The 144,179-nt window shown below is 38.8% G+C and overlaps 1 protein-coding gene across 4 annotated transcripts; it reads left to right on the top strand.

Annotated features, from left to right (window-relative positions):
• The first annotated feature begins 50,461 nt into the window (after positions 1 to 50,461).
• On the top strand, positions 50,462 to 114,337 carry MACC1 (MET transcriptional regulator MACC1). 4 transcript variants are annotated; one of them, XM_059712502.1, is made up of 7 exons: positions 50,474 to 50,702; positions 60,969 to 61,055; positions 87,456 to 87,578; positions 89,524 to 91,556; positions 94,778 to 94,966; positions 110,497 to 110,718; positions 111,407 to 114,337. In XM_059712502.1, the coding sequence occupies exons 3-6, from the start codon at positions 87,464 to 87,466 to the stop codon at positions 110,707 to 110,709; spliced, it is 2,550 nt and encodes an 849-aa protein (XP_059568485.1). In that variant the 5' UTR covers positions 50,474 to 50,702; positions 60,969 to 61,055; positions 87,456 to 87,463; the 3' UTR covers positions 110,710 to 110,718; positions 111,407 to 114,337. The 4 variants fall into 4 exon arrangements, with proteins under 4 accessions (XP_059568488.1, XP_059568485.1, XP_059568484.1 ...); XM_059712501.1 differs by lacking the exon at positions 60,969 to 61,055 and having other exon boundaries at positions 50,479 to 50,702; XM_059712504.1 differs by lacking the exons at positions 50,474 to 50,702; positions 60,969 to 61,055 and adding an exon at positions 53,349 to 53,495.
• Positions 114,338 to 144,179: the final 29,842 nt, after the last annotated feature.

The raw sequence follows: 144,179 nt of genomic DNA, 5'->3' as shown, positions 1-144,179 counted from the left end.
TCCAGCTATTCTTAAGCACTGGATCTCATGGTCCATAATGACTGTAACACAAACACTATCTTCTTTCTCCCCATAACTTGACACAAATTCATAGCACAATATGCCTCTATACTTATCTGTTCTTAGATCTGTTAAGAGCAGTGGTTCTCAACTAGGGAAATTTTACCCATGGGATACTTGGCAATGTTTGGAGACATTTTTAGTTATCATACCTGAGAGGATATTTACTGGCACAGCCCAAGAATGTTATGAACATCTACAATACAAGAACATCTCTCCAACCCTGACACACACAGTGAAGAATTATCTGCCCCAATATGTTAATAGTGATAAGTTTGAGAAACCTTGATCTGGAGAGACATGTTTGGAGAGAAATGTAAATATTTATGTGTCTATACTTACATAATTATTTCTCTTTATGGGTTTCTTTTAGGTTGTTAGAAAACAATGGCTCTTAGAATGTTTTAGAATTCTCTAGTAGGTTATTTTGATTAACCGAACACATAACTTTATTTCTACTTCAGAGAACAGTGTTGCCACATTGTTCTTATATATGCAACTGTGTTATGTGTCCAAAATGTTTTGACTTTGTATTGTTGACTATATGTATTTAAAAACAATAATTCATAAGCTTGGACAAGAACCCTGGTACTAAGTCATCTTTTTATTAGTCCCAATGGTATGATTTAATCTACATTGTGTTGGAAATGAGACAAAAATAGCCAGCAATAAATAAAAGAGAGTCTTCACCACACAACAGTTACTGCTTTGAAACTGCTCAAGGCCATCTTTTCCTTAATTGGCTTTGGCAGACCACATTTCACATATTCAAAAGGACCAACAAGTCATCCTCAAACTACAGTGCTGTCTGGCCTACGAAGCTTTCTAGTTATGTGAATTCCCAGCTTTGTAATTTGGGTTGTCAGTTCTGGAAGTAAGAGTTATTGCAAATGAAAAAAAGAATTAAGAACTATGGAAAAGATGTGTATGAGAATACGTTGATGGTATGCAATTGTTAAAAGTTTGACATTTTTCACCTATAAAAATGTCAATTTCACAAAGTTTGACCTATGTTAATTTGGTTCTTGAATATATTCTGTAGTAATAAAGAGCAGTGGTTCTGCAATTAACCTGTGTTAATTGTTCAGATCCTGGCTCTGGATCTTTCTGTTCATGAACCTGAGATAATTGTTTAACCTGTCTAGATCTGTTACCCAAAGCCTTTAGTTCCCTTTACTGAATATGTGCATTTTGTTTGTCTTCACAAGATCAGGGAGCTTACCTATCTTTTCTTAGTTCCATTTTCATTCCTTAGATAGAGCATGGACAGAGTGGCCATGGTCAATGTATTCTAAACATTTCTTGAATGCATAAATTAAATGCATGAAGAATAGTATTTACTTCATAGAATTGTTATGAAGCTTAAATAAAATCATGTATATTAAAGTCTTCAGTATAAAAAGTAAGTGTTAAATGTTAACTGTGGTTATTAATTCAAAAACAGCAAAAGATTCACATAAATTTTAGAGGGTTTTTTTTTTTTTCTGTTTTCAGTGCCATTACATTTTTGGTTCAGTGCCATTACCATAAACCTTTATCTTATCCTGGTGAACTTGTGTGTCAGATACAGTTATCACACTGTGAGAAATGTGACCCTACATTTTTTGTGCATATAGCACTCTGTAAATTGTTTAGTGAAGGAATAAATGAAGAAATAAATTCACTTTCCATTTTCTCTCCTTCTGCCTTTCTCCTCTAGACTGTGAGACTACATTCTCTTCAAAAGTATCTATCATTAGGCAGATTTCTATTGCAAATAGACAAAGTTCCAAGAAGCCATCTAGTAGCCTACTGAGGTTTTAGCTACCATCTCTCCTATCAAGATTCCCATGGTTCCTTTGCTATATGAGATGAGCAGATCATTTTGTTTTGTTTTGTTTTGAGTTTGCAGTAATGTATTTTTATTTAATAATTTTAAAAACATTTTCAATGATCATTGACATGCAATATTATATTAGTTTTAGGTGTACATTATAGTGATTAGACATTTATAAAACTTGTGAAAGGAATACCCCAATAAGTCTAGTACCCATCTGGCAACGTACATAGTTACCACAGTATTATTGACAATATTCCATATGCTATGACCAGATCTTTTGGGGTCCTTATTTGTCTTGGGCAGGATTACATCCCTGTATGGGTGATGTGAAGAGAAGGATGGCTCTGCACTTTGCTGATTCACTTTGCTCTATATCCAAATTCACAACCTTCCTAATGCTGTGACCTTTGATACAGTTCCTCATGTTGTGGTGACCCCCAACCATAAAATTATTTTTGTTGCTACTTCATAACTGTAATTTTGCTACTGTTATGAATCATAATGTAAATATCTGATATGCAGGATGTATTTTCATTGTTGGCGACCCACAGGTTGAGAACCGCTGATCTAGAAGATGTTTACACCAAATATGGAAAACAAGTTATTTGACCTGCCAGAAAAATATTGCCAAACTGCACTGGAAAATTACATAGTAATGAAAAACAAGTATATATTCATTGGCAAATGTTTTTAAATGCTAAAATAATCAGAATTATATTTGCTGTGGTATATTCAATGCTCCAGATGTTAATAAAATAGAAATGGTTAACAGATTGCTGCGGCCTTAAGAGCAGTCTAAATTGTAAAATTAAGTGAAAAATAGCCCAGCAACTAATCACTCAATTTATATCAAGGAAGACAAAGTATGAAGCAAAAATTCTCCTTATGAATTTCAATAATAGAACTTGCTCTGGCAATTTGAACCTATCACCTGAAATGGAAAGGTAGTCCATTCATTTTTATTTTGTACCAAACCCACAACAACATGACCTTTCTAAAGTTAGTCTAAATCATTTCAAGCAGCATCAAGGAGCTACCACAAGCAAAGTGTTATAGAGGCTCTTTGGGAAAATCAGCATTCACAAATGAAAGAAATCAAGAGGCATACATTGAAAAGAACTCATTTGAAGTCCTACAAACCTGTCATGATGGGCTTCATAATGTGTATTCGGTCACTTTATGAAGGAAACTTGGGCGCTTCTTTGGGCAAGAAGAAATTTTCTATCTCATTCTCTAGATTGAAAAGCTTCTTTCTCTTTGTTTTAAATAGAAATGAAAAAACTATTGAAGAAATTTTGCTCAGGTTTCTCATTTTGGAGAGGCAGTGCCATTCTACATATTTCAAAATAGCTGATAAATGGCTATAAAAATTTCAACCAGAAAAGCTGTAGCAGTATAAACTCAGCACCGAAGAGGAAGATTTGTTAATAATGCCAATAATAATCACTGGACAACTAAGCATCAACATTCTCCAGGAAGACTTGGTAGGATGATGTCAGCTGCTTCTGACTGTACAACTTTTCCCAGAGCCTCTGGTGCTTTATGAGCAGGAAAGTAAGTGTAAGGACATTGGGGTTAAGTCCTGCATTACTCAGTGCCAGAAAGGCACTCATCACTGTTTTACAAATGAAAGGCACATCAACCACGCAGTTTTAGAAAGGTTTGTTTGAAATTTCATCTTATTAGTAATGTTAAACATATGCAAATACAAGATATTTGATGAGGATCTTTGATGTCTGCTCTAGGGAACTTGAAACAAGGTCGCATTGTTTTCTTCTCCCACTTGTCATTAACAAAGAGAATCTAGGACAGGCTTGCCTAGGGAAATTTGTGAAGGAGTCCTCAGTCCCATCAGACCTGAGCTGCCTTCTAATGATATCCCGCAAAATCATCGTTAGTAACCTGAAAACACACTTGTAAATAATTTAATGTACTTAACACATAATTTACAAAACAGTAATGTATTGCTTTAATAATTAAAGCAGAACTAAAATTATTTCCAATAAAGTTATGTATATTTTAAAGCAAATCTGAGGACAAAACTATTTAAAAAAACACACAACATGTGATAGTCAGGTGCTTTCACATATAAAGACTTTGGGGATATGATTGAAGACTAATCCAAGTGCATTGTATTACTGACTAAAATTTCTTAAGAGGTATTAGCATTAATGATGTGCTTTTCTTGAATTTTTTCTTTTATTCTTGATAAAGTACGGATGGAAACAAAGTACAGTATTCCATCAATTTATGTAATATATACATTTCTAGAAAACAGTGTATATTAAAACAGTTCAAAATGCCTTGCATTTCTATGTACAGTGGATTAGACTCTCAGCTCAGAAAATTACCAAGTTTTAAATTCACATGAATATCCAGTGGGAAACATAAATCTATATAGAACACAGAATGAATATTTGTTGTGTGACTGCCTCATACATTCCTGAAAGTCTAACACCCCTGGTTCCTCCACACTAAATTCCAGTAGGTTTCCCAACCTTGGAGCCAAACAAAACTCATATTCTAGGGACCAATAACCCCTGTCACCCCCTCTCCTTATGGAGAACTAGACAGTCAGGAGAAAGAGTTGGAAATTTCGCCATGTGATTCTTTTGTACTAGAAAAAGCAAATTTTAATGAAGTGGAGATGATGGACAATAAATGCCCTCGTTGCAAGATTAAATTATGACACACATCCATACCAGACTGTTTCAGAATTCTGAAATTCAGTGATAGTATATTGATTTGTATATTGAACAGGATCTTAGAACTCCACTATGCAAGCCTCTTAATAAAAGATGAGGAAATTAAGACCCTTGGAGTGTAGAACAGCTATTGAGCACCTGTAATGTAGCTTTATATTATTTGTTTCTCACAAAAACTAGGTGATTAAGATATTATTATTGCTCTATTTCACAAAGAGAAAACCGAGGCTTAGCTTGTAGGCAGCAGCTCCCAGGTTGGGCTAATTTCATATTCCATTTTTTTTTCTCTGCTACATCTTCCTTGGAAAAAATTGCAAGACTGATTAGTGACCCAAGACTTACTATTTCTATAGCCTTCTCATCCATTGATGTCTAGGGCTATCATGATGCTCACTTTTTCTTTCTACAGTGTCCGCTTTACCCTCTTCTTATCCTCTGCGTAGGGTTGGCAAACCGTATTATTTGAGCCAAATCCTGCCTGTTGCCTGTTTTCCTAAATAAAGTTTCATTGGAACATATTACTGATGGCTGCTTTCATGCTAAAGGCAGAGCTGAGCACTTGCAATTGAACCATATTTTTTTTAATTTTATAATTTCCAGTTCATTTTTAATTAATTAGACTTTTTCGGCAATGTCACTAACCGAACTATTTGTTTTCTAATAGTACAAATATCCGTCCAGGTTAAAAACAGACTCTTCGACAAATAAACCTGAGAAAGTATGGAAGTTGTCCTTTGCTGACTCAGATAACATTTTCTTTACATCATTATTAAGAAAATGATATTATTGACTGTATATAGTAGTATATTGAGAAATGTCTTTTAGAAAATAAAGCTTTTATTTAGTTAGTAAGCAGATGTACCACTTATCAATTTATTGCCTCTTGCTTCAAATTCACCTTTTTCCTGCTCTGAAATAACAAAGGTGGGCCTTATTGAATACTATTAGTATATACAGGATATCAGAGGGACACTGGGGGAGAGTTTTACTTCCTGGTTCAGGAGTGCTCATTTAGTTGAGCTCCTGTAGAGTGAATGGCTTTTTTTTCATCAGTCTCTTGGCATTAAGCAACAAGTGACACCTTTCCCCAGCACAATTCCAGCTGCAAGTTCAATGACAGCTAAGTTATATAGATTTACCAGCTTGTTTTCCAGTGAACAAACAGCTATTTCTTCTCACACCCCTGTCACTTCCAGGTGGCTTTCCATGAGTCCAGATGGTGCCCAAGTTGGCTTTCTAGCAAGTCAGTAACAACCTAACCTGGCAGTTTCGTGTGAATTTCATGATTCACTAAGTCTAGAATAGGAACCAGAAACCTACATTTTGACACACTGTTTACTGACCATATTCAAAGAAATTTTAACATGAAGGTTTAAATGCAGATAAATTAGCTGCTAATCTAAAACAGATACTACATTTATAAGTAGCACCTGACACTTTGACAAGTAAACAGAAGTATGAAAGTTGTCCTCTAAATATTAGGTTTCTGGAGAGGTAATTGGTGAGTCCAGAGGGGATAAAGTGACAAATTGGGAAGAAGGCAGCTCAAAACAGAAGAAGAAAAGAAAGGGAATCAAGGAAACATGAGTCTATGTAACAAAGTTCCTCAGTTTACTATGGGTTGTAGAAAATGGAAGAGTCTTTAGGGATTTAAAGGTTCTAAAATGGCTAAAAGTAATATATAATCAATAACTATATTATCTTCAGGCTAAAGTTCAAACTCCTTACCATGTTACTTCTATATCTATATCTATCTATCTATATATATATATATATATATATATATATATATATATATATATATATATATATACACACACACACACACACACACACACACCAATACCATCTATCTCCATGGCTCTTTGGCTGGTACTGTTATTATCATAATTACTAGTTTATTAATGCTAATAATAGAGAGCAAAGGGGATGCTAGACATTATAAGCATGGTCATCTGGACAGCTTCTCCAGGAAGCTACAACTTCACACTCCCCAGAAAACCACCGGTCTATTCCCTGCAGATCACTCCAGGAAGGGATCGAACACAGGGGGAGATGGTGGCATGCAAAATGAAGTCAGGGAGAGAGTAGAGAAGGTGGTTGCCTGTCAGTCTAGTCTGGGAGAAAGATAATGGCTAGGAGGGTGGAGCCACTGTAAGTGCAAGAAGGGAAAATACCCAAAGAATTCCCTTTATCTTGCTTCTTCTCTTCTTGTGCTGTCTTGCTCCATGACCCGCACTCACTGTGTGCTAGCCTATAGCCATGTGACCTTAAGCAGCTGCATGGCTCATGCCCATGCAGACCCCACACTCAGCTGTATACTAAGCTAGCCAGGTGCTGGACTTTAAATGGAGCAGAAATTCTGGCCAGTGGCCTTAATTCTAGCCATGGTGAAGACAAGACTGGACTTGCTCCATGGTGAGACAGACAGAGATGGGGACTTGGAGGAGAACTCCTTTAATTTTACATCATCAATAAAGCTTTCTACAAACCCCATTGTCCCATGGGGGCCTCTGGAAATTCTTTTCCCCACGGCACCCCAAGAACCCCACTTCCACCTATAACAGTGCCTCCCTATGTGTGTCCTAAGATCTGTTCATGCAGTGTTCTAAGTGAACCCTGCTTTCCTCACCTACATCCTTCCTAGGCTCTCTTATCCTCCACAATTTGCTTTGCTAATGCCTATTTATCATCCACATCAACAAGCACTCTTTTCTAGAAAGTTGCCACTGAAGAAGCAAGAGGAAGCCATGCCTTGTCTTCTGCAGCTAGCCTTCTTTCTCCTCCCAGTGGTGTGTGCTCCACCTCTGGCCTTGTTGCATTGGCCGGTGTTGTTTTGAACTTGCCTGCCTCCCCTTTTAGTAAGTTAAGAGCTCCTCCGGGACAAGAGCTGTTCTTTAATTCCTGTCTCTCTGTGACTGACACAGTGCCTATTAGTTTAATAGGTGCTCTTTTATATTTGTTAAATGCAGGACCATAATCCAGTTACTGAGAGTGGGGGATAGTGAGGAAGGTCAAACCAACAGAGCAAGGGACTGGGCTGGCGGGGGGAGTGATGTTGTTGAAAATAATCACTGACAGAGATAGCAAAGTCAAATAACAGCCCTCTTTCCCTTTCTCCCTCTCCTTCTTTTTGTCTCTCTCTTTCATCTTGGTGATAATTTAGATGTGACCCTATCTGATACAGGTGGTTTTTGGACTGTTTTTTGTTTGTCAGGTTTTTTTGTTATTGTTTGGCCCTATCCTATATAATAAAGAGGTAGTATGCAAATTGACCATCATGCACTCACACAAGATGGCCGCCCCATGTGGTCAAAAGATGGCCACCACAAGATGGCCGGCAGAGGAGGGCTGGGCCAGTGGGGGAGGGAAGTTGGGAGCAATCGAGTAGTTAGGGTCAATCAGGGAGTAGTTAGGTGTCAATCAGGCTGGCAGGGGAGTGGTTAGGGGGTGATCAGGCTGGCAGGCAGAAATGGTTAGGGGCAATCAGACAGGCAGGCAGGCAAGTGGTTGGGAGCCAACAGTCTTGGATTGTGAGAGAGATGTCTGACTGCCAGTTGAGGCCCGATCCCTGTGGGATATCCCCTGAGGGGTCCCAGATTGGAGGGGGTGCAGGCTGGGCTGAGGGACACTCCCCCACCACCACCAGTGCACGAATTTCATTCACCAGGTCTCTAGTACTATAATAAAGGTAAAAGAGATGGTGTGGTTTAATGCAGCATTTCCCAAAAAGTGTTTTATTAATATAAACAGTTACTAAACAAGCAAACAGAAAGTACTATAGGAAATGGTGCTGAGTTAAAGTTTTGTTATTTTTAATTGTGGGACTTCACAGAACTTTTAATGGGTTCACTATTTCTGGAGGCACATTTAATATGGGAAATTACTTAAATGTATTTGACTAACTAAGAAACTGGTTTTACAAAACTATCTCTTGCAACTCATAGATAATTATTTGAAAAATGCTGACTTAGTAGTGTATTTTACCCTGGACAAAGACCTAAGTCACATATTCCTTCTACTTGTCTTCTACTTGCTTCTGATGTGACATTCAATACCTAACTGAGCTTTACTCTACCTCCAGCCTATAAATGAAACCAACTTCTGATGGGATATTTTAAGATTCAATAAAATAAATACAGTAAAACATAAAAAGTAGATATTGTTATTGCTTCCTATTGGATCTTTAATACTAACATACCACTGAAAAACATTTCCTAGTGCTACTTTTTAAATCACTTAAAAACATAAAAACTAAACAGATTCCAAAATCTATTAAAATGACTACAATGTGTTTAAAATGAATTTTAGAGAAGTAGGAGTCAGAAATACACAATTGTGTGTCCCTCTGAGAGGGAAGGACCAAAAGGAGAGAAGACCACTGCTGAGTGTCACTGTTTTTGCCAGTTCTTTCTGCTCCTGGGTTTGCTTTCAACTTTCATTTCTTTCAAAGATTGCCTGAGGACTGAGGAGAGAGGTCACTTTGAGTAACTTTATTCTACTGAAAGGGGAGTGCTTCTCCCCAGTGCCTATTTAAATCCCGCTGAGGCACTTTCTCTAAAGAGACTGTGTGTGTGTGTGTGTGTGTGTGTGTGTGTGTGTGTGTGTTATTTTTTTTATTTATTATAAGCCTGTCTATTCACTAATTCACTGACTGAAGTATCTGTTGACTTGAATAGGAGTCATCCAATACTAAGTCTCAAGTAAAAGGAACTGAAAAGCTGGTTTTACAGAATAAGTTTATAGGTGAAAGTATATTATTTTTTAACTTTTTAAATGTATTAATTTTGTTGAGAGAGAGAGAGAGAGAGAGAGAGAGAGAGAGAGAGAGAGAGAGAGAAAGATTGTCCCACTTATTTATGCATTCATTGGTTGATTCTTGTATGTACCCTGACCGGCTGATCAGGGATAGAACCCACAACCTTGTTGTATAGGGATAACGCTCTAACCAACTGAGCTACCTGACCAGGGCCTATTGGTGAAAGTATATTCTTATTGGCACTATATTTGGAAGGTGAAACATATTTCTAATTCTTTGCCAGACAGGAAGATTCCATGCACTTGCTTCAATCCCACTTTGAGGGCTTTGTCCTCTATCAGAAATTAGTCTAATTGTAGCTCTGCTGGTGACTGGGGCCTTTATCTCTTCACCTTTAAAAATGAAGTTCTGCCCTGGCTGGATGGCTCAGTTGGTTGGAGTATGGTTGCATACACCAAAAGGTGGTGGGTTGGATTCCTGGTCAGGACACATACCTAGGTTGTGGGTCAAGCCCTGCTTGAGGTGCGTTCAGGAGGCATCCGACAGATGTCTCTCTTTCACATCTGTTTCTCTCTCCGTTCCACTAAAAAAAAAAAAAAAAAAAAAAGTTCTGCTCACTTTGCAGGATTGGTGTGAGAAGTAAGTGAAATAACTAGATTCAACCTAGGACACTTATCAGGCATTCAATAAATGGTAGCTTTGAGTTTTCCTTTAGATTCATAAGTTTCATCACATAAAACACTTCATGCCTAACCCTTGAGGCCCATGAACTCTAGTTGTTCTTTGATAATACAAAGGTATAATTCTGTTTCTTGTGAGTTTTTCCTCATAATTTATGCAATAATTCTTTCTTGATTAGTACATTTTTCTTTTTCTATGAAGAATTTAGATTCCCATTTCATATCATTATTATTCAAGTATGACTTTTATTTAAATTAAGTCTACTATATCTAACAGAATAACACTATATGTGTGATTTTTTAAAAATATGTATGTATTATATGGTAATTATTTGGTTATTGCCTAATTAAAGTTCTACTAAATTGTGTTCTTGTAATAGATGAGGTCACATGCTTTAGGTGAGATGGAGGCTTGATCTGAGCCTCTATAACTCTGTCAATCATTTATTGAGAGAAAGGGTCTGAGAAGGCTGGAGTTTGAGTTTTTGTTCTTGTCCTGAGAGCCAAGTATGTCTAGGGAAATGTACTTATGTGATGGGAAGTATATGCTCTAGAGAGATAAATGGAAATATGAAGGAAATAACTAATAAGGAAATGCTAATTTGAGGTATCAAATCAATGTGTTTTAGCCCCAAGCCATCCCAGTTCCTAGGTGTCTGGCTGTCCAAACCACTGTATCAATAGCACGCATTGTTTCATGAAGAAGGCAAAGCCCTGTTACAAAAAAATATATACATATATTTATTAATTTTTTAAAATCCTCATCTGAGGATATTTTTATTTTTCTATTGATTTTTAGAGAGAGTGGATGAGAGAGGGAAAGACAGAGAGAAATATTGATGTAAGAGAAACACATCAATTGGGAGGATTGTGCCCTTGTACATGCCAAGGTACGTGCCCTTGACCAGAATTGAATCTGGGACCCTTTGGTCCACAGGCCAATGCTTTATCCCCTGAGCCAAACCGGTAGGGCAAAAAATACTTTTAATAGTCTGAAAGTGGGCACTTTTGATTATTGAAAATGCCTGGCTTATTTAAGGATGACTTTTCTCAGAACTCCCAAAGAAAACATTCAGCCTGAAGAGGATCTGGCCATCTATATGCTGGAACAATGGAATAGGAGTAACAGGATGCAGTGCAAAGAAATTTCTTAGCATGGAAGAAGGGGAAAGCCCTCTGGTCATTGAGGGATGGAGCCTGGGAGAGAGATAAAGAAAAGAACCAAAGATCAGGCCCTAGTGTTGGGATTTACCCCTTAAGGGTGAATCCCAAAGAAGAAATTAACAACATCCATGTAACTTTGTGGATTCCAAAGATCTTTGGAGCTGATGCCCTGCTTTCTTTGGAGTAGCCTGGAAAATGGAAAGTTTCACAAAGAAGTGCATGCATTTAAAATGCCAAGGGCATTTAACATTAGTTGAAAGAAATATCAATCAAAGAGGGTGGGCTTGAGTGAAGTCTTACTTTGGTGTAGTTTAGAGTATGGGTTCCTTGTGACTGGAGGCTAGAGCAAAGTCCATGAACATCAAGCAATGGTGACATGATGTACTCAAAAGACCAAGTAAGACAACCTGAACTGAAAAGGATACTCAGTGTCCACGTGGTTATACCACTGAAGAAGCAGCTGAGATAGGCCAACTTAGAGACCAAGCAGGATGTGATATATCACCTAGAGACTTGGATGTTCCACCCTCAATGTCTGAGGAAATGTCATCTTTGTTCTGCACCCAGATACTTATATTTGGAAGGAGAATGGAAAGAATTTAAATGATGAGTGAATCTTAAATACAACATAAAATGTATATTCTGACTTTTGTGGTAAGGAGGCACCTGGAGTAGATAGAGTAAGATAGTTGTGAAATGAAATTGCATTTAAAAAATCTGAATGTATACTTATTAGATCCATATCTGTCCTATAGGCAAGAGAGCTATGAAATAGGATCAGCCCTTTTAGAATAGAATTCACTAGTCTTGGAACAGGAATCCTAAAATATGAAAACTAACCCAAAGCTATTAGGATATTCTATAACTAATGTCTTTTGTTTCTTTCTTGGAATTTTAAAATTATCCTTTGTTTACCAGGATAGCTGAGTTTTATTTCTTATTTATATTTTTAAAAATATATTTCTTTATTGATTCCAGAGAGGAAAGGAGAGAGATAGAAACATCAATGATGAGAGAGAATCATTGATCAGCTGCCTCCTGCATGTCCCCTACTAGGGATCAAGCCCACAACCCAGGCATGTGCCCTTGGCTGGAATCAAACCCAGGACCCTTCAGGTCAATGCTCTATCCACTGAGACAAACAAGCTAGGGCTGGTCTGAGTTTTAAAAGAGAGATAAGCATCTTCTTACAGGCTGCATCTGAGCTTTTGGGAATCAAAGCGAGAAAATTCTGATGCCAACATTATAGTCTGTGGAAGCACCTTAGGAACTTCTCCATTTGTGGGATCTCCTAATGCTCATTTCTGCTCAATGTTAAAAGGATTTCCATGTTGCTTATTAATGGAGGTCATTCCTTAATCATCTTCTGGGATGGCCTGCATTTCTCTGCCATCCTGCCTCAGTTTCTTGAGTGCGTTTGGAGAAGATTGTAAGGATAATACATGGATGGCCCCAAGACTGAATTGAGCAGGAGGAAACAGGAAATGGGGTCTAGTTAGACATGGAAAGTCTGAAATATAATAGGCCTTAGGCAGGCAGGTGAGCTAAAGTCCAGGAAGCTGTGCTAAGATAAAAAGTTGCCTAGATAAAGGAAGTCTAGCCCTTAGTAGATCCAGCTCTATCTAGCTGTAAGTTTTGGATAGAAGCATTGACTTAAACTATGCAAAATGCTGAGGAAGGCAGTAAATCCCAATTAAGAGAAAAAATACCAGAAATGAGGCATGAAAAATGGAGAAACCTGTAAACATAGTGAATGGCTTCTCCTTGTTTCATCCCAATGGTGAATGTCTGGAGGCATGAATTCATTCACTTCCTGCTTGAAGGCAGACATCCTTACCAATCTTCAGGACCAATGCGATCCACTGCCCAGAAAAACTTATACAACTTGTATCCTCAGTTGTTGACTGGCTCCTGCCCTATATCCATTCCCAGTGCTGAATAATGAATGGACTTCTGCCTGTTTGCCATGCCTGAAGCCTTCCTCTAGTTGTCTTCTAGTGACAGATTCTATTTTATTTTTACTGTAATTCTCCCCATTAACTTCAGCCCACCCTCAATGTTGTTTGTTCTTGGTATTAATAGTGCTAATTGTGGCATGTCCTGTTATCTGATGCTTTCAAACTCAGTGTTTATGATATACAAATAAGATTATACAGGAGAGGACTGGAAAACAAAGTATAAATTTCTTCATTGCTATATATTAACACTAATTTTTGTGTTTTTTTAAAATCCTGTAACAGTAAGCTCATAAATAACAGAATATTCAAGTGGAAAAAATATTAGAATCACCAAATAAGACAATGACTGAAGAGCAATTAGTTCAAATTCAACTTTTCAGAGTTTTAAGGCAGCTATTTGTTTTTCACAGAAGGGCACACTTCTTGAAAATAAATGTCTATTGGCTACTCCTAATCTTCTTTCTTAATTGCGAAAGCAAACCAAACAGTAAGTCATGGAACTCACTGCTTGTCTCTGTGCCAACTCTCAGACCACACAGAAGCAAAGCGAGATGATTTGGCAGAACTGTCTGACCTAGGAGAGATTCAGCCGTGGGACAAGAGCAGGGGAAGCTGACTGTGGTGTCACTAGCCAGGACAACGGATGGTTACAGGCAGTGCTGGTGAGCAGCCTGTACCCTGGGTGAGAGAGCTGGGTGGGGAATCTGACCCCACGAGGAGAGAGAGAACATGTTGGTGTCAGGATAAAATAAAAGTTGGCATTTTAGGGAGTTATTGAGACCACAAAGCTTGCTTGTGGGTGGTGAAGGCGTAGTGGGGTAGGATGCTTGTGATCTATCGTAGGTTGTTTTAAATACTTAATGCTGCCACTTTCTATGATTAAGACCATATAAAATAATACTGTCAGCATATTTTGTTGGGATTCAATCCCAACTTAAAAGCTAACCAAACATTTTTTTTAAAAGAATGTAGTACAATGACACCTTCCAGAATAATACATCTTTATATTATGGTTGACCTAGAAGAAATTCTTCATATGTTACATAAGAAAGACCTTATAAAGGCATAGCATGATTGTTATGGTCATTAGAATTAAAATTAATTTAATTTTAAAAAATTTATATTCCTATGCATTCTATAAAATAGGAATAGTAAACTTAGTTAACTTTTATTGAACACTTACTATGATCCAGGCACTATGTTTAGTGTTTTACATTTATTTTCTGTTCAAAGTTCAAAACAAAATCTGAGGAAGGTACTATTTTTATTGTGACTTAACAGAGGAGGAAATTGAAGCACAGAGGAGCTAAGACAGTTTATTCATAGTCACACATGTGGATGCCAGATCTGGAATTCAGACCCATGTGTGGTTCTACCATCAACCATTTTAATCATTCTCAGTTGCTAATGTAGTCCTCCTCAAAAATAAGCTGTTTCCTGAATGCACATTAGAACTGCAAGGATAAAACACTCCATATTCACTTAAATGACTACAATTTATTAAGAGTGACAATAACAAATGTGACTAGGATATGGTAGCAACTGAAACTTTCATACACTGCTGATATAGCATGAAAGGGTAAAACCTATTTGAAGGACAGTTTGACAGTTTCATGTATAATTAGCATATACTTATGCAACCCTACAATTCCATTCCTAGGTGTTTACCAAGAAAAATGAGAATGTACCTGTACACAAATGTTTGTATAAGCTTTATTTATAACATTAGAAAACTGGAAACAATTCAAATGTCCATCAATTGATGAATGGATAAACCATTTGTGGTATATACATACAATGGAATATTACTCAGCATTAAAAAGAATTAACTATTGATACTAAAAAGAACATGGGTAAATCTTCAAAGTATTATGGTGAGCAAAAAAAGACAGACAAAAGAGTTCAGCTACTCTCTGATTTCATTTATGTGAAGTTCTAGAATAGACAAAATTAATCTATAGTAATACAAATTAGATCAGTGGGTGACTAGTAATGAAAAGAAGGATTAACTTCCTAGGGACATGAGCAAAATATTAGATGATATAAATGTTCTATATCTTCCTTGTGGTGGTTATTGTTTCTATATTGTCAAAAATCATTGAACTGTACACTTAAAATGGGAAAATTACATTTACTATAAATTATTACTGAATAAAGTTGATTTAAAAATGTTATGTCTATAGTTAAGTCCTTATGGCCTAAAGATTCCCAGCCTTTTTTAAAAAAAAAATTTTTATTGACTTCAGAGAGGAAGGGGAAAGGAGTGAGATAGAAACAACAATGATGAGAGAGAATCAGTGATAGGCTGCCTCCTGCACTTCCCACACAGGGGATTGAGCCCGCAACCTGGGCATGTACCCTGACCGGGAATCGAACCATGACCTCTTGGTTCATAGATTGATAATCAACCACTTAGCCCCACCAGCCAGGCCCCAGCCTTTTTTTTAAAACTTCCTGCTTATTCATCATGTGTATGTAACTATGTATGTATGTTGGGTAGTATGTATTAATTTATGTATGAGATTGTGTATGTACATGCTTATACCAGTAGACTACATCACTTCACAAAATGAATTACATATATTTTTCTGTTTAATCCTTTCCTATGTTTGTTTAGTTTCCTTTTGCTAACCGAAACTGTTATAATACTTTTTATTAATCTGATTGTGTGAAAAACTGACCCTGCCAGAGTTTTTAAAATACAGTGCATAATGCCAAATATTCAAATATAAGTAAAATAAAAAATTGAAGCAATCATTTATATTTATTGAATCTCTGGTAACCAAAACAAAACAAAAACACAAAAAACAACAACAAACAAACCAACAAAAACCCCACTCAAGCCAGCACCTCACATATATAAGCAATGGAAAAGGAATCCTTAATGATGACCTCGAAGTGTTAACTCCTGAGCTACCAACTGTTCATCTCATATAGATTGAACTGTAGTTTTGTAAGTTTTAGTTACAATTGGAAGTCAGCATGATATCTTAGGAAAAAATTTAAATGTTAAAGTCGGGTGGGCTGGCTAGAATTTGAATTTGAATTTCACCCCTTACCTGCTGGGTGACTCGGCAACTGTCTAAACTTTTTGATCATCAATATATTTATCTGAAAAATAGAGCTAATTTCATTGGATTGTGACAAATGGGAAAAGTACATGGCATATAATAGATGTCTCATATTCATAATTGTTGTTATTTATCGTATTAAATGTACTATGGTAAGACAGATGCTAGTTTTAAAATGAGAATTTTAGGTGTAAGTTTCTATACTTCATTTACCAGCCTGGAACCTGAGGCATACTCCTGGACCTCTGACTTTTTATTGGTTATTTTTTGCAATGGTTATAATAATAACATAGTTTATTGTGAGGCTTAAATGACACATTAAAAATTGTAGTATATATAATACCTGGTACAGAGTAGGACCCCATAAATGTTAGTTGATTTAAAATCCAATATTTATTGAAACTCTCACACAAAGTGTATAGTAGCTCTGTTAAATAGAATATTAATAATAGTATACCATTCACCAGTTATTCCTAAATATAGGAATTTCACAAACTTAACAGAAGAAAAAAGGAACATTGAGATAATAAACTGAATTTTTGTTATTTTGTCCAAATCTTCAACCATTTTTTTTTTTAAATCCTCACTCGGGGATGTATTTTTTTAATTATTTTAAAGAACGAGGAAGGGAGAAAGAGAGAGAAAGAGAGAGAGAGAGAGAGAGAGAGAGAGAGAGAGAGAGAGAGAGAAACATTCATGTTAGAGAGAAACATCGATTGGTTGCCTCCCACTCGCACCCCAACCAGAGATCAAACCACAAACTAGGTATGTGGTCTGACCGGAAATAGAACTGAAACTTTTTGGTGTAAGGGACAATGCTCCATCCAACTGAAGCATCTAGCCAGGGCCAAATCTTCAACATTTAAAAAATTCAGTTAAATAACTGACCAAATAATGCAGAAGGAATTTTATGATCCTGTACTCCAAATGCTTATGTTTTTTGTTAGATTTCTATGAAAGTCTAAGAGGTGAGAAACAGAAGGCCATGCAACTAAGAATAGGACAGCACCAATCATTTCTTTTGATAACACAACTGCTTCAGCATAGCTTGGTTATTAAGCAGATGAATTAAGCAGATGTCAAAATAGACTTGAAACTCCAGGGACTCTAGCTCTATAAAATTATTCAAAATACAAATTAAAAATGACATTTTGCATAATGGTATTAATATTATTATTCTCCCGCTGGGAATGTTTTTTTCTAACTGGATATTTATTATCACAGATAATAAATAGATATAAATAACAGATAAAATAAATGAATTCATATAATAGATAATACATCTTGTTTGAAAACAAGAAAGCAAACTCTAAAAAAATAAAGCATAATAATAAAGTTGTATACTCTAAAAAAAGTGAACATAGAAATACTAACATATTGTAAAAGTGTAAGTAGCAACACATCTCCTAAATATTTGAATAAAAAAATAATATATTGTTTGCTTCACACAAGGCCAAGCAGATTCAACAAAAGGTCATTTATGCACAATACTCTCTGCCTACCTGCTGGTATAATTATTCTGATTTGAATCACTATAGGGCTTGAGGTCAAGATATGTTGGCATCGTCATGATGTTTAGTTAAATATGCATGTGCATGTAAGACCTTTTAACTTCAAATAACTTATTTTTTTTCATCTAATTAAGAATTACCTCCTATCATTTTTTTAGTCTTCTTTGGAAAATTACATTTATTTCATATAAACTGATAAAAATATAACTACCAGTATTTTACATATCTTCTAGAATATGAAGAAAAAGATTTCAAGAAAATGCAAAAAAAATAAGTTAATTAAAAACAAAACAAAATAATATAGGTTGATTCAATCAAATGTAAATGAAATAATAAATTAAATGTCACATATAGTTATTTTCTAGATAAATTACCAAAAGTAATGCTTCCCTCTGCATTCATATTATTACTATCGCTCATTGTCTTTGAGAATTATCAAAAGGTCACAGCACAGTACAATATATTAGTGAATACTGGGCCTTCTAGTTTAGTCTAGTTTAATCATAGTCAGGTTACAAAATAAGGTAGTCATAAAGTGTTAGTAAGTCATAAGGAGAAATAAATACATCAAAATAAAATAAGTGAAGAATAACAAAAGAACACTAGCTAGATAAGTATTTTCATATAAGGAGCAGAGTTATATGGAGAAAACCCAATAAAAGGCTAATATGCAAATTGACCGAACAGCAGAATGACCAGTCACTATGATGAACACTGACCACCAGGGGGCAGACACTCAATGCAGGAGCTGCCCCCTGGTGGTCAGTGCACTCCTACAGGGGGAGCACTGCTCAGCCAGAAGCCGGGCTCATGGTTGGCGAGCACAGCGGCGGTGGTGAGAGCCTCTCTCGCCTCCACAGCAGCACTTAGAGCCTAAGCCGACGGGCAGACATCCCCCGAGGGGCCCCAGACTGCTAGAGGGTGCAGGTTGGGCTGAGGGACCTTCCCCTCCCCCAGTGCATGAATGTTGTGCACTGGGTCTCTAGTTGTTTCATAAATCTATATTGTGTTTCATAAGTTTTATAACTACTTTACACATATCCTTTTGACTATTGTAAAACTTGAGAGAGTAGTTACTTGCCCAAAATTGTCCAGTTATAACATATAGTTTTTATTGAAACACACATATTCTGAACAGTGAATGTTGTGTTTACTGTTCTTTTTGCTATCATGAATAAAGTCAAAATTGTGAATAACTGGGGTTGCTTATTTAGGGAATAGATTGTTCATCTTTTTTAAAAATAGAAAATTTATGTTCAGGTAATTTGGGGGGCTCAAATTTACTATCTAGCTAGTAGTTTATTGTTTATGCTCATTGATGTAGTCTTATTTATTTTTGTTTTCACTGCTTGCGCTTTTGATGTTATATCCAAAAAAATCATTGTCAAATCCAATGTCAAGGAGATTTTTCCTTGTTTTCTTCTAAGAATTTTATGGATTCAGGTCTTACATTTAAGTCCTTAATCTATTTTGAATTAATTTTTTGAGTGGTGTAAGATCCAGTTCCATTCTTTTGCATGTGGATATCCAGTTTTCCTAACACTATTGATTAAAGAGACTATCTTTTCCCCATTGAGTATTTTTTACTACCTTGTAAGTTATTAGTTGGACATATATGCATGGATTTATTTCTGGGCTCTCAATCCTGTTCCATTGGTCTATGGGTCTGTTTTTATGCCAGTACTATACTGTTTTTATTACTATAGCTTTGTAGTATAATTTGAAATGAGGAAGTGTGGCATTTCTAGCTTTGTTGTTTTTTCTCAAGATTGCTTTGGCTATTTGGGATCTTTAGTAATTCCATATGAATTTTAGGTTTGTTTTTTCTATATCTGTAAAAAAGTGCCATTAGAACTTTGACAGGGACTACATTGAATCAATAAATGGCTGGGTGGCTTAGTTAGTTGGAACCTTGTCCTGTGCATAAAAAGGTTGCGGGTTTGCTTCCTGGTCAGGGCACATACCTAGGTTGCAGGTTGGATCCCCAGTTGAGATGTGTTTGGGAGACAACCGATGGATGTTTCTCTCTCACCTCTCTCTCTCTTTCTCTCCCTCTCTCTCTTTCTCTCTCTGTCTCTTTCTCTGCCTTCCTCTCTCTAAAAAATTCAATAAAAGCATATCCTTGGGTGAGGCTTAAAAAATAAAATAGCCTGGCCAGTGTTGCTCAGTGGTTGAGTATTGACCTATGAAATATCAGGAGGTCAGGGTACGATTCCCAGTCAGGGCACATGCCGGTTGCAGGCTGGATCCCCAGTGTGGGTCGTGTGGAGGCAGTCAATCAATGGTTCTTCCTCATCATGATGTTCCTATCTCTCTCTCCCTCTGCCCTCTTCTCTCTGAAATCAATTTAAAATATATTAAATAATAAAAATAAATGCCTTTGGGTATCATGGGTATTTTAACAATATTAATTCTTCTAATCCATGAACATGGGGTATTTTTTCATTTATTTGTGTCTTCTTCAGTTTCTTTCATTAATGTGTTATATAGTGTTTGCCTCCTTGGTTAATTTTGTTGCAAATATTTTATTGTTTTTGATGCTATTGTAAATGGAGTTGTTTTCTTCCTTTATTTCCAGACTAGAGGCCTGATGCACAAAATTCATGCAAGAGTAGGCCATCCTTTCCCCAGCTACCGGCACTGGTTTCCCTCTGGCACCCTGGGCCCGGGTTTCCCTCTGGCACCCTGGGCCCGGGTTTCCCTCTGGCTGCTGGCAGGCACCTGGGACCGGGCTTCCCTCACAGCCCCGGCTTCATCTGGAAGGTCATCCAGAAGGATGTCTGGAATGACATCTGGTCTAATTAGCATATTATGCTTTTATTATTATAGATAGCTCATTGTTGGTACATAGAAATGCAACTGGTTTTTACGTGTAGATTTTGTATGCTGAAACTTCTCATTAAAAGTTCTAACAGTTGAGCCCTAGCCAGTTTCATTCAGTGGATAGAGTGCATGTAGGCCCACAGACTGAAAGGTCCCAGTTTTGATTCTGGTCAAGGGCATATACCTCTGCTGTAGGCTCCTCCCTGCCCAGGCCCTGGTAGGGTGCAAGCAGAAGGCAACTAATCACATAGATATTTCTCTCTGTCTTTCCCTCTCTCTTCCACACTCTCTGAAAATCAATGGAAAAATATCCTTGGGTTTGGATTTAAAAAAAAAAAAGTTCTAATAGTTGAGAATTTTTGAATCTGTATTCATCAGGTATATTGGCCTATAGTTTTCTTCTCTTGTGGTGTCTTTATGTGACTTTGGTATCAGGGTATTGCTGGCCAAATAAAATGATTTTAAAACTGTTTTCTCCTCTTCAATATTTCAAAGAGTTTGAGAAGGGTTGGCATTCATTATTTTTTAAAATATTTGGTGGAATTCATTAGACATACCATCTGTTTCTATTAATGATATCCCAAAATTCACTCTTTTTTTCTTTTTGTTCCTTTAACTGGCTGGACTGTATCCAGCACAGCCAGGGGTGAACATAAGTAGGGGTGGTGAAGGATTAAAGAAAACAGACAAGAGAATACAGTTGGGACCAGGTGGATCACTGGGCCTGAATGAGGAAACAGTGACACAGCCTGTAAGCCGAAGCTTTTTTTTTATAGTCAGATCACACAAAGCAAAACAAGGGCAAGATGTTTTCAATGTTCTTGCGGGTTTCAAATCTACTTCTTTCCTGTTGTTGCCATTCTCTGAACTCTATCAAGCTTTGTTTAGGCAGCACTTGCTGCACCCCCTACAACCCACATCCTTTAGCTACCTAGGACTGCAGGATCAGACTATAAGGTCAAGCTTACAACCATAGCCTTTTGGCTATAATTGTGCTAGGAGGGCTTTGCCCTCCAAGCTGGGACTTGTATGTGACTTTGCCACAAGCCAGTCTGAGGCTTGATCCTGTCCGAATGCTGTAGCCGCTCTCCACAACTGGCAATTTCAAATGACTTGTTTTCTAGATCACTAATTTTTCTTCTGCTTGGTGGAGTCTGTTGTTGATGCTCTCTTAAATTCTTCAGTGAAGTCATTGTATTCAACACTGTATTTTTGCTGTTTCTTTGTTAAGCTCTCAGTTTGTCCATACATTTCCCCCAATTTTTTCAGTTGTCTGTGTTTCCTCTTACTTTACTGAAATCTTTAAGAGGATTATTCTGAATTTTTTTTTTTTTTGTCAGACAGTGCATAGATCTCCATTTATTTAGGGTCAATCACTGGAGATTTATTTACTTATTTTGATGGTGTAATGTTTCCTTGATTAATCATAATCCTTGTGGTCTTGCATTATTGTCTGGACATTTGATGAAGCAGGCACCTTTTACAGTTTTTACAGACTGGCTTAGGCAGGAAAATCCCTTTACAAGTTAGAGAATCTTGGTGGGCTGACTGGTACCTTCTGTGAGCAGACTTGCCACTGGGGTCTTTGGGCAGGCTGTTCTGAACCTGGTCAGCAAATGAGCAGGCCTGGTGATTGGGTCCATGGGACCTGGCCTAGGTCCTGGGTCCACAGGGTCAGGCCTTGGGCCTGGTTACATTGGGGAATTATTGGCTCTTGAGTCTTTAATGATGGGCCTGGGACCTGGGTCCAGATATGTGGGTCTGGATCCTGGGTCCTCTGGAGTCAATAAGGTACAGGGGCACACTAAAGGTGGTCCTGGGGTCTATTTGAATATCTTCAGGTACTACTGCACCTGTACTCTCCCTTCTCCTCTGTTCCAGGGTGGTCTCTTTTTCCACATTTAAAGACAACTTTTTCTTGAAACAGTCTTAGAAACCTTCACACTGAAGCATTTCATACACGAGCTCTTTTTCATTCTGCCTGACTATGTCACTGGAATGGAGCAGGTAAGAAGAGGTCCAAGCTGGGGTGACCTACAGTTTCTTAAACATAGTAGATTGACATAACCATTTGTTAAGAGTAGGAAATGAATGAATAGTAATAAGGTAGTGTTTTTTATTGTTCCTTCAAACTTTCTGGCTATGATAAACATTGAGGATTGTCCAGCTGATAGTCCATCATGTACATTTGCACAGCCATAAAAACCTTGAGCAGGTCCTCAGAAGTACTAGGCTCTCTTTCAATGTCTGGCCTTTGAATATGTTAACTCCTCCTTATAAAATATTTTTCACTTACGTGTCTTCTATCCTTCCTCCAAATATCACTTCCTCTAGGAAATCTTACAGCTTAAGTTTGGCATAGATGTTACTTCTCTATGTTCCAAAAATACGCTGCCTACATTTACTATAGCCTTATGATTCTGTGTTGAAATTGCCTATTCTCTTCTGATTCTCCTATCGAATTTTAAGCTGCTTTGGGCCAGGATTATATCTTGTTCACTTTTGTACACCCAGTACTTAGCATAGTGCCTCACATATGGAAGCTACTCAATAAAGTTTTGGAGATTAATCCAAGGTTACATACCCAATGAGTGTCAGATCTGGGATTCCAATTCAGTTCTCTCTGCCTCTGTGCCATTTGTTTTGTGCTGTGCTGAGAAACACAACCTTCCCTTCCCAAAGATACTCATCTAAGCGTATAACTGTTAAAGTATAGTCTAGAAAGTATTGCATGGTGCAGACTGATAATCTTTTTTAGGGAAAAATCCACAGCTGAATTAATCTAACTCCTTCCACTGAAGTATCACAAAAGTTGGCCCACATGTGGTGTTTCTACTGTTGGGTGCTTTGGCTGAGTAGGGTCCTGGTGTGCTTCCTATGTGATGGAACAATAGTAATACTTTATGATCCAGACGTGTGCAATGAATAAGTCATAAGTGAATTGCACAAATGTGCCCTTCCTCAATTAAATGATGTTATGTCATAAAATATACCTAAAACATAGTGACTTCTTCATTTATGTTATCAGGAATAAGCTGTTTTGTGGTTGTTTCTAATAATGAAAGTAATTGCATTTTTAATCTTTTAACGTAAGTGTATTTTAATTGATTTTTTGTTATGTGTTGTAGTTTATAATGTATTTGTGCTAAAAGACCATGTGTCTTTCGGTCTCAACTGCAATGTAAATTATACAAAGTTTTTAAGTCTGTTTTCTTCTTATTCATTTTAATATTCAATTTCCAGATTATGGTAGCATTATAGACTGCTGCAGCTGAAAGGAGAAAAAAGAATTTGAGAATAATTCCTATAGCTTATAGAGTGTATTTTATACCCTCATCAGTGAGAAAGTTTATTTGTAATCCAGATGGCACAGACTGAACAAATAATTTGTTTACTGCAATTTTTCATCCTTCTTAATGTGTTTGATGTCTGAAGACCTTAATTGGCAAGTATTTACCTAGAGCAGAGGAGTTGATCACATGGTGTTTTAAAAATAAATTGAAATCAAAATTTTAAAGTAGGAGATTTAGCCTCAAACTAAATATTTCTGGGATCTCCTGAAAAAATCAAATGATATGGGACCAGATGCCCATGCAGCATGATACTCTGAAGTTATATAGCACTGGCCTGACCCCTTTCAGGCACAATATCTTTAGTCCCTTACACCCACACATTTCTCCTTTTTGTATTGTCTCCTTGGCCCTCTTGGTATTGATTTCTTGATATCTGGATGAAAGTATTTTTGTTTGTATAGAAAATGATAACTTTTCAAATGAATCCAAACAAAACCTGGTTTCAAGATTAATAGCTATTGAGTTCTTTAATATTCCTTAATTTGGGGGGAGTATTTTTTCAAAATAAGATGACATCACAATGGGAATAGGTGAACTTTGGCCAATATTATTTTATATATGACCTAATTTAGTTAGTAAGAAGTTACTGAACATTTGTGAAGCCCTGGCAATATAGCCATCTTCTTTCAAGTAACTTATAGACATTCTCTGCCTGTATCAGTCAACTGTCAACAAAACTGACTAGATTTAGAGTAGGGTAGATTCTAACCTGTTAAATAAAACAAAGTTGTAGGTATTCAATTTTTTAAAAAAATATATTTTTATTGATTTCAGAGAGGAAAGGGGAAGGAGAGAGAGAGAGACTGAAATATCAATGATGAGAGAGAAAATCATTGATGGGGCTGCCTTCTGCATGCCCCACACTGGGGATCGAGCCCACAACCTAGGCATGTGCCCTGACAGGGAATCGAACCATGACCTCCTGGTTCATAGGTTGACACTCAACCACTGAGCCACGCCAGCTGGGCAGTATTCAACTTTTAAACACGTATTTATTTAGAAATTTGTTAGTTCATAATAAAGATGATAGAGTTATAATCAAAATTGGAGGAAACATAAATCCCTAAATTATATTCTTCATTTTTTGGAAAAAAACACACACACATAAGTATTTTGTGAGGAAGAATTTTTATTCTTGGAATAAAAGAGAGTCCTTGAAAAGTAAAGTTTACTTGTTCTCTCACTGAACATAGTTATAGAAAGTAGGTCATTGCTTTCCTCACCAAATTAACAAAATATGTTAGCCCTTGAACTTTAAAAAAATAATAATACCATTAATGCTAGAATGGCCATGCTGTTCTTCATCTGTTCCTTAGTTGGGAAAGAGCTGTTTACATGTTCTTTGACCTGATTTGTTGCCTTCAGAATACTTCAGTGTTTCTTCTACTTACAAGACAGAGCACAGAGATTTGCCAAATCCCAGTACCAATTCTCCTGGCTATGGCCATTATGTGATATTTTGACTTTGGAATTCCTCATTAGTTTGATCTAATTTTATACAGTCATGGCAATACAAATGAAATTAATCCAAACTGAATAGACAAAATTATAAATCAGTTATCAGATGAAGTTTATCAATTTACTTTTTTTATTCCAAAAGTTCTTAATTTCCTTTAAAAACCCTATGGTCCTTACAACCAATACCTCTTCTCTATAAGATGGTACTGATTTCATAGGTAAGTAGGAATTTTACACTTACTGATATTTTCCTACAGCCATGTTGACTTTCTTGAAGCCTCTAACAAAATCTGCACACATAGTATTTTTGCTCCTGAAGTTCATTCTGAACGGAACCCCAGTACCTTCTATGCATTCCACAAATTCCTTACTATTTCACTTCTGCTTTCACCATTCCACCAGTAGGTCTGCTTTAGCTGAGGTCTCTAAGGCGGTGCATATTGCCAAGTTCAACAGACCCTCCTCAGTCTTTGTCTTACTTGATCTTTCTGCAATGTTTGACCCCCTCCTTGAAACTTGTTACTTTGTGTGACACTACAGCCTCCTATTTTTTCTTTCCCTTCTTACTTAGATTCTTTCACAGATTTCTATCCTTCTGCCTACCCCTTAAATAAAGTAAAATTTATTTTTGGACCTTTCACATACTCATCTTCCTTGAGGGATCTACTACATACTTATAGCTAAAAACACACTCCTATGCCACTAGCTCCAAAAGCTGTATTATCAGTCTAGATCTTTCTTTCCTGCCCCACACTTTTATGCCCATCCCCTAAATACACATATTTATTTACATGGACTACAATACTTCAAATTCAATCCATATTTTTGGACCTAAAACTGATCTTTTTCTCTTATTCCTTATCATGTGGAAGAGTTTCTTTATATATGCAAAAATACAAGCTGAAACTTGGGACTAATCCTGATTAGCTTTTTCTTAATGTTGAGTCCATTCATTTACTCCAGGGGGTGGAGAAGAGTCATACAGAGCACTAACTTTCTGCTCCAATGGCATGCTGTGCATCCCACTTGATGCCCTCTTGAAATAGGCTCCCCAGATCTTTCATGTTGGCAACCTAATTATTCTCAAGATCTGACCTTGGGCTTTTCCCACTTCCACAGAAGATCCAGTCAATGATTTTTTAAATTGTATATCTATTTACCCCCCCAAAAAGAAAACAAATAAACAAAACAAAAAACCTTTAAGAGGCTCATTACCTATAACACAGATTTTGTAACTTTTTTTCCATAAAGAAAATCTGAAGTGGAAGCCTAAACAGATAAAAACTAAGATTTCTTTCCACCAGGTCCTGAGGGGACTCTATAATCTGAAAACAACCGACCTACAGTATAAAATACAGATTCTTCTAAATGGCAAACAAAGCCCTCTAATCTTACCTTCCAGATACTCACGCCAATTTTCCACCTGCGCTTCATCACACTGATCTCCCTGCCTTTCTCTAAACTGGCCACATTTGGTTGGGGCCTCTCTGCTGTTCCATACCTTTACTGGCTGCCTGAATGTCCTTCCCACCTTTTATGACTGATAACATCCGGTTCATCTTTGAGACCCATTAAACTGTTCCCTCAGGCATATCTCAATGCTCCCCCTTCCTGCCTACACCCTGTACCCCCAGTGTCATTCATTATTCCTGCTACTGTGTACCTTATTATTTTGTATGTGTTTACATAAATACACCTCTATTTTATATATACATTTACTTTCTGTTGTTTATGGGTTAATTTCTATCATCATATTGTGAACTCTTTGAAAACAAGTGCTATATTCATCTTTGTATTTCCAGCCTGTAGCAGAGTCTTTAGATCAAATTCAACGCCTGGTGCTTTTTACAATGATTTTAGGTAGTTGTTATTTTTCTGGACATATTACTTACAACACCTAATCCATTTACTCAAAAGCACAAATACATTTACCCCCTTTGGCACAGTTCTGCACTGCCCTATTATGGTTACTTTAATTATGATATCAATAAGTATCAATCAAGTGCTCTATCTTCATGGATTTTTATTTAAATTTGTGGAAGTTCTTTAGATCATTCATTCACTTCTTAATTCATCCAACAAGCATTTATTGAGAACCTAGAGTATACTGGGCTCAGAGAAGTGGAGAGGAGTCGGAGAGAGAAGCTGAGACATGCATTTCCCGATGTTAAGTCTTGCTGTCCATGGTGATAGCATTCAACTTTAACACATTATGGATCTTTGGAAGAGAAAGCAAATTTGGCTTTTAATATACACTAATACTTAGAATGGATGGTGAAATTGAAGAAAAGAAAAAATAAAGCCTCCACAATTCTGCCTTTACTTAATAAAGTACATACCATATTGAAGTCATTATCACTTCAAAAGAATATACTCACATGATGCAAAACTAAATCCAGAATTCATTTTCTGCCTAAATTCTCTATTATGTCTTCTTCGTATTAAGATAACAAATAGAATTTCTTTGGATTATAGTATTTCATACATATTACATACACAAATGAACAAAATAGTACTTATCCATTTTGGTGGTCATTTATGTAGCTGTAGGTCATTAAACTGAGAATTTAAAAGTGATTATTATTGTGATTTCCATAAAAAGTTTTGAGTTGATCGTTGTTGTTTTTTAAAAGCTCTCTGATTAAAGATTACCCATGGCTGCCAAACTCAAGCTATTTATTGCTTGAAATGGTCACGTTTTTATGCAACAAGCATGGAAAACACTTGACTTTTTTTGGACTGTTTTGTATTTTTAGAAAAAGAAAAGGAAAAACTAATACTTATTGAATGTCCATTAAGTACTAGGATGTTGCTTTTCCTTTAATCTTCCCAATCAACCTTGGGGCAAAAGATATCGCCTTTATTTTTGGTAATTCAGAAATTGGATCTCAAGGGAAGGGAAGTGATTTGTCCCAGATTCCTCACTAGAAACTGGCATAGTCTGGTTTAGAACTTAGTGCTCTGATGCCACTCCTACTCTTTTTCTGTGCAATGTTGCCTCACACAAATGTTCAAGGCTAGTGTGAATAACATAACACAAGAAAGTGAACTAAAAGATGCCATTTTAAAAAATGATAATACTTCTGGCTTGATCTTCTTATTGCTGTTTATCTCCATGGTACATCCTATGTATTTGTAACTGTGATTCACTTTTCACTGTCCATAGCTCATTTCTAGTTCTTTCCCAAGGCTGTGAAACTTGTTAGAGTTGTTTTGTATAGGACCTCTAGGTCTACTCGTTAGAAATTATAATTTTTAAAATTATTTTGGCCTTCAGTGTAACACAAATGCTTTTCTTCTTGTGTGAAAGGAAATCTAGAGTGAACAGTCTGTTGTTCTGCCTTATTTGACCCTGGTGAACAATTCTTCTTCTAATTTTCTGTTATTTTAAATTATTATGTTTTGTGGTTACTAAGTCATTCAGAAATATGACAGTATTTGTACTCATGCAGTAAATATACTGTACTCCAGTTTTTATATGTCACGAAACAGTATTTGCTGTCCAAATATGAGATTGCTGTAAGGAAACTCAGTTCTAGAACAGAATATGTTCAGGCCTGGAACTATTGTGAAGCTTGATACTTTAAAAAAAAAATAGAGTTGGGGCTTTTATAATTTTATGTCAAAGCATTATAATGCATTGCATTTGGCATGTCAACAATGGAATACTGTGTAAAACTTTAAAACATGCATCTGTTACCCTGATTTCCATTCTTTTTCTCCAGATCAAGAAAATGGCAGCTTGTGCTTTTCATTGAGCTTTCTAGTGAAGGAAGCTTTTTCACAAAGCAAATGATAATCTGAACCAATGGAATAATGAATGCAAGGAATTAGGTCTGTATTTTCATATACTTATTTTTATGTTTCCATCAGCTTTACTAAAAAAGCCTAAATTAGCAATGCTTCAAATTATTAATTAGTAGCCAAATATTTTAAATACTTGTATTATAAACAACTTCATTATTTTCTATAATTTCAATTAGGTTCTGCCTTGAATACTTGAACAGTTTTATTTTTCAGAACAGATAATCAAATGAGGAAACTCATTTTTGTTGTTGATCATAATAGCATAACAAAATTACATTACTGCTTGTCCTGTCCTCTCTGAGAGTCATCAATAACATCAATAACTTCAATGTAAAAATTTGTTTAGAGAAACTGATCATCTTTCCATGCTGCCCATCTGCTTTTCATCCTCTCATAACCTTAGCCCTTAAAACAAACAATCTGAGTCTGCTAATAGGGAGTTAACAAGATATCCTTTTTAGTGGACTGAATCAAGCACAGCAGAGAAAAGGCCTCCCTTATCACCCATGACATTTGGCGGATATAAAAGCCATACTCTTTTTGCCTAAATTCTCACATTGGTTGCAGAACCAAGTCTAAAATCTAGATCTTCATTTATGCCACACCATACTGTTGCTCATACTGACTTCAACCAATGATTTGACTAGAGTCTGTGTTCTGCAAATAAATAGTGCCTCAATATTTCACAGATTTTTAAGTTATATTTATTCATTGCACAAATATTTATTGACATCTACTATGTGCTAGAGATATAGCTATGAAGGAGTTAGACAAATTCCTTGCCTTCACAGGGCTTAAATGCTAATAAAGGAATAGACAATAAAGAAAATGATAAATCTATAATGTAATAATAGGTATTCAAAGCAGGATAAGGAGATGAATTATTTTATATAGTAACTTTATGAATGAGTTGTTTGGCTATATTTCTTTTTCAAGTGAAGATGGAATTGAGACATTTGAGTGGAGGTATAAACAGAATGGATGGATGCTCTTATCCATCTTGGTTTGGGACTTAATTCAGTATTATTCACACTTTTGTGAATGCACACCCACACACACACACACACACACACACAAACACAAACACACAATGTGTTAGTGAGCATGCCGTGACAATGGGTTTTTTGATGAATTGTTAGAATGCTATTTTAAATACATATTTATCTTTTTTCATTGTGAGCATTGCCATTCTGTTACTTCAATTTATTTAAGGACATTGTCATCTAACAATGTTAATGCATCTAAATGTTGATGCAAAATTTGAAAGGCCAATAGATATAGAAAAAATACTACAGAATGACTTAGAAAAATAGTAAACATGAGGAGTTCTCAGTACAGCTGTGAAGAAGCTTTCCCTGTTCCTGGGGAATTCCAGTGTGTTGCAGAGAGCTAAATTCCCTCTTAGGCTCCCTCTCACCCTGCTTTTTCAGGAAAGAGTCATGATGGTATTCATAGCTCCTCAGTGGCCTTGAGACAAATGACAAATGTTTTATTTCTTCCCCCTCTACTGTTTTCAAATACCTGGGAGTTTTCCTCTACAAATAAAAAAAGAATATCAAATTGATAAAAGCTGGTATCAAGCCCTTACTATGTGCCAGCCCAGTGGGATTGGGCCTAAACAGTCAGTTGGACATCCCTCTCACAATCCAGGACTGCTGCCTCCCAACCGCTTGCCTGCCTGCCTGCCTGATTGCCCCTAACAGCTTATGCCTGCCAACCTGATCACCCCCTAACTACTCCCCTGCCAGCCTGATAGATGCCTAACTGCTCCCCAGCTGGCCTGGTTGCCCCTAACTGTCCTCCCCTGAGGTCTGGTCACCCCCAACTGCCCTCCTTTGCTTGCCCAGTCACCCCTAACTGCCCTCCCCTGCTGGCCTGATCTCCCTCAACTGCCCTCCCCTGCCAGCCATCTTGTGGTGGCCATCTTGTGTTCACATGGGGGTGGCCATCTTTGACCTCATGAGGGTGGCCATTTTGTGTTGGAGTGATGGTCAATTTGCATATTACCTCTTTATTATATAGGATTGTGGGTAGTGACCTAAAGAGGTTAAACATCTATCTTGCTCAAGGTCATACATATAATCAGGGGAGTTAGACATAGAACCTAGCTATTGGACTTAGGGCCTCAACTCTTAAACACAGACATCTGCATGAGTCTTTTATTTTGAAAAATATAAACTTGTGGATCAGGATCTAAATGAAAAGTAGAAAAAAAAACTGCACGGCATGAGGCACAAAATGGCTGAGGAAGGTCACTGGTCATGATCATAGGACAGCAGTCTAATGTGATGAAAGATCATGGTTTTTCTAAATATCTGTCTATTCTTTTTGAGAGTGATTCCATCCCCATGAACACAAGAAGTTGTAGAATATAATAGCACAGGTTGATGGAAACTGAAACCTTAGAGAAAATTAGATGATTTTTCCATTGCAGGAGTTTTTTAGACAAGGACTCTCAGTAAAGCATTTGTAGGTAGTGTTTGGAAAGACCAGGGAAAAGCCTTACAAATATCAACCAAAATCAAAAGGGTACTTGTGGTTGGTGTATACATGAGATTTATAACATGACTTTTTGGTCCCTGCTTCTTCTTTCTCCTGTGGCTGCTAAGAGTGAAATTATTCACATTTGTAAACATTTATCTGATTACACATTTATTAATTCAGCCAATATTTATTGAACATCTACTTACTCTATGTCAAGTACGGAGATACAAGTTTTATGAAATATATAAAAATTAAAGAGTGAATTTCTGATGTAAAAGAGCTTATGGATGTTCCTTCTTCCCATAATTATTTAACACAAATTATGAGAGTAAGTAATATGTGATATATGTTTGCTTCAGGCTTACAACCAATGTCAAGGGAAAATATGTAGCTGAGATTATGCACTAAGTATTCTAAAGAGGGGACAGAAAATAATCAAATGAACAAATTCACATAAATTATTAGTAATACTATGATGGGATTAAGGAGAGGGCTATGAAAGAAAACAACAGAATGTCCATTTGTGGAGGGAGATTAAGAAGACTTCTCTGAAGGGGTGACATATAAGCTGAGACGAGAAAATGAGGTGGAGACAGTCATTGAGAAAGCCAGTCAGAAATAAGTCCAGACAAAGGAAATGAAAGACTTAACATGGGAAGTAGGAGAACTAGAAGGAGGGGGATTTAGTGACTTATGATAGATTTTTAAAAAAACTGTACATTTAATTGCAGAGACAAAACAACAGGTTTTAGAGACATTCCTATGATGCCTGTTATACTTTCCTGTTCCAAGACAATGAGGTGAGCATTAAATGGATTGAAGAGCCATGAGGAGGTAAGAGGAAAATATTCTAATCAAATTTTATCAGGTATTCAAGATACTAAGGGACACATTGTATTTACAGAATGTTCTACAAAGAATAATATACCAAGGTAAAATCTTAGGATACACATTCTATACTTGCAAGAATGTTTTATTTTCCAACAGTAAATTGAGACACTGGGGATGGTAGATTTGTTATAAAGAAGCATTTTGAAACTTCAATTAAAAGGCTTTATTGAAAATATTTGTCACAACAATACCCTGCTTAATGTTTCAGAAAAGTCATTGCTGAGGTCAATATCTATGAAAAAAAATGACATAATTTTTGTTTCAGTTCAAAAATTGCAGAAATAAATTTTCACTAATGAATACTTCCTTATTTTAACAAGGTACTTTTTAGTATTGTTACCCTGAGGTTCTGACACCTCATTACTTGGCAAATTTATATGGTTTTTCATATCTCTGAGTTATAGAAAGTAGACATTGTGAAGTTCTAACTCAGTTTCATTATTTATATGACTGAAAATTAAGTCATGAGGGACCACTAACAACGTGATTGAAACTTTGTGGTCAGCTTCTAGGTTGTCAAAATAATTCAACATATACACACACATGCCCACAAGCACGCACACATGAATATGCATGGACACATACACACATGAAAACCATGCTGTGTGTGTGTGTGTGTGTGTGTGTGTTTAAAATGATTTCAGAGAGGAAGGGAGAAGGAGAGATAGGAATGTCAATGATGAGAGAAAATCATTGATCAGTTGCCTCCTGCATGCCCCCTACTGGGGATTGAGCCCAAAACCTGGACATGTGCCCTTGACTGGAATGGAGCCTGGCACCCTTCAGCCTGCAGGCAAACACTGTATCCACTGAATCAAACCAGCTAGAGCTGAAAGCCATGCTTTCATTGAGGGCATAGAAAGGACGAGAGTAACAGACTTATCATTCCTGCTTTATGCTGATAATAGGTGAGCCTCTACTCAGAATATTCTTCAAAGTATTCTTTAAAGATCATTGGAATGTGCCCAGATTACCTTTCTGCTGGGGAAATGGCTCTTCTAAGGTGCCAAAGAGGAGCACAGTCTGGAAACCTCTGGTTTTCATCTTTTTCTTTGACACAATCTCAATCCGGTTCTTTCTCTGATACTTAATTCTCTATATCCTTGCTTCTCATAAGCCAGCAGAATCACCTGGGAGCTTGTCTGAAATGCAAAATTTCAAGCCCCAACCCCAGACCTACTGAATCAGAATCTGCATTTCAACTGCAAGTGTTGTGTGTACTTCCAAGTTTTAAGCTCTCCTCTACATTCAAAAATGCTCAAATTTTCCCTGTCTTACAAAACTGTCATCAGACCTTACCTCTGTTTCTTTGCTATAACTATGTTTTTCCTTTATTTTTATGACCAGTATTTCATGCTGCTGCATACATTCTAATTCCTTCTTGCTCCATAATCCCCGGAATCTGGGTTCATGCCCACCTGTAGTGCACACATAAAAGCCATTGTCCCTCAGCATCCTTTCACCTAATCTGACCTAGCATCCACCATTCCTCCCTTCTCTGACCATGGGGTCCATACCCCTCCCTCAGGGCACAGCCTACCCTGGTTAAGTCAAATAGTTGATCACATTCCTCCTGGCCAAAGCAGTTGGTGCCTACAATAGTATGGGCTTGTGACCACTTACAATGAATGAGGAACAACCAGGTATGTTTGGGACTTCTGGGGAGGGAGACTTTTACTTTTATTTCAGATGGCTTTAAGATGTCCGGATGTAAGTTCTGGAGTTTCTCTTGCAATCCATCCTGCCTTTAGACCCAGGTAGAAGTGACCTCTGCTCTGGACCCCATGCTCTCATCCTCCTCCAGCTCTGTTGCTTCCCATTGGTCAAGGAATCTTCAAGGCAATGGGAATGGACCAGGCAGAGTCCATGATACCCCCTTATCCAGGACCCAGGACAGTGTAATTCTCTGTCCAGTTGACCCCATGCCTTCTTAAGCAATTCTTGGGCTGTCTCCAGAAGAGCTTTTGGCTGCTGTGTTATGTGCACTTATCTGCTTGAGTGGCAACTAGGGGAAGCTGGTGTGGACAAAGCTTGCTCCTGTGGGCTGTGTTTTCACACATGTCTGTGAGAATCTCCTTGTGGCAAGGTGCAGCCAGAGGTGGAAAGAGAAGCAGCCACCAAGGAGCTATCACTATTAATTTACTGTTGGTAGCAAATGGGACTAATTCCTACATCTGTGCTCTGGAATGTCACCAGTGACTTCTACATTGCCACAGCTTTTCCTCTGTTTTCATTTCCTTTGAGTGCTCTCCTTCATTTGGCACCACTGATTTCCTTAAGACTTAGAAAACTCATTTCTCAAGTACTTGTATTGTCGACATGTCATGAACCTTAGAGTCAAAGTAGACTCTTCTCTCAGCCTCCGGTCTCACCCCTACAACCTTTCAATTAAAGATTTGTTTTTAATCAGTAAAAAACTCACCTCCCTCACTGTGGATGTCCTGGATTAGTTACTTCAATAGATTTCAAACTAGTCTCATTCATCTGAAGTGCATCTTCTACATAATCATAAGAGTGAGCTTCTAACAGGAAATTGATTAAAAAAAAATATATATATATATATATATATTCCTACTTATTAATCATCACTGCTTCTTCAACTACTGAATACACACAATCTTTTTTATAAAAAGAATACATTTTTATTGATTTCAGAGAGGAAAGGAGAAGGAGAGAGAGATAGAAACATCAATGATGACAGAGAATCATTGATCAGCTGCCTCCTACTGGGGATCAAGCCCACAACCAGGCATGTGCACTTGACCAGAATCTAACCTGGGACCCTTTAGTCCGCAGGCTGAGGCTCTATCCACTGAGTCAAACCGGGTAGGGGTACACACAGTCTTTAAGACAGCTTACAAATCCCTTCATGCTCTGTCCCTTGCTTACATGTCCAACTTACTTCATTATTTAACCAAATATTTATTGTCTACTTGTGGTAGGCAGAATTCTAGGCAGTGAGGGTACTGTGGTGAACATGATAGGGTGCCTACTTTCAAGGAACTACTAAGGACAGATCATCTGTAAACAAATAAACAGATAAGCCAATAAGGGAAATTTTAAAATATTAATCAAATGTGTTCATAGACTAAAAATAGGGTTATTTGTTGGACAATGACAGGGTGGCTAAATTAAGCTGTAAGCTTTGAAAATCTTTTCTAGAGATGTGACATTTAAGCTGAGTATGTTAATGACTAGAACACATACCTGAAGTACAGCCAAATGAACCTTTTGAGGAGAGCTCATGGAGCATGCAAAGGACCACAGCGGTTCTCAACCTTTGGGTCGCGACCCCTTTGGTGGTCGAACGACCCTTTCACAGGGGTCGCCTAAGACCATCCTGCATATCAGATATTTACATTACAATTCATAACAGTAGCAACATCACAGTTATGAAGTAGCAACGAAAATAATTTTATGGTTGGGTCACAACATGAGGACCCAGAAGGTTGAGAACCACTGCTCTAGAGGAAGAAGTACTGCCCACGTCAACTCCACCTCAGACTTGCAGTTCCTCAAGCATGCCAGGCTATTACCAGCCTCTGTGGCTTTGTGCACACAGGTCTGTCTGCTTGGGATGCCCTTTCCTTCATTCCACCCAGCCAGTTACTACTCACCCTTCTAGTTCAGTTCAATCTACCTGTTACCTCCTTTGTTAAAGCTTTTTGGACTGCCAGCCTCTTACCCAGCAGGTGGAGGTGGTCCCTCCTCTGTGCTCCCTCCCCTTTCCTGGCATGAATTTCGGCTGTAATAATCCTCTTATGGTGTTGAAATTCTCTTAAAGGCAGAGAACATGTTGCATCACCTTGTTTTTCTAGAGCCTTGCATATGTCAACACTCAGTGAGTACTAATTTAAATGGATGAAGGAAATGTTCTTTTGAAAATCATCTGTTCAAATCTCTATGCCACTTTGTTCTAAATCTTTTCAAAGAACTCTGTAACTTCCTTAATTTTTTTGTAGTTTAGTTCTCTTTCTGTTTTTCTCCCCATCTAGTCTTCAGGATTCTCTAGGGCTGAAGACTTAAAGCTTTCTAGTTCTGAGACCTCTTGAATTTTCAGAATTTCAACAACCATTTCTATGTTGACTTAAATTTTTTGTTTTCAAAATTATGCTGTTTATTTAAAAAAAAATTTTATTCATATAATTCAGTTGACTTTCAGTTTCTTGTTTTCTTTCTTGTCCTTAGTATCTTAAACAATATCACGAGAGATCGTAGGCAAAAAAAAAAATCTAAGTCAGTATATGTTTTTAAGGAAACCCTGGTATCTCCATGTAAGATAGTTGTCAAATTACTTTGAGTTAGACATGCTAAGTGCTTTATAAAGATAGTAGTTTAACCTTTACAATGGTCTCATAAAGTAGGTATTTTTATTATTTCTATTTGCAGATAGGACAAATGAGGGTTAGAGAGATTGGGAATTTGTCATCAGCTACCAGTCAGTGTGGGAGCCTGGATTCTAACTTAAACCTGTGTTATATGACATTCAATCAGTAGGCTAAAGGACACATAGAATGTGGCTTAAATATTAAACATTTTTATGATAAGTCTGTCTCTCAAGTAAAGCTAGGAATGTAATAGGCTTGAAATTCCTGTAGCCATTTAGTAGTTTGGATTTGTATCCAGCCTATTACCATCTTATTTTGTCTCATAAACAAATATATATATATATATACTAGGGGCCCGGTGCACGAAATTCGTGCACTGGGTGTGTGTGTGGGGGGGGGGGGAGTGTCCCTCAGCCCAGCCTGCCCCCTCTCACATACTGGGAGCCCTCAGGCGTTGACCCCCATCACCCTCCAATCGCAGGATCAGCCCCTTGCCCAGGCCTGACGCCTCCGCCAGAGGTGTCAGGCTTGGACAGGGGACCCCCATCTCCCCCCAATTACTGGCTCTGGCCCCCGCCCAGGCCTGAGGCCTCTGGCCCAGGAATCATGCCTGGGCAGGGGACCCCCATCTCCCTCTGATCGCTTGCTCCACCCCCCGCCCAAGCCTGACGCCTCTGACCCAGGCTTCAGGCCTGGGCAAGGGGACCATCATATCCCCCCAATCCCTGGCTCAGCCCCCCGCCCAGGCCTGATGCCTCGGCCAGAGGAGTTGACCCTCATCACCCTCTGATCACCAATCACCGGATCGGCCCCTTGACCAGGCCTGAGGCCTCCGGCAGAGGTGTCAGGCCTGGGCAGGGGACCCCCAGCTCCCCGCGGTTGCAGGCTCCGCCCCTGCCCAGGCCTAACGCCTCTGGCCTAGGCGTCCAGCCCGGGCAGCGGGGACCCGCAGCTGCAGCGGCCCCGCGATCATGGGCTCTGCTTTAGGCCCAGGCAAGGGACCCCTAGCTCCCGGGACTGCCAGCTTTGACCGTGTCCAGCTCCCATCGCTGGCTCCACCCCTACTTCCTGCTATCACTGGCCAGGGTGGCAAAGGCGCCTGATTCTCCGATCATGGCTGGGGGGCCTTTGCCCTGCCCCCCAGCTCTTAGCTCCCCCCTGGGTTTCCAATCACTGTCAGTGGCAGGGGGCTTCTTCCTGCTTTCCCTTTCGCCTCCCTGAATTGTGCCTACATATGCAAATTAACCGCCATGTTGTTGGCAGTTAACTGCCAATCTTAGTTGGCAGTTAATTTGCATATAGCCCTGATTAGCCAATGAAAAGGGTATCGTCATACGCCAATTACCATTTTTCTCTTTTATTAGTGTAGATTACACATACATGCACACATACTTTCTGAATCCAGCCACAACACTTTTGTGTTTCTTGCATATATCAAAATATCTGGAAAGGGCAAGAATAGGACTCAGATAGTGGCTTTGTAAAACTTTTGCTATATAATTTAGGAATGGAAATTGGAATTCACTCAGACTGCTAAGAGGCACATTTTGTAAATCAAGCAATATTACAATCAGCCTTCAGGCACACCAAAGGCTTCTTTCAGACAATGATTTAGAGGTTCAATATGCTTCTCTTGGAGAACTAGGCTAAAAATGGGACAGGGATCTGATTCCTTGGCTAATTAAATCCTTAGTGAGCATTGAAATCAACTTCCCATTTTCCTCCCCTGCAGTCAGGACAGAGGCTTTTGTGGGGGCATCATAGCAGCCATCCTGTGAGGAGAAAGACAGGAAATACCTGATCACTACAGTAATTCAGTTACACAGGAGAAACCCCAACACAAGCAGAGTGCATTCCACCCTCCTTAGGAAAAGGTCAAACAGCCCTTTGTGACTTCAACAGCAAGTCAGCCCACAGAGGCTCCAAAACTTTAGATTTCTGAAGAAAAAGCTTGGATCAGTTGGATGTCCTATTTTAATCTGGGAATGAAAAGTGATTGACTTTGTAGTGATGAATTCTTATGACTGTTCAGTGTGCATTGTGATTTCAAGTTGTGATCTAAATTACATAATGGCTTTACATATTCATATGCTAAACAATATAATGCTCTATATTAGATTACACTCTATAGTTTCTGAGTACCTTCCACATCTCTTATGATCATTGCAATTTCTCTTGGCCCAGAACTTATTAGCCACATATTATTTTTAATCAATCCTCCCCCAAATACTGGAAGATAAGGAACTGCAACTCAGAGACATTCTCTAATATGATAAATAATGGAGGTAAAATCCAAACCTACATTTGTCTCACTTTGAAACCAGTGTCCTGTAACAGCACTCTGCTGCCTCACAAGAATGAGATGTGGCGGTATGGAGATTACACCCATTTCCAGCTGGGGAAAGTGTGGCTTGGGTCAAGGTCATATATCTTGGGAAGTGGAAGAGCTGGGATGTGAATCCACATTTCTGAATTTCTATGTCAGTATTTTATCTACTACAACAAAATCGCAAAATTTTAGAAGCATCTGAAGAATGGTTAGAAATGCCATCCAGTCCCTCAAACCACTCTCACACTTGACTGTTATTTTTCATACTAGAGGCCCGGTGCACAAAATTCGTGCACAGGTGGGGTCCAGCTGGCCTGCCCTGATGGAGCGGCCACAGGTGGTTGGCCGGCTGTCTCTGCCACTGATTGGGGTGTTGGGGGCCAATCAGGACCCGGATCAGGCTGGTTAGCTGCCACAGTGCACATCATAGCCACCGGCCGTTCCGGTCGCTGGGCTTATATATATATATAGACATGCCTTGGGCTTATCCCAGTGGTCGGCAAACTCATTAGTCAACAGAGCCAAATATCAACAGTACTTCTTCAAAATAGACTCGCCAGGCCAAAAACTGACTTCTGCGCATGGGCCACGAAGTTTCAATCGCACTGTACGCCCGCCCGCACGTGGTATTTTGTGGAAGAGCCACACTCAAGGGGCCAAAGAGACGCATGTGGCTCGCAAGCCACAGTTTGCCAACCACAGGCTTATCCCATGTATACTTTAAAAAAAAGACACCTTATCAATAGCATGTAAGCCAAGTTTTTGGAATTGGGAATGCAGCCTCTCAAACATATAATGGTTCTGATACTACCATCTGACAAAAGTCTCCTTACCATTTAGGGGCATGGGAATACAATGTTAACAGAAGCCACTAGATACTCATGGTTGTTAGTTACCCTGGAGTGATATAAGGTGAGTTTTCTTTGTAGGATGCTCCAAAAGCCCTGGGGTCAGTGCTCCATTAGGAAAGGAACGATGGAAAGTGACTATAGAGAAGAATCACTCTGTATATCCAGTGGGTCATTTGTTAGGGAATGCCTGCATTTTATTCTCCTTGAAAAATGTCAAAGCAGAATCAACATAGATTTTTCTGATTTTGATGTGACAATAGTCATATTCTCTATAATTTCTAATTGTTAAAAAATAGCATGACAGTCTTTTCAGACAGGGATCTGCCCATTCCCCAATGTCACTACCACAACCCCTCTCCCCAAAGAAATTATGTATGAAAGAATCTTTGAAAATCACTTTCAAATCTAGTATTGTTCTGTTACCTCCACGTTCTCAATGATATCGGAAAACTTGGTCAGGAGACCCATAGACAAGTCAATATCAGCAGCATGAATATAAAAGGAAATTGTGTGGTGACCCACAAACTATCCCCCTAACGCCATTAAATTGTCCAGAAACATTCTTTTACATTACACAGTTTACAGGCAAATGTACCCAAATGAGCTCCAGAGCGCTTTCATATTTCAGAACTTTTACTTTCATCTACCCACCAGTGAATAAGAAAGGGACTTTTCTCTGTTTAATTTCTTCTTTGGAATCCTAAACCATTTCCCTAAAGTGTTTTTGATCCTCAAATACTCTTTTGAAAATTATTTTTCCCTTTTTACTAAATGGTTCCTTTTAGCTACTTATACAAAACATTTATTTAAAAATACTCAAAGTGTTAGAACGTTGATGATTCCAGAAAGATTATATTAAATGTCACTATGGCAAAGTGGATAAAACACTGAATTAAAAGCCCAGGGACCAAGGGTCTAGTCTGGTTCATTCACTAAGAACATGCACATAAATCCTTTGAGTCTCAGTTTGTTGCAATGCCTGATTCATGGTTGTGTGTTACATAAAGAAATAAGGGATGAATTTGCATAATGAAGGTAGCCTCAAACCTGAGAAACTCTAAGTAACCTTTTGATGGTAAGAATATCTCTTTAGACTGTACCTTTGTACCTTTCTAATAGTTTCATGATACCTAGGAATGACTTAAACATCGTTTTTTTTTCTTTTTTATTTATTTATTTTTATTGACTTAAACATCATTAAAATCTTATTCAGTAGGGCCTTTTCTAGATAATGAGTAAACTATTAATAGTCTTCTGCAAAAATGAATGGAATAGAATCAAATCTATTCTGTATGTTTTGATATCTATTTTGTAGGTATAATAACAGAAGCAACTAATTTTTTATAATAGTACCAAAATTCACTAATTATGTATCTCCAAGAAGTTAATGTTTTATACTGAGTAATTAATGTAACATTTCTCTGATTTTAGTCTCAAACATATTTGACATTTTGTCTCTCTTAGACATATTTAGTAATGTTCATTTCAATTGCTTTATTGATCATGCATATACCTTAAATATGGATTTGAATCTGAAAAAATGTAAAATTTCTAGTGCCTTGTCAGTTATTGAGAAATTGATTACTCAATTGCACATGCAAATTATACCTTTAAGTGTGAAAGAACATATTTGTAGAACAGCATTTAAAATTCTATCAGAGGAATTTTAATAACTTAAAAGAGTCCAAATTAAGATAAATTATTTTCTTTATACTGGCAGCTTCATTTCTTAGGATGACTGTCTTAAATTATCAGCTTGGATTTTAGGTGACGCATTGCCTTAATCACTAGGCGTGGGGTTACTTCATTTCATTTCCCAGAAATTCAGTGAAATCTGTAGGCCTGTGTTTATTACGTACATGACTTTAAACTCATTTTGGGAAATTCATAAATTTCTTCTGAAATATAAAGGGGAGAAGTCCCTGTAACAGTGCCCCACTTCATTGTTTTTAATAGAAATGGCCATCTGGGTATGCGTCTAGTCTCTACGCTAAGTATCATGTTAGAATAATGTCCATGAGAAATAATTGGGAAAAGATGAATAACTATGCCCTTTTTATTATGGAGGTTATCACTAATAATTATCATAAACAAGTAACATTTTAGGAAAATTCTAATCTAGTCCTAAAAATATATTTATAAATGTTCCAGGTGACAAGAACCTCACTCCCTCTTTGTTTTTTTGGAGCAACTTTGAACAAAGAGAGAAATATTGTTTCCTCTAAAATTGAGTATACAAAGGAATATAAAAATGTCCATTCAGACATTCAAACTATGTTTAAAACACATCTGCTGTATCCCAGACACCATGCTAGCAGCTGGGAAAATAATGACGGAGAAACACAAACACAGGCTCTGGCTTCAAGGAGCTACCTAAAAAACAAACGAATTACTCACAAAAATTATCATGGTAGTAAAAACTTCATATAGATACTCAGAGGAAGGCTTTCTTGTGGATGGACAAGAGAGAAGAGATTATTCCAGTTAGAGAGAATGTGCAATGGCTCTTTGGTGGAAGAAAACTTGGAAAATTTCTGGAACCAAAAGAAGTTTCCTCTGGTGAGGAGCAATTATTGAGAGTTTATAGTTTGAGAATGGACAAATGGAGTGCCTTACTGGCCAAATAGGGATTTTAGCTTTACTGTGACAGCAGAGAAAGCTATATAATAATTTTAAGGTGAGGGCATTGTATTTACATCTTGGAAAAAAACAGTCCCTATTCAATGCAAAGAATGGTTTGAGAACATTAAAAGTGCATAAGGGGAGGCCAGTTAGGCTATTGTGTAATTCCAGGCAAGAAATGTGTGTAGTGTGGAGTAGGGTAGTGACAGTGAACATGGAGAAGGGACTATTCCTAGCTAATCATGGGTGAGCGTGGCCATGTGTGCTGTTTGGGCTGAAGAATTATGAGCAAAAAGAATGTGTGTTGATTCTGGGCACACTCTATCATTACCTATATGAAATTTATCAGACTCTCTCTCTACCAGGATAACAAGCAATGTACAGAATAGCTGCTTCTTAGAAGGTCTAAATCCCTCAGGGAGAGAGAAGGAGGGAGAGAGAGAGAGAATGAGGGAAAGAGAACATTGATTTGTTGTTCCACTTATTTGTGCAGTCATTGGTTGATTCTTATATGTGCCCTGACTGGAGATTGAACCCACAACCTTGGTGTAGTGGGATGATGCTCTAGTCAACTGTGCTACCCAGCCAGGGTGATGCTGAGTGTTTCTTGAAAATACAGAAGGGATACACAATGAGAGCTGCTAACAGAGTTAGGCAAAATTTGACTAACAGGTACTTCTTGGTTCCTCAAAAAGAGAATCATTTATTGGAACAAAAATAAGTTAATTGATAAAAACATGAACAAATAAATGAATAAATATCCTGCAAATGAATAAACCTAGAAACAATGATGAAACCTTTATCATATTAAATTTACCTAATTCATTTTCTTGTTCCCAAAGCTATCTGTTTGCAAAGGACATGCTCTTACATCATCTCCTTTAGAATGAGAGTTTTGTACATTTAGAACCAGCCCTAGGTAAAACTCTAAGTCATCATCTTTTAATTTGGGCCACAGTAATTAGTCTCTTTCATGTTGCAAGAAATACAATGATTAGGGTGTTGAAAGGATAGAGAACAAAGTAAGGGAGCACAGGAATTCACTGTGACATTTGTGAAATAGAAAGAACTCAAATATAGAGTATAACTCTTAGTAGAAAGTAGACTCCGTGAGGCATGGGTTTGAGTCTGTTTTCTTCACTGCAGTGTTCCCAGGTCTTAGAACAGTCTCTGGCACATAGTAAGCACTCAGTATTCACTGAATGTGAGAATAACTAACAGCTCATCTTGCCTTGCCTTATAAATGGTTATTTAATGCTTTTGAACTCTGTGATTCTGACCTTCTTGTGACTAGCCTTTCTCTTACTCTGCTTCTTTCTGTCTGTTTCTACTGTCACCACCAGTCACCAACCCTCCACCTGGCTGCTCTATCCTCCCACGGTCTCTGCATATTACTCAAGTTTTTGACTAGTTTGTGGTTTCTATTTTCCGTCTTGTCAAGGTGTTTATCTTGGTTTTGCAATACTCCAGAGCCTGTAACTCTATTTGAAGTTTTTCATTCGCATGTCATAAGAGATAATTTGGTTGGTTGGTTGGTTAGTTACTATCTGATATTTAAAAAAAAAACACTAAAAAAATTGATAGCGCATAGCTCTCATGCCAGAATACTCATAAGACCTCTATTTAGTTCCATAGATTTCATATTTGCCCACAGAATCAAACAAAAAAATCTTGTATTTGACCTAGTATTCAAACATACACACACACACACACACTCACACACACACACACACACACACACCACCACCACCACCACCACCACACACTGAAACAACACTGACCCTTTTTATTCAAATGCACGTAGAGCTAATCTAATGTATATTATTATTTTTGTTCCATCTATCCCTTCTGTTAGGGTCCATTTTCATATATTCCATTTCCCTTAGAAGTATTGACGAATTGATTCATGACCAACAAATAGGCCTAACATAGAGTTTAAAAAATTCTGGCCTAGCTTGCATTTGGCCCACTTTGATGTGGACATTCATTTTCAGTCCAGTCATCTGTGATTAATTATCCATGCAGAAGAGTCCTGTGTAAGGCATGAGAACTTATATATATTACTAGATTCTTTCATGAGATGAGAACACACTCCTTTTTCATGGGGGTGTGAGAGGCACTTCATATAGTCTTTTCTCATACAGCCAAATTCCTACTCTTCAAGTTAATGTTGCCTTTATCCTTCCCTTACTTTGCCCATTTCATAAACTAATCCCTACTAAAATGTTGGTTGATGAATCCTTGCAATGGGAACCCTTCTAAGATGTATTTCTGTTTTAATATCATCTTATTTAATTATTTTCATTGAGTTGTTCTTGAGAGAATATCGCCTTTAGAACTGAATCATAGGTCTCTCATAATGTAATAATGAATGGGTGACAACTCAGAGGCAGGTGATGTAAGGAGAACCCAGGGCCTTACTTTATGCCTCTCCCATAATATATATTCCCCTAACATTGTGTGCAAATACAAATATTTTCTCACAACTCCAATGGGAAGTTTGTAGAGACCCAACTCTACTCCTAGAATACTATATAGAGAATTTCCTGTGGTGGAAACTCGGTATGGCAGACAGAATGAGGGCCTCTCAAAGATCCCTGGAACCTGTGACTATGTTACCTGGCATGGCAAAAAGGATTTTGCAGATGTGATTTACGGTGTATATTTCAAGATGGGTGGGTAGAATTTTGGGTTACGAGGTGGTCCCAATACAATCAGTGAGTCCTTTGCATAGTAGCTCTTTCAGCTGTTGTTAGGGAAGGAAGGAGGAGGGAAAGAAGAGAGAGAGAGAGAGAGAGAGAGAGAGAGAGAGAGAGAGAGAGAGAGAGAGAGAGAGAAAGAGAAAGAGAGATGACTGTGAGGACAGGATCAGAAAGATGTGACTTGAGAGGACTCCACCTGCTGCTGCTGCTGCTGCTGCAGGAAGAGGATCCAAGCTAAGGAGAGCAGGGATGTAGGTGTTCTAGCAAAAGCTGCACAGAGGATTCTGTTGTTGGTTAGTAGCAAAAGGGCAGCATGGAAACATCTATGATCAGGCAGAGTTGGCACATACTTCCTTGTGTTATCCTGAAAGCAACAAATGAAAGAAAAGAGGGATGAACTCTAAACTACTGCTTGGTGGATGGAGGTCAATTTATGGATGATTCATCTGATGCTTGAGTAAAGAGCCAGAAAGATGTAATGAAGGAAAATATGAAATTGTAAGAAAACGTTGGCTCACTTTCTTAATCTAAGGAAATAAGATCAATCTGACCTAAATTAACTTTGGTGCTAACATTTTACTATGATTTGAGCTACTCACTGAAATTAACTGGTAAATGGCACAGTGATTAACTATTTTTGGAAAGTTACAGTGTGATCATGACTCAGGACAAAGTGAACCAGAAAACGGATGTTATGGACAGACAGGCCAGGGTCTGAGAGTCAGTAATACTGAAACAGGACAGAGAAAAACTCCAGGGGGAACTTATAAGCTTGCAAGTGTGGCCTTTCTCTCTCCCCGATAGCCTCATTTTGGGAAACATTTGAGCTTGTGGGGAATATGGCTGTTTCCTATTACTCTTTCTGGTATATTTTTACTACTGGGACTGAATATGAGTGACATTTAACATAGGTCATTGAAGGATACCAGGAAAATCCCCTTTTTATTATTAACTAACTGCCTGGGCATAGTTAAACCACTTGTTGTGTGTTTGATTTCCCCCTTTGGGTGCAAAGAGTCACTTGTTCTGCTCCTGCTAGAAACAGACAGTGGGCAAAGGCTAAATTCTCAATGCACTGTGGCATGAAGAGAAAAAATTACCTCTGCATTAATAAGCAATTGAGAGCCTCCATGTGGTTGGAGAATTTATAAGTTAGAAGGAACTTTGAGCAAGGCTTCGTCATTTTACTGGTCATTCAATTGAGATGAACAAATATGTACCGTGGCCAGGCACTGTGGAGTTTTTGGACAGAGATTAAATAACATCCAGTCCTTAATCTGATGGAGCCTGAATATAGTGTGGTAGGCAGAAGTGATGCATGTTACAGTGAGATGAGAGTTGTGTTAGATGTCTCAGTTTTTAGTTCCAGGCAATAGTAACAGACTTTGGCTAATACAAATCAGAGAACAACCCACCAGACTCCAGTTCCACAATTGCTGGGAAGGCTGGAGAATCAAGCTTGTGAAGACAGAACAGCTGCCAAAATGCAGTCATGCTAGGGGATAAATTAGTTGTTTTTTTATTTTATTTATTTATTTATTTAGTTAGTTAGTTTTATTGCTTAAAGTATTACAAAGAGCATTACATATGTCTCCTCCCCTCACCCCCGCTTGACATTCCCCCCCGCCTCCCCTACCCCACAGTGTCTTACGTCCATTGGTTATGCTTATATGCCTGCATACAAGTCCTTTGGTAGATCACTGTCAAACTACAGTGGGAAGCCCGGGGAGGTTTGGGGGGAGGTAAGAGATCAACTAAATTAGTTGTTTTTGCTAAGCCCCAGAAACCACGGTTTGTATGACCATTACCGAAAGTCTCGGACTGTGCTCTCCATGGCTGCGACAGCCACTTCCAAGCAGGACATTGTTTGAACAGCTGCCTCTGTTCACCAAGGTACTGGATTCTGTTGTCCCTGCTTCTTTGTGCCATTCCCGGTCCCAGATAGCTGTGTCCGATTAGCCCTTCTGAGTGCTTTGCTTCTCCCTTATCTTTCAGGCTGGCCTGACAGTCGGGCACTGGCTTTTCAGCTTCCATGCTAATTGTTACCATTAGCATGTGGATGGGTGAAGCAGATTTTAAACATCAGTCTTCTTTGGCTTAAGTGATCTTTGGGGTGACTCCTTTTTAGTTCTCAGTCTTTCATGTTCTCTTCCTCCTTAGCAGGTTTCTCGCCAAGATGGTACTTGAGAATGTGGTAGGAGAACAGACATAACATTATGTGCAGAAAGAAGGGGGTCTGGAGTCCATGTGATGGCCTCTGGGTCCTGGCTGGTTGCCTGCTGTGGAGGAGTCTGATTTGATTCTGGTGCTTGACCAACAGGCCTTTTTGGAACATGGCACAAGCGTGCCACCCACTGATGGATGATTCTTACAATATTTCTGGAGTCATGAAGGCATAGTGTAACCTCTTTTTCTTAACCCCTGGCATTTGCAGGTTCGCTGGACCTCTTGGCACCTTCACATTCCCACACTGACGGATGGGATTAGTCCTTGATAAGCTCTCCCAACTGGGCAGAGAATACAATGGTGTAGTCTGCGTGGCTGAATGCTGAGGCCTGCTCCCGATATAGTATTTCATTCTCAGAACCTATAGTGTGTTTCTACTGAAGCCCCCTTAGAGCTCACACACTGGAGGAAGGACTAGCTTTCCACACCCTTTTCTATCTGTCAAGAAATAGCAAATGCCCATATTATTTAGGTACAATAAATCTCATGGCTGCAAATGATCATGATTTTAGGGCAGAAATGAACAAAGTATATCAACCCAGCCTGACAGCTGTACAAATCAGTACCAGAAACATGTACAAGGTAAGGAAAGGGGAAAGGATTTAAAGAAGAGATTTTCTTAAGGAAACAACCCTAAACTATGGGTGGATGATGAATCCCGGACCCAGTTTCAGATATCTTACATTATACTCACACAGACAGGCTATGGGGCTAGCATTCCTTATGATATAACAGAGAAGAATTGGGAGGACTGTCCAGACAACAGTCATCTACTCCTGCCTGTCTTCGAGGCTGAAGGCCCATAGAAATCTCAGTGTGTGTCAGCAGTATCTAGAAGGTTCACTTCTTCCCAAGTGGCTGACAGCTAGAAGATGCAGCTGAGTGTGTGGGGACCAGGAGAAACCCGCAGAAGCAGAGGTGTGAGGAACTCACTGCTGAGAGAATTCCCTTCCCTGGGTGGGAGAGATCAGTGATTAAGAACTATTGAAAGAAGTGCAAAGGTCAGAGTTTCCACATCTGAGCTAGGAGATTAGATTAAAGGGGAAGGAAACCAGAAATGCTGGAGCTGATGATCAGAAACTCATAGATGGAGGCAAGGCTAGCTCTCCAAGATGCAGTCATGGTACCGGGGGCAGGTCACTGGGAAGCTGTTGGAAAGCCAAGTACACAGCACGAGGCAGAGCTGGGGAAGCAATGAGTACTGCCATGGAGCCTTCATTTCAGGGACTGTCAGATTGAAAACCTTACCTTTATGCAAATATGGTTGCAGAGGCCACACCAGACTACTCCACAGAGGAATTTGAAAATAGTATATATAGAGCTTTCAAAGCGAAAATGTTTTCTGAGAGAGATCAAGATGGCATTAGGTACTAAAATCCAGTTTAGAGTTAACACCTCAGTTATTTCATTCATTGATTATCAGAAACAGCTACATGTCAATTACTGAGTAAGGTGGGAATAACGTCAGGGCTTACCTTCAAACAGGGCAGTAGCATTGCCTGTGTGTATACACATACACACACAACAGTGAAACAAAGTATAACATCTGTTAGGAGAGGACTAGATAAAATATTATGGAATTTATTAAGAGGGAGAGAATAATTCAGATTAGGGCAGACTGGGGAGGGCTTCTTAGAGAAGAGTGCTTTTTTCATTAGGCTTTGAAGGAAAGAAAAGATCTGAACATTTAAAGGTGGGCAAAAAATAGTCCAGGGAGAAGAAACAGCACAGAGAACAAAATCTGCAGGTTTGTGGAAATAGAAAACCATTTGTTTTTAAAGGAATATCCATGACATACGGGAGCATTGGGGTCTGGTCAGGAGATTGAAGGACCTGTGACAAAGGGGAAAAGAACGGTTCAGTTTGGCTTGCAGGATGACCCAAGGGGAAATGTTAGCAGGGCTCTGGGTGGATCACATAGATTGGGCAGCAGGGAGCCCCAGTAGAGAGGTGGCATGAAGAGAGGAAGGAGAGAAGTGCACAAAAGGGGAAGAAATGTATCCGGTGTCATTATTCTGTGTGGTATTTTAGCTGAAGCCGTCCATTACATTTTTGGGCCCAACTCAGCCAATACCTTGTTTGTATCGATTTTTCTGGGCTGTGTCCAACAGAAAGTAAAGGCTAGAGACAGATCCTGTATGAAAACACTTTTCTTAGTTTTGGTTTGTTTCTTTTTAGTACTCTATGTTCCTGATGTTGCAAAGAAGGGAAACAATTGTTGCCACTTTCATTTTACTCAAGTTTTAAAATTTGTTTTTTCTTTTTCCCCTCCAAATTTCTTGTTCCTGAACTTTGAGCAATCAGAAATAATGCTGGGTCATACAGAAGGAAAACATCATATGAGGAAATGGAAAGGGAAATGGAAGGGAATATCAACAAGGGTTCTATTTTGCTCACATTTTTTAAAGCACATTTAAACAAATCTTGGGTATTTTGGAAGATGAAGGTCTTCATTATGCCTGTAGCTTCTCCGAGTGACAGTCATAGTGCTGATGCAGAGGCTTTTAGTCCTCCCTGGGAAGTCTTCATTCACCTGCCCATCGGCTGGGAGGCCTCCTCAGCTCTGAATCACTGACAGAGAATCTGGTGGGGCCGGTTACACGGCTGCATGAGGTTTTGTTGGCATGAAGACTTTTTAGTTCTTGCCAACACTGAGGGTGCCTTCGTACTTCTTGGCAAACATCAAACTCCTTCTGCTTCCTTTTAAGAAATAGGTTCATATTTATAAATTGTTCTTAGACATACCCACCTGATTACTTATTTCTTTGCTTTCCCATCTACATACTTAGTGCTTTGCTTTTCCATCTACTTATTCTTTCTTCCTAAAGTGAAACTATAGCCATCCACCCTCTCATCCTGGTTTCAGGTGAGGAATTATGAATTGTGGGTGTTGTAGTCTTCTGCCTTTTAGGATTTCTGGTTGGGCAGCCTGGAGCTACACTGGGAGGACTTCTAGTCCCAGGTGGCTCTGTAAGCTGCAGTTCAGGTGCCACACGCAGAGCAAGACATGTTTGAAGAGAGCCCTTGGTTTACGCAGAGTGACTTTCATTCACTAACATGATGTTCCTGAACTGAAGAGGCTTGGGTTCATTTCCACAACTGTAAGTGTTGTTTTCAAAAATTAATATTCTTTTCCTATTGATATATAATACACATAGGAAATTGTGTAATTTCCAGAACAACTGAAGAAACTAAATGCTTCTTCCTTCCCAAGCAGAGCTTTATATTTTGTGAATTTGTGGGACATGATTTACAATAAACTTTGACACATGGAATAGGATACCTTGAGACATGATATAAAATAAAATAATTTATAAAAAGAGGAGGGAGACATGCAACATCCAAAATCAAATGTAAAAAAACCCACTTTGCTTTGCTTCAAATATGTAGATGGGTTGAAAACCTCTGAAAATTGCAACTATTTCAAAAAATAGCCAGTTGTGTTGAATAGAATGTGGGCATTGAAGTCAGGTGAAGTTGGATTCAGTAGCCCCTCTGATTTAAATATGTGACCTTTGACAAGATGTTTCACCTTGTTGAAACTCAATTTCCTCATTTGTAAAGTTGGCATAAAACCTACTTCACTGGGTTACTAGAGTGAAATTAGCATAGTGCATTGTACTAAATAGATGATTAGACAATAACTGATAGAGGATGAACTTGGCTTCTTCCTAATTAAGTTTCAATTGAACTTCAGAAACATCTTAAAGAGACAAAAATATTGTATGAGTTAACTATGTGAAATATCTAGACTAGCAAATTCATAAAAACACAAAGTAGAATGGTGGTTGCCAGTGAGTTAGGGGGAGGGAGAAAATAGGAAATGTTTAATGGTGTAGAGTTTCAGTTTCACAATTTGAAGACATTCTGGAGATTGGTCACACAGCATCACAAATATACCTAACACTATTGAACTGTACACTTATAAATGGTTAAGATGGTAAATTTTGTATTATATATATTTTCACTACAATTTTTAATAAGAAGACAGAGAATTAAGGTGTCACTGACTCCTGAAATAATGTTCAATTCTATTTTCAGTGGATCTAACTTTAGGATTGATATTGGATCACCTATGTTTATGCCTAGTTTTTACATAACAATAATTAATAGTGATTATATTGTATTTCTGGTATATTCTTAAAGTTGTCTTGACCTTTGTGGTGATCCTTTTTATACCGTCCTTAATTTAATTATGTGATTACCTCTAATTCATAACAGTTATTTTTAATATGATTTCATGGATACTGACAGATATAGCAATTATGAAGTCATAATTATTAGTTACAACTTACTTGAAAACTTTACATACAGCCAAAAGTATTACTTATTGCAGCTTTCTCACATTGCCTGTAGCTTATTTATAAACAGATTATTTTTGTGTCTGTGCCCCCAAGATAATAAAGACTATTAAGACAGTGAAACACCATCTTATTTTAAACTGTACTAGCTAATTTGGAGTACAAAAGACAATTTAAGGTTTTATTTATTTTAAACATTAAAGCATGTCATTATTGACTTTTTGGAAAACGTTTTCTTGAAAAACCACTCAAATGCCTAACTGTCCATTAAAACTAATTAACCTCTATGGTATTTGGTGACAACAACCAGTATCTGTGATGAGTGTGCAACATTTTGCATGTGATATATTTAAATGAAACTTCTCTGATGAGCTGTATAAGCAAGTCCAGGGTAGTATTAGAATGAAAACGAAGGAGAAAGAAAGTTTCAAAAGCACTTGATAAATACAGTTTATTGTTTGAGAGGGCAGTATTGGTTTTGCTGTTGAATCCCTTTATGGTCTACTCTCTCTAGGAAATGTCATTTATTAATTTAACAATTACTTTGAACAATCCTAAAATGTTCTTCCACTGGACTTGGGGTTAAAGAGTGACTGAGGCATGGCCCTCATGGGAATCCTGGTACAATAGAGGAGATATGTTCTCATAAAAACTTAAAGAGAGGAAGTGCTAATCCATCAATCACTCATGCCATTCCTGGTATCACTGTTGGTTAGTTCCCACTCCTTAGAAGATATGATGCTCAGTATAATGGGATTAAAAAGAAGCCTCCATAAATATTTGCTTGAATTGTAATCATTGGAGACCAGAAAAAAATAAGTTGGAAAACTTATATATGAGTCTCTCAAAAGAAGAGTGGAGTGACTTCCCAAAACACCCAAGGAATGTACACCCAGCATGCCAGTGCATAATTCAGTAATGGGAAATGTCAAGTAAATACTATATTTGTACTGGGGGGATTTAATTTCTATAGCAAGGTTGGAAAATTATCCTTATACATGATCAAATTTTATTGAGCCTTGGAGACAAGAAAAAGGAAGTTAGAGAGGCAAAAAATGAAGGGAGTAGCTTTCTAGAAAATATGGGAAATTGAAAAGTACATGATATATTTGGTAAAGTTAATTTATCCAATCATTAACAAATAATTTCTTAACATCTGTGTCTGAGCTAAAGTGTGGGATATAATATGAACAAGAAAGACACCATCTCTCCCCATAGATGGATGTACTTGAACATGTAGAATTTAGGAAATGGGGCCAAAAATATGAATGAAATAAAAAGCTTGTCTGTAATTATGAAGGATTTTGAAATATCAGCTTAAGGAGTGTGCACTTATTCTGAAGTCACTGAGGAATCAGTGTGAGTCACTGTGAGGTGAGTGGCAATATTCATTTACTTATTCAGTAAACATTTATTCTACCTGTGCTTTGCTTAGTGCAGGGGATATAGGGATAGAGGAGCTCCTATTACAGAGGAAGTGAAAAAACGTATAAAAAAGTTGATAATGCCGTGTGATAAACAAAACAGTGGTTGCACAAGACACAGATGCCTAACCCAGGCTGGAGAACTGTGGTGAGAAGAGGGATGACCATGGTGGGAGATATTCCAAGATGTTTTTTGGGTTAGAGAAAATGTCTTGAATAAATTTGACAACTGAGTTTAGTCCTTTATAAAATAGCAACTATGTGCTCTTTTATTTTGAGTTTAAAATGTGGCATGTTCACTCTAGAAAACTTGAGAACCACAGTCAGAATTATGGAGGATATACATCTTTGATATACAAGGAGAGACCCTGTGTATATATCCTGATAGTCTTTTTATGGCTATAATAGATATTAGTGATGACTATTTTACAAAAAATGTTATGGGATATTTTTAATTCACTTGACAATATACTATACATTTCCATATCATTATATAGTCTTCTGTAACATAATTTTAAGTTGCTCATTATATATGATACTAGGGGCCCGGTGCACGAAATTCGTGCACTGGGAGTGGGGGGGCGGGAGGAGTGTCCATCAGCCCAGCCTGCCCCCTCTCACATACTGGGAGCCCTCAGGCGTTGACCCCCATCACCCTCCAATCGCAGGATTGGCCCCTTGCCCAGGCCTGACCTAGGCGTCCGGCCCGGGCAGCGGGGACCCACAGCTGCAGCGGCCCCGTGATCGTGGGCTTCGCTTCAGGCCCAGGCAAGGGACCCCTAGCTCCTGGGACTGCCAGCTTCGACCGTGCCCAGCTCCCATCGCTGGCTCCACCCCTACTTCCTGCTATCACTGGCCAGGGCGGAAAAGGCACCTGATTCTCCGATCATGGCTGGGGGGCAGGGCAAAGGCGGCCCCAGGGCCGCCTTTGCCCTGCCCCCCAGCTCTTAGCTCCCCCCTGGGTTTCCGATCACTGTCAGTGGCAGGGGGCTTCTTCCTGCTTTCCCTCTCGCCTCCCTGCATTGTGCCTACATATGCAAATTAACCACCATCTTGTTGGCAGTTAATTTGCATATAGCCCTGATTAGCCAATGAAAAGGGTAGCTCGTACGCCAATTACCATTTTTCTCTTTTATTAGTGTTGATTATAATTTAACCAATTCTCTACTGTTCATCTTTTTCTGTAGCCAATGTTTGCTACTGTGAATAGTGCCACATTGAACATTGTTATACAAACATCTTAGACGTGTTTGATTGCTTTTAGAGGTAAATTTCTAGAATATGAATTATATGTCATATTACCCACTAAAACTCCTGACCATATCATAAAAGAGATATAAAGCTCTTATGGGATGTTCATAAGAGACTGAAATGATGAAACCTACATTTTAGAAATATCACCCTTAAAATATTGTGAAGGGAGAATAGAAAAGATAGAGTCAGAAAACTAGGTAGGATTTATCATAGAAATCTAGGTGAGAAAAAAATAGAATCTGCGGAAATGAAGTCACATTATTGATGAAATGTTATAAAAGATTTTAGAGAAATTAATTTTGCAGAAATTGATAGGTTGGAGACAGTGACTCAGGGGCAAGAAAGGGGTAAAATTGACTGTGGATTACCTCCCAGTTTCTGATGTAGGTAACTAACTGGGTGGATGGTAGTGTCCTTGTTCCCTTAGATAGGGAAGATAGGAGAAACAGGTTCAGTTGAGACTAGTAGTCTTTGACGTGCCTGTGACCATCCACATGGAGAAATTGTTTAAGCAGTTGGACAGGTCCAGGAGTCAGGAGTACATATAGGTTAGAAATAGATAGTTGTGGGAGTCAGTGATACCCAAGCATAGCTGGTCATGGGTGTGAATGGGTTCTCCCAGAGGTATTAAGGACTGCTTCAGGAGAAGAGAAGAGAGCTCGTGATGGTGCCTCTTGACATAATAGTATTAAAGTTTAACCAGAGGGAGAAATAGCCATACTAGAGCCTGACAAGGAGAGGCCAGAGAAACAGGAGGAAATCCAATAAAGTATAGAGTGAGGGAAGACAGTAACTTTCCAAGATGGAAGAAATTAACAGTGTCACATGTCACAGAGAGGCCTAAGAATGAAAGGTGTCTTTTACATTTCACTGGCACTTTTGTCTGGAACAGCTTCACTAGAGTATCAGGGACAGATACTTGAATGTCATGATTAGAGCTGTGTTTCAGTATGATGACTTCAGAGGCAGTGGGTAAATAGGCCTAGGGAAGGAAGAGTTGAGAAAATGGGAAGCCAGTGCAACAGAGAGGTCACTGGGGCTCCAGAAATGATGTAATAAGGGCGAATGCAGGACACTGCCATGGCAAAACGAGACTGACTGTGGTAGTAGGATTTATCAAGCACAAGGATATAATGTATGAGGGAGGGGATGAAGTTTAAGAGGGCTCCCAAATTTTCATCTGATATGCCTGATAAAACCATCAACAAAGGCAGATTTAAGGAAAAGAAATAGGCATTTTTGTTAGTAGAGAAAAGGAAGAGCAGATGAGTTCTACCTTGGAGATGCTGATTTGAGATGCATAGGATATGACAACATTCACATGGAGACATTCTGATGATGGCTTTATGGTTTTGTAGCTCAGGGTAGAGATCTACGTTAGAGACCAAGATCACTGAGTTTTTCCCATAAAAAAAAGGGAGGGGGGGTGTGGAATCATAGGAAAGGCTGCAATAGCTCGAAGAGATCACTGAAAGTGAAAAGAACAAGAAAACCATAGGGAATGTTTAAATAAACAGGTAACATCGGTGGAAATACTGAAGAAAACAGGGAAGAAATGATCAAAGCAATAGTAGGCAAACCACTAGGACAATGGAGTGGAGGAGGGGCAGTTTTAGGTTGCCTGGATCATGACCAAATCAGCCACGGACAAGACAAACAGGGAGATGACAAGGAAGACCTTTGGGATCTGGGCTAATTTCAACTCTTGCTTTGTCCTGAAAAATACACTTTTAGAATACTTATTGAAATACTGTAATTTATGTTGTCTTGTAAGTTTTTGCTTTCACAATTTCTTTTTTCTTTTGTATGGAACTAAGTACCTAACGTTTTTAAAATTCCAAAACATAGCTTTAAATTTCTATTCCTGACTAGATGACAGGAAATATTGTATGACCAAAGTTCTTACACTTCTAGAAATTAGCCCAATTTTGAACTCATGAAAATTTATCAGAGGTACAACTCTATGTGGCTTCTCCTCCTCCTCCTCCTCCTCCTCCTCCTCCTCCTCCTCCTCCTCCTCCTCCTCCTCCTCCTCCTTCCTATTCTAAAGAAAATAAATTGCATTGATTCACATATTAAACTTTTTTATTTGCTGAATTTTTCTCCTTGAAAAATTTAGTTCTAGAACTTTAGACTAAGGTGCTAGAAGTAGCCTCTTTATCCTTTGCTAATTGAAAAATAGCAAAGTGAGCAGGCCCTTCTCACTGGGCTATTCTCTTTGTGGATGATTTTGATAAACTGAAAATTCAATAAAAATATAATTTGCTTTTTTAAATTTTGTTTTATTGCTTCAAGTATTACAAAGAGTATTACATATGTCTCCCCTTTTTTTTCCCCTTGACCTTCCCCCAGCCTCCCCTACCCCCCAGTGTCTTGTGTCCATTGGTTATACTTATATGCATGCATACAAGTCCTTTGGTTGATCTCTTACCGCCCCCAACCCGCCCCTGCCTTCCCGCTGTAGTTTGGCAGTCTGTTCGATGTTGCTTTGCCTCTGTACCTATTTTTGTTACTTGCTTTTTAATATCAAGAATCAGACATCATTTTCCAGATGAAAAAGGTATGAATGTGGTTTTATGTTTTGTCTGTAATCTGGGAAAAGAAAGCATGTTTGTTACAGGTCACCTATTTACTGAAAAATCAGATATATTTATTGTCTTTGGTGTTTCATGCAAGTTTCCAAAGGTTCATGTTATAGATTTTATAAATGAGCTAGACAATGATTTGAAAAGTGCACTTCACTTGGACTGGAGTTTAGACACAGTATCAGGATGTCTGGCCTGGAAAAAAAAGTTGTGCCCAATAAAGAGACAACATAGTATGTTTAAAAATTGAACTGTGACTGGAGGCCTTAAAATGTATCTAAATATATTTACAAAGATATTAAATAACAAGTTAAAGTAATTCTTACATATAATAAAAAATCCAAATAATATAAAAGCATATCCTATATAATAAAAGCCTAATATGCAAATAGACTGAATGGCAGAATGACTGGTTGCTATGATGCGCAGTGACCACCAGGGGCAGAAGCTCAATGCAGGAGCTGCCCCCTGGTGATAAGTGCACTCCCACAGAAGGAGCGCCGCTCAGCCAGAAACCAGGCTCATGGCTGGCAAGCACAGTGGCAGTGGCAGGAGGCTCTCCTGCCTCCGCTGCAGGCAGACAATAAGGAGCAAAGGGTCCCGGAATGCGAGAACCCCAGTTTGCAAGAGGGATGTCTGACTGCTCCTTGGGGATCGGGCCTAAGCTGGCAGGTGGACATCCCACAAGGGGTCCCAGACTGTGAGAGGGCACTGTCCGTGCTGAGGGACGCTCCCCTGTTCCACCCTCCCCTCCAGTGTACGAATCTCATGCACTGGGCCTCTAATAGTATATAAAGTAAGCTGAAATGCCTGGTTTCAGACTCCCATCTGAGTCCTCTCCTCAGGACAGCATGACAGCTTTCAGTTTCTTTGGAAAGCTTCCAGTAATAAACATTCTAAGCATATGGAATGTCCTTTAGTTTCCTGTTATGGTGATTGACTCATATCATTGCATATGAAGAGACCACATTGTTCTTTACCACATGGTTATGGATATGCCTGAGTTTATTTATTGGTTTCATATTGATGATTTTTATTTTATTAAATATATTTTTATTGATTTCAGAAGGAGGAAGGGAGAGAGAGAGAGACAGAGAGAGAGAGAGAAAGAGAGAAAGAGAGAAACATGAATGATGAGAATCATTGATTGGCTGTCTCCTGCATGTCCCCTACTGGGGTTGAGCCTGCAACCCAGGCAGTGTCCTGACAGGGAATCAAACTGTGACCTTCTGATTCATGGATTGATGCTCAACCACTGAGCATCATATTGATGATTTTTTAATGTAATTTCTAGTCTTTAGTTGATATTAACACAGCTGCAGTGATCAAAGATGTTAAATTGGAAAATTTGACTTAGATTCTAAGACAATAGGTGTCAGACACCAAAAAGATATATCTGACTAAAATCCCAAATGGAGCCAAAACTGGTTTGGCTCAGTGGATAGAGCGTCGGCCTGCAGACTGAAAGGTCCCAGGTTCGATTCTGGTCATGGGCATGTACCTGGGTTGCGGGCACATCCCCAGTAGAAGGTGTGCAGGAGGCAGCTGATCGGTGTTTCTCTCTCATTGATGTTTCTGACTCTCTGTCTCTCTCCCTTCCTCTCTGTAAAAAATCAATAAGATATATTTTTAAAAAATAAAATAAAAAATAAAATCCCAAGAGGAGGTATTTTCACAATTCCTGATATGCTCACCCACTCTCTGGTTTTAAAGAAAAATAAAGAGATAAAAACACTGAGAGGATTTTTTGAGAATGCTTTCTGGATAGCTAACCTAATGTAGAGAGGTAGAAATGAGGGAGGTTGCTTTTTATACCTGAAGCTTAGAGAAACTGTACCCTGCAAAGCTGGTATTTTTCTGTTAGAAAATGAGAGTTGAGGGAGGCCAGCTGACAGAAGAATTAGATGCATTTCTCAATGTACAGGTAGTTGTAAGCTTGTGAGGATACCCCAAAACTAATTCATGTACATGTGTGCGCGCACACACACACACACACACACACACACACACACACACCTTACACACAGTATCAGCAATAAATATTGCAGAGGCAAAGCCAGCTTACAATTAGAGCAGTAGATTAAAAATGTTCTGTTTTATTTCTCCTTTTTCTTCCTCATTCTCCAACTTTAGAGGCTTCAATAACAGGAGCTTGCAAGTTGGGTGATGGAGGAGGTGAGGGAGAAAAGAGACTTGCGCTGTACCCTCCTCAGAAGGCTGTAGACTCACAGGGTGGGGGTGCAGGGAGATCTGTCTTACACTTGAAAATTGCTATGCTGATGGAAATATTGGATGGGGCATTCTAATTTATGAATCAAACCTGCATTTTGCAACTTAAAGTAACCACAGGATTTTCTTTAAATCTAAGAGTGACCATAAGATACTTGGGGACAACTGGGGAATTTTCATCAGTGGTATTAGAAAAAAACTCCCCGCAGTGAATGCATTTTTAAAAGGAAAGTGGTGGCCAAAAATATAATTGCATTCTGATTTGTCTCACAAATTGTGTTAAAAATGGTTATATACCTATCTGTGCCTACTTATAAGGGAAATTCATTTTTTAAAAAATTCTTTTAAAATATATTTTTATTTATTTCAGAGATAAAAGAAGAGGGAGAGAGAGAGAGAAACATCAATGATGAGAGAGAATGATGGAATTGATCGGCTGCCTCCTGCCCCACACTGGGGATTGAGCCAGCAACCTGGGAATGTGCCTGACTAGGAATGTACCCGGAGCTCCTGATTCATAGGTTAGTGCTCAACCACTGAGCCATGCTGCCAGGCAGAGAAACTCATTCTTAAACAAGGACAATATACTAATCAAAGGCAGAGAAACTCATTCTTAAACAAGGACAATATACTAATCAAAGGATTTCCAGAGCAGCATAGAGGTAATTAACTTGATGTAGGAACAAATTAACACAAACAACTAGCTACCTGTCTTTTAAATTAATTTAAATTACCTAATACAAAATTCAGTTCCTCACTTGCACTATCCATGTTTCAAATGTTCAATAGCTACATGTAGCTACTGATTACATGATTTGACCAAACAGATATAGAACATTCCCCAAAGCACAGAACTTTTGGTCCTTATCACAGGCATTACACCATTTAATTCTCACAAAACATGCTAGAAAAGGGAGAGTTATTATTCCCACTTAATAGATGTAAAAATCAAAGTTCAGAGAGGTTTAGAAACGTGATCAAGTTCTTTCCTTCCAGGTCCCATGTTCTTTCTTCTAAGCCACATCGGTCAACCCTCAAGGCAAGTATAAAATACAGAATTGACTTCACTATACTTTCAAAATGCATGTAGGAATATTCTGAAATCTAGGAATCCCTAAGGAAGCTTTGCTCTTCTCCATATCATTACTGGATTTGTGGGAAGCGCAATCTTGTAACTAGTGTCTAATACCCCCTATTTTACAACATATAAAATTTATTCACTGACATAGATTCGATTATGAGACTTTTAGTGAATGCTAAAGGTTTTAGTAGCGACAGCAAAGTACTAGATAACAACATTTACCTATATTATCCCTTCACTTTGGTATATGGCTCTCTAAGGAAGTAATCACTGACTTGGTTATGCACAGATTGCTTTGAGACCAGATTTACTTTCTGGTCTTTGACAAATGAAGAGAAATGAAATTCATAATAAAACTATCGCTTCACACTAAACATCTAGCAGTGTCTGGGGATAACTGTTTTATTGGAGAGAGAAAATACAGAAGCAATTAAAAAAAACCTAAAGATGATTAGCAGTCGGTGAGTTATGAACACCACACCTCCCTTAATAGGAGGTCTGAGAGGTCCAACTGGCACATAGACTAAGGGTGTGACCTCCAAGTTGTGTGTCCCTAGAGGCTGAAGCTCAAAATTGAAATGTAAGTAGGTCTTGAGTGTAAGACCTCAGGGATGACTTGTAATCTTTAGGGAGCTCAGGAGTAGAAGATGAAGAATGAGTTGTGCCCTGTCCACTTCTCTCCATTCTCACCCCTACTTTCCTAATTCAGGCGGCTGCCACCTCTCCTTGCCTCTAGTTCTGCTCCACCTTTTGCTTTCCATTTTTCTAAAATGTAAATCATAGACAGGATCACATTACTCCCTTAGTTTAACTCCTCTGTGTCTTCTTTCTTATTGGCTAAAGTTCAAGCTCCTGGGGATGTCCCATAAGACCATTCAGGACCAATCTCTGTTGGCCTCTGCATCCTTTTCTCTTGCTACTTCCCCAGACCTTCTACCTCTGTTCCTACCCCACTGCTATGGCACAGCCTTCCTCCTCTACTTCCTGTTTCCCGAATGTTCGCTCTTAATGTTCATGTCCTGTGTATCACATTCCTTTTACTTGAAGCACTCTTTACCCTTCTTCTCCCTACAAACCCCAGTGTGGACTGGCATTTGAAGCCATCCAGCTCAACCTTCACAACCCACTTCATAAGCACTACATGACACCATGGGGCAGAAAAGCCTCGCCTGTCCTCTTGTGTATCATGATCCGTCTGCTCCTTTCATTCCTCTTTTTCATACCGACAGATTGTGTCCACCTTCCTCTGGGTATGACCAGTACCCATCAAGGTCATCTTCATATTTGATTTATCAATTCAGATGACATTGTACCACATCTCTCCCTTTAGAATATATATTTTTAATAAGGAAACATAAAAATAGAAATCCATCATTACAAATAATACCCAGTCATCTTTGAAGACTTTAAAAAAGAGAGCTAAACAACTTAGGTTGACACTTTCCTAGATGCAGAGTGAAATTACAAATATTCAAAAAAGGATATAGCACATCCACCAACCTATCAGAGTGGATGTTAGCCAGTATATGGTACCCAGGTATTCTCACTGAATATCCACTCTGCCTGGAAGCAGATGATAGGCATGCAAACATTGGATAGACCCATGTTTCTAGGCTACCATGGCAAGGGATGTCTTTTAGCTATGAAGCAATGGGAATTTCTCCCGACTCAAGCAAAATAGGAAATTGGGTACAGATTGTTGAGTTCATTGTTTTGGCTCCCCTTTTATATAATTGCTTTCTCTCTCATGTCTTGAATTGAGTTAAGCCATTTCCTAAAGTTGAAATTCCCTATAATTAACCTGTGCACTTTTGCCTGTTGCAATTTGACAATAATTTACTTTTTCTTCCAGGATTTGTTGTTATGAGTAAATTGATTGAGAATGTTGATACTAGTGATCTCTCAGTAACTTCTTTTTTTCTTGGATGTTATTACATTTTTCTTTAGTTTTTATCATTATTTTGAAATATAACTTAGTGTTTGTTAATGAAAGATATTTTTATGTTTATCTGTAGCTCTCCATTTCTAGTAATATTTTAAATGAGTATATGAGTGTAAATGCATATGTGTGTGTGCATGCAAAATGGTATAGTAATTTGTTTTTCCTTCATTATCTTGCTAATAAGTGTATAGGATGTGTTTAAATCAAAACTGCTTTATAAAACCCTTTTCTAAAAACCTTTTTCCTTTATATATATATATATATAGTTTCATAATTTACAGCTTTCTTATTGATTCATTTTATAGAATACCTAGTGTTATTTATTTCTAAATTTATTTTAAACATTTTCTTAATAAATAAGAATTATTTATTTAAAATACAGTCTATTTTATTATTAAAAGAAGGTGGTAGGATTGAAGTGGATTCTGTAGCATTATCTTTGAATGACATTTTATGTACTCTTGACTCACCTCTGTAAGTTCTTCATTCATTGTGTTGTTTACTTCTCATGTTAATAAATGCTCTGTTGTTGCTGGGTGTTTCCCGTTTAACTTGAGCCATTTCATTTTACTAGTAGAGCATGGTTCTGAAGTGGATTGCTTCTTGATGATTATGTGATGATCTCCTTAGTGTTGTTGGAGGGTGTGGTGGGAGAGCAACGGGTTGTCTTCAGGCCAAGAAGGTGCCAGAATGGCCATTATGCTGAACAAGGCAAGCCAAGGCTTTCACCTGTATACTTCACTGCTGTCTCCTGCATTAAATGGCTGCCTCTGACACTCCACACACTCCCAGATCTCTTCATGGTGTAATCCCCTTATGCCTCAGATATCTTTAGCTGGGATGATGCCTACTTTCTTCATGCATCTGAACAGGAGAAGGTCAAGTCTGCCAACTCCTTATCTGTGGGCCACATTCCCACCTTCATAGCTAACGATTTTTCCTTCTACTCCCAGTTTCCTTGCGCAAGCTTTGTATAAGCCACATAATCTATCTGTGTCTCAATTTCTTATCTGCAAAAGGAGCTAAGAGCATTGGCTACTTTTCCTATAAGACAGTCCTGAAGATTGATAAGCCGGCATTCTAAAGCACAAGTGTCTAAGGTGATAGGCCCTCTATAAATTCAGATTACTATTATTACCATCCTCTCTTTTTACTGCCAGAAAAATAACTCACATAGGATCTGGTATCTACAGAGGGCTTTGCATTTTTACGTATTTTATAATGCTCAATAATTTAGAAAAGCCTCTCTCTGCATAGTCTCATCATCATACTTCTATGTACAAAGGATTCACTCAGTGTCCTCTGCAGATCTCTCTTTGTCATGAACATTTCCTTGTTTTGCGATTCAGATTATTATCTTTTATTCCTATTTGGTCTCTCATTTGAATGATTTGTTCTATATCAAGACTGCTTGAGGTGTATGGGATGACTTGGATTTATTCTTCTGATTGAATTAATTGGATAATCTATATGTCATTTGACTTATCAATTGGTGACCCTTATAAAAATCTTGCTTCATTAAAGGTAACTGGAGAGATTAAAGATGAGATTGATATCAGAATGGAGATCTCCATGATAAAAGCTAGGACCAGGGGCAGACTTCAGGAGCTTATCAAGACATGCCTACATAACCAAAGGGTGGAGCCTGGACAAAATGTTTACTTGTCTGGATAAGCCTCAGTGTTTACATTGGCCGATTGATCCCTTTTCATCCCCTCCTGGCCTCTAGGAGACCAACATCCAATAAACTTGAGTCCTTGGTAGTCCTGCTTTGTTCATTGTTTATATCCTGAACTAGTCTGATACATTTGAGTTCTTTATTCCTCTTGATCTCCCATCCAACGCCTCATTCTAGTTCAGAAAAGCCCCTGGGACTTCACTCAGGCACTAGTTTAATTAGTGCCAGGTTTTTCCCAGCGCTCATGAAAGAGGATCAGACATTGCTTTGATCAATATCTTTTTGGCAATGGTTTGCTTTTCCCGCCACCACTCTCCTCCATGTCCCTGGTATCCTGTGCTCTCGGGGACATCCAGATATATGTAGTCTTCTTGAGGTTTCTTTGCTAATATCCAAACTTCAGGCCTTCCCGTTCCTTCCTCTACCTGGATGAGCCAGTGTGGTAACTGGAGGACAATCGGCCCTAATGACTTTGCTACTTCAGGGTTTTACTGCTAGAGAGTGGTGGTATCTTCGTATGATCCTTGAAATTTTTAATGTTGAAATGGTTTTTATTAAACAAATATTTCTATCAATGACATTACCTATATGTTCTAGTGGACAAAATAAGCCTATGTATGTAACGTAAAAAAATGAAAACAAACAATAAATTGTAGCTTTGGAAGCATTTCTCATAAAAGCCAATATGTTCAAGTCTACAAAAATTGATTCTAACTTTTCAGTGCTTTCCGGTTTCATCTGAAAAATTGAGTATGAAAAATTGTGACTTTGAAATTTGTAGTTCAAATGTGGCTTTAAAAAACTTCATATGATGTATCTGCAGTTTGTCTGAAATCTTTGTATATCATATAATAACATTATATTTCTTAGTTTTTGTCTGGAAACTTTTGTAAAATAAACCGTGCTCTCAAGCTTATTCATTCCTCAGTTTATTGATTGCTGGTACACAGAGACATGTGCAGCTTTTACTAACAGACAATACAATTTGGTATGTATAATGTTAAAAATCAAAGTCAGGTCAACATTTTAAAATGGTCAAGAAAGAAAAACAAGTTATCACTAAGATTCCACAGAATCTTTATCTTATCTGTGCTCATTAAATATAAAAAATGGAGAGCCATCCAATTCTTTTCTCAGAGGTTAAAAAGAGAGAGAGAGAGAGATTTTAGGGGACAAAACCAGTGGAAAGCAAATCTGAAAAGAATAAAGGACAGCACCTCCCTGGATAGGCCTGAAGGAAGTAGGAAAGAGAAAATAATGTTTGCATCATTGTTGAGTTTTAAAATATCTTTGGCTGTCTTTAACTTTTAACAAAACACCAAATCATTGACCCCTTTTCAAGAGAAATACCATAGTTTTAAACCAAGAGTGGGGTTGATTTCTCAACTGTGACAAAAATAAACATCTGGCAATCAGGAAAGTGTTTTTAGAAGATCCATTGTCCCATTTTTCTATATTTATAAAAGGAGAAACTGAAGTTGATCAATAATATTCAAATGTGTACCATGGAAAACTATGCGCTCTGTGGAGTGACAGCAGAGCTCCTCATGAGGGGGAAGTGGTGGTAACAAGGTGAGGGGTGGAGGCTATGCTCCCCTTCCCTTTCTACCAGATGAACTTTGCTCTTATATATTAATTATCCAACTGTATTTAAGTTTTGAAGAAATTTATTCATGTATGAGAGAATTATGTTTGCAACCATTCACTTAAGTTATTGCTAAGGTCTTTTCAGTTCTAAATTACTGCTAAATCTTTTCAGTTTTCTATGACCATTAATGATAATATGTATTGCATATAATACACACATATGCATACATCAACACACTTTGTTATATACAACCTTTCCCCAATATAACTTGAAGTACCCAATCATATAAGTACGTATACATTAAAATTGAAAACCATTAACAATAAAGCTAAGCCTCACATAATAATGTCAAGGTATGGTGATTAGGGAAGAAATTAAATATTCAACAAATAACTGGGATATGGAAAGTTACTGGAAAATGCATAAAAACCTGGCCTAAGTTTCCTTAGTAGCCAAGGTAAAACCCAATGCATGCGAGGGTACTAGTCTTTTATGAGAAAACATTAACATTAGGAGGAAGAAACTTTTCCTATCCTAAACTCTGAGAAAAATTTGCCATACATAGCTTTATATGATGACACAATGGGCAAATTCCCTGACTAAACTTTTACAAAAATAATAGAGAAATTTTATATATAGTGGCATCTCATCTTTATCATGAGTAAAAACCAAGGAGGTAGTGCTAAGCCATCATTCTGTAAAGGCCACTTTGATAGGCGGCTGGAGTAATATGCTTTACTTTGATTGGAATTGATTTGGGGATGGGACTACAAGAACTGTATGCTGTGAGCGGTTCACTGGACCGTGGCCAGAGATGGCATAGGCTCTCAGTAGCACCTGAGTGATTCAGGGTTAAGCTTTTGTGTGCAGTGAAAGGAGTGAGGCCTACTTAAGAGGCTCTTTACACCCCTTCCATGAAGCCAAATAAAAGTGTTCTTCCTGTTTCTCTCTAATAAAAACTAAGGAGAAAGAAAATGAGAAGGGGAAACGACTTTGTTGTACTTTTTTTTCTCAGTTTGAAGAAAAAGAGAAAAGCTGGTTTCCCCGCCTCTGTCATTACTGAGCAGTGTGTCAGAACCTGGTAATTATTTTCCATTTCACTAGTAATATATAAGCATACTTTATCCCTGAAGTTCATTAGTACTGTGGTTTGTGATTTAATTATTTTTAGCTCATATAGCTAGCATAACCAGGTTACCTTTTGCAGGGATAATTTGTGTTAGTGTGCGTTTCTTTGCTCCTTAAAAGGAGCATATTCTGTTATTTCTTGCTACTTAAGCAGACTACCCCCAAACAGCAGCTCAGAACAAGCATTTTATTATATCTCACAAATAGGTAGCTAAGAGATTTAGGTCGGGATTGGCTGGGTGGTTTTATGCTCAGTATAGTATGAACTATGGCTCTGGGCTTGCAGGTGGGCTGGACTGGAGGGTTCAAGATGGCTTCACATTCACCTCTGGCACTTTGCAGGGATGACTAGAAGTAGGGGCTCAGTTGGGACTGTCCGCCAGAGCATTTATATGTAGACTCTTCAACCTGGTGGCCTCAGGGCAGTCGGAATTCTTAAATGGCAGCTGGTTTCACCTAGAGCAGCGGTTCTCAACCTGTGGGTCGCTACCCCTTTGGCGGTCGAACGATCTTTTCACAGCAGTCGCCTAAGACAGTGGTCGGCAAACCGCGGCTCTCAAGCCACATGCAGCTCTTTGGCCCCTTGAGTGTGGCTCTTCCACAAAATACCATGTGCGGGTGCGCACGTATAGTGCGATTGAAACTTTATTAAGTTAATTTTAGGGAACGTGTGGAGTGAAAGAAGATGTAGTGTCGAGGATTGAGAAAGGTATGTTGAGATGGTTTGGACATATAGAGAGTTTGAATGAAAGGAGATAGATGAAACAAGTATACAAGATGAGTGTGGATGGGAGAGTTGGAAGGGGTCGACCTCAGTGAATGTACCTCAATCAGATTGAGGACGTTTTTAGCAAAGGCCAGTTTGGGAGTACCCTAATGAAGTTAATAGCAATGTACCTACCTATATAGTTTAAGTTTAAAAAATTTGGCTCTCAAAAGAAATTTCAGTCGTTGTACTGTTGATATTTGGCTCTGTTGACTAATGAGTTTGCTGACCACTGGCCTAAAACCATCCTGCATATCAGATATTTACATTATGATTCATAACAGTAGCAACATCACAGTTATGAAGTAGCAACGAAAATAATTTTATGGTTGGGTCATAACATAAGAATCTGTATTTAAAGGGCCAGAAGGTTGAAAACCACTGACCTAGAGCAAGTTTTCCAAGAGACCTAGTCAGAGGCTCCAAGGCTTTGCAGGATAGACATGGAAATCCCAATACATTGCTTTTCTTGCATTCTATTAGTCCAGAAAACCACTAAGGCCAGTCTAGATTCATGGGGAATCTCAATAAGAGGATAGCTAAGAAGTGAATTAGAAGTCATATTTAATATACCACAGGCTAGTAAATTTTTTCTTGTATGCTTCTTATATAAATTATCTGCTCAACAACATCATCTATTGGTTTGAGTAGAACATTAACATGGCTTTAATGACAGTAAGAAAAGATAGATATAATTTGTAACTTGCATAAAATTACTATATGTTCCTTAATAAACTTGAAAAATTATAATTTCTTCAATGGTAGGCTTAAATAAAAACATTAGTTTATAGTAATATATATACAGATTATGTATTATACATATTATATCCTCATCTTCTATTTTTATTATTTTACTATTTTAGTTAAATGATAAAAATGAGATGCCAATTATATTAGCAGAAGTCATAGGAATAGGTCTATTGGTCATTCTGTCATTAGAAGTTCACAGACAGGCTTTCAAAAGAGAAAAAGTGCTTATTATTAGGAAAAAGGCTTATGATGAAAATCCTTTCATGCTTCTTGGTTTGACAAAAACCTAACAGATTTTGGCTTCGTTGCTGTTTTGAAGCTGTGACCTTTGCCAGAGTTTTCATGCTTTAGAATGATCTGTGCAGGTTGTGGGGTGGGAAAAGGCACAGGCAATTCCTTTTTGAACAAAAGAATCAACCAAGAGGAATGTTTATTTTTTATACCTTGACTCTTATATTTACTTGTCAGCTTTGCAAAATTTGTACCAAGAAAAAAACTTTTATTTAATGTTAAGATCCAGTAACAATTTGTTAGTTAATTTTTGGCTTTAAATATACTATGCTAAACAATAATTAAAATATTAGGATAAAAATGTTTTGGGTGCCGTAACCAGTTTGGCTCAGTGGGTAGAGCGTCGGCCTGCAGACTGAGAGGTCCCGGGTTCGATTCCGGTCAAGGGCATGTACCTTGGTTGCGAGCACATCTCCAGTGGGGAGTGTGCAGGAGGCAGCTGATCGATGTTTCTCTCTCATCGATGTTTCTAACTCTCTGTTTATCTCCCTTCCTCTCTGTAAAAAATCAATAAAATACATTTAAAAAAAATTAAAAAAAATGTTTTGGGTAAAGGAAGTTAAGTGGAAAACCTTAAAATTAAACATTTAATTTGGCATCACTGTAATTATATTTGATGTTCACTAGAAAAAAAAATGATTTGGAATACATATATTTGAGCAAACATAAAATGGCTCTGGTTTATTTTTTAGCACTGTAAACCTGCTCAGTTAGATAATTATCTTTCTATCTTTAGAGTACCACTTATTTATTGTTAGTCCATATCCTAGATGTCCTTCTTTTATTATTAAGTCACTTTGGGATACAAAAGACTGGCCTCCATCAAACTAAGAGCTTATTTATTAAAGCTAGTGGGGGCTTATTTAGAATATCACTTCATGCAACTGTCTCTGTGAGCTTGTAAAACAAATAAATGCTTGAAATTAATAACCAAACTGGATCCGGATTGAGCTATTCAAATATTCACAGAATGAGATCTTGGGATGTATGTAGACTAAAGAATGTAGACATTTGCTAGCTCTCAAAGTATGAATCTGAAGATAATTTAGGAAAGTGAAGATATTTTGTGATTGTCTGTTCTACTCATTTACAATGAGCCACTTTAACCCTCTAATATAGCATTGATTATAATGCAGATTAGAAGGTAGAAGGATAGTCATCAGAGTCTCATATACTTCCCTGGATCTCTGTCTGTCTGTCTGTCTGTCTGTCTACTTGTCTCTGTTTCTTTCCCCCATCTTATGTTTGCAGGCAGCCTCCTTCACTTTGGTCTAGAGCTGACGATGTAATTTAACTGTCACTTCTTGATTATCTTTCCAGAGCTTTTGCACTGTGATTGGCATTTAAAACTGATTTCAGAAAGGAAGGGAGAGGAAAAGAGAAAAACATCAATGGTGAGAGAGAATCATTGATTGGCCGCCTCCTGCACACCCCACACTGGGGATCAAGCCCACAACCCAGGCATGTGCCCTGACTAGGAATTGAACCATGACCTCCTGGTGCTTAGGTCAACTACTAAGCCACACCAGCTGGGCGGTTAGCATTTTTTAAACAAAAGTCAGCCATTCGTGTAAACTACCTGTATGGAAGATTTGCAGTAGATTCACAAACTACCTAGAAAACCTTCACAGACTTCTGTTGATTTGTTGCACATTAATTTTGGTTTGTTAATCCAGTTATTTCTTTCTCAATTTTCAAGGGGAAATAAAAATTTATTCAACATTTACCGTATAATTATTTATTGAACAGCTGCTATGTACTAGAAACTGTTCTAGGTTCTGGGGATATAAGAGTGAACAAAATAGGCAAAGAAATAAATCTTCACCCTTAAGAAGATTGCATTCTAGTATGGGGAAAATGGGACATAACAAAATAAATTAGCCCCTTATATAGCATATTTAACTGTTGTAAGTGGTATGGAAAAAAATAAGGAAGAGAAATGCAACAATGAATATGTGTTGAGTTATTAATTTAAAATAGGAGGCCAGGGAACTCCTCATTAATGAGGTGCTATTTTAGAAAATATCTGAGATGTTGATGAAATCTCTAGTGAAAGGGAAAACAGTAAGTGCAAAAGCCCTGAGGCAGGAATGTGCCCTGTGCTATCAAGGAACAGCAAGTAACCAGAGTGGCTGGAGTCATATGAGGAAGGAGAAAGACCCTAGACAGGCAACAGGGCCAGATGCTATTGAGTAGGGCCATGTAGACCATATGACTTTGGCTTTTACTTGGCTGAGAAGTCATTGCAAGGTCTTGAACATGGATGAATAGTATGACCTGAGTGACATGTTCTGACTGTTTGAAGGAGAAGAGGGTGATAAGTTGTACTGTGTTTGCTGATAGGTCAAGTAAAATTAGAAATAACAACTTACTGTTGAATTTGGCAATATAAAGTCATAGGTGACCTCAACAAGAGCATTTCTGGTGGAGTAGGGGGTGGGCAAAAATAATCTCATGGTATAAAAAGAAAGGAAGAATGTATTTGTAGATAAGGAGAGAAGGGTGTGTGTGTGTGTGTGTGTGTGATGTCTGTTTTGGCTGCAAAGGGAAAGGGAAAGTGAGGTGAACCAAAATCAAGACAGGTTTGGCTGAATTTTTGTTTAAGATTTCAGAAGTATCAGCATGTTTTTATGCTTATGGGAAAGATGTAATAGAGGGGAATAAACTTGTAATGTAGGAAAGATGGAAGAGTATTTTTGATGCATTTTCTCTGAGTAGGTCAGCAGGAATGGGACCCGCATACATGTAGATGGGGAGACTTGGCTGGCTGTGCTCTAAACTCATCCGCAGTAATATATAATAATAAAAGCATAATATGCTAATTAGACAGGCCATCCTTCTGGACGAAGCCGGGGCTGCAAGGGAAGCTTTGGTTCCGGGTGCCAGAGGAAGGAAGGCCTACTCCTGCATGAATTTCGTGCATCAGGCCTCCAGTAGGAAAGAAGTCTAAATACATGGCTCCAAATACTTCAAGGCATGTGTTGCGAACATGTGGAAGATCTCTCTGATGGCTTCTTTTGAAAATTGTTAATAAAATATGAAGCAAGATCAACAGCTTTCTGTATTAGGACAAGTAGGTGGAATGTTAGATTTCACCAATGTATGGTTTCATTAGTTAGTAGGAGAAAGTTATATAGTATTTAGAAGGTTAAGGAGGCATGCAAGAAGGCAATTTGACTTCCTGTCATTTATGCTGTGAATATAGAAAGAGAAAGCAGGGAGGCAGGTCAGGTAAGGGGCAGTGAAGAGGTCATAGGATTAGTAGGTTGCTGGACCTATAAGGTGAAAGGATTGCCATGAAATATTAATTCACACTAGAGTCCATCTTCATTTTAAGAATTTTCCTTTGTTCCCATTGTGGTTTCCTATTTATCCTGGTTTTCTATGAATGTCTCCCTCTTTAAAAACTACCTATGATTTAATTATGATTACTTTCTCTGTGTAAAATATTATTTTTATAATCAAATATATCTGCTCAGTAAAAGATGGAAAATATAAAAAAGAATATGAAAATAAGTATAAACGTTCTTATCACTTAAACACAGTACTAGAAATTTTTGAATATGTCATTCCAATCTTGGTTCTTTCTCTGATTTGATTAAAACACAATAGTAATCATTCTATGCATTTAATTTTGTACCATGTTTAATTTTTCTCATCTTACCTTAGTCTCATACGTATGATTCATGCTGTTACATACTTTTATCAAGATTATCTTTACTGACTGCATAATATTCCAATTGAGGTCTGTTTAATAATTTACTCAGTTTTATCCACATTACAGTATATTTAAATTATAAGATATTTTACTTGGCTTATTGTATTTCTTTATGCATAATTTTAAAAATTATTAGTTGGATTCCCTAAGGAATCTTTATAAGTTTATTCTTTCCTACTTCAAACAGGATAATTCAAATTCTGCAAACCAATTTTCAGACATCTTTGTTTCCTTTATGTGAATCCTTTCAAAATTTCCACATAGTATTTTAATTATTTTCACAGTGGATATAAGCACAGCAGACCAATTTTATGTTTTCAGTATTTGGGCTCCTGTTTATATTATTTTACTCATTTTTCAATATGATGCTACATTTTTTATGGTGCTCCACCATGACCACAGCCATAAATTCACTCAGTGAACCTATTGTGTTGTTAAGATAGTAATTTATTTTCATTTTAAGTACTTAGTTCAGTGAATAAATATTTTATATTCATGGACCAATATTTTCTTCTGAAAGTTTCCAGGACCATTTAGAATATTGTCATTATATGACTCATTTATATTGAAAAAACTCACAAAACATCCAAGTTAGCAGGTCGCTGTGAGCTTAAAAGGATAAAAATGCTTTAAAATTCCAGGGGGTTTGGAGAGACAACATGAGGAAGTCAGGGAGAAATGCAGCCTGTGCGGCCAAGGAGCAAGACTTTAAGGAATTGGACCCCCATTATGGATGTAACAGGAGCTCTGGTCACATGGTGGTAATTCTCCTGGTTGTTCCCTCAGAAGATCTTCAAGGCCTTTCACATTAGTGTCTTCAGGGACACTGATTACTCTGCCTGTGGTCACTGACATTATGGACATCAGGGCAAGATTCTCAGGCTTTGGCTTCTGGCTGTTACTTCCAGATGGATGATATTGGGTAAATTCATTAATCTCTATGTATCTCAGTTTTCTTAACTGCCAAGTGGAGACAATAATATCTTTTACCCCACAGCACTATTGTGCTGGTGAGAAGAGATAACAGGTGTAAAGTACTTATAACCCTGTCTGTGCCTAGTAATTGTTAGCTACTATTAATTACTGCAAATCTAAGTTAATCTACAGTAAGCAATCATAAAAATATCTTTCTGCCTTTCTCTTTTACGCCATGGGATCATTTTTCCTATCCCCCACTCCACCAGAAATGCTCTTATAGAGGTCACCTATGACTTCCCATTGCCAAATTCAACAGTAAATTATTATTTCCAATTTTACTTGACCTATCAACAAATACAGTACAGCTTATCACTCTCTTCTCCTTCAAACAGTCAGATCATACCACTCAGGTCATACCAATCATAAATGCAATCATAAAAATGAAGTTGGAATGGCAATACAACATATAATTTATATTAGAAAACATTTGTGGGAATAAAGAGAAATACTACAGAAAATAAAGAGAAAACTCAATAAGAAAACATAACCTTTACATATTTATATGGTTTTAGCAGCAAAGCTCTGAGCCTATGAAGCAAAAATAGAGCAAATTACAAGAAAAGTTGATTTTACAATTTTAAAATCATGTTTGGAAATTTTATCACACTCAGAGCAGAAACTTATAACCAAATGTGTAAAATAATTATAGAGTATACTTGAACAATAGAGTTTTAAAACTTCATCTAACAGATACAAAGGGACTCAGAAATTTCATGCATTAAGTTAGTAATTTGTTCTTTAATTTCAGATTCTCAATTTTTTAAGTGAGAAAAAGAAATTGCAATATATATATATATATATATCTTCAAAAGTCATATTTCTTTTATCTATACTATTGTGATTTTGACATGACTAATTATAATTCTAATGTTCTACTTGTTGGATTTGGAAAATTTCAGTTTTTTAAAATATTGTCATTGGCCAATAGATTCAAAAGAGAGATACTTATACCATACAAAGTTTGTATATTTAAAACCCAGATGCTTTTACTAGGAAAATGCTAACTGGGGAGGTATTCTTTGGGATATACGTGTGTGTGTGTGTGTGTGTGTGTGTGTGTGTTTATTTATTTAGTGAGCTAGAAAATTGCCCCCTGGAGCATAAGAAAACTCTTTTTGCCTAAGCTACACTCAGAACCAAGGTTTATGCTAAAAGCGGGTCTTTACATTGTCTTAATGTCCAAAGTGCCTTCATCTAGATCTTATAATTCTAAGAGAAAGAAGAATCAAGGAGAAAATGAACCCAACAAAGTATACTAAGGGAGATAGTATTTGTCCCAAACTGTAAGAGCAGAGCTGGTCTTAGATGTAATCCCTGGCTATACCAGGAAAAGGTTTTTCATTGATCACCCTGAAATCCCAAGTCTAGGGCAGTGTCTTCACCCCTGGAAGGATTGACTTGTAGAGATGGGCATCTTGAGCTGCCATGTGTTTTATTATGTCTAGTAATATGCTTGTCTAAAACAAAACAAAACAAAACAAATATATTCCGTCACTTTATAATTATGATTTGATGACTCTCTGTCTTCCCTATGCATCAGAATCTCCTGGTAATTTTTATAAAAATGATATCTGGCACAATTCACCATAGCTAAGATTTGGAAACAGCCTAAGTACCCATCAGCAGATGAGTGAATTAAAACACTGTGGTACATCTATACAAAGGAATACTACGCTGCGGTAAAAAAGAAGGAGTTCTTACCATTTGCCACAGCATGGATGGAACTGGAGAGCATTATGCTAAGTGAAATAAGCCAGTCAGAGAAAGATAAATACCACATGATCTCACTCATTTATGGAATATAATGAAAAACATAAACTGATGAACAAAAACAGATCCAGAGACAGAGAAGCATCGATCAGACCGTCACACCTCAGAGGGAAGGTAGGGGAGGGTGGGGGTAAGGAGAAAATATCAACCAAAGGACTTATATGCAAGCATATAGGCCTAACCAAAGGACACAGACAACAGGGGGTGAGGGCATGAGGGGGGAGGGGTTTGGTGGGGTAATATGGGGATAAGGACACATATGTAATAACTTAATCAATAAAAAATAAAAAACATAAAAAAATGATATCTGGGTTCCACACTGTGGTCTTGGGATAAAACTGTACATCTGTATTTTTTTTAAAGTTCCGCAGTTGATTTTGATGCAGAGGACTAGTTGAGGACCACTACTTTACACTAAGCTCCTTAGGGCAACCGGTTAGAGGGCTGGAAGCAAGACCATCACAAGTTCTGGAATAGTAGCGGCCCAAGGGGTCCCGACCTGGCACCAAGTGGTGCTGTGGACACAACTCTGAGGCTCCTTCAGGTTTCTCCAGCTGAACACAAGGAACCCACCAGCTCCCATGAAGCAGTGTGGGTTTCAGCAGAGGAACACACTACTCCCAACTCAGTTTTTCACTGTTTTAAATAAAAAGGGGAAATGGAGAGGAAGGGAAAGGCAGCGCTCCTTCTGAAAGGTTGGAAGTTCTTTGGGCTGCAAGGTGAGGGGCTCAATCTTTCAGACTGATTTAATAAAATAAAGAAGACAGTGATAGACAGTTTTATTTATTTTATTCCAAATGGTTTCCTTTGTATTTAATTTGCTGTTTTTATTAGAATTTAACACCTGAAATCGAATGAAAAAATGTAATTTAAACATTAAAATTAGTTATTTCTTTACAACTCAAATATATCTGTCTGTATTTTCTACATAGTGGTTTTAAATATTTAAAAATGTTGTTCAAGTAGAAGGAATTTACATTGACTATTTCACATCCTCAATGTGGGGCCATGTATTTATACCCTATCTGTGTAATCACAGTGACCAATTACCCTGGTTTTCCCTGGGCTGAGAGAGTTTAGTTTCAAAATGGGGCCATCCTGGGCAAACCCAGCTTGATGGATGATCCCCCTTGATTATGTATTCATTCCTTTGAGCAGCTGTGTTTTCCTGTTATTCAGTAGGCCTCAACAACTCTTATTCACTGTAATTTTTTTTTGCGTCAGTAAGTAATATGAATATTTCTGAATGGACCAAGTAGATGGTAGGGTTGACAAAGTATAACTCTCAGTGCTCCACTGAGAGTATTCTCCTTGGTTATGTCTTATTACCCATCTCCCTTTTAGGCTGCAATCACCCACAGTTGGAGCCTCCAAGCCCCTCAGTCAGTTTCCTTTCTTACACAGGAAAATTTTGGTCTCTCTTAGCTTCCTTCTTCAGACTTCTTTTGCACTTCATCAATCCGTGATACTGTCTTCAAATAAGTGAAATTTTGAAGACTTAATTATCTCTCAGAAAGGAAATAATATTTTACTTCCCAATTTCTAGAACAATGAGGCATTACTAATAATAAACTATTCTTGTGTGGCTAAGTTATATATGTACATACATTTATACCTACATCTGCCTATCTTACTATATATTCAGATATGAACACATATTATTATTTTTCAAGTTTTTGCTTTGATAAACAGTTCATACTTTGTACACAATTCTCAGTTTATGAAATTGACCACAAAAACCCACTATGATTCCCTGAAACATTAAAAATTAGATGTAATAAACTGTTGAGAATTTAAGGGAAACTCCTGCTTTACACATTGGATGATGTGGCATAATGTGTGTTCCTTTCCTTAATCTTATCAGTTCCACCAACCTTTTCCTGTGCTCCTTCCCACAGCAATTATTGGTGCATGAACATTTTGTTCTCATTTAATAGCGACTCACCATTCATATTTACCCTCTGGCAAGAGGTCCGTTTGCCAGATGATATATAAATGATTCATTCACACCAGTGTTCTAAGTTCAAACCAAAGAAGACTGTGGGTGTACACAAAATGTTTGTCAGAGGGTTTTTTTTTTCCTCTTGGCAAAGCCTATTGGGAATCTTATAATTATTTCTATCCATAGCAGTGGGGAAAGTGTTGACTGAAAAGATTGGTTATCATATAACACAGTAATTTTTTCAATTATCCCTTTAGAGAAGTCAAAAGAACATTATCAGGTTGAACAATCAATTAAGCTAAAATAGCAATTAAAATTTCACAGTGATTTTTCTTCTTCCTCTTTTACAATATTCCTTAAGCATCTTTGTCAGTAGCCACTCATTATTCTTGCTAAAACCAACAGAATTGGCACAGATGTGAAAAATAAAACAGATAAGAATTATCATTTTAAGCAGCTATTTAGTGTTTGCTGGGGATTTATGGTATTTAATTTAATCTTTATAGTAAGTTTTGTTTCAAAAAAAAAAAAGCTTCATTGAGATATAATTCACAAACCATTACAACAACTATTTAAAGTAGATATTTTATATTCTGTTGGTGAGAAAAGTGATACTCAGACCAGTGAATTCATTTGTCAGCTTTGCTTTGAACCCATATCTGTCTAATTTCAAAGCCTGCATTCTTCCTACTGTACCTCGGGGCCTCCTTTGTTACTCTTGTCCCAAGAAATAATATCAATAGCTGTTACAATGCCCTCTGAAGAGTGAGGAAGAGGGGGTAGTCCTTGTTTGGTAGGATATATAATTCTAGGGGAGCATGAGGCTAGAGACCACTTTATTTCACTCTCAGTGAGTTAAATGTTTCATTATTTTTGCTTCAAAGTCTTAAAATCTAAGCTATTATTACTTGTGACGTAAAATAGCATCAGAGTTTTAAAATAACTCATATTTTACTCATAGAATTCGTGGAATGGGTAGAACTAGTTATTCTCATATCCTCCTTCTGAAGAAGTTCTGATCAGGAGATGACAGTTTGATTTCTGAACCTGCTACCTTGGGCGATTCATTTCGTCTTTCTGAAGCTCACTTTTGTCATCTGGAAAGTGAGCCTTCTTCATCTTTCTAATAATGCTTTTTGCTTTTCTCCATGAGCACTTATACTTGTAGTCATTTCCCTTGGGTCTGAAGGCTAAGGGTTTCCAACTTCATGAACCAGGACTGGCTACATAATTTGCAGTTCTCAGTGCAAAATGAAAATATGGGACTTCTTGTTAATCACAATATTAAGTATTTCAGGATGGCAACAGCAGACCAGTACACCAAGCATAAAGCCTTTGTGAGAAAGCGACCCTGTATGACTGCACAGATCACATGTTCATGTTGTGGGCCCTGCTGTGAACTTGGTGAAGATCTCCTGGGATCATGAATGAGGCTTGATGTTCCCCGGCAATAAGCCCAAGGCATAGTCCCAAATCTTACTTCCTTTGGAAGGAAGGTCTGACCTATGCGTAGGAAGCACAGTGGAGGTTTCAAAAGCTTGTTCTCTAGAGTCTGGTATCCCTAAATTGAAACCATGGCTCTGCTGCTTAACACCTATACAATCCTGGGCAAATAAATCCCTTAAACCTGATTTCTTTATCTTTAAAAGGGGACTAATGATAGAACAAACTTTTTAGAATTGTTGCAAATTATAAATGAGAAAATTCATGCATGGTATTGGGAATATAGGAAGCACTCAGTAAAAGCCCTTATGATGGATTTTTTTTTTTGTTATTTTACAGCCCTGAAATATTCCTTTGTGAATCTGGTGAGAGTCCTTACATGTTCCCTTCCAGAATGAGGTTTCTGGGAAGGTTCTTTGGCTACATCATTTAGCTGGACATAAAATAATTTCTGATCTACTGTTTCTCTGTTTCTGATTTGTGCTCACTAATACGATGTTATCCTGCACAAATATTTTAATTTTCCAAAATTTCAGTTCTGTCAGTGTGAAGGAAGTGATAGTTTGACATGCTGATATTAACAAGATAACATATTGACAGGATGTTTTGAGTTACCAAAATTGGAGGCATCATCAAAATTATTGTGCATTGCTAATACAGCTTAATGCACCAGGTTCCCTGGAGAATCTTATAAAGCCTTTTTAAAAAAAGATAATTGACTTCTGTAATTTTTTCCTGTTAGGTATTTTAAATCTTTAGTAATAATGACCAGTGATAAACTGGTCGTGGGTGTATACACTACCAATCAGAAGATGCCCATCAGAAGATGCCCTAGCAGTGGTCGGCAAACTCATTAGTCAACAGAGCCAAATATCAACAGTACAACGATTGAAATTTCTTTTGAGAGCCAAATTTTTTAAACTTAAACTATATAGGTAGGTACATTGTTATTAACTTAATTAGGGTACTCCTAAGGCTTAGGAAGAGCCACACTCAAGGGGCCAAAGAGCCGCATGTGGCTCGCGAGCCGCGGTTTGCTGACCACGGCCTAGGCTAACATCCAATGAGACCATACACACCATGATCCAGTAAAAGCTTCATACACACCAGGGAAGCATCATCAGTTGGTTATAGTTCCTTTGTGATCCACTCAGGCAGTCACATATACAAGGGAATGCCAACCTATTTGGTTAGGTTTGGCCTTAAGGAAATGAAGGAATCCACCTCTCCAATAATTGCTCTTCTGACATTTTAGCATTTGTTGTCACCTATAAGAGTTATAGCCTGTGCCAGGCCAGTGTGGCTCAATGGTTGAGCATCAACCGATGAACCAGGAGGTTACAGTTCGATTCTTGGTCAGAGCACACGCCTGGGTTGCAGGCTCGATCCCCAGTGGGGGGCATGCAGGAGGCAGCAGATCAATGATTCTCTCTCACCATTGTTGTTTCTCTCTCTCCCTCTTACTTCCTCTCTGAAATCAATAAACATATTTTTAAAAAGAGTTATAGCTTGCATGGAAGTACTTTTAATATTACATAGGTCAAGAGTTAAAAACAGTATAGATCATAGAAACATAAAGGAGATCTGAGGTATTCAAGGACTATTTGGAAATTACTTTGAACCTACTGGATAGCTAAAAATAGCAATTTTCACTATATACTAACCACCATAAACATGACTTCAAAAGAATACATTTTAAAGAAATAATTATATTAAACAGTATTGCTTCCCTGGTTATTATTTTGTAAACTCACGCCCCCCCAACCACCCCCCCAAAAAAAAAATCTGAGATTTTTTGCTAATTTGTACACTTAGTGAATATTCTCAGTTATTTAAAGCCTGGTTTAAACAGTAAACTAAATGAAAAGCAAAATTTTTTTTAAAATATATTTTATTGATTTTTTACAGAGAAGAAGGGAGAGGGATAGAGAGCCAGAAACATCGATGAGAGAGGTCGACCAGCTGCCTCCTGCACGCCCCCCAGTGGGGACATGCCTGCAACCAAGGTACATGCCCTTGACCGGAATTGAACCCGGGACCCTTGAGTCCGCAGGCCGGCGCTCTATCCACTGAGCCAAACCGGTTCGGCGAAAAGCAAAATTTTATTCATCTTTTTATGGGAAAAATATTGAATCTTGTAGAATCAGAATAAGTTTGTTGGAAAAGGCATATTGTCAAGAATGTTGTCCCCAATTAAGTGAGTAGTAGACTGCTCCTTTACCACTTACTCATTCCAACATAGACTGACTCCTGCTTCTTTAGACAAAGTTTTAAACATTTCTATCTAGAACAACAGTTGCCACTGAATATAAAGATAATTGGGAGAAAACACAGGGAAATGATAAATGTGGTTGGCTATTTGCAGCTATTTAAACAAGCACTACCCTTCACAGGTGGGCCTTCTGGTCAAGGGCTTTCCTCTTATACCAGCTCTCCCTGTATTCATAGAAAAAACCCAGATTTAGGATGACGTCCTGTGAGGTGTGTGTTTGTGTGTGTGTGTGTGTGTGTGTGTGTGTGTGGTGTGTGGTGTGTGTGTGTGTGTGTGAGGTGTGTGTGTGGTGTGTGTGTGTGTGAGGTGTGTGTGTGTGGTGCGTGTGTGAGGTGTGTGTGTGTGTGTGGTGTGTGAGGTGTGTGTTTGTGTGTGTGTGTGTGTGTGTGTGTGTGGTGTGTGGTGTGTGTGTGTGTGAGGTGTGTGTGTGGTGTGTGTGTGTGTGAGGTGTGTGTGTGTGGTGCGTGTGTGAGGTGTGTGTGTGTGTGTGGTGTGTGTGTGGTGTGTGTGGTGTGTGTGTGTGTGTGTGTGGTGTGTGTGTGTGTGTGTGGTGTGTGTGTATGTGAGGTGTGTGTGTGTGGTGTGTGTGTGTGTGTGGTGTGTGTGTGTGTGTGAGGTGTGTGTGTGGTGTGTGTGTGGTATGTGTGTGTGTGGTGTGTGTGTGAGGTGTGTGTGTGTGCGTATGTGTGTGTGTGTGAGGTGTGTGTGTGTGTGTGGTGTGTGTGTGTGTGAGGTGTGTGTGTGTGGTGTATGTGTGTGTGAGGTGTGTGTGTGTGTGTGAGGTGTGTGTGTGTGTGGTATGTGTGTGTGTGTGTGTGTGAGGTGTGTGTGTGTGGTATGTGTGTGTGAGGTGTGTGTGTGTGTGTGTGAGGTGTGTGTGTGTGTGGTATGTGTGTGTGTGTGAGGTGTGTGTGTATGTGGTGTGTGTGTGTGTGAGGTGTGTGTGTGTGTGTGTGTGTGGTGTGTGTGTGTGTGTGAGGTGTGTGTGTGTATGGTGTGTGTGGGTGTGTGAGGTGTGTGTGAGTGTGAGGTGTGTGTGTGTGTGAGGTGTGTGTGTGTGTGAGGTGTGTGTGTGTGTGTGTGTGTGGTGTGTGTGTGAGGTGTGTGTGTGTGTGTGTGAGGTGTGTGTGTGGTGTGTGTGTGGTGTGTGTGTGTGTGAGGTGTGTGTGTGTGTGAGGTGTGTGTGTGTGGTGTGTGTGTGTGGTGCGTGTGTGAGGTGTGTGTGTGTGTGAGGTGTGTGTGTGTGTGTGGTGTGTGTGAGGTGTGTGTGTGTGGTGTGTGTGTGTGTGTGAGGTGTGTGTGTGTGGTGTGTGTGTGTGTGGTGTGTGTGGTGTGTGTGTGAGGTGTGTGTGTGTGCGTATGTGTGTGTGTGAGGTGTGTGTGTGTGTGTGGTGTGTGTGAGGTGTGTGTGTGTGGTGTGTGTGTATGTGAGGTGTGTGTGTGTGGTGTGTGTGTGGTGTGTGTGTGAGGTGTGTGTGTGTGCGTATGTGTGTGTGTGAGGTGTGTGTGTGTGGTGTGTGTGTGTGTGTGTGAGGTGTGTGTGTGTGGTGTATGTGTGTGTGAGGTGTGTGTGTGTGTGTGTGTGAGGTGTGTGTGTGTGTGTGTGTGTGGTATGTGTGTGTGTGTGAGGTGTGTGTGTATGTGGTGTGTGTGTGTGAGGTGTGTGTGTGTGTGGTGTATGTGTGTGTGTGAGGTGTGTGTGTGTGTGAGGTGTGTGTGTGTGTGTGTGTGGTATGTGTGTGTGTGGTGTGTGTGAGGTGTGTGTGGTGTGTGTGTGTGTGTGTGTGTGTGCGTGCGTGTGTGTGGTGTGTGTGTGTGTGTGTGTGTGTGTGTGTGTGTGTGGTGTGTGTGTGTGTACATAAAAAGATTGGGAGAAGGAGACTAGTGGGAGCAGCCAGAGAATAGGGAGAAATCCGCTTAGCCAGGGAAAGAGATTAACATGGGGGTTTTCAAAATGTGGTGCTCAAAACATGGCCCCCAGGACTACAGCATCACACCACTGGGTCACTGGTTACAAATGCAAATTCTTGGGTGCAAGATGAGAAACGCTGGGCTGGGTCCAGCAAACGGCGTTGATCAAGCGCTTCAGGTGATTTTGGTACAGCTGAGATTTAGGACCACTGGCTTAAAGGACAGTGGAGATCTGCTTGGTGACCAGAAAGAATGTTAGCTAATCATCAACTTGTGCCTTCGGTTCTGAGATGTTACAATTCTCCAGGATCATAGCTGCATAAGGCACCATTCCTGGTGCTTATGTGGGTGAGGATTCCTAACTATTTTGACTGGGTTATAACTATTTTTTACATCAAGGGTTGTTTGTCTCAAAGGAATCCTAGGTGTAAATTTTCTTTCTGCTCGTTTCTCCACAAATTAGAGTTTAGGTAGATCCACCTAAATTGGTTTTCAATTGAAAATGTACTTTCTCTTTTTGAAATATACTTTTGCATCTAAATTTTTTCATATTTTATGTTTATTTGCTTAATTTTGTTGAAGGATGTGAACTTAGTTTTCCTATCTCAAAGTTTTAGCTACCTGAGGCGTTCTAAGGACTCTTAGATTTTGACATTATAGTTGGTAAAATCAACCACAATATTTTGAAGATCTGCCAGGAAACTTGAGGTTTCAGTGCAAATTGCATATTGCATAATTCGGCTTTTCGCCCAATCTTTCCGTGTAGTTTCAACTATCAAAGGAAAAAAACTGCTATTGCCCCATTTGATGTTTTAAAGTATGGCACCTTCTGAGATAGGTTTTGCATTTGCTTATTCATCATGTTTGGAAAATATGCCTTTCCTCTCCTTTTCTTTCCTCCCTTTTTCATCTTCTCTTCATTTAATTTGCTCTTTATAACAGAAAAGGCTTGATTTCTTTTAAAAATGAAATAAACTTCTTGGAAGTAAAATGTCAAATACTTGAAAGATGAATATGATAAAAAAGAAGAGTCAACGTTGAAAGACACGTGGTTAACACATGAAGGAGAACAAGAAGTGAGGAAATTAGCATGAATGTAAATTTGAACTAGAAGGTGGTAGTCTCAGAATATACTTGAGTCTGACAGGGGTTACAATGTCCAGAGTTATAGCTCTATGGGGTAGCTGTACTGTGTATGAGTAATTATTTCTGAGTTAATCACTCACCAGCTGTTTGACCTTGTAGGTTACTTATGTCTCATTGCTGCTATTCATTTTTTCACTCTGTGAAATCTGATTAAAAAAACTTTTTAGCAGGATACAAAATTAATATTCAGAAATTTGTTGCATTCCTAGCCTATATAATAAAAGCCTAATATGCAAATCGACCAAACTGTGGAATGACCAGTGGGCAGGGTCGAGCGGGTGGCAGGCCAGCCAAGGAGGGTGCCAGCAGGCAGAGGGAGGGGACGGAAATTGGGAAGCAGCAGCAACCAGCAGTGGTGGATGGGCGATGGGGGCAGGGCTGGAGCTGCCCCCTGGTGGTCATTGCACTCCCACAGGGGGAGCGCCACTCAGCTACAAGCCAGGCTGATGGCTGGCGAGTGCTGCGGCAGCGGCGGGAGCCTCTCCCACCTCTGCAGCAGCACTAAGTATGTCCTACTGGCGGCTTAGGCACTCTCCCCTAAGCTGTCAGTTGGACATCCCCCAAGGCCTCCCAGACTGTGAGAGGGCGCAGGTCAAGCTGAGGGAACCCCCTGAGTGCATGAATTTTTGTGCACCAGGCCTCTAGTACACTAATAATGAGTAACCAGAAGGAGAAATTAAAAAAAAAAATCCCATTTACAATTGCATACAAAAGCATAAAAAACCTAGGCTAAGTTTCAGTTTAGTACATTTTGATACTTTTAGTTGTAATATATCTGTGTTCATAGTTACATGGCACTACTGTATATTGAGACACAATTTCTTTATCTATGCATATAACAAAGGATATTATGGTTGATTTCACTTTCCTGTTAATATAATATAATGAACACACTTATGTATATCTTTTCTAATGAACATATAGAGGTTTTACTAGAACAAATAAGTGGGATTGGAATTGTGGGTAGTAGGCTGTAAGCATCTTTCCTAGACAATGCCAGATTGATTTCTATGTGGTTGTACCTATTGATACTTACAATAGGAAGGTATAGGGTTCCCCTTTGCCTGACATCTTTGCCAATAATTGGTGCTGCCAGATTTAAGTATTTTTGCACATTTTATTGGTACTAATTGTATCTTATGTGGTTTTATTTAGCATTTCCCTTATTATTAATAAATAGAGCATATTTTATTTATTTAGGGGTCATTGTGTTTAATTTTTCAGAGAAATGCTTGTTCAGATATTTTCCCTCCAAAATTTTTAATAATGTTTTTATTTTGCTTAGTGATTTGTAGAAATCTTGATATATTTTGGAATTTAGTCCTTTTTTCTTTTTTAGTCATATGTAATGGGTATATCTTCTCCCATTTTTTGCCTTGTGAGGGTGAGTCTGCTTCTGGGAGTATTCTGTGTGTTTAGTCTAATTCTGTTCCAATTTCATATTGTCTTACTCAGCACTTATTTACAATGAATGCTGGTATCTGTGGTGTACATTACTTTTGTAATCTTCTTCTGAATTATTTTAAATATTAGCCCTTTGCTTTCTTTTTTTTCTTTTTTATGATCTTTTTTATTTTTATTTTTTATAAAATGTATTGGTATGACACTGGTGATAAGATTATATAGGTTTCAAGTGTACATTTCTATGCTATGTGATCTGTATATCGCATTCAGTGCCCACCACCCAAAGTCAAATAATCTTCTGTCACCATATATTTGGCCCCCTTTACCCTTTTGTACTCCCCCATCCCCCTTCCCTCTGGTAACCCCCTTCTTCTGTGTCTGTGAGTTTCAGTTTTTTATTCCACATGGGTAGGGTCCTAGGCCTGGCTGGCAATCAGGGCCAATTGGGGCTTTCCTTAACCCGAATGCCAACTGACGGCTGGGGGCCTTCCTTCATTCTGTGCTGTCCCCTGGTGGTCAGCATACATCATAGCAAGCAATTGAACTCCAGGTCTCCCGGTTAAACTCCTGAGGGAACAATTTGCATATTAGGATTTTATATATGTAGATAAGAGTGAAGTCATATGATTCTTAGCTTTTTCTGACTGATTTCAATTAGCATAATATTCTCAAGGTATAATATATACATTTTAAAATAGCATAAGGACTTACAAACACACACACACACACACACACACACACATATATATATGTCATATGTTATATACACACTAGAGGCCGGGTACACAAAAATTTGTGCACTCGGTGGGGGGGGGGGTCCTTCAGCCCAGCCTGTGCCCTCTCGCAGTCTGGGACCCCTCAGGGGATGACCACCTGCTGGCTTAGGCCCGCTCCCTAGGGAATTGGGCCTAAGCTGGGAATCAGACATCCCTCTGGCAGCCCAGGAGCCCTTGGGGGATGTCCACTTGCCAGCAGGGAGCAGGCCTAAGCTGCAGTCAGACATCCTTAGTGCTGCTGAGGAGGTGGGAGAGGCTTTTACCACCACCGCTGTACTGGCAGCTGTCAGTCTGGCTTGTGGCTGAGCAGAGCTCCCCCTGTGGGTGCACACTGACCACCAGGAGCAGTTCCTGCATTGAGCGTCTGTCCCCCGGTGGTCAGTATGTGTCATAGTGACCAGTCATTCCCAGTCGCTCTGATGTTAGGGTCAGTTTGCATATTACCCTTTCATTATATAGGATAGAGGCCTGGTGCATGGGTGGGGGCCAGCTTGTTTGCCCTGAAGGGTGTCCCAGATCAGGGTGGGGGTCCCGCTGGGGTGCCTGGCCAGTCTGGGAGAGGGGCTGATGGCTGTTTTCAGGCTGGTCAAGCCCCCCCTCCTCCAGTGGGGACCCTCACCCCATGGAGGTTTGCCCAGCCTGGGTGAGGGGCTGATGGCTGTTTTCAGGCTGGCCATGCCCCCTTTAGGGTGGGAGGTCCCACTGGGGTTCCTGGCCAGTCTGGGTGAGGGCTGAGGGCCGTTTTCAGGCCGGCAAAGCCCCCCGGCAATGGAAGCTCCCAGCCTCTCCTTTTTTTCTTTTTTCTTTTTTTTCTGGGATTTATTTACCTTCTGTAATTGAAACTTTGTTGCCTTCAGTGGAAGCTTGGCTTCCAGAGCTGGCTGCGGCAGGCAGGAAGCTTGGCTTCCTCCATCACTGGAGCAACCAAGCCTCCTGCTCCCTCCAGCTCCGTGGCTGCTGGCCGCCATCTTGGTTGGATTAATTTGCATATAGTCACTCTGATTGGCTGGTGGGCGTGGCTTAAGGCATAGCAAAGGTACGGTCAGTTTGCATGTTTGTCTTTTATTAGATTAGATAACATTGTGATTTTTTTATTTTAGAACTGAATTGATGTGTAGAAGGATTTGGGGAAGAATTCCAGTTTTGTGATTTTTTAATCTTAGTCATGAAACAGGGAATATCTATTTATTGAAATTTGCACTTTGCTTTTAAAAAAATTATCCTTGGGATTTTCATTATTACTTTTTTATAGGATTACAAATGCATTTCTTGGTCTTCTTTTTTGCATTAATCCAGGATCTGAGTATTTTTCAATGAAGTCCTGATACTTATCTACTCTAGCATCCTACCAGAAAGAGAGAACCTATGAAGAGTATTTTTATATGTAATTTTCTACTTAAATATGTGTGATTACCTTGAGTTTGGTTTCTCTGCCAACATGTATATGCTTACATGTTGTCTATTTTTCACTTTGTAGGTGGAAAAATGTTAACCAGTGAAAGAGCCCATGTTTGGTTAGGAGGAATTTCACGAAGCATATCTGAAGGAAATTTGATTGACATGGAAGCCCAAAAATCATCAAAAAATTGCAATATCACAGGTATGGGAATGTATAATTGTTGTGATATTTTCATCCAGTACTAGCAGCTATTGCAATTCTACCTCTGAAAAGTGCTACAAAAGATGAAAAGAATTAGAAAATCCCTAATTATCATAGAAATATTTACACTATTATTAAAAAGAGCAAAATAGTGGAGGCAACAGATTACAATAAATATTATGAGGAGGCAAAATTCATTATTAAATGAGTGGTATATATAATACCAGTAAATATATAATGAATTTGGGGGTTGAAGACATCTCTAGAGGTTGGAGTGAGCTAAGAAATCTTTATAAAGCATAAAAGAACTAAATTTATCCTTAGAGGAAAAGTAGTTTAAGAGTTATATGTAACTGGTTTGATGAAAGTATAGAAATAGGAGAAATACAACTTTTTTTAAAAAAAATGCATCTTCTAAATTTTAATATATGCCACTAATAACTTATTTCAATCAAGGTAATAGTTATATAAATATTAAAGTAAAAATAGTCTGACAGTTATATATATATATATATTTAATAAAAGAAAGTCTGACAGTTTACTTGAACTCATTTTTCTCTTTTGGTTGGCCTCTTGGCTTTCATTTTTCACTAAATCAGTACTAGCCACATAAAGTCCACAGAATCATTACCACTGTTTATTGAGAAATGACCAAGTCTGAGTAGCTCTCAACATAAAAAGGACTTCAATATTTGTGAGATATGTAGAAAGTCTTTACAGTTGATATTTGACTATTTTAATGTGTTGCTGATTCTTAAACTACTCTTTTCAAAGCAATCTTTTTATTTCATAGTGGTAAACCTGTTCTTCGTCATGTTAAACTTGAAAATCAAAGCTGAATGAATTCCTAATCTGATGTTTATTGTATATGAAAATTTTTAAAAATATAGTTTATTGATTTCAGAGAGGGAGAGTGAGATAGAAACATCAATGATGAGAGAGAATCATTGATCAACTGCCTCCTGCACAACCCACTTTGGAGATTGAGCCTGAAACCTGGGCATGTGCCCCAACTGGGAATGGAACTGACACCTTCTGGTCCATAGGTCGATGCTCAATCACTGAGTCATGCTGGCCAGGCTTCGATGTAATTAAAATCTATCAACAAAGTTGTCAGGAAATAATATTAAAAATGCATTGTCTATTTGGCTTATTATTTTTAAGTTATTTTAATTATTAACTGATAATATTTGACATTTTTCAAATATTGAGTATTATCAGAAAAGAAAAAAATTAATGAATAATGTAGATATATTGAGACCAACTATTTAATGTTTAGACAAAAATCTGGGTAATTGACTAAATTATTCTGTTTGTTCAGAGGTTTTCTTTTGTGAAAGTCAAACACAAAACCATAAGGCATAAGTATATCTAGTCTGGGTCCTTTTGAAGGAAGTGTGTTAAATTGATATCTAAATTGTTAAACATTGCCGAAACCGGTTTGGCTCAGTGGATAGAGCGTCGGCCTGCGGACTGAAAGGTCCCAGGTTCGATTCCGGTCAAGGGCATGTACCTGGGTTGCGGGCACATCCCCAGTGGGGAGTGTGCAGGAGGCAGCTGGTCGATGTTCCTCTCTCATCGATGTTTCTAACTCTCTATCTCTCTCCTTTCCTCTCTGTAAAAACTCAATAAAATATATTTAAAAAAAAAAATAAATAAATAAATAAATAAATTGTTAAACATTTACTTATTTGTAAATCATTATGTCTTAAGATAAAATAGCATGACATGTGGTCAAAATGAACTGGTGGAACAAGTTCCGTTTTCTCACAGCATGAAAAATTATCCAAATTTAACATTAATTTTGCAGTTCCTACTGTACTGTCAATAAAAAAGCAAAATAAAAAGTCTTGAATTTTTAATAAAAATTAATCTTGGTTTTATCTCACAATGACACTCACTTCTGTTTTTTCCTTGTTTTTGCTAAAATGCCACAAATGTCCAGACTCAAGTTTGCTTCTCAACTGGCCAGATGCTTTCACACTTCACAGCAATAATGTTTCCAAAGCTACAAATCCATTCTGGAATGAACTGTCTGCTTCTAACCCATTTTTGGATGATATAACTCAGCTAAGAAATAACCAGAAGAAAAATAATATTTCCATCTTGAAGGAAGATCCTTTTCTCTTTTTAAGAGAAATTGAAACTGGAAATTCTTTGGATTCCTCTGGTGATGAACTTGATGTGCATCAATTGTGTAGGCAGTCTTCCTCAAGGAAATCAGTGAGATCTAAAAGTGTTTCAGAACTTTTGGACATATTAGATGACAAAGCACATGCCCATCAGAATATACGTAACTCTGACCAGATCCTGGAACATGACTTACAATGGCTTCAAAATGATCGAGAGGCTTATAAAATGGCTTGGTTAAGTCAACGCCAGCTGGCCCGCTCCTGCCTGGATTTGAATATAATTAATCAGAGTCCTGGATGGGCCCAAACACAAGTTGCGGAGACTGTGGTAGTTTGTAAGTTAAACCACCAAGGAGGGTCAGTACAATTACCTGAATCAGATATCACTGTTCATGTGCCCCAAGGTCATGTAGCTGTGGGTGAATTCCAAGAGGTATCGCTAAGGGTTTTTCTTGATCCTCCACAAATGCTTAATCATGATCTTTCATGCACTGTAAGCCCACTGTTGGAAATCATGTTAGGCAACCTTAACACAATGGAAGCCATTTTGCTGGAGATGAAAATCGGGGCTGAAGTGAGAAAGGATCCTTTCAGCCAAGTCATGACAGAAATGGTGTGTTTACACAGCCCGAATAAAGAAGGCCCTTTCACAGTGTTAAACAACTGCTACATTTATAAAGACACCATCCAAGTCAAGCTAATAGATTTGAGTCAGGTGATGTATCTAGTGGTTGCTGCACAAGCTAAAGCTACTCAGTCACCAGCTGCCACCATCTGGGATTATATCCACAAAACCACCTCAATTGGAATTTATGGGCCCAAATATATCCATCCCAGTTTCACTACTGTTTTCACAGTTTGTGGACACAGTTATATGCCGGGAAAGCTTACAATCTCTGATATAAAGAAGGGTGGAAAAAACACCTCTCCAGTTGTGTTTCAGCTGTGGGGGAAGCATTCATTCTTACTTGACAAGCCACAAGATTTAAGTATTTCTGTTTTTTCATGTGATCCTGGTTTTGAAGTAAAGATAGAAGGAGAAAGGAAAGAACTTAAACAAAAGCAGTTGCAAGCAAGTCAAGTAGTTCATCAACAATTTTTATTTTCTTTAGTTGACTCCAGAAAAATGCACTTGTTTGTTTTCCAGGTTCAGTTGGGGCCTCCCAATGGTAGACCAGTGACACAGTTTTTTATCACTACACCTGATCCAGCCCCAAACCTAAAAAGACCCTTAAATCTGCCAGGTAATTTGCAGAAAGAGAAGGAAATCAAGTCTGCTCCTTCATTACCAGCAGTGTATGTTAAATACCCTATATTTCAAGACAAAAAATTAAACTTTACCAAATATGGAGTGACTCTGAAGACAGTGCTAAGACAAAACAAGATTGACTACTTACTTGAGTATATCAAAGGGGACACAATAGCTCTTCTTGGAGAAGGTAAGGTAAAAGCCATTGGGCAGTCCAGAGTGAAAGAATGGTATGTGGGAGTCCTGCGAGGTAAGATTGGACTTGTACACTGCAAAAATGTCAAGGTGATTGCAAAAGAGCAAGTAATATCAATGTCAGATCGTGTCTTCACAACCAGGAACCTTCTTGAACAAATTGTCCTGCCCTTTAAAAAACTGACTTATATCTACTCAGTTATATTGACTTTGGTGTCAGAAAAAGTTTATGATTGGAAAGTTTTAGCTGATGTCCTGGGTTACTCACATCTGGCACTGGAAGGTTTTGAACGAACACATGCAGACAAAGAATCAGAAAAAGTTTCTTATGTTTTAAAGAAGTTAAAGGAAGATTGCCACAGAGACAAGAATACCAGAAAGTTTCTTTATGAGCTTGTTGTGGTGAGTATTGCTTGATCACATAGAACACTTTATTAATTTGGTGATATTTATAACCAAACATATGAGAGAAGGAGATAAAAAATTCTTAGCATTCTCAAATAATTTGAAGTCAATCTACAGTATACATATATATAGCTTTTCCTGCAAGACCATATAATTAGTTCCTTAGATCCAGAAACTAGTCCCATAGGATCATCTTTTAAAGGAAGATTAAAGTTTCTGTTTGTGCTAGAGCATAATAGTTAAGAGATTCTTTTTCTTTTCTCTCCCAAATATTTGAATAACTCTTAAAATATCAGAAATTCCAATTACATGAATAAGAGCAAACTGAAACAAAACTAATTAACTTGGCCTTTGCTATAGGTCTGCTTTTTAGTGGTTTTTAAAAAACATATAATCAATGTCCTTTACTTTAGCAATTTAATATTCTTCTTCTGTATGTGATTCATCATAATGCCAAAATAATATTGCTTATTCTCTTCTTAATCCTCATGTTCTAGTAGAACTCACAGGATCATTTCTTTTCCTCATAATATTCAACCTAGTATAAGGCTCAGTGGAGAGTTATAAAGAAGATATCAACTATTTTGCCTTAAAAAGAAAATTTGGCATTTTATAAAAATAAAAAAAATCAAGAGCATACTTCTAAAAATTTCTAAAATGTGAATGTATAAATAATAATAAAAGCCTAATATGCTAAGTGTCTGGGCATCCGGTCATCTGTTCAACCAATCAAAGCATAATATGCTAATGATATGCTAAGGCTGTTCAACCACTCGCTATGACGTTCACTGACCACCAGGGGTAGACACTCCAACCCATAGGGGTCCAGCTGACGGGACTAAATGAGACAGGCTGGACATGCCCTGGAGCCCTCCCGCGGTCCCTCCCCAGCTGGCTAACCTCCCACATCCCTTCCTGGCCCCAATTGTGCACCAGTGGAGTCCCTCGGCCTGGCCTGCACCCTCTCACAATCTGGTACCCCTCGGGGGATGTCGGAGAGGAGTTTATTCAATGACATTAACAATAATTTATGTAATAAAGAAATAGGAATATTTAAAATATTTCTTCTCTTTCAATTATTTTGATGATTCTACAGTAATACTGAAAGGGTTAAATTTTAAAAGCCCCCTAATGCAGTTGAATGTATAGTTTTATGGTGATGTGCTGCAGTATCACTTAATCTGGGCCATTTAGAGTCATTGGCTGATCTACAAGGTCAAAGCTGCACATATGTTTTGCAGTAGCTCATTATCTCTCATAGTTCATGTACTGCATGAAGATTTGAATTGAAAATTGCTTTGTTGAACTTAGTGGCAAAAAATGTAATATTGGCCAAATGGTCTGAAAGTTTAAACCTGACTGTGTTGATGTATGATCATGAGTAGCTTTGGTGACAAACTAGACAGTGCTGGTGGAGGGCTTATTCAAGGATATAGTTGCTAAAAGCTCCCAGGGTGTCCCAGGGGAGGCTTCAGGATTTCCAAATGGAAGGGGCTTAGGTGTGGTTGTCTGACCAGAAGATGATGGAAAGTATGGTATAGAGGCCACCTCTTGAAACTTAATTTGCAAATAAGTATACATTTTTCTTGGATTGTATCCTAATTTGGGGTAGCTGGATTGGAGCTGATAAAGATTGTGGGTTCTAAACTCTGTAGTCATCTCTAGACATTGAGACTGACTGTCCTTATATACTTGCAACTTGATACTCTACAAAGTACTTGAGCATCTGATTCAACTTTCATAATGATTATAGGAAATTAGATGGGGTGTTATTAATGCTATATTTATTTTTTAAATCATTAAATAGAGATACTTTTGAGATTTACCTAAAGTCCTGTACTATGTGGAGCTGGTCTTTAAACTCGGGTTTTGCATTCTAAGTGCAGATTTTCCCCTTGAAACAAGAAACTGAGATAAGCATTGCTAACCCCACTCCTCAGTTTAGTCAAAGAACCTTAGAGGCCTGATGGCTCAGTACTACTTCTCCCTGTAGTTATAAATCCTCACTATAAATGTATGGGCATGTACTAGTATAAAGACCATGGGAAAGACCGTCTGTGACCTTACTTGGTCATTCATTTTTACTTATTGTTTCATAATGATAGACAGTGTTTTTAAGTGCAATTAAATGATGAGGAGCCACCCAACATTTTTTTTTTTGCTTATTTGAACAAAAAAGAAATGTAGATAGATTTAATCCCATATTTTAAAAATATATTCAAGGCAAAAAAGAAACTCATGGACTTGTTTGAAATGTGTAATGATTGACAAGGCTTAGATGCCTAATTAAGGAAGAGTCTGATGATATTCCATTTTGCATTATAGAAGACTGAATGTTTTATCTTTAATACCTTATGGTTTATATTAGGCAAAATTACACTAGTGATGAAGGGAGAGGGATAATTTTTTTAAAGTTATTATTATCAATAGCTTTGTTCAAAGTTGTGGTAGTGTCTCATTTACATGCAATGGCAGAATTCTGTGAACTTTAAATCACATTTTAATGAAGAATAGAATGTTTATTGGCACCAATGTGCTCGCTCCTCAGAGAAATACTGTAGTCAATCCTCTGATAAGGAAAGGGATTAGTTTTTGAAGAGTGAATTATCATCCCTGAATTGATCAACTATAGACCCTTAGAACCTCAGGATGTCTTTAGAAGTGTCTAGTTCAATGATGGCGAACCTTTTGAGCTCGGCGTGTCAGCATTTTGAAAAACCCTAACTTAACTCTAGTGCCGTGTCACATATAGAAATTTTTTGATCTTTGCAACCATAGTAAAACAAAGATTTATATTTTTGATATTTATTTTATATATTTAAATGCCATTTAACAAAGAAAAATCAACCCAAAAAATGAGTTCGCGTGTCACCTCTGACACGTGTGTCATAGGTTCGCCATCACTGGTCTAGTTCAACATCCTCCTTTTGCAGTTAAAGATATTAAGAAACATATTAGTTAAGTGATTTACCCAAGGCCCTATATTTAGCCACTGAGTTAGCCCTAAATCTCCTCTAATTTTGGTCCAGCTGTGTCCTCTGTACTTTGCTGGTTGGATTTGCTTAAAAGTAAATCAACTTTTTAAAATTTAGGAAACTCAAATATATGTGTGGTGAAAAATAGGATGCCAGTTTTTAGATTATGTAATGAAAAATTGAATTTCTAGGGAAAAGCCCACATTAGTTGCTTTTAATTGTGACATGTAATTCTTGCTGCAGGCCCTACTGAAGATGGATTGCCAAGGGATAGTAGCGCATATCATCCAAGAGGCTGCGCTCCTGACTTCAGCTGTCAAGCTGGGAAAAGGCTGGAGGGAACTAGCTCAAAAGCTAGTACGATTCACAAAGCAGCAAGTGGAGGCATATGAAATTCCTCACCGAGGAAAAGCTGGAGCTGTTGCTGTGGAGGTAATATTTCTGTTTGTCTACTTCAATAGTGAAAAATTGCAGACCAAGTAAACCAAATGTAGTCAACCCTGAACCACTTACATGGATAAATTGGGGTTCTGTTCTAGAGGACCCCTAACTGAAGTCACAGTCCCTATAATCATTGATATTTTCTGAAATATGCACATATCACTCTGTCAAGGCCTTTAAAATATGCATTGAGAACCTGTAAAATATATTGATGCTTATCTTATTGGATTGCATATTAACATGGCCTTTAATCAAATGAATTGACCAAATTGGATAGCTAGTCAGTTATTAGGCAGGCCTAGAAGAATTTGAGGCAGAGAACACATAACTTTGAAGGGAGGAGATTGGACTCAGTCAGGGCAAGGGAAAATTATCAACACTAATAAAAGAGAAAAATGGTAATTGGCGTACGAGCTACCCTTTTCATTGGCTAATCAGGGCTATATGCAAATTAACTGCCAACTGAGATGGCAGTTAACTGCCAACAAGATGGCGGTTAATTTGCATATGTAGGCACAATGCAGGGAGGCCAAAGGGAAAGCAGGAAGAAGCCCCCTGCCACTGACAGTGATCAGAAACCCAGGGGGGAGCTAAGAGCTGGGGGGCAGGGCTAAGGCGGCACCCGCCTTTGCCCTGCCCCCCAGCCATGATCGGAGAATCAGGTGCCTTTTCCGCCCTGGCCAGTGATAGCAGGAAGTAGGGGTGGAGCCAGTGATGGGAGCTGGGCACGGTCGAAGCTGGCAGTCCCAGGAGCTAGGGGTCCCTTGCCTGGGCCTAAAGCGAAGCCCACGATCGTGGGGCCGCTGCAGCTGCGGGTCCCCGCTGCCCGGGCCGAATGCCTAGGCCAGAGGCATCAGGCCTGGGCAAGGGGTCGATCCTGCAATTGGAGGGTGATGGGGGTCAACGCCTGAGGGCTCCCAGTATGTGAGAGGGGGCAGGTTGGGCTGAGGGACACTCCCCCCCCCCCACACACACCCAGTGCACGGGGATCAGCGGAGCCGCGAGGCCTCCCGGCACCGGGATCAGTGTGACAGGGGGCAGTGCCCAAACCCCCTGAACCCCCTGATCGCCCTGCGGCTCTGTGTGCGACAGGGGGCGGGGCCACAACCTCCCTATCCGCCCTGCTCTGTTTGGGACAGGGGAAGGCGCCCCAACCCCCTGATCAGCCCTGCTCTGTTCCTGATAGGGGGGAGCTCCCCAACCCCCTGATCGCTCTGCGGCTCTGTGTGTGACAGGGTGCAGTGCCCCAACCCACTGATCGGCCCTGCTCTGTGTGTGACAGGGTGTGGTGCCCCAACCCCCTCCCCCCCGCCCCCCCCAACGGGTCCTGCTCTGTGTGTGATGGGGTAGAGCCATAACCTCCCCTTCGGCCCTGCCCTGAGTGTGAGAGTGGCGGCGCCCCAACCCCTCTGATGGGCTCTGCTCTGTGAGTGACAGGGGCCAGCGCCCCAACCCCCTGATTGGCCTTGCTCTGTGCGTGACAGGGGGTTGCGCCGCAACCTCCCCATCGACCCTGCCTTGAGTGTGACAGGGGGCGGTGCCCCAACCCCCCAATCGGCCCTACCCTGAGCGTGACTGAGGGTGGCATCGCAACCTCCTGATCCTCCCTGCTCTGTGCATGACATGGGGCAGTGCCCCAACTCCCCAAATGGCCCTGCTCTGAGCCCGACCAGGGGCTGCACCTAGGGATTGGGCCTGCCCTCTGCCACCCGGCAGCAGGCCTAAGCCAGCAGGTTGTTATCTCCCGAGGGGTCCCAGACTGGGAGAGGGCACAGGCCAGGCTGAGGGACCCCCCCTCCCTCCCCGAGTGCACAAATTTTTGTGCACCGGGCCTCTAGTACAATAATAAGTATTTATCGATGTTAGGCAGAGACTTAGTAATTTGTGATAAATAATATTTGGTGACAATAAGCATTAAGAGGGTGGATGGTAATGATAAACAAAGATCTCTAAGAGCTTCATTGTCTCTGACAATTTTGTGTATAATAGAAACTATAGACATCAAATATAGAATGACAGCACATAACACAAAGTAATATTTATCTTGCAAATATTAAATTAAATAAAATTTATTTTTTATAAATATTAAATGTATACTGTTAGGCATAAGTTAGATACATATTTGCTCTATTTAGCAAATAAATTGTGACAATTTTTATGACTTAAATAAAAATATTCCAGTGATGAGCACCTATAAAATGTTCTGTATTTTTCTCTCACATGAGTGTAAGCATTTTCAAGATATGTATTTCAGTTAAGGGAAGATTATCTCTCTTATTAGTGTTGACTTGGTAAGAGGCAGAAGCTGTGTTCTCCACTTCCTTTTGGGGCATAGAGCTGGAAATTAATAGAGCTGGAGAAAATTTTCTTACTTTGAAGCAACTATGCTAGCTGGGTGTGCAGGACAAAACAACCTTTCCATGAAGGGACAAGAGTCAAATCAAGTCAGTTGAATCCCAGCATGTACAGTGGACGTCTCAGCAGGATGGCTTCTGAGAACCTAGGGCCTACCTCTCCTTTAAACAAGACCTTTCAGCCAAGAGTAGCTGGAGGCTGACATATTTCCTCCTCTTAGACTACATTTATCTCTGTACCCTAAGAAGTCCCTTATAACTTACAAATCACTTTTTACTGAATGAGCTAAAAGATGAGGAATTTATAAGAAACAAGAACAACAACATTTAGGGGGATATGCTGCTCTGATATTTCAGTTAACTGATGAGAAAGTTGTCTAACTGAGATATCACTGCACACCTATTCTAACTGAAAAATCCAGAACACTAATAGCACCAAATGCTGTTGAGGATATGGAGCAACAGGAATCCTCATTCGTTGCTGGTGAGAATGCAAAATGGTACAGCCACTTTGGAAGGGACTTTGGCTGTTTCTCACAAATGAAACATACTCTTATCATATCTTCTATTTGTGCTCCTTGGTATTTACCCAAAGGCATTGAAAACATGTCTACACGAAAACCTGCACATGAATGTTTATAACAACTTTATTTATAATTACCAAAATTTAGCCCTAGCTGATTTGGCTCAGTGTATAGAGCATTGGCCTGCAGACCAAAGGGTCTTGGGTTAGATTCTGGTCAAGGGCATATACCTTGGTTGCTGGCTCCTTCCCAGCCCAGGCCCTGGTCGGGGTGGCACATGCAGGAGGCAACCAATTGATGTGTTTCTCTCACACTGAGATTTCTCTCTGTCTTTCCCTCTCTAAAAATCAATGGAAAAATACCCTTGGGTGAGGGTTAAATATATATATTATATATTATACATATATATAATATATATGTAAAAAAAATATATATATATATATATATATATATATATATATATATATATATATATATATATATATATATGCATTTACCAAAATTTAGAAGCAACCAAGATGCCTTCAGTAGGTGAATGGATAAAATGAACTTGGAATATTATTAAGCACTAAAATGAAACAAGTTATCCATGAAAAGACATGGAGGGACCTTGAATGCATATTACTAAGCAAAATAAACCAGCCTGAAAAAGGCTACATGCTGTATGATTCCAAATATATGACATTCTAGAAAAGGCAAAACTATGAAGACAGTAAAAAGATCAGTGGTTGCCAGGGATTGGGAGGGAGGAATGAATAAGAAGAGCACATGATTTTTAGGGCAGTGATACTATAATGATGGATATATGTCACTGTACAGTTGTCCAAACCCATAGAATGCACAATACCAAGAGTAAATCCTAATGTAAACTACGGACTTTGGGTGATTATGCTGTATCATTGTAGATTCATCAATTGTAACAAATATACCACTTCTGGGGAGAGTTGTTGATAATAGGGAGGCTATGCCTATGAGGGGCAGGAAGTATATGGGAAATCTCTGCACCTTCCTCTCACTTTTTCTTTAAACCTAAAAGGTCTCTAAAAAATCTTTTTAAAAATTGTCTAATTGAAAGCAGGAATTTTTTTCTTAATAAGTCTCTGTTTTTAAAAAAGGGTTTGTTGAAAGTTATTTATCGGAGTTATTTATTCTCTCAGCTTTGTTAAGCATCTGAATTCTCTCTAATTATGGTTGTTTATAGTTTGTCTTTCCCCAAATCTTGATGGAGGCCAAACAGCCTACTTTTCCATTATTTACATTTTGCACAGCCCGAATCCCAAATAACTAAGTCTATGCCAAAGTTAATAAATTCTCAGAAGCAGAAAGGAAAGCCCCTAGGTGTCTTTTGAGGGACTAATGATTAATTTATTGTGATTAATACTAACCATCATCATTCTGATCCAGGTTATTAAATTTTTAAAAATAATCCATAGTATATTGGCCTAAACCACCCCAAATAATCTGTGGGAATCTTTACCTGTTAGGCCACTTAAACTAAAGAGTAAATCTATGCTAAATTCCACCCCCTTGGAAAAAACATTGCTGCATAATTTTTTCTCTCAGGAAGGAGATGATTCTTAAGTATGATCAATATACAAGTCAAGTAGCTGATTTGAAAACAAACTGATAGTAGTTCTGGGTAGGGGACTCAGAGGAAGGAGAGTGGAATTGGGCTGGGGAGATAATAATGTCTCTTATTTCCTTTATCTCACCACTGCAGAGGGCACACATTCCGAAAATTTCCAATGCTTACAGTCTGGCTCTCTCACTCACTTTCCTTTCTCTTCAACGACTCCTTTTCCCTTTGTTCTATTTTTATTGTATCTAACATTTATCTAGCACTTACTCTGTGCCAGGCACTGTTCTGGTCACATTTCAAAGATAAACTTAATCCTTTGAACAAAAACTTGTGGGTCGGCACTAATATTATGTAAAATGTAGGGAGGCTGCTAGTTGCTTAAAAGCATGCGTAGTGAGAAACAGGTTTAGAGAACAGGCCTTTGACTTTGGGGTCCTTGTGCTTTACACTCTTCCCACCCACTCCCAATCCCGTGTGGTGGCTGAATGACAGAGCTGGTAGACGGGGTTAGGATGGGGGCTTTAAGCATCTCATTTCACCTTTTTTCTTCTTCTTTCAAGTTATGATACTACTAAAATTTGCCTGAACATCTTCATCAAGCCTCAGGCCAATTAAAGAATGGAGATTATTAATAGTATGTCTGTTAGATTTTTGTTGAGTATTTTGGCCATTTCTTACTCTTTTATAAGATGGGAGGGGGGGGGAAGCCTCTCTCTGGGGACTTCTGAGAAGGTCACTTTTTAAATTAATCATCTCCCTAAATTAAATTTTAGTAAATATTACTCAATTTTTCTAATGACATTGCAATTCCTACATAAAAACAGAACTATAAAACTTGAAATATGACCGTTACACACTTATGCTATGCAAAGATGTTTAATTGTTGCCAAGGTTTTCCTGTGAAAGTTAGTAAAAATTGGAGTTTTTATGAAGATATTTAAATCTTCTATTTAAACAAAATAGGAATCAATAAAATATTAGAAAAATAGCACATTTTTAAAAACGGTTGGGTTTTACAAGGGGCAGTGCTGGGGATTTCAAAGATAAGATATTCACAGGCCTAAATTAGGTACTCTTCACTTAGCCCTCTGGGGATTATGACCATATCCTAGCAACGCTCTCCCATTGGCCCCCTGCCTAAGAATAGATTATGCTCTTTCCATCTTATTCAGTATGGACACTTATTCACCAAGGACACTAAAAGTTCACTTTCACCTTTAAGATACCTTTTACCAATGCTTGCCTCAACCACAGGCACACATCAGTTGAGGCTGATTTCTTATCTGACCTGCCAGAGTGGGCCACCCTCCCTATGGAAGCCCAACACAGTCAATATTTCTAATTACAATAGTTTTTTGTTTTCCTTCTCAGAAGCCACTCACCTATAGATTTAGAACTGGCAAGGTATGTTTATGTCTTTTTGTGGTCAACACTTAAACAGGGAGGATCTAATTCTCTGTTTTATCTTCTAGCCGGAATCTGTCCTTCCTCATTTATGACTGGCTTCTGTAGTGTTCAGAACCCTTTATTCTTAGTCCAGATAAGACATGGGAGAGTAGGTCAACCTCAAATAGCTAATTTTATTGTTTAATAAGTTAAAAAAATTCTATATGGAATTCCTCCTGCTTGTTTAGTATTTTTTCTCCTCTGTATATTTTCTCTTAGTATTTAATTCAACCATACTTAACACATCCCCAGGGACTTCAGTTCTCAGCATTGGAGCATTAGGAGCTAAAGAAAACACAACAATGAAAAATATGATTTTTCTCTCTAAAGCCAAATTTTATTTGGCCTGGGAATTGTGATAAACTGTTATATTTGAATTGTTATATTTTAAAGAAGTATATGGTTAGATGCTTTAAAAAGTGAAACTAAGAATAAGAATGATAATAGTTGTGCAATTTATTGTATATGAACTGAATGTATGAACATTTTCTTTACAATATCATTTATTTCAACAAACTTTCTAAGGAAGACATTATACCATCTGCTTTTTATAGGAATGCAAACTAAGAATGAATTTGTGTAAGTTATTCAGAGTAACATGGGTCTTAAGTGACAGAATGAGGATTCAAATTCAGGTATTTTATGCACAGTCCTTTCCACTATGCTCTACTGATAATCCCTTTCAGAATTAACTAAATGAAAAAGATCAAAGTTGGGAGGAACCATCAGGGAACACGGCCTAATCCTGAAGGATGGGAAGCAGTTGAATAATTGGAGAGGACTAGATGGGGACCTCAGTGACTTCTTGAGACCAGTAAGGAGGATATGTGGGCTAGAGGGTAGAGTTTATCCTAATAATTATTGGGATATGTGGTTAGATATATTTTTTGATGTTGGTGGAGGAAAGAGTCTCTAATGATTGCCACAGCATAGAGGTTAAGATTTCTTGTCTGGATTCAAGTTGCAGCTCTACCATCTATTAGCTCTAGGACCTTGGGAAATTTACTTAACTTTTGTAGGACTCAACTTTTTTTAATTGAGGCAAATAATATTCTTTTACTCATCAGATGTTTTGAGAATTAAAAGATATAATATATGTGGCCCTGGCCAGGTAGCTCAGTTGGTTAGAGCTTCATGCTGACACACCAAGGTTGCAGGTTTGATCCCCAGTCAGGACACATACAAGAATCAACCAATTAATGCATAAATAAGGGAACAACAAATCAATGTTCTCTCTCTCTCTCTCTCTCTCTCTCTCTCTCTCTCTCTCTCTCTCACACACACACACACACACACACACACTTCCTCTCTCTCCCGCCCCTCCCTCATTCCCTCTCTCTAAAATAAATAAATAAAATTTTAAAAAGATATATGTGAAATATTTGGGACAATGCTTTGCAGATTATAATAACTAAATACATTATTATCTGTTATTTTGACTAAGAGGCAGAGGTGAGTTTGGCAACTGGATGACGTTGAGTGATTTTGGAAAGAGAATGAGGAACTGAATGGTAATTTTTAGTAAAATGGCTGAGAGTAACAATAGAAAGAATGCAGGTAAGGGAAAAGTCAGCATGTCTTCTGAGAAACTGGCAGGATGGTTATACATGGAAACAAATGAGAAAAAGTCTTGGCTGGTCAGCTTTTTCTTACTGGCTTAACACCATTTCATTTTCCTTGGAAAATATCTCTTTGCAAAAGGTAAAAGGAATGTCCTTGGACTCGAATGGTTTTTTTGGCTCATGTGGCAACTTCCAGATTCTGCTTACAAAGACGTGGCATTGTCTGCATCTGCTGGAACTGGTTCAGTTCTAGCCGTGGCACTGAAATCTATAGTTTGCTGTTCTTCTCAGTAAGACATATATTTGCAGTTTCTTTAAAAAGTATTATATGGAAATGTACCTACCAGTGTACATAACAATTCCCTAAATCTTTGTTGTTTGTACTAGAGAATTGGCATAGTGACATAATATTTAGATTACCATTGTCTAGTTTTTATAATACTTTACCTCTTGCTGCTAGTCTTTAATTCCAAAAGACTCCATTATTTGGAATGATGGAACAAAGGAAAAAGAGATCACAGTAAAATTAAGGGGGTTAAGCATTGTATTCCTATGATATTTTATTTAATTATACAGTGAATGTCTCATTACCACTCTGAATATCAAATAGAAATAGTAATCACATTAGGTTAAATATTATGGAGAGATTTTAGAATGGACTTTGAGACACTAATACTTGATTTAGATATTTTATATAGAAGTTTATTAAGGAGCACAAACAATAATGAATTTCGGAAAACCAAAGTCCACCTATGTATAAGTCTCAAATCAGCGCTTATTCAAACTGCTTAATATTGAGGTAGATTCATGGGAATACTTTAGTGAAATGGCCCTAGATTTATGGCTAGGTGACCTGGATTCCTTTTCTAGATGTTTGGCCACGACTTTGTTATTTAATGTCATTTCAAGTACAAACGCCAGTTAGCATTAATCAAGCACCTAGTGTGTGCCAGGACCCTTGACCTGTTTACTTTGTATACTTGGCAGTGCTTTTATGGCTTTGGGTACCCTTCCTCTCCACCCTCTATTTTACAGTCGGAGGAAATAAGGCTGTAGAGAAGTTTTGCAACTTATCCAAGATCCTAGAGCTAATAAGTCAAGAGTCTAGATTCAAACCCACGATGTGGTTCTTTAAATCTGGAGCTCTTACCACTATCCAGGGTGGGGCAAAAGTAGGTTTATAGTTGTTTGTATGGAAAATAATGCAATAACTAATCCTATATAATAAAGAGCTAATATGCAAATGATTGTCATGCCCTCATGCCATCACACCGTGATGCTCTCACGCTGTCACAATCCATCACCAGGAGACTGCGTGTGCAGCAGGTACGCACAGGTGGGCGAGGACTTGATGCTGCATGCGTGACGTGGAGGCGGGTCCCGGTGGCTCTGCGTGGTGAGGCCTGGGGGTCCCACGGTTCTGTGCAGCATGGAGGCAGGATCCCTGGCTCCGGCCTACCTCTTTGGGGCAATCCATTGAGGAGCCCCGGATTGGTGGATAGGGCCTACCTCTTTGGGGCAATAGATCACAGGGCTCCCGCACTATGAGAGGGCATAGGGCAAGCTGGGGGACCCCCCCCCCGAGTGCACAAATTTTGTGTACTAGGCCTCTAGTAAATAATAATACAAGAATAAACTGTGTTTCACATACTCACAACTATAAACCTACTTTTTCCACACCCTGTATTTTCTTTCATTTACCTCCACATTGAAAGATTGGATTAGAGAAGCCCAGTTTCTTTAAACTATGATGTTCAGAGTTTCTACCAATGTATAGTTGTGGTGGAGGTTGAGGGTTGGATGACAAGGAAGCAGCCTGGAATCTTCCTAACTAGGAATTTGTGAGAATGGTTTGGCCAGCAGGTTTCCTTATGGTATTAGACTATTTTGAGCAAATGTACTAACAAGGAATGGGTCTTCCATATTCTCTGGCTCATTCTTAACCCCTGGCATTCCAAGTGGTTGGTTATTCCTAGAACAAACAAAGCTTGGTTGTCTTAGAGTCTTTTCCAAGAGAATCTTATGTCAAGTTTTACCCAAATATCATCTTCCTTCTGAGGAAATAGGGACCCTTAATATGTTTTATTCTGAAGATAAAGGCGACTTCCTCTTCAACAGCATTTATGAACTTACCAATTATAGGTGCTGGAAGGACTGCCTGGAAATTGTAAATGATAAATAATTATTAATAAGGCAAATTTACCTTAATATTTCTGCAACTAATTATACTAAAAATGGAACATTGCTTTTATAGTTTTATGAGGAAAATAAGTGGATTATTAATCCTTTAATGTAGTAAAATGTAATTATCCAAAGGTAGTTAAAACTAATTGCTTTCTTTATGCTATTCATATTTTACAAGCTCAAAAAAGACATAGCTGCTATGCTCCAATATGAATTGCTTTTATTCATGTTGCATTTCATTATCTAGACTATTATCTAAAATCTTACTGGCTTCTGGGAATAGTCACTCTAAATTTGGAAAACTTCATTTTTTAAATCTCTACCCATGTTTCTTTTCTTTTGTTATTCCATTTATCACTTTTTCATTGCTCCTTTACCTTTGTCTTTGTCCTCTAGTACCTAGAAGATAAACTAAAGCAACACATATTTCTCCCACACAAATGCTGGGACTTCAGAAAACTGCTCAACTCTGATAGATTAAATGCTTATTGATGCTGCTGCCCTTTCCATACACAGATCAAAGCACAGAGATGAGAAATTAACAACTCTGCATTTTGATCAGCCTTATGCTTCCCATTCAAAGATGAACAAGTAACACCATGAAGTTACCATTTAAAATATCTAAGAGTAGAGGGGTAAGAATGATGCCTGAGGGTCCAATATTTGTGACAGAAGTGAGACGGCTCTGAGCGGAATTATTTTGTGGTTAAGAATAATTCTACTAAAGCAAACCCTCAGGAGCACGCTTTCCTTTTGATTTGTCAAAGCATTAGTGCAGTTTCTGAATATTTTCCCTTAAATCATAACATTGAGCAAGAGCAGAACTATTTTAAAACCACTGAATAGATAGATAACATAAACCTGGAAGAGGTCCTGGCAGTCCACCACTCATTTCCAGCTTTTGGAGGACATAACTTAGGTTATCTTGGAAAGGATATTGTTTATTTTACTCATTTTATTCATTCAAACATTTCCAGAGAAAATGACTTCATTTCTCTTTAATCTACCACACAGTTTAGAATTCTTTGTGGCCTTGATTTGTATGTATTTTTTAACATAGCTTTATAAAGTCCATAGTTAATTAATATATTCAAGTTACCTCTTGTGTCTTTGCCTTTAATAATATATGTTTACTTGCTGAGTAAGAAAACTAAAATGACATAAGATAATAAGAAATGCCAAAAGAAAAAGGAATATGAGTATTTAAGGGCTGAGGTCTAGTGTCATATATCTATATCATAAAGGACAACAAACAGTTGTTTATTGCATTGATGAAAGCTGGACTTTGTCAAGTGTTGTTAAGGCAATTCTCAATAAAGAAAGTTATTTTTACCATATCTGACAGACATTTGCTTATTAAAGGAAAACAGAGTTCCCCAAATTTAACATTTTTTATCAGTGTGTCAAGATACATAACTGTAGCCGAAACCGGTTTGGCTCAGTGGATAGAGCGTCGGCCTGCGGACTGAAAGGTCCCAGGTTCGATTCCGGTCAAGGGCATGTACCTGGGTTGCGGGCATATCCCCAGTGGGAGATGTGCAGGAGGCAGCTGATTGATGTTTCTCTCTCATCGATGTTTCTAACTCTCTATCTCTCTCCCTTCCTCTCTGTAAAAAATCAATAAAATATATTAAAAAAAAGATACATAACTATAACATTTACTTTTGACCCAATTCCCATTCAATTTTTTCTTGATACTTGCCCCCTAATTACCTACCCCTGCTCCGTAATAATTTTAATATTTGCTTTTGGTTTCCTGCTTAAAAGGAATTTAACTCTTTTTTCTTGAGTGTTTTACATATTCTGTCACTTTAATTCTCAACCCGAAATTTTCCATCTAGCAAAGTTAGGATTCAAAACAAACCTTCCTTTTTATTGTAGAATATTACTTTTTACATATTTTCCCTTTTAAAAACACTTTTACTTTTCACTGTTTCTCCTCCTAGCTTTGTCTCTCTTTAACTTTCAAATTCCAAATGTGACCCATTTGTTGTGTGCCTTTTAATTCCTTGATGCCTACTCATTCCTGAAGTCTTCCCTACACCTCTCTCTTTAAACTGCCTTCTCCAAAGTTTCCAAAGACTAATTGCCCAAATCCTAGCTTTTTTGTTTTCCTTCATGTTTCCACGTTACTTGATGTTAGGGGTAGCAGAGGAGGTAACAGAAAAGGGATGTCCTTAGTGAGTAACATGTGGTAGATGTTTAACAACCTACTTTTCAATTGTAGCTGTTGCCAATTTCCAAAGTGTAAATACTCTAACATGGATGATTTTACTCTCCCAATATGTCACTGAACATGGAGTTGGGAGGCTATGTGAACAGCGGGCTCTGGGGAGCTGGTGGGACCTGGCTTCAGCAAACCACTGCCAGTCTTTTGGAATGTTATTAGGCCTTGGCTTTTGCAATATGTAGCACCCTGTTTCATTTTCCATCATTCTGGCTCCAGTTTCTCTCCATTTTTTGTTGTTTTTATTTCATACTGTGCCCCTAATTGTAGACTTAATTGAGGGTTAAATTTTTCATCCCTTTATCCTCTTCCTTAGCATTCTCCTCTACTCTCATGCCTTTTATCATTACTTTATCATGAATGATGCTAAACCCTCCACTGCTCTCTGGAGGTCATCTCCACATTCAGTTTCTTATCAGATAGCCCCTCCTTTACTTCTTATCTTGACCTCACCCAAAAAGTACTCATATTCCTACTATATGCCAGACACTTCATGAAGTGTCTTGGAAACAGGACTTGGAAGTTAGTACCCATATTTTATGGATTAAAATAACCAGATAATTTGATCAATTTACTCACATTGACCCATTCAATAGGCAATGGAACGCAGATGTGAAGCCAGGTTTTGGTAGTATGACGCCAACACCCATTTCTCTTTGTTTTATACCATAGAGGTCCTCAGTTAATGGAACTATCATTTCTATCTCACACTGAATTAAAATATACAAGTAATTTTTTTGCATTTTTTTAGTTGTTATTATTTACCAAGTCCTGTTTTTTATACATTGGGCACTTGTTCAAGTACGCATCTCCCTTCTATGTTATAAACTAAAAACAAGAGCCATACTATAGTAATAATTTTATCCCTTCATGTAACAAAATCACTTATATTGGTAGGTATTCAATAATTCTTAGTTTAAAAAGTGAAATAATTATATAATGAACGACAATGTATTTTGAATCTTTCCATTGTATCTGTGCTACAATAGTGCTTTTCTTCATCTGTGTTGCAAGCAACCAATGATATTATATATAGAAAATCAAATTGAGCACTGAAGAAATATTCAAGTCTAGTTTGCTGCAAAGAGGAAAAAAATAGGATGCAAAATATGCTCATATTTTAGTACAGATCATGAAATTTACCATTTTCCTAGTGTTTTCAGCCCATTGCAATTGTATCCATTTCTAGGCCGCTTATGGCTTAGACTCTAGGGAATTTCCAGTGAGTTTAGGGCAATATCCCTCCTTGCACTTCAGAGTCATTGAGGGGACCTCTGAGAAGTCTTTTTACACTTTCAGAAGTCTTAATTAGGGCCAGGATGAAGTAATCTATCCAAATTTTTTCTAAATTGTAAGAGCTGGCCTCACTGTCCTGCTATGAGTACAAATTGAATAATGAGTGAGGTTTCTTGCCCTCTGCCTGAGCAGATAGATGTCTCACTGGACTTCTGAATTAGCAGTTTCCAACTCCTGCATCACCTTGGTGTATTTCCTGTTCCCCGCAGCACTAGGGCTGCTTCCTGGTTAAGAATCCCTCCGGCTTGTCTATACAGAGCAATCCACATGCAGCAGCAAGACATGGGATGCAGCGCTTTCTCCCTGAGAAGTCAGTGGGGCCGTTTTGACTGTGAAGGTATTTTGAATCTGTAGAATAGTGAAAAACCAGAAAATTACCTATTTGTGATTTCTTTTTAATTTTTAAAGATATTTATTGTTGAAAGTACTACATAGGTTCTCCTTTTCCTCTCATTAACCTCTTCCAGCCCATTCCTGTCCTCCCCTCCTCCCTGCAGACCCTCATCACCCTACTGCCTGTGTCCACAGTTCTTAAGAGACATCGGTTTTCTGTGATACTCTGCTATCACCTTGGTTCTGAAATGCTCTCAGTTGTTGTTTATTGTTAAATGTCCTCAAATACATCTTTTGTCAGACTCTGTCACTAAAGGACGTAGGTTAAAGTCTTAGAATCTTTTACATGTAAACACCATTATTTTAAACAATACATGACAAATTGAAAAATAATGTACCTGTTAGTTGAGCATCAGGGAAAATTAAGTGAATGCAACATAGCATACAGGTGTCAGAGCTTTTACAGAGGGTTACCAACTCCAGAGTAACCTGCTGTCTTAGTGCTTCTTTGCATCTGAGCTGTAACAGACAAGATTGAGTCTGGCAAAAAGGCTCTATTAATGTGCCCCAACTTATCTTCCACTGCTGAGCTATTAGTGGTGGCCTGTACTTTTAGGAGGTTTGATTTCAGTCAGTGCTTAGAAAAATAGGCGAGAGAACACCTCATTCACATTCTTTCAGAGTGGTAGGTTGGTTTGGGTGAAACTTATACAAAAAATTGGGAAGATTTCTGTTGCTGCATCATGACCACCTTGATATGATATAATTTTGATAATTGTCTTCCCTTCTCTGCTTTGCAGAATCAAACTTTGTAAAGATATGGCTGTTCATGACACCCAAGCAATGCCAGTGTGGACAAATAACTTCAAATGATATTTTGAGCCTGATGAATGGCCTTTTGTATAGATTGACTTGAAACATAATGATAGTTCTTATAGAGGTCTTTCATTCTTTTAACTTACATAGTAGCATATATGGGGATATCAGAGGAGGGTGAACAATTATATCCCAAGGCCCTACTTCATTTGCTATTACTGTCAATGGGGGCCCTATTTTAAGAAGGCAACTCTGCATAATATTTAGCTCAGTCTGTGTTCCTGCATTTTGCAAGTGATAACATTACAAATGAATTAGTTTAGTGAGCCCAAATAAGTAGCAAGTAATAAAGTTTATTTTTCAAATATTCCAATTATAGCTGCATGGTTCATTTTGTTGTTTTCCTAGAGAAAATTTATTTTAAGGTGTCTGTGTGTGTGTGAGTATTATACAATTTGTCTTATTTGGTCAGCCTTTGTCTCTATTCTCTCTCAGCCTGGTTGCCCTGGTTACCATTACATATTCTCCTGTGCATGAAGATCCTCTTTGACGTGCATTTATTTCTATGGAAACAATGATGTCATTGGTATGGGTGGGTAATGAGGGAAAGCATAATGAAGTGTTGAATATTGATCTTTCTTTTGGTCATAAAATGTATTATTAAATTACATTTTTAATTAGATAATTAGATTTTTGCTTTCCCTTTGACGTGGTCATGAGGCTACATTTTCCCTTGTTTATAGACTTGCTTGAATAAAATGACTTTAAGCATTGAAATACTGCACATCTCCTTCTTATGCTATGTGGTCATAAACTCAACACAGATGCATATAACAGTGAAAGAATTATTATTTTAAGCTTAAAAGTGTCTCAGAGCGTGAAAATATTATCTCAATAACATGTTATCATCTAAATATTGCACAAATAATTTTATATTCACATCAAGGCAAGGCACAATGTATAGATGGTGGGTCAAGAGGAAGTAAGACCCTGCTTGTAGTCCTTGGTTTAGAGACGCAAGGCTATCATAGGAAACTGATAGTTATTAAAACATGTTTTCTATGACATTAAGTAAGTCCATATATAATTACTATTTCATTTTCTTTTAAGTCTTAGGAGGCTTTTAAGCCCTTTTTAGGCATCTGTTTCACACCCTGTTTTCCTTCCACACTACTCCAGCCTATTTTTTTTTCTTTATAGATGATGTGGAAACCTGCTTATGATTTTCTCTATACTTGGGGTGCTCACTACGGAAATAGCTACAGAGATGTGTTACAAGACCTGCAGTCTGCGTTGGACAGAATGAAAAACCCTGTGACCAAACAATGGCGAGACTTAACCGGAGCTTTACTACTAGTACATTCTTTGGAGGTTTTGAGAGCAACGGCATTCTCCACTTCCGAAGAAGTATAGAAATGAAGGGTATGTCTTGTGGAGGAGGGAGAATAATAGGGGAAAATGTGTGCGTGTGTGTGTGTGTGTGTGTGCGTGTGTGAAAGAGAAAGTCCTCGGAAAAACAGTGCTTCTATTTTTCCCGTTTGAAAATACATTTCCCATGTGAAAGCACAGCAGAACACAAAATCTAAAATGGGTTTTATAACCAGACATGAATTTTTGTATCTATTTCAGATGCAAACATTGGGCTGCTTTGTTGTTGAGAAAGAAAAGAAAAACCCTCCCTCCCTTTCAAAGTTACTTTTAATTTCTTGAAGTTAAAACAAATGACTATTAGTATAATCACATCACCCAATACCCAGATAAACTAGAAGCTCTCAATGTGAACCATGCCATTTTACCAGGAGGCAGACAGGGAGAGAGCAGAAGCAAACACACACTTTGTGCACAGGGCTGCAGGCTTCCTATATCTGATCTCTTATTTCTCAGTGGAGTTTGCCAGCATTATTCCCATTTTCCATATGAAGAAACTAAGAACTGGATAGGATGTTCAGGATTAAAAGCTAGTGAAAAGTAGGTTTTCTCTTTGAAAAACCTGGTTTTGTTTTTTTAAAATCTAGAATATAATAGTAAATGCATATTAAAACTTACAGGGATATGGTAGCTATTTCATTCTAATTAAAGCTCATTGCTCTTGTTCACCGTCTCTTGACAGACTGCCAAAGGGGATGTGTGAGTTATCAGAAATCTGTTGCCTGCAAACATGGACACGAGTTTCCACCACCTTCCTCCAGCATCTTGGGACCAGCTAATCCTTGACCTTTCTTCAGGATCCTAATGTAGAATAGTTCATTAAGTCTCAGGGATTTTTAATAACAGGGGTTATTTTTAAAAATAAAACCTTCCTTTATCACTGTTGAATGTAATAGTCTTAACCACTCAAAACACTGATACCTGTGTGTGTGCATGCTCACATGCTCATGCAGACACATGTGTGTGTTTATGTACCAGAGTGTTTTATAAAGATGATATAGGAATCTGGGCCAGAATAAAGGCAAACTACTGGCAGCGAGTTCATAAAGAAATGGTCTGTGCTTACTCATGGGTTCAACCCTCTGGACACCTGCCAGTATTTATATATTTTGGATGCTCATTCATTTATTGTCATTCAGTTGACAGATGGAGTGAGTGTTCCTTTTTTGTGGTAGGCACATACATTCTTGAGGTTAATAATGGGAAAATAAAACCAGCATGCTCTCTGACATCAGGATTGCAAAGTGATGGATACAGATAATAATAAAAAAAAATTATGCAGTTAAATGTAAATGGCATCTGGAATAATGGCTTCCATGGAGAGGCTAGGATGCCAAAAGCTATACTAGTATAGATAGGTGGCCATCATCTGAATCGGGGGGGGGGGGGGGTCAAGTGAGTTTTCGCTGGGAAAGGCATGATGAGCCCGAAGGAGGAGGCATTGCTTCCAGTCTGGGATGGTGGAGGATGGAGTCCCTCAGACCACTGAGGCCCTCTGGAGGGAGGGGGTGCAGGCCAGGCAGGCAATGCCTGAAAGGGTGAAGGAGTAAGGGAAAGAAAGACACACCTTCAAAGGTAATGTGGACAAGCTGAATAAGGATTTTGTTTGGGATGCTGAATAGAACATGTCCATTTGACTGAAAAGTGAAAGCAGAATCTTTTCAGAGCTTTTAATATTTAATTAAATATTTGGTATGCTGGCAAAGGTAACTTGAATTAGGGTTTCAGAACAATCTCTACGGCTTTCTATATTTATATTTGATGATAACAGTACGAAGCCTGACCAAGGAGTTACATACACACATTCAAGGATGGAATTTATTTTAGTTGAAACTAAATTCTGGGAGAGGGAAAAAATGACTTGGAAGTTCAGGACACAATCATTGAGTGGTAATTTTGCTTTCTTTAGAACATTCTTGGAATCTTATTAACATGTCAGCAAATCAGAGAATTTCGGGAAGGAATTAATAACTGGGTTTCTCTAGGCTCCAGGGTCTGAGAAGACAGAGATTTTGTTAGCTGGTTGGGGAAGTAAGATGAAATAAGTCACTTCAGGTTTACATAGCATCATGTGTTGTGATTGTGGCTGGGAAGTTTAAGAAGAGTTTAAAAAATGAAAAACACGATCTTTGTAACTTAAGGATGAAGCGATGGTTTCAATATTAATAGACACAAATATATTTTATAATCTTGTAATAAATCCTCTCAAATTTTAAACCCATGTCCAAACTTTCTGTTCTTATAAATATATTCTAATATTTTATAAATCATTTCTAGTTTTCTTTCCATAATGGATTTCCATAATCAGAAAAGATTAGCTCAGTAATCATGAATTGCCTTTAATATGTGGCAGCAAATCAAGGGAATTAATAAAGCACTTAAATCCCATCCTTGATAACATTAAAAGCATCAAAAACAATTAATCTAAAATTTATTCAACAATTTTGGAAGCATAGATAGTCCTTTCGTTTCCTCAGTCTTTCCCTCTAATGATGCCTCAGGATGAGATTTTAGTTCAGTGCTCAGCTTGCAACATAACAATTTTTCTGTGTACGCCGCAATCCTCTACTTCTGTCTGTTAAAGCCCTAATATGAAGGTCAATTAAGGAGGTGCCTGCCACAGTGGCTTATTAACTGCTCATGTTGATAACGGATACAACACATTTTTGTAGAAAATACCATATGAAATTTTGAACTAGGGGATGACTAGTTCCCTGGAAGGAGCAGAATGAACTACATTAATGGGTGGTGTTGATAAAAAAAAAGTTGCCGCTAGTAAACAGCTTTGACTATGTGATATGAAAATGCAATAGAGAAAGTACACTCAAAATCGTATAATACTGTAATTTGAAAATTCAAAACTTGAATTTTTATACTGTGCTCATGTAAATTGTATTTTCTTTAATTTTTGTAATGCCTAAGAAATATTTGAAGCAATTCGAAGGACAAGGAGAATAATGAAAAATTATGCTGCTGGAGGCTTTTCTAATGAAAATAGATCTTGTTTCTTCTTATACATAGAAATTCTTCCCTGCTCTCCCATATGGAGTGTTTTCTCATGTGCTGCTGTAGAGCTTAGCGAGTGAAGTTCCAAGATCATATGTTGGCATTATACCAGGTGGGCTTATTCCAAAGACATTCATCAGAATACAATAACCACCTGGAGAGTTTGTTGGCACTGACTGCTGAGCCCCACCCTCAGAATTTCTGATGGGGCAGGTCCAGGTGCCTGAGGATGGTGATGCAGATGCCTCTGGTCCAGGGTCCCCAGTCAAGAACCACTGCATTAATTTCCTCCATTTCTATAGGAAGAAGAGAATCTTTATTAAACTGGAAGAACATGCTTTTAGATAAACAAATTTTTGTCATCCCACCAGAGAAATAGTTTTTAAGCTGTAAAAATACACACCTAAATCCCATTATATAATAGCTTAATTTATTTATATAAGCTGAACTTTTTCTAAATGAATTATTAAGAGCCTGAAAATAGTCATTTTGATTGTAAAACTAATTAAAATAATTAAGATCTGCCTATATGAAATGTAAAGATATTAGAATAAAATAGATTAAGAATTTGAGACATTTATCAGTGTATTAAGATGATTTTGCAAATATATTCAATGATTTTGTTTCTATAAAATATTTTTGGAGAAAGTCTTTTCAGTGATTTGTCATTTGTTAAATTTCATGTTGAATTAATTTTTCCGCATTGAAAAATATATTTATAACTAATGTGATCAGCTTAATTATGCCTTACTTTCATTGTAGAATTACAAAGGATTACAGGCACTTGCTAAAAAGACAGTCAGGTATTCTCTCTCCAATGAGTAGTTCTACTTTTAAAAGGATAGTGACTCTGAGGAGGGGTGATGAGCTGAATAACCTCACTTTGACCTTAATGTATTATATCTCATTTTCCTTCTATAGTACTCTTTTTGGTTATTCTTCTGGGGGTGAGTAGGAGGAGCTGTGGCTTCTTCCTTTCTGTTCTGAGACATTTGAGACTACCAGGAAGCAGATTTTAATTGTTTCTAATATTTAAGTTCAGACTTGTACCTTTGGAATGTACTGAGACATTTAATATATTCATATAAATATATGAGTAGTAGTTGAAAATCAAAATTGAGTCACAATGAAGTTACTAGTTTTACTTATACTGATTCTACCAAATTCAGTATTATAAGGAGTATCTGAGATTGGCAAGTGCCATGTAGTGTTGACTGTACGCATGTTAAGTTTTAATGATATGCAATTAGTTACTACACTTTGTCATAGTCAGAAAATCCATTCTGTTGGATTTTACTCCCAGAAAATATGATTCAGTGCTCACCCAGGCCTCTTACTTCATGGTGGAAAGTGAGGAAAGTGTGAGGGGAGAGACAGCAGAGAACTTGATTATGGTCTAATGCTCTAATGAAAGAAGACTATCCAGAGACAATGGGAACATTGTCTTCCTCTCTTTGTGCTGATCTTCTTAAAAATGGAATATATATTTTACTTTTTCTCCTTAACTAATCAATGATAAGATACAAAATAACTGTTGCTTTGTTTTCTCCAGGATTGATTTAATGCAACTTAAGGCTGCTCTTTAAAACTACGAAGAAACTTCAGTTAGAGCAACCTCAGCAACCCTATGCTGAGACTCACTGAGCAGTCCTCTGGAGCTGGTGTCAGAGAACCCATTTCAAATCAGCTTCAGCACAAAGAATGTACTGTCCCTCCCAACTGAAAACTCCAAGGGTAGTCTCAGGAATTCCAGGACTTGGGGGAGTAATCAAACTGCTTGTTTGGGTTTCCCCCTCCCCCTTTCTCTGCCTTTAATTACATGTTTCACCCTCAGGCCCCACAAAGCAGCCCAGCAGTTCTGTGTTCTCTTTATGGGCAGGATGCTGCGGCAGCTCGGCCTCACCTTTCCCACTGTTCCAGTCTCAGGTGTCATGGCTTTGTAATGTGTCACTTTGGCCAAACTAAACGATGTTTCCCAGAGTTCTGTTCTCTCCACTGAATATTCTGGTTAGAGTTTGCCTCAAGAGAAATCCTTGGAAGATCTGGATGGTCACAGTGGAACAGTAGCCATTGTGACTCCTGGAAGGTAGAGGTGGGTCAGGCCCCATTGCAGCCGCTGACTCAGTTTGTCAGTGGGGGAGGCAGCTGCCGGGCCTGCAGGCCCAGTTTCCCTAGGTTCTCGGCCTTTCCCTTCCCCAAATCCTGGCCACGTGTGGGTGTGAGTCTGCAGCAGAGCACCACTTCTGTGGGTTATCCACAGCAGCTGGGTTGCAGGCTTGGAGCCTGGGAGGGACCAACATGGGTGTCAGTGGCTGACAAATGCAGATTCTAGTTGTCCCTGCTCTTCCCAAGCCCATGCCCATTTTTCCTTCACTCAAGCAGACCTATAACTTCCGGCTCAGTGCCAGAAACAAAAGAAAAAACCAGGTAATGTGTATGGTCCAATCATTGTGATAAATCCTATTGTACATCACTGCCAGAGACTCAGCTTTTCCGAATGAACCCTGATTGATAGGTAGGGCAAGAGACTATTTCCTTATAACTCAAAAAAAAAGAGTCCCTATGATTGGACCATTTAGGCTTTGTGTTCATCCCTCAGCCAATCACTGAGGGCTGTAATCAGTGGCCCTCTGATTGGTCAGATCTGGGTCACATGCTCTTTCCTTCTGACCCTGTCCAGACCACCGGGTCTAATCAAGATCTGTTCCTGGAAATGGGAAGAGATGGATATTGGGGAGACCAACAGCAATTTTCCACTAAAAATGTGAGTGAGTTTAAACTCAACACTATTTTCTGTGTTAGGAAACCTTTATGCTTCACGTGTAATTCAAGAAACTAGTCATATGAGTCCGTATGAGCGTGGGCAATGGGCCAGCTTCTACAAACTTCTGCAATAAATCAAACACTAGCTAAATGGAACTTGACCAGCAGTATCTGCATTCTATAAACTATTAATAAGTTGCTGATGACATGACAGAGCCATTTAAAACCCTGTCAAGACTATGGGTTCACCTGGCCCAGAAGGGCCAGGGACAGATATCCTTAATTGCACACTCTCAAGCAGGACCCATACCTGGTAGGTGCACCTCACCTGCTGCCCAAAGAAATTGGGAGAGAGGGAGAGAGGAGGAGGCTCCCGATGAGAAAATATGACCAGCCAGTGAAAAACAGCAGGGAAAACTTCTTTGAACATTCTCTGAATGGAATTACAAAAGCAGGTATTTCTGTCCTTCTCAGCCACCTGATTTTTCATTGCAGACCTTTACGTCTCCTTTTGAATCTGTAATAACTTCTAAATACCGTCCAAGGAGGAAGGGGCACGGCAATATGAGCTAAAGGAATTTGATAATTCTTAAGACAATGGAAAATGGGGCAAAATGAAAGGGGCATACAAAATGGCATGCGCTTTCTTAAAACAATGTTTCTGTTTAATGTTCATTTGGTTATATTCACAATTTACTCCGTGTGGAGGAATGCTCTTCAGGAGGTACTATTATGTTTCTCAGGGTTGAGTGGAATGCTGTGGGTTGTGACAAATAAAAGATTAGTGATCAAAGTTATTCATGAGAAGAGGAAGGAAGAACACTTGATGTTACACTCCTAAAGCTGTTTTCAACGCTCTCATGGATAGTTTAAACAAAAAAAAATCTGAAGTCCTCCTTTCACTCTTTTAGAGAGCCTTTCTATTCCCCCCCCCCCAATTTGATTGCCAAGAAGATTGCTGTGTGCTTAGGGATACGAGTCCGAGTTCAGATGTGAGAGCTGCAAACCAACTGTGAGAAATTAAGCCACCTGTTCTGGCCTGCTGCCTCGAGCAAGGTTCCCAGTCTGTCCTTAATGAGAGCGCTGTAAAGCCCTGAGTATGTTGTGTTTATCTACTAGAAAAGGTGCATTAATTTGCCAGGGCTGCCACAACACAATACCACAGACTGGATGGCTTACACAACAGACTTATTTTCTTCAAGGCCAAGAGCAAAGTTGTGTCAAGGTTGGTTTCTCCTGAGAGCACGAGGGGAGGATGTGTTCCAGGCCTCTCGGCTTGTGATAGTTATCTTCTCCCTGTGTCTTCACGTGTTTTTTTACCTCCTGCCTGAGTCTGTGTCCCAATCTTCTCTTCTTTAAGGACACCAGTCATGATTAAGACCCACCATAGTGACCTCATTTTAACTTAATTACCTCTTGAAAGTTGCTATCTCCAAATACAGTCATATTCCTAGCTTCTGGAGGTTAGTATTAAAACACATGATAATTCAGCCCATAAGAAAAATGATTTGGTCAATTTTTGTTTCTTTTTATTTACTGAAATCAACTACTTTGTTCAAATGACTTTTGAACAGTCCTGCAAAGAGCTTTTTTGAGTTTCCTTCTCTAGCACAGGCAACTAACTCATAGATGCCAGAGAAGTGGTAAGTGTTTCAGACCCACAGAATGAGCAGAATTGCAGACAGCTGGAACTCTCTCACTACATCAGTGGTTCTCAACCTTGGCTGCACATTAGAATCACCTGGGATTCTTTTTAAAATCCTGATTTCTGGGCCTCATCCTCCAGAAATTCTGTTTCTTTGTTATGGGGTGTGGCCACAACATTAGTAACAAAGAAACAGAATTTCCGGAGGATGAGGCCCAGAAATCATGATTTTAAAAAGATTCCCAGGTGATTCTAATGTGCAGCCACGGTTGAGAACCACTGCACTACATTGTCCTCTGGCCTCAGGCAAGCTATATCATTAAACTCTGCTTATTAGAACTAATGAAAACTACTGGTATAGATAATATGCACTGGTAGATAATTTCCTCTGGGTCTTCTTTGTTGTCACTATGGGATCTCAGTGCTGTGGATAAAGAATGCTCTTTCTACAGGTGGGAAACTATGAAGACAGTCTAAGAACAGACTAGGTGTCCTGGGTAGGGATTATGACACGAACCTGGACCCCTTTATAAATTTGTTTATATTTTATTGACCACTGAAATGCCTGGGATTATCATTTGTTACTGAGACAACCAAAACAATGGAAGGCTTAGAACATGCAGATCACACTGAGCAAATCTAGGAAATGTGTCTTAGGGGGTCGCGCAGAAAGGCAGGATTTGTTTGAATCTGAGTGAGGCAAGCGGATTATTCAGAACAAGGATGTGAGAGAAGAGGCAGCAAAACCTGTGCCTGGGAGCTGCAATTTGGGAGAGAGGGCTAAGAAGTCTTCCCCGCGGCCATATTTTAGGTTCTTCAGTGCGAGTGGGGTAAGCACCCTTTCTCAATTTACCGGGAAGAGGGATTTCCTGAGACTTGAAAGCCACTGTTAAAAATGAAACAGGGAATGAGAACACTTTAAATCATTATCATGCTTTTTGCACTGTCGCTCAAAAGGGATTTGGGATATTTTTATAGGTGAAGGGAGTTATGGAAACTATCATAACAAGAATGTGTCACTGATTTGAAGACCGACTATTTTGAGGAAAGGGCAAAAACTTAAATATAAGGTGCAAAAGTTGATAGGGAAATATACTAAGAACAAACCCTGCTAATTAACATTTTGGCTGAGGACCAGACCTGATAAAGCTCATACCACTCTGATGTGGATAATCTTTGCAAGGACATCTGTAAGTTACTCGGTTACCAATTTTCCTGATTACAAAACACTGAAATATTCGCTTAATTCAAATATATATATTAGAGGCCTGGTGCACAAAATTCGTGCACAGGGGGCTGCATGGGGGTGGGGGGGTCCCTCAGCCCGACCTGCACCCACTCCAGTCTGGGAGCCCTCAGGGGATGTCCTGCTGATGGCTTAGGCCCACTCCCCTGGTTCTCTGCTGTCTGTGGGGACCACTCAGCCGGGTCACCACAGTGATGGCCAAGCAGGCCCTGCTCTCAGTGGCCGCCCCCTGGTACTGGAGGACTCCAGCAGGCTGAGAGGACTGGGCACCGCCATCTTGTAGCTATGAGTGCCACCATCTTTGTGTCAGAGTGATGGTTAGTTTGCATATTACTCTTTTATATATATATCCTATTTAATATGAGCCTAATATGCTAAGTGTCCAAATGTCCATTCTACCAATCGAAGCATAATATGCTAATGATATGCTAAGGCCACTCAACCATTCGCTATGACATGCACTGACCACCAGGGGGCAGACGCTCCAACTGGTAGGTTAGCTTGCTGCTGGGGTCCAACCAATTGGGACTAAGTGAGATGGGCCAGACATGCCCTGGAGCCCTCCCTCGGTCCCTTCCCACTGGCCAACCTCCTGTATCCCTCCCCGATCCTGATTGTGCACCTGTGGGTCCCTTGGCCTGGCTTGTGCTCTCTCGCAATCCAGGCTGAAGGATCCGCCCCCCACATAGGTGCATGAATTTTGTGCACCAGGCCTCTAGTATATACATATGTATTTATACACACACACACATACACATACTTACAGTTTTGCAATTTCACTGGCCAGTTTATGGAAAAAGTACTTGTCAAACATTATTTCGATTTACAAAGACCAGTGTTAGGCATACCATATTCATCTGCACATTATATTTAAAATATGGAGAAGGTGTAAAAAACTTTTCAGTGTTTACTTTACAATTTTTGTAAAGCATCTTTTGAAATCCTTCTCAAGATTCCCTAGAACATGACCGTGACTTAACCATTAATTTGCATTTAAGGAACACTAAATTATGCCAAGTCAAGTACCATGTATGTGAGCAATGATCCAAATATATTTGAATGGAAATTCATTGTTTTAATTATGACAATCCAGTCAATGTTAGTCTCCTCCTCCACCCCTTTCCCTTTCTCCTCACCATTTGCCTTATCTTCCTCTTTTTTTCTCATTGGCAACAAGAATACAAGTAGACCTATTAGTCTTAGAACTATATACAAAGTAACTACTTTCGAGAAAACAGTGTTCATTGTCTATCTGTGTCTAAAGCACTATGCACAGCATGAGATGTAAACAAAGAAAATCCATTCTTACTTCATTTTCTATCCAGTGGAGGAGCTGGGCATGCAAATAATTACAGAGAAGGCAGAAAAAATAATTGGATAATTGGTCAAAAGTTCAATTTATATGTAGAAAGGCCTTGAGTGAATGCTCACTATCTTAAAGGGTTTACAAAACATTAAACATGAAAAATAGCACAAGCTGTTGTCATCATTACTGCAATTCATTCCTGTTGCTTCCCCCGTGGTTTTGCGGCATAACAACAGACATGCTTGTGTTAACCATAAGTTCTTATTTTTTTTCTGTTTATACTTAGCTAGCTTTAAAGCTCATTTGACAGTTAATTTCAACTGTGCACATAATAAAAACAGAGGACTTGAAGACTTTTCTTCTCTCTGGACTACAGACTTCTTAAATTCCATTTTTCTGTGTACTGGGAATGCAGAGTAAGCATCATCGACCAGCTTGCCTGCTTTCTCAGCCCTATTTGTATATTGATAGCTTCTGTATTATTTAGGAGCAAAAAAAAAACACACCTTCAAATGGAAAGTTTCAAAAATTGCACACAAGATTTCTTATTAAATATTACAGTGACAACTGCATTAATGCACTCCTTGATTTTGGGGGCAAAGGGCACTTGGAACACAACATTTAAAGCTCTGAGTAAATTCAGGAATCTATCAGTAATTCCTGACTTGACAGAATTAACTCAAGTTTACGGGCAAGGCTCTTACATTAATAAAGGAGATTGTATTTCAAAACATTCCACTGCTTAAAAAAGTCTTAGACAAACTACAACCCTGTCTAAACAGGATTATTTCAAGTAGAAATAATTCTGTGTGACTAAGTACTTTGTACAGGAAAAGACCTTGAGAGAGGCCCAGCTATAATTAACTGTGAAGAAGTGGCTTTGACAGTTGTTCCTGTCTTTCGAAAAGAAACGGTAAACATTTTGGGATATAAAAAAAATAAATATTTTCTGGATATTGGATAAGGTAATTGGAAAGAATCCCTAGAGCAAAGGGGTTGATATATCTCCCTAAAACACTCTAATGAATAAAAGTGTAGACTGTCAAAGCCATCTGTAAAAGGATTATCTAAAATTACCTATAATAATAAAAGCGAAATATGCTAATTAGACGGGACAGCTGAATGACCTTCCGGATGTCCTTCCAGATGACCTTCTGGATGAAGTGAGGGCTGAGGCAAGCTGCCGCAGCTGCGAGGGCCAACCCCCTTGCATGAATTTCGTGTATCGGGCCTCTACTATATTATATAGGATTATGTAGGGTGGCCCATCCCAACCAGTAAACATATTGTAGCAATATATATAAAAAGTATATACACATAGATGTAATGCAGTTGATTTTTGATGTTTTTATTTCTCTATTTTTATAAACAAGTTTATTTTCCATACAAAAATATCTTTTTAATTGTTTGAAGTTCTTTACAAAAAAAAGAGTCTAATAGAATATCTACTTAGAAATTTTTGTTATTTCATTGTGTCTTCCTTTGCCAGTAATGATGGATTGAATTCCTGTCTCTGCTTCTTTTCTGGTGTTTCTTGGGTCAACCACCATGATTTCCAAGAGGTTTGGATAAACTCACCATGGTTCCCAAGATGTTTGGGTGAATATCAGTCACATTCAAATTGAGTATAGTTGTCAGAACCAATTGATCCAGAAAATAAAGGGTAACGCATTGGAAGTCCAGAGAATAGATCAGAAAATCTTACAATTGAAAGAAACCCACCATATGATCATCCAGATTGTATTTCAACAGCTTAAATACTGCAAAACTCGCCACTCAGAAAGACAGGTCATTTAAGTTTTGATCATTTCTCCATTTATGAAGGTCCGCCTATACTTGAGCCCTAATCTACTTCTGAACGCCATTAATTAACGTGTTCCTTCATTCCTTTATCACTTAACTAGAGGCCCAGTGCACGAAATTTGTGCACTGGGCGGGGGGGGGAGGCGGGTGTCCCTCAGCCCAGCCTGCACCATCTCCAATCTGGGACCCCTCAGAGGATGTCTGGCTGCCAGTTTAGGCCCGATCCCACACAGATCGGGACTAAACCGGCAGTCGGATATCCCTCTCACAATCCAGGACTGCTGGCTCCCAACCACTTGCCTGCCTGCCAGCCTGATCACCCCCTAAGCACTCCCCTGCCAGCCTGATCAGCGCCTAACTGCTTCCCTGCTGGCCTGGTCACCCCCAACTGCCCTCTCCTGCCAGCCATCTTGTGCCCACATGGGGGCAGCCATCTTGTGCAAGGGTGTGATGGTCAATTTGCATATTGCCTCTTTATTATATAGGATAATTCTGGTTGTGTGCCTAATATGTGGCATAAGTGCTCAGATAGCCCTAACTGGTTTGGTTCAGTGGATAGAGCATCAACCTGTGGACTGAAGGGTCCCAGGATTGATTCTGGTCAAGGGCATGTACCTTGGTTGCAGGCACATCCCCAGTACGGGGTGTGCAGGAGGCAGCTGATTGATATTTCTAACTCTCTATCCCTCTCCCTTCCTCTCTGTAAAAAAATCAATAAAATATATTAAAAAAAAATAAGTGCTGAGGACAAAAAGGACCTATTCCCTGTTCTCCTGGATCTTGTAGTCAGTGGGAGGAGCCTATTCCACCAACACCATTCTACATTCAGACATTTGAGATAACTATTATTCCCTCAATCTTAACGTATTTTCTTGTTAGGCTACACATCCCAACTTCCTTCATTTCGAATAAAGAATTCCCAGATTCTTCCCTGCATTTGTTACTTTCTCTTTGGTTTGCCCATACTGCTCTTCAAATGTTTGCCTAGTACTAAACCTAATGGTCTGTCCAGAGTGTACTGATCCGTTTAGTCATTCATTTAGAACACGTATTTAGCACCTGACAGACAAGTGTAAATATGGTCATAACTCCTGTTTTCAAGAAGTTCATGTTCTAAAGGAAGTTCCAGAATGAGTACACAAGGCACTGCTTCTCTAATTGCGGGAACACCTCCCATTAATTCAGCCTGGGCTCTGCAGATAAGGAAGTAGGTCTCCATAGGCTTATGACTTAACCCTTCTTGTGTTAAATTAAGGAGTTGTGGGCCAAGACCCAGGTCCAAATACAGCAAAATTCACTGAGCTGAGCCAATAATCTGCAACTGAAGACCTGAGAAATAACAAAGCAGTCAATTTTGAATATGTAAAATGGAGTGCTTGGGACATAAAGCTATTTAGGGTTGTGCTAAGTCCTAACAAAGCAGTAGATTTCTAGCCAATACTGATTATAGGAGGACTACAGACAAATATTTATGATGAAACTAAGTAGCCTTACACATTGGCACCATTATGAATTAATAACATTTTATTTTTGTTTCTTTTTTAAAATTTATATATTTTATTGATTTTTTTACAGAGAGTAAGGTAAAGGGATAGAGAGTTAGAAACATCAATGAGAGAGAAACATTGATCAGCTGCCTCCTGCACATCCCCTACTGGGGATGGACCCGCAACCAAGGTACATGCCCTTGACTGGAATTGAACCCAGGACCCTTCAGTCCGCAGGTCGACACTCTATCCACTGAGCCAAACCAAGTTAGGGCATATTTTTGTTTCTTCCTCTTTCTACCAAGTAGTGACAACTCCTGAGATTATAACACAGTCTTATCGGTGATGACTTGGATATATGTGTCTCTTCTTTGTTCTCCCAGTTTCTGTAAATGAGAGGAGGCCTCTTGCCCACATTGTGCTCTGTGTTAAGGCTTTTTATTTTAAGTATAGTGCAGACCTGTGCTACAAAGAGAATTTGGGAACAAAATGGCTTAGTCAGCCTTTCATTCCTACACATATTCAAATCATTTTATTTATTAAATTTTTAAATAAATTCAGTGCCTGGTCTATATTTGGAACTCAGTTAACTTTAGTGGAATGAGTGACTGCATGAAAGAGGACATAGTTAACCAACCCCTTGTCTCAGTAGATTAAGATTCATCTGCTTAATAGGCAGGAACAAGAATAGGGTTTCTTGCAGCCTCAGGAAGCCATAAATTTGAGATGGAGAAATGATGCCAACAGTGTCAGGTGGCAGTCCAATGGGGGACAAGGTGGCTATGGTTCTGACATGATTCTGGGCTTTTCAAGTGACTCGCAAGTGTCATGTTGCTATGCCCCTAATAAGACCAGGCCTACAGGAAGATATCTGATGGACTTCAGTATTCCTTTGGGCCTTTCTTAGGATCATTTTGAAGATGATTCATTATTGCTGCATAATATTAAGTATCAGTATTGATTAGTGTGTGCCAATGCCTTATTTGTTATTAAATATTGTAAATATCACCCCTGCCCCGATGAGTTCAGCTCAGGCATTTGGAAATGTCTCTGCCCATGAGGGGTTTACAGTGATTCTCCAGTCCTTCCAACATGATGGAGAAAAAGCCACAGGTTCTCAGGTCGGTGAGCAGTGTTGCCAAGTTAAGAAAGCAGGCAGGTATCACTCAGAGGGCAATCAATACATAGGCAGCCAAGGTTTTACATACTGAAAGCTCTTCTAGACATCTGTTGCTAAATGTTGCTCTTGCATTCATTTTGGGGAACTGCATATGCTGGGATTGAGAAGTAAGGACTCAGATGCAAAGAAGCGACAATTCCTAAAAAGAAAAGAACAGCACGGAAAACAGAAACTAGACAAAGAGGAATTCAGGCAGGAGGCAAATATAAAGTTACCTTGGTGGCTGGTTATCACTAGTACCTTAAGAAGAAGAAACTGGAAACTGCAAAGTAATTTCAGAAATCAGACTTAAGCTGTTGTAAGGATACATATTTAATACCAAATATAACTGTATAGTACTGTGAGTGCAGTCAGATGAATTTTCTAAACCTACCAAAACCAATTCAAGAAACTTCTTGGAATGCGCTGTATATCAAAGTTGAAACAGCAAAGAGGGCCGGTTTTACCAGTGGAAAGGGAGGGACACAATTCAGCCTATAACATTGCAATGTATGGCCTTCCAGAGACAAGTGAAATAGACTAGAGAAGACATTCACATCCCAGGAACTATCTAGACTTTTTGGGGAGCGAGAGAACATTCTCCAGCTGCCAGGGTGTGTATGTGGCTCAGACACAGACCTTTATTATGGGCCACACCTTCCCCCACTCCTATCGGGAACATGGGGCTGGGGTCCCGGCAGCACAAACAGAATCGCCAAGTGTAGATTGTGACGTCCTCACCTAATCTTTTGTTATCTTAATGCAGTGCAGCAGCGTGAAACCTCCCAGATATTGTTACAGATATTTAGGCTAATTAGCCCCAATTTCAGTATTTCAGCAACATGTCAACAGCCAAGTGGACCTTGTCAGAGGGCAAGCAGACCCCTCCCTGTGAGAACATTGTCTGAAAAATGCTTATTTTCTCAGGGGTGCTGTGTGTTTACCTCTTTGATTTGGAGTCCAAAAGGCAAGCCTATCTCCAGCTTTGAGTCTCAGTACTCTATAATGGATGATACATGTGAAGATAGAGGCAAACTAGAAGGAAGAGTAGTCTACAGCTTTAAATTACTTTTCTAGGTTTTTTTTTGTTTTTTTTTTGAGAGAGAGAGAGAGAGAAACTTCAATTTGTGGTTCCATTATGCATTCATTAATTGGTTCTTGTATGTGCCCTGACCGGGATCAAACTCACAACCTTGGTAGACAGGGACAATGTCCTAACCAACTGAGCTACCTGGCCAGGGTCTAGTTTACAGCATTAAATAGCACTCTTTTTTTTTTTTTTTTAAACAGCTCCCTGTTGTGAACATCAAATAAGGTAATATAAGCAAGAGTGTTTTGCAAAACTATTACGTGACTTCTACATAAGCAAATCATTACTTTGTAGGTGATTTGGCCCCTGTGCTGGTGTTTCGGCTTTCATCTAGTTTTGGGGTCAGAGACCAGCACGCTTACTGGTGTCTCTAATTTTCAGACTGCCTTATTCATCTCTTTACCTCTTTATAAAGTCAACACCATCTATTCGACAGTGGAGTCCTGGAGAAATATCACTCAAGAAGCCACTGAGTTCTTAAAATTACGTATAAATGCTTATGCTTTAGTCACACAACAACCGATGTGGGAAATGAGAAATTTGTGTCAAACGCCTGGAGGAGGTTTCTCCCACTAAAAGCATGAATAATGTGTCAAGAAGTACAAAACAATTTGTCATAGGGAGAACATTTGCAAGAGAGCTCCTGGGGCAGGGGGTGGGGGACTTGTTAGGAGATTTTGTTGGGTGGCAAGTTTTCAAGGGAAAGGAAGAGAGTTTCCACTGGGCGGAGAGAGAATAAGGAGATGATGGCGGGTGGGGATGGGAGTGTTGGAAAGGCAGTGGGTAGGCAGCAGGCCTAAAGCCTGAGAGGACTGGGATCTCCACTTCAATTTTTTTTTTTTTTCAGATTTCTTAAAATTGATTTTTAGAGACAGAGAGAGGGCAAGAGAGAGAGAAACATGGATGTGAGCGAAACATCTATCAGATGCCTCCTGCGTGCCCCCCACTGGAGATCAGGCTGCAACCTAGGCATGTGCTCTTACTAGGAATCAAACCAGCAGCCCTTTGGTGCATGGGACAAAGCCCATCCAACTGAGCCACACCGGCCAGGGCTCCACCCCAATTTTATTATGTCGGTTTTTCACCTTTAAGAAGTATACCACCTACATTAAAGATTACAAGATACATAATTTAAGATATATAATATTCTTTGCCTTAACGAGATCTGCTATTTAAGATTTTTCCTTCAAAATAATCTTATGCTCATTCTTGTTGGATGCCTTAACACCTAAGATTATAATTTATGTACCTTAAGATAACACTTTCTAACTAAAGGTTAAAACAAAAGCATGTGTTGACTGAAGAAAGTAAGATCTAAAAAGACTCGTACGATATGTAACACTTCTTATACTTATTTTTTCCTAAAATAATGACATTTTTAATACTGAAATTAAGTCATCTTCATAAGGTTCATAAACAGTTTAGATCCCTAACCAATCTGACACAAGTGCCCAGAATTATATTTAAAATAACTAAGAAAAGACTTAGTATCCATAGTATTTCTTAATTGTTTATTTATCAATAAAAAGTAGTCCTTAGCCCAAATAGTCATGTTTCATTGTTCAGGAACACAGGTCAGTGACAAACTTCCATGGAATTCAACCCAAAGATGCTTTTGACATTCCAGGGGTCACTGCACTCTGAAAGATACCAGCTTTCCTCATGTCCTCAAAATCTTTCATGGGATCATAATCTCTGTAGAGATCTACATGTGACGTCTTTCTTGGTTCAGTCACAGCAAAGTTACAGAAAGCTGCAATCTCCCAAGGATACAGTGATCTCTCCAACAATATGCAATCGCAGACGGTTGGCCATAAGGCCTCATATCTGAGGTTTCGTCAAAGCCCCAGAAGACATGGTAGTTATATCTGCCTTACCACCAGCATCCTTCCCACTGGAGAAAGGGACCCTTCCTATGTATTTTAAATATATACATTGTGTTATTTATGATTACATGCATTTATATAGAGAGGAAGTATAAAAGACACACATAAGGGAAATGCATAGCAAGAAGAGTGATCACATTTAGAGATGAAGAAGCAGATGGGCAGTGGGTCATTGGCCGTTTGTTTGAATCATATATAAGCGTTTATTCCAATACTGCCAGCAGTATGGTAGAGCAGCAGGTCAGCCACAGAAATCTGCTCTGTGCCCCACCATAAGCCAGTTGCTTATATAGCAAAAGCACAAAGGAAAAGTAGGCAAAAGGGCAGTTTATAGGTATGCAAAAGGACTAAAGGTCTTCAAAGGCTTAGTGATATGCAAGGGCTGGGTTACATGGGGAAGCAGCCAAAGGGAGTGCCAGGTGGGCAGTTAACAGGTAAGCAGGCTGGAGGTTTGCAAAGGCTGCAGGTCTGCAAAAGGGCTGGGGATCTTCAAAGGGCTGGCGATACTGGTTTCTGCAGCAAAGTTGTTCATCTTCCCATGATAATAGGCAGCTCCAAATGGGGAGGAAGGGTTGCATCTCCAGCTCCAGCCAGGGTAGAATGTGCCTTCTGTGGCTGATCAGCAGTCAGAGCCTCCCGGTCAGTGCCAGGCTGCAGCTGACCAAGGACAACAGGACTCTCACTTTTCTCCCTATAAGAGATAAGGTGAGCCCCCAAATTCAGGGGTCCCATAGAACACAAAACATACTCGGGAGTCCGGCAGCAAGGCAAGTATCTTTACTTCTACGTAGAAGGGTGCACACACATGGTCTGGAAGCATGCGTACCCATTGGCTATTTTTTATTACATTTTTGTTTTTTTCTAATTGGAGCTTTGAACCATATGCAGCAAAATATTAACATGCATTTAACCTATTTATTTTTACCTATAGATGCTTGGATGGACAATATGTACTCTACTTTTATGTCTGAAATACTTGGTAACCAAAAATAAATTAAAAATTAAAACAAATGAACAACAAAAAAGCCTAACCCCCTGTTTTTCTGCGTGGAAAAATCCTAGCAGGATTTCTCATCAAGGCAGAATCTCACATCACTCAGGACTCCTAGCTGACCTCTCCATTTAGTAGTTAAGAAATACACTTTCTTCCAACATTAAGTGGTTAGGGATGCTACCTTTAAAACAATAAGTTATTATGTATTACTATTTTGTAAAGGTCACTCATATGCCATGAATGGAGTATGCAAGGGACTGATAACCTTCGTGATTACTACAGTTTTCCTCTAAAACATTAAAACTGCACACAAATTATATATATGTACAGTCTCCCAAATAGGGCAGTATGCTGTAGTGGATGAACTGAGCTTAGGACCAGAACACTGGGGTCTAGTTGAGTTCTGCTACTTAATAGTAGTTTAACCATAGGCAAGCTAGTTACCTTCTCTGGGTCTTCAGTTCTCCTTCTGTAAATGGAAGATTTGAAATTCTTTCTAGTTCTGGGTCCTCTCAGTAGTTGGCAAAGTGGCAGAGTGTTAAGGAAGTAGGTTCTGAGGTGAGACTGGGGAGGACTGTGAGCCCTTCCTTGTAGGATGCTTGTGAGGACTAAATTAAATCATCCAGACATAGCTGTTAGAACTATATTGGATTTGCTATTTTACATAACTATTTTATATTTGCAGTACCCAGCAAATCTAAAAGGGCTCAGCTCTTTTTATGACTGTCCTAGAGGCCTGGTGCACAAAATTCATGCATGGGAGGGGGGGTCCCTCAGCCCGACCTGTGCCCTCTTGCAATCCAGGATCCCTCAGGGGATGTCCAACGGCAGGTTTATGGACCTAAACTGGCAGTTGGACATCCCTCTTGCAATCCAAGACACTGCATGAACCAGTGACTGTACTTTTGATACGGATGAAAGACATCTTGCTGTTGTATGGGCAGCTACATTTTTTTGCCCTGATTATAAAAAGTGGTACATAACATGATCCTTCTGTGGCAGTAGTACCATTTTCCCCATCTTATGGGTGGAAAAACTGAAGCAGAGAGAAGTTAAGCAATTGGCTTTGTCACACAGTTGTAAGTGTCAGAATCAGGGCTGACCACAAAATGTGCAAGCTGGAGTCCATGCATGTCATCGCTGCATCATCCTGTTTTTTCAGTGTTAGAGTAGCCTTGCCAGGTTTTAATTTTTAAATTTAAGAGACCGTTCCCAATACTTAGGGTAGGGTCCCTGGGCCTGGCCGGCAATCAGAGCTAATCTGTGGGGCAACCAGTGGAGCAATCGGGAGGGCCCCCACTGGCACCCACCTTGGCTGACATCCTGGTGCTGCCAGCTGGCTGGCCCTGCCCACCACCGGTCACCTCCCTCTGCCTGCTGGCATCTGCCTTGGCTGGCATGGGGCTGCCCATTCTCCAGCCCTGCCCCCTGTTGACCGGTCAGTCCGCCGTTCAGTTGATTTGCATATTAGGGTTTTACATAGATAGACTAGAGGCCTGGTGCATGAAATTTGTGCACTGGGGATGGGGGTGAATCCCCTCAACCTGGCCTGTGCCTTCTTACAGTCTGGGAGCCCTGCAATCAAACACCCAGAGAGGTAGGCCCTGCCCAGCCAGCCAGGGCTCCTTGATGGGTTGTCCCAAAGATGTAGGCCCTGCCCACCTGGATGGGGCTTCCTGATAGATCGTCCCCACAGAGGGAGGCCCTGCCCACCCGCTGCAGAGCCACCACAGGGTAGCCTGGGCCTTCCTCTTTGGGTTCACTGTAGAGCCCCCCGATTGATCGATCACCCCGCTGGCCAGTAACCTGGGACTCCCTCTGAAGGGTGATCATGGGGCAATGGCCAGGCCCCTGACCAGTTGTATCGCACCTACCTTGGCTGGCCTGGCGCCAGTGGGTGTCATAGCGTGGTCATCTGGAAGGTCGTCCGGATGGTCATTCTGCTGTTCTATTGTTCGGTTGGTTTGCATTTTACGCTTTTATTATTGTAGACTAGAGGCCCGGTGCACGAAAATTTGTGCACTGGGGTGGCGGGGTCCCTCAGCCCGGCCTGCCCCTCTCACAGTCCGGGAGCCCTCAGGGGATGTCCTACTGATGGCCTAAGCCGCAATCTGGCCTCCCTCTGTGGGAGGCGACCGGGCTGATCAGGGGAAGGCGTCACCCCCATTACTCCGACGCAGCTGCCTGCCCTCAGCCCTCGCAGCCACCGCAGCTTTGTCCAGAAGGATGTCTGTCCAATCTAATTAGCATATTATGCTTTTATTATTATAGATGCTCCGAACCAAGGCTTATGAAAGCTCATGATGTTAAATGCTTTGTTTGGGTTCATTGTGTGTAAAGTATTGTCGCACTATGTCTTGCATCCCAGAATTGAAATGACATATATGCTCTTGTCCTGGGCCTTGAGGAGTTAACAGTGTAGTTGAGATGTGAAAGGTAAAGTATATGAGACAATTCCTAACCCATATAAGGTTCTATGAGGTGAAGAGCCACATGGTGAGGTTTACATCAACCTAGAGGAGGAAATCAGGGACAAGACAGCAGTGTTGGCATTTGAGCTGGAACAAAAAATGATTCACTGAATAACCTGGGACCCTCACTAAGTCTCAGCGCCCATTGTTATCTTCGTCTCTTCTCAACCATGCAGTGCTAATTAATAAAATGGAATCATAAAGTCCTGAGTGCTTGCATCACTAACAAGGAAGGCTCTGGCTTCTGGGAAGAATCTGGCTTAATTATTTACAACTTAGGGCATGGATTGATAACTTCTTTCTTAAGCAAGAAGTTATGTGCCAAAATTTACTTTCCTCCACTTAGGAGAATTAATTCCATTCCATTCGAAAGCTCAAATACTCTTTCCAAACAAGCTATTTACTTTGTAATCCTCTCTGCCAGGAATCCTGTGCAGGCTCATTACTGATACCCTGCTCAATGAGGCAGTGCATTTGGTTTTATGCTTCTTAGGTTGAACCCAGAGAAAAATTCAGCCCCCACAGAAGGAGGAAGTAAGCCTGGAGCAGAGCCTTACTGCCCACCGCTGTTTTCTAGCGTGGCTGTGCCTTCCCCAGGAGGAAGGCGGCCTGGCTTTCCTTCCCGAGCCAGCGATTAGTCCATGGTAGGAATCAGGCTCCGGTAGATTTTCTCTGGCCGACTGGAGTGTGGTGAACTAGGAAGCAAAGGCCCAGGGGCAGATAGATCTGGGTTGGCCTGGACTTTCTACAACCTACTGAGTTTATTTTGGCAAATTACTTAGCTTCTCTTAGATTATTTCCTTATTTGTAAAATGAGGGGGGGTGAGATTGATCTATTTTATTGGATTATTGTGAGAATGAACAAGATAATTCATGGAACATACTTAGAAAAAGAAACTAATCAAAGTTATCCAATTGTGTGGCACATAAAACTTTAATATTCATAACAATTCCCATCACCTTTCCTTTTCCACTCTTTCATTCAAGTAATCCACTGTGTTTCAGAATAGTGAGATCTAATGTCTTACTTTTATTCTCTAGAAAATGTAAAGAGGAAATTCAAATCTCAAATAATTGAAATGAAAATTCAAGACTTTTGTTAGTTAAAAGAAAGGAGACAGCTATGAACAGAATAGACACTTTTTTTTTATTTTTTAGAAAGAGGAAGGGAGGAGAGAGAGAAACATCAACTGGGTGCCTCTGGCACACCCCCTACTAGGGTTTGAGCCTGCAACCAGGACATGTGCCTGGATCAGGAATGGAAACTGCGAGCTCTTTCTCAGTGCATGGGACAACGCTCAAGCAACTGAGCCACACCAGCCAGGGCAAGTCACACATTTTTTATTCCACCTCAGCCATTGAAAGAAGTATGGTGTTTGCTTCCCAGCCCATGCTCTGTTGTGCACATCCAATCACTTTTTTCCTATGAGGATTACAGCTGTTCTTTCTTAAAGCCCTTGGACATGTCCTCCCAGCATCTAAGTTTTTGTTTTCCTTTTTTTTTTTTTTTTAGTTATTTGAATTTCTCATTTGATGTTAACATTTTTGAACAAAGAGGGGTTTTTTGTTTTGTTTTGTTTTCTGAAGAGGGTTTTTATTGAACTGAGGTGATTGCAGAGGGCTGATTTAGAATCCAGCCTGAGTGAATGTGTTCCTTTTTGTCCCATACTAATCATTTTATTCACTTCAGCAGGCTCTTAGTCTTTCAAATCTTTTAAACTCTCCCATCCCTTCTTTGTGTCGCCTTTCACAAGGAAGAACAAGCAGAGAGTCCTATGCATTTGACTAAATGGAAGCGACGCAGCATGATACCTGACGCCTGTTCTCACATCGTGGTGTTCTCTGTGTTCTTAGTGCAGCCAGAAAGCGGCTCTTTGGAGAGTGGCACCAAGCATCTGAGAGCCTTCCATTAGTGACGTATTGCTGGAACTAATGTATTTTTTCCTCTTACTCCTACTTGGCTTAAAACAACACAAAATTTCTGGCCACTTCCTGAAATGACCCTGATGACTCCATATATGGCTCAGGAGGGTGAGGATCTAATTGTGTGCTTTCTGATGTTATCAGCAAAAGGTACTGAAAACGGATTTGCAGGGGATTTTTAATTTGATCAATGCTTTCTTTTCTACATAACTCCTTACCTTAATGATAGAAATAACTAACGTTGATTATGCATTAACTACCGTCTGTGCCAGATGTTTCTACTCAGTGCCTTCATGTGCATAGTACCACCTGGGAGCTGTAGGGCCATTGTCACGCGTGGCTTGACCACTGAGAAGTTAAGTAAATAGCTCATGGTCACACAGCTTGCAAGCTTAAGTTGTAGGCCCTAGAGTCAAACTTGAGTCTTTGGACTCTCACTCCAGCGGAAGCACATTTGGGGAGTGATCTTAAAAAAGGCTGTGGTCTGTCCAAGGCTGCTGCCGCTGCCAGGTGCCACTTGCATTGTGTGAACAAGATCGTTTTGAAAAAGGAAACTCCAAACCCAGATTCAGGGTCCACTTGGAATAGCAACACTAGCCTCAGCAACACTTCCTCCGATGCAATGAGGTTCCCAACTCTTTCTTATTCTTTTTGTAGTCCTTACCCGAGGACATGCTTATTGATTTTAGAGAGAGGAGAAGGGAGAGAGAGAGAAACATCCATGTGAGATAGAAACCTCCATTGGTGGCCTACCATGAGCACCCCAACTGGGGAGTGAAACCACAGCCCAGGTATGCACACCTTTCAGTGTACAGGGCAGTGATCCAACCAACTGAGACTCACTGGGCAGGGCCCAACTCTCTTTCAACGCCAGATGGCTATCAGGGTTATTAGTAAAGTCATTAGGTATCAGACTGTTGACTGAGGACCTATTATAAGAGGATTATTTTCTGAATATATTCTAAATTTCCCAGTCATGTACTAGACAGGTTTTTTTAATGCCCAATTAATTTTTTCCAAGATTTACTCTTTTAGCAAGAGAAATAGCAAGTTGCTATATGTATTTTCACTCTTTTTCAATGCATACATTACATCATGTATAAAAAAAGACAGACAAAATGGTATTGGGGGGGAGGGATGCTAAAAAAAGAATGGCAAGAAGAACCCTAAATCACAGAAGTGTATAATGTATAAGCAGGTCGCAGTGGAGAAATGGAAATGAGATTGTGAATCAGAAATATTTAGAGGAAATTCACTTTTCATTCCTACTTAGTAATAGGCAGTGAAATGAAAGGTTTTTCTAGTTATAGCTCAGAAGGAAATGACTAATGATATCTTTCAGCCGATAAGGAAGTATCTAGTTACTGGCAAGAGAGAAGGGTACCCTTCATCATTGAGAATATTTTCTCTTTTTCTTGTGGCACAATACAAAACACCCTGTGGACTTATTTTGCAGAAATGTGCTTTTTTTTTTTTTTTTTTGCAGAAATGTGCATTAATGAAAATAAATGTACCTTTTCCCAGTGGGGAACTATGCTGAGGTACGGAATGTTCTTCTGGGCTACCATTTCCTTCCATCAAGTTATCATTTATTCTTACAACTTCATGGACTCCAATAGCTACCGGGGCACCTGGGAAGTCTTTTTTCCTGACTTTCTTGCCTCAATAGCCTGATAGGTATTCACATCATGAAACATCTAAACTAATACGTTAGTATTATACCTTAAACAGACTGCTATCCTATATGGAAACCTGTGCCTAGGACCCTCTTTAAATACAAATATTAAGAGTTGGTATAACTGAGAGCCAAATCTATGAATGCCACACAAATATTTCTTTTTGCTTTGAAAAAGTATTGTCAAGAGTCAATACAATTAAGAAAAAAAAATCTGGTCATTGTTTATTGGAAGCTTTCCTTAATATAGAACAACTTTATTATTATGTGTTAAGACTTCCAAATAAAATACTATATTTATCAATAATTATGCAATTATTCCACACGTTTTATCTGGTTAGATAATAAATTCCCATTCTTTATTATCCCCTTTCATGTTATGAAATACTTTATCACAGTTTTTGCAAAATGCCTGATAAAATTTTCTACCAATGCATGTTACTCCTGTATATAATGTATATTCTAAGCATAATTTAGCTATTTCTGAATAATGCACATTGCTCTATGTTGCAATCTTTTATAAAAGTTTTAAATTTTTTCTGGTCTCTTCCTTTGATGTTTTCCAGCTTTTCCTATTTCAACTCTTGCTAATTACCAGGCTTCCTCAATCAGTTCACATCTTTTTTCAAATTAGCTATTTCTAATGTGGTATAGACATAGAAACCAGATAATAGGTCTTGTCTAAATTTAGAGTTAACAGGCTCTAAATTTGGTCTCTCTTTGGTCTTTGTAACATCGATTTTAGTTTTTTGAGAACCTATTTTAATTTCATCTCAGATTAGTCAATATTCTGGATGACTGACATTTCCAGAGAAGTGACGTCAGTGGGAAAGTGAAGAGGTGGAGGTATACTCTCTATGGAGCCCAAGCAACACATGGGTGTTGAGAGTATCTTGTGTTTGAAAAATGCAAATAGATTGGTAAGGCTGCAGCCTCAACTGTAAGACAAAGTGAAGAAAGGTGGGTTGTGGCAATAAGTGACAAAGAATGGAGCAATAAGCAAAAGCAAAATAACAAAGACCCTTATATATATTTCATGCTAAGGAGTTTTAATTTCAACAATGAGGTATAAGATGCCACTGAAGCATTTTAGAGACGACAGCATCATGATCTGATTTGCATCTTAGAAATAAAACTGTCATGTCACTATGAAAATGTTGCTATAAATGACTGATGAAATCACATTTATATCATGTATTACCTGACTGCCAGCATTTGATTCAGTAACTAGAATAGTGGAAAGGGGTTGAGTTTAACCCTTCTTTATAATATGACTTATCTTATTGTGATCTAAAATACTTTTTTAAGAAAGCTAAACAAATGAGCTAAAACTCAAATGTGACAATAATAGGTAGACTCACACAAGGAAAGCAGAGAAAAGAATGAGTGATATTCTGTAAGGCCTCTTCTGAGAGCTCCAGAATCCTCTCGTGTATGTGTTTTTGGCATCTGGCACATAGCATGAAGCCTGGAGATGGTCTACATGTGCTCTTTATGTAAAGCATCCCAGTTGAGAAAGAATACAGAAGATGATGTATGTAGAAAGTTGAATGAAAATGTCATAAAATGCCAATCACCAATTATTAACAATTTTCATTACTATTATCATTATATCATCTTAAGTTTCAGTGATAAAAGAGGTGCCAAGAAGGTTGGTGGCTTGCTTAAGAAATATGCAGCAAAGATAAATATATAAATAGTCTTCACTTACAGTGAAGGTGAGTTTTTGCTTTTGTTCTGCTCAAAAACAAGTAGCTCCCAGGTATACCAGAGTGCCTACTCTAAGAAATTAAGAACGGACAAACAACTATTTCTCAAAAGCAATTTTGAATTGACTCAAATAGTCAAGACAAGAGAATTCCACTCCATTGAATAAGCCTGACATGACCGGCTGAGAGAAATGAACAGCTGAGAGGGAAAAAAAGAGCAAAGAATACTATTTCTTTTGCTGAACCATTTGGGAATGTTATATATCCACCGAGCATATAAAAAGAAAGGTTGCAAAGAAAACTGACAAATCTTTTTCCCCCTTTTCCATGAATTAAGAACCATCTGTACAGCAGAATGCCGGAACAAATATAAAATGTGCTATCATGCAATAGATGAAGTGAGATGTATAAGGAGCTAGATGTGTATACAGATTTCTTTGACAAATACGTAAAAATACATTTAAAATGTCAGGAGTAGATGTGGGATAGCCTCTCCAGTGCTTTCATTATACTTCTGCTCGATATCACAAGACAGTGGCTCAATCTAGAGACCAGGAAAGAAGCTGAACTCTGATACCAGCCCGACTGTTCCCAGCCTCATTTTTCAGGCCAGTGAAAATGCAATGCTGAGTTGGACTTTTCTATTAATAGTGATTGATTTGATATTAACTGACATTGGATGACTTCTAAGTTTCTTCCTATCAACCAAAGGGAAAAGAGGATTTGTGTCAGTTGGCATATTATTTCCTGCTGCATGACCCTTGGGATCAGATTCCTTATATTTCCACACAGGGCTCTGACAGCATTTGTTGGGCTATCACCTCCTTTTTGTTTGTTTGTTTGTTCTGAGCTCCAGCAATAATAGAATTGGTGGTAGAAGTAGTAAGGGCTTTATGAGTTTGGACATTTCAGTTCTAAATATTTGGTTTTGAAGAATACTTATCGGTGCCTATTACCTTTGCTAAAATGACTCTCTTATCCTTCTCATATTCCCAACTTATGCCCTTAAATCATAGTTTAGTTATTGCGGACTGCCTGCACAACTGCCCTAAACTTTCACTCTCTCCAATTGCAGTCTTTTCTTGATAGAGAAATGTGTCTTCATCTTGACATGACTCTCGGTAGTAGTCATTTTCATATTTTTTATCTCCCCTACCACGGATTATAATTGACTTTAGAATGGAGTTGTTTCCTATTGCTTGTTTGGTGTTTCCTCTCCTCCCCTCCCCTCCCCTCCCCTCCCCTCCCCTCCCCTCCCCTCCCCTTTCCTTTCCTTTCTGTGAATTACTATACAAGTCAATCAGAAGATGCCAGAAACATAATACACATAGTTTCAATGAATTGTCATATGATATCTTTAAATAAAAATCAAAGAAAAAGGAGCTCAGTGAAAAGATGGTTAAGTAGATTTATAGCTTGTTGAACTAATTAATTAGAGTGTCTCTTGATTAATGACTCAGTGGAAGGCTATTTTGTGAGAGAGCATTCTAGAATGCCATTCTGGAACTTCTCTATTGGAGTTATACAAATTAGAACAGCATTCTAAAGGCTGGTTTGTATCATCATTTAAAAGTAGTCAATAATATACTATTAACATGGAAAATCCTAATGGTCTCTTCAAACACACTTTTATAATTTTCTATCTTCGTGTGAAATAAAATAAATCATTTCGTAAGACACTTCTCTCAGAGTGAAATTTTTTCTTTCTCCTGGGTCACCTGTTGGTCAGCCTATTTCATAGACACTACTGGGAAAATAATGGAAGAGATGAAGATAACAGTAAAACTGTGGATTCAGTATTTATTAATTTGAGACACTGCTATCGCTAAATGATAACCCAGGTTCAACTCATGGTTCTTGGTATGTTGTAGAATGGCTATTGAAAGAGGGAACCAGTCAGAAAAAACTAAAATATGTTTTCCTTTCTATATTACCCTTCTCTTTCATTGTCTTATTCTTGTTAGATAATTAAGTCATGCTATGTTATAGAAAACTAATCTATGGCGACACACAACAAAAATAATTATGTCTAAGGATGTTAATAACTGGAGAGGCAGATGAGGTAGTCTTATGGGGTGTCTAAGTGCCTTGTACCTTGGTATGGGTGGTGAATAAATATGTTTACTTATATTGGGTAAAAATGAAGTAGTTTGTGCACTGAATTAATATATTTACTTTATTCCTCTTTTATTAAAAAATAGAAGAATATAATGATTAAAGACCTTAGGCAGTAATAAGAAAATAATCAGGCATTGAATAATTTTGAGGATTGGATGGCTATATATAACCAGTAAGTGGAAGGAAGAGTTGAAAATGTTCTTTCACACTAAGTCTTTAGAATCTTAAATGTCATGATGAGAAAATAAAATTTATTCCTTATATCTGAGGTAGATTTGGGGGATTCCATTCTTGAACACTTAATCTTGAACATCATTAGGGTGAACTGATGACTAGAATTGTTTGGGCATCTTCCAGAAATCATATTGTTGTTCCTATTTAAGGACATCCTCTAGTAAGTCATGATTACTCATGGAGTGTTAGAATCAATGACCTTCATCTCAACCTAGGCAAGAATTGGTCAAGAGTATCCTCTAAGAGACTCCATGGTCTTAAAATAAATCATGTCTGGAGAATTAAAGGCCTGGAGGAGGAAATGAGAGACGATGCAAAGAAATGCCTCCCGGGTGAGTTCCTTGCTACATGGCAGAGGCAACCCAGGTCTATCTGGGAGTGATGGCTTTTCAGCATAAGCTGACCTCCTTCCCACCTCCTCTAAGAGCCTATCGAATTTTTTTTCTGGGATAGGGCCAGCACATAGTAGGCATTTAATGAAGTTTTTCAGATGAATGAAAGAAGATGGACAAGCCTCTCCAAAACATCATTTTTGCAAAAGAATGATTTGTTTTATTTTTGTTGCCAAGATCATTAAAAATTGTGATCACTCTAAGTTAATATATGAAGTATTCTATTTCCTTGCTGAAATATGTTTTCAATGCCAGATGAAGACAATTTAACAATTGAAGGTTTTATTGTTGGTGGAAGGGGTGTATGTGTACAAGAAATAATGCACTAAAAATACTCATAAGTTGCATCCCAATTTCAGAAATATTAAAAACTGAAAAGGAATGCATTTTAGAAATTATTGAATGGAGATGCATTAAGTCCCTCTCCCCAGCCTTTCTTGATGACTACATTGCACATTCATGACACACCCACCTTTCTTTCCCTCACATATTCAAAGGTTCCCAGGGTTAGCTGTTGATATCTTTATTACTGAAGAATCCATGGGACTACCCAGTAGATTAAATTTGAGGGGGAAAAGGTGACCACATACTTACTCTGCACAATTTACAGGAAATTGCATGCTGTCCCAGACCTCACACCTTTTTAAAAAAACAAAAACAATTGGGAAAGAAAGAAAAACTTGGAAGTCCCCTCCTCTAAGATTTTATTCCTGGCAAGATAATTCCATGATTTTTGTTATTTGCTTGAAAGTTGAGTTTTCCTGCACTTGAACTTCCAGTAAAACCTCCCAAAACATAAACAGTCTTGACTTCACCTTATTTGTCCTTATGTGGATTTCCCACTGTGAACTTACCCTGCTCTGTTTATACTGGAGTCTCATCTGTTGTTCATTCCTTCAGCTTCTTCTGGGCTGTAGCTGTTGGTTCTGAGAGTTAATAATTATATTTAATAGTAACAATATTTTATAATTATTGATATATGTATAAATATAAAACTGCTTTACTATTTTCAAAGTACCTTCATACACTAGTTTATTTAATATGGATAGGGCAGTTATTATTATAAAGTTGAATAAATGAATGTTTACTGAATAAGCACGTATTGAATTAGCAACTTGTCCAAGATCACATAACTATGACATGCCAGCAACGGATCTAGGACTGAGTTACTGCACAGCTTTGACAAATGTTTGGGAAACCCCTCCTACTCTTTCCTATGCGCATAGCTATTTCTTTCTTTGTGATTAATGTTTAAAGGAACCGTCTACATATAAAACAAGGGCATTCTACCCTCTTTAATGTTTAATATCTCACAACATATCATACATTCTAGCAAAAATATTCTCTCCCTCTCCCTTTCTCTCTGCTCTCATCATCCCACTCCCATTTTCTCTTTTCCAGTAGCCCTCAGCTGTTTGAAGAGATATGAAATGAAAGATGCAACAATGATGCTTCAATTACCCATTTGCTGTTTAATTTCTCTCACATTTGGGCAGCTGTTTGCTGATCTCAACATTGACCTTCCACTCTTGCACATACTCTTTGTTTTAAATGCAGTCATAATTTGCTTCCCAAAGGAGCCTTCTGGACAACCTCAACACACATCTAGATTGACCACGCTTAAGTGCTTAGGCCAAGAATCCGCTCCTTGGCTTTGAATCGGTATTGAATTGTCTCCCGTTGTGGCCCAGACCTGTTCTGCTTCCAGCGTTTCCTATTGTGGGAATGGTATCATCTAGTTAATGCAAGTCATGGAGATATGCACGGAGATGTCATTGATACCTCTCTAGTCTTCACTCCATATACAACCGATCACCAATTCAGTCGCTTTTTCCTCCAAACCATCTTTTGCATGAAACCACATTCCTCTACATGACACGATCCCAATTCATGTCATCACCTCTCTCCTAAGATGTCTGTAGGATGTAACCCATCTCCTTACTTCCAGTTGCTTCTCACCTCCAATGCTTACGTCATTCTCTGTGCACCCCCATTAAAGCCACTGCAGTGTTTCTCTTTGATCACTAATCTTGCTCTACCCATGGATTGTCCCTTTCAGATCTCTCCGAAAGCATTTTACCCCATTGTCTATCTTGATTCTCATACTTCAGTCTCAACCCACATGCTATTTCCTTTCCCTGGAGAATTCTCTCTTACTCTCTGTCACCTTCAATTCTCAGTTCAAACGCCATTTTTTTCACACAGATCTTCTCTGATTCCCTTGACTTGTCAGTTCTCCCCTTCCTAGCAGGATGCCCTTTCCCTTTTGCCCTCACCACTGTGTCAGGGTTGCTCTTGTTTGGCTGACTGTTTGATCAGGTGCTGCACAGGAAGATGTTGACAGTGGGTCTGTAACATTCTTTTCACCTTGGAAACGGCTGAGGTGCTTTTTCTTTTAAGCCCAACCACACATCTTGCAAATATTGACTATGAAATTTACTAGCTCCCGGTCACTAGGAATGCTTTTAACAAATGTACCCAATGTGTCTGGACTGTTTCTTGTAAATATATCTGTAAGTTATGGATTTATGAACTGCAGCTGTGCTGATGAATGCCAGTTAATCACGTGGCTAGGATTGTGAGATGATGAGATGTGTAAACTGTGAGACCACAGGCCACCACACGAAGAGGCTTTTCTTTGCTAATTCAAGCCAGCGTGAGCACCCTTCACTCCAGAACCAAGACATATCACAGGAATATAGCTGTCAGATAAAAGAGTCATCTTTCTGCTTTCATGGAGCTCATGAGACAATGAGGTGGAAATACAGGCATTCTACCTATATCATAAATAACAACAGCCAGAGTTGTCAATAAGACTCACATGAAATGTTACCCAGCACCAAGCTTCACACGTGATTGGCAAAGGTTATAAGAAAGAAGTATCAACAAAATATGTCACAACAGCAGCCATGTTAATATGTTAGCAAGGAGCCGTACAAGCAGACCTCAACTCACTTACAAAAAGAAATAACTGATCGACACTCAAACTAGACTCCTGCTGTGGCATACCTGCTAGACATTTGAGTATATAAATGATAAAAAGCATTTAGTAAAATTTAAGGATAATCCAAAGCAATTCATGGCACTTAAATAACACCATCTTCAAAAGTTTAAAAGTTCAGCATGCTAATAGAAAGAGATGTTTATTGTTGATTACTGAATTAGTAGCATAGAAGGAAAAGTAAAGGCAATATCACAGAATAAAATACAAAGGGTTAGAAAACAAAAGGGAAGAGCTAAGTGACATAAAGGAGATAGTCAGAAAACAGGAATTCCAGAAGAATAAAAGGGGGGAGATTATGTCAAAACATGAATTAATCGAATAATAAAGAAAAACTCTGTGTTGAAAAAAACCCCAATTAAAAGGATTTCCCATTTCTAGTCAAGATTTATAAGAAAAACACACCTCATAACTATGTTGGGTAAAATTCCAAAAGTTTGGACATAAAGAGAAAAGATTAAGGTTTCTATTTGGAAAGAATCCTATATAATAAAAGCCTAATATGCTAAGAGTCTGGTGGACTGGTCAGCCATTCAACCAACAAAGCATAATATGCTAATGATATGCTAAGGCCGCTCAATCGCTCACTATGACATGCACTGACCACCAGGGGGCAGACAGTAGACCAGTCAACCAGTTGCTATGATGTGCACTGACCACCAGGGGGCATATGCTCTGACTGGTAGGTTAGCTTGCTGCTGGGGTCTGGCCAGTCGGGACTGGGAGAGATGGGCTGGATATGCTCTGGAGCCCTCCTGCAGTCCCTCCCCTGCTGGCTAACCTCCTGCATCACTCCCCAGCCCAGATCGTACACCTGTGGAGTCCCTCGGCCTGGCTTGTGCCCTCTCACAGTCCGAGACCCCTCGGGGGATGTTGGAGAGCTGGTTTCGGCCCTATCCCGCAGGCCAGGCTGAGGGACCCCACTGGTGCATGAATTCGTACCCTGGGCCTCTAGTAAATGATAAAGGCAGACTGGAATATGGGCTTCTGTCTCCCATGCTAGACCACAGTACAGCAATGTCAATAGTAGAACAGCATCACAGTAGAATACCATCTATATGCTCTTAATCCTAGCTGCACCTTAGAATTGTTGGATAGCTTCAGAAAATGCTGATGTCAGGCTCCACCTTAGGTAAAGTAAATCAGACTCTGGAGGTGAGTAAAGAATTGGTGTATTATTTTTAGATACTGCGGTGTTTCCAATAAATGACTAACATTGCGATCTGATCTATAGAATACTGGGTGAAAAGGGAATGCATCCTCGAAATGCTATGCTCAGCCAGGCCAGTTGTTGAGCATTGGCCCATGAACCAGGAGGTCATGGTTTGATTCCCGGTCAGGGCACATGCCAGGTTGAGGCTGGATCCCCACTAGGGGGCATGCAGGAGACAGCTCTCTCATCAATGTTTCTGTCTCTCTATCACTCTCCTCCCTCTAAAATCAATAAAATATATATTTTAAAAAATCCTATGCCTAGCCAGTCCTATTTTCTATCTATGTGCTAAGGTGAAGGAATGCCTATTTACAGATAAACATATTTTTTAAAA

Source organism: Myotis daubentonii, chromosome 10 (assembly GCF_963259705.1).
Source record: "Myotis daubentonii chromosome 10, mMyoDau2.1, whole genome shotgun sequence".
NCBI lineage: Eukaryota > Metazoa > Chordata > Mammalia > Chiroptera > Vespertilionidae > Myotis > Myotis daubentonii.
The sequence above is the reverse complement of the archived record's forward strand: the minus strand, read 5'-3'. Positions and strand labels throughout refer to the sequence as shown.

Bases quoted from the DNA above. Each gene is read 5' to 3' on its own strand.
- MACC1 (XM_059712502.1), top strand. From the start codon at position 87,464: ATGTTAACCAGTGAAAGAGCCCATGTTTGGTTAGGAGGAATTTCACGA. The intron at 91,557-94,777 runs GTGAGTATTGCT...TTCTTGCTGCAG, and splicing joins TTCTTTATGAGCTTGTTGTG to GCCCTACTGAAGATGGATTG. The intron at 94,967-110,496 runs GTAATATTTCTG...TTTTCTTTATAG, and splicing joins CTGGAGCTGTTGCTGTGGAG to ATGATGTGGAAACCTGCTTA.